This window comes from Cavia porcellus, unplaced genomic scaffold, assembly GCF_034190915.1.
Source record: "Cavia porcellus strain 051 isolate PalLab524CR breed Dunkin Hartley unplaced genomic scaffold, mCavPor4.1 scaffold_16, whole genome shotgun sequence".
Classification (NCBI taxonomy): Eukaryota; Metazoa; Chordata; class Mammalia; order Rodentia; family Caviidae; genus Cavia; species Cavia porcellus.
Genome location: NW_026947499.1, coordinates 31,424,698 through 31,553,988, shown reverse-complemented (window position 1 = coordinate 31,553,988; position 129,291 = coordinate 31,424,698). Strand labels below are relative to the sequence as shown.

General features: G+C 47.5%; 7 protein-coding genes, 1 long non-coding RNA gene and 1 other non-coding gene across 17 annotated transcripts; 4 read left to right on the top strand and 5 right to left on the bottom strand.

Moving 5' to 3' along the window:
* Nucleotides 1-1,788: 1,788 nt before the first annotated feature.
* On the top strand, nt 1,789-10,621 carry Pgap6 (post-GPI attachment to proteins 6). Of its 3 annotated transcripts, none has more exons than XM_005007337.4 (13): nt 1,790-1,983; nt 4,564-4,741; nt 4,829-5,036; nt 5,224-5,348; nt 5,537-5,805; nt 5,892-6,211; nt 6,582-6,672; nt 6,754-6,877; nt 7,209-7,345; nt 7,832-8,010; nt 8,085-8,231; nt 9,730-9,846; nt 10,199-10,621. In XM_005007337.4, exons 1-13 carry the CDS (start codon nt 1,872-1,874, stop codon nt 10,493-10,495), a joined length of 2,304 nt encoding a protein of 767 aa, XP_005007394.1. In that variant the 5' UTR covers nt 1,790-1,871; the 3' UTR covers nt 10,496-10,621. The 3 variants fall into 3 exon arrangements, with proteins under 3 accessions (XP_063082263.1, XP_005007394.1, XP_003478120.1); XM_003478072.5 differs by having other exon boundaries at nt 1,790-1,992; XM_063226193.1 differs by lacking the exons at nt 6,754-6,877; nt 7,209-7,345 and having other exon boundaries at nt 1,789-1,992.
* A 194-nt stretch (nt 10,622-10,815) lies between these two features.
* On the top strand, nt 10,816-15,295 carry Mrpl28 (mitochondrial ribosomal protein L28). 2 transcript variants are annotated; one of them, XR_010039771.1, is made up of 6 exons: nt 10,816-12,372; nt 13,078-13,230; nt 13,577-13,711; nt 13,792-13,878; nt 14,383-14,468; nt 14,911-15,295. XR_010039771.1 is itself a non-coding variant. In XM_003478410.4 (5 exons), exons 1-5 carry the CDS (start codon nt 12,091-12,093, stop codon nt 15,016-15,018), a joined length of 765 nt encoding a protein of 254 aa, XP_003478458.1. In that variant the 5' UTR covers nt 10,816-12,090; the 3' UTR covers nt 15,019-15,295. The 2 variants fall into 2 exon arrangements, 1 of the variants encoding a protein (XP_003478458.1); XM_003478410.4 differs by lacking the exon at nt 14,383-14,468.
* Nucleotides 15,296-21,038: 5,743 nt separating this feature from the next.
* Nucleotides 21,039-25,388, bottom strand: LOC106025349 (uncharacterized). Its single transcript, XR_001198941.3, has 2 exons — nt 24,915-25,388; nt 21,039-22,026 (listed from the first exon to the last, which is right to left on the bottom strand). It is a non-coding gene; the product is annotated as an uncharacterized LOC106025349 (long non-coding RNA).
* Nucleotides 25,389-25,495: 107 nt separating this feature from the next.
* Nucleotides 25,496-77,317, top strand: Axin1 (axin 1). Of its 2 annotated transcripts, XM_003478071.5 has the most exons (11): nt 25,496-25,734; nt 29,848-30,808; nt 55,739-55,879; nt 60,380-60,476; nt 65,278-65,415; nt 69,991-70,508; nt 70,884-71,054; nt 72,361-72,606; nt 74,398-74,505; nt 75,793-75,960; nt 76,539-77,317. In XM_003478071.5, the coding sequence occupies exons 2-11, from the start codon at nt 29,931-29,933 to the stop codon at nt 76,663-76,665; spliced, it is 2,592 nt and encodes an 863-aa protein (XP_003478119.2). In that variant the 5' UTR covers nt 25,496-25,734; nt 29,848-29,930; the 3' UTR covers nt 76,666-77,317. The 2 variants fall into 2 exon arrangements, with proteins under 2 accessions (XP_003478119.2, XP_023416549.1); XM_023560781.2 differs by lacking the exon at nt 74,398-74,505 and having other exon boundaries at nt 25,514-25,734.
* Nucleotides 77,318-77,563: 246 nt separating this feature from the next.
* On the bottom strand, nt 77,564-80,946 carry Pdia2 (protein disulfide isomerase family A member 2). Its single transcript, XM_003478409.4, is given in 12 exon segments — nt 77,564-77,685; nt 77,760-77,870; nt 77,964-78,145; nt 78,219-78,339; nt 78,442-78,639; nt 78,708-78,833; nt 78,945-79,061; nt 79,125-79,212; nt 79,214-79,260; nt 79,337-79,470; nt 79,554-79,760; nt 80,728-80,946. Coding segments are annotated over 12 exon segments (1,587 nt in total). The 5' UTR covers nt 80,939-80,946; the 3' UTR covers nt 77,564-77,640.
* Nucleotides 80,947-81,086: 140 nt separating this feature from the next.
* On the bottom strand, nt 81,087-83,145 carry Arhgdig (Rho GDP dissociation inhibitor gamma). Its single transcript, XM_063226197.1, has 6 exons — nt 82,945-83,145; nt 82,113-82,292; nt 81,928-82,011; nt 81,661-81,737; nt 81,510-81,573; nt 81,087-81,432 (listed from the first exon to the last, which is right to left on the bottom strand). The coding sequence occupies exons 1-6, from the start codon at nt 83,015-83,017 to the stop codon at nt 81,233-81,235; spliced, it is 678 nt and encodes a 225-aa protein (XP_063082267.1). The 5' UTR covers nt 83,018-83,145; the 3' UTR covers nt 81,087-81,232.
* Nucleotides 83,146-85,066: 1,921 nt separating this feature from the next.
* On the top strand, nt 85,067-93,028 carry Rgs11 (regulator of G protein signaling 11). Of its 3 annotated transcripts, none has more exons than XM_063226195.1 (17): nt 85,067-85,191; nt 85,367-85,463; nt 85,544-85,594; nt 85,669-85,775; nt 86,418-86,469; nt 86,587-86,645; nt 86,819-86,895; nt 87,047-87,128; nt 87,348-87,416; nt 88,727-88,750; nt 88,823-88,884; nt 88,983-89,096; nt 89,185-89,300; nt 89,443-89,530; nt 89,610-89,748; nt 92,066-92,148; nt 92,792-93,028. In XM_063226195.1, exons 1-17 carry the CDS (start codon nt 85,123-85,125, stop codon nt 93,009-93,011), a joined length of 1,509 nt encoding a protein of 502 aa, XP_063082265.1. In that variant the 5' UTR covers nt 85,067-85,122; the 3' UTR covers nt 93,012-93,028. The 3 variants fall into 3 exon arrangements, with proteins under 3 accessions (XP_063082265.1, XP_023416644.2, XP_063082266.1); XM_023560876.2 differs by having other exon boundaries at nt 92,246-93,028; XM_063226196.1 differs by lacking the exon at nt 85,544-85,594.
* A 1,268-nt stretch (nt 93,029-94,296) lies between these two features.
* On the bottom strand, nt 94,297-127,263 carry Fam234a (family with sequence similarity 234 member A). 3 transcript variants are annotated; one of them, XM_005007335.4, is made up of 13 exons: nt 127,175-127,263; nt 108,941-109,053; nt 104,689-104,993; nt 100,194-100,310; nt 99,644-99,835; nt 98,458-98,588; nt 97,916-98,048; nt 97,216-97,342; nt 96,738-96,878; nt 96,327-96,402; nt 95,976-96,131; nt 95,405-95,507; nt 94,297-95,322 (listed from the first exon to the last, which is right to left on the bottom strand). In XM_005007335.4, the coding sequence occupies exons 3-13, from the start codon at nt 104,954-104,956 to the stop codon at nt 95,111-95,113; spliced, it is 1,656 nt and encodes a 551-aa protein (XP_005007392.1). In that variant the 5' UTR covers nt 104,957-104,993; nt 108,941-109,053; nt 127,175-127,263; the 3' UTR covers nt 94,297-95,110. The 3 variants fall into 3 exon arrangements, with proteins under 3 accessions (XP_005007392.1, XP_023416558.1, XP_003478456.1); XM_023560790.2 differs by lacking the exon at nt 127,175-127,263 and adding an exon at nt 126,855-127,040; XM_003478408.5 differs by lacking the exons at nt 108,941-109,053; nt 127,175-127,263 and adding an exon at nt 126,855-127,040.
* On the bottom strand, nt 120,110-120,213 carry LOC111754072 (U6 spliceosomal RNA). Its single transcript, XR_002788799.1, has one exon. It is a non-coding gene; the product is annotated as a U6 spliceosomal RNA (small nuclear RNA).
* Nucleotides 127,264-129,291: the final 2,028 nt, after the last annotated feature.

The window sequence follows — 129,291 nt, the reverse complement described above, 5'->3', positions numbered from 1 at the left end:
CTGATACCAAAACAAAGCATGAATATTGAGGTTTTAAAAAAAAGGAAACTTATTCAATGCTTGGCTGCTGGGTGACTTGCTTGACAACAGAGAGGGCCACAGGTTTATCAACAGGCCCTACATTTTGTTAATTTTCTTTCTTTCTTTTTCTTTTCTTTTCTTTTTTTTTTTTTTTTTTTTTTTTTTTTTTTTTTTGGTACTGGGTATTGAACTCATGCCTCACACTTGCCAGGTAGGCACTTTTTTTTTTTTTTAATAATTTTTTTTTTTTTGTCTTTTTCCTTTTTATCGGTACCAGGGATCGAACTCACGACTGTCTGCTTGTAAGGCAGGCGCTTATACTGCTGAGCTAAACCCCCAGCCCCTAATTATTAATCTTTATTTTAGAAGCAGTGCCTTGCTGTGTAGCTCAAACTAGCCTCAAAATTTCAATCCTCCCTCATAGTTAGGATTATAGATGTGCACTAACATGCTAGGTTTATTTATTTATTTATTTATTTATTTTTGAGACAGGGTCTTGCTATGCAGTTCAGGCTGGTTTTGAACTATATAGCCCAGGCTCACCTGGAATTTGTCATCCTGCCTCAGCCTGTGAGTGCTGGCTGGAATTATAGGCACGTGTCACCATACCTGTTTTGCTCTGCGGAAAGCTGCTTTGTTTTTTTGCCTTTTTGAAATGGAGTTTCTCTGTGCAGTTGAGGCTGGCCTTGAACTCACTTTGAGGCTGGCCTTAAACTTGAAAGCCTCCTGAGTGTTGGGATTTCAGATCTGTGTCATACTTAATCAGAAAGCTTTTCACGAAGTTGGATGTCTCCAGCTCATCTCCAAGGTTTCTGGTATTTAGCAAAATTTTCTTCAAATTCTGTGCCAAGATTTTTATGGTTTCTTTGCTGCACTTACTCTTTATTTTCTCTTTTTGGTACCTGGGATGGAATTCATGACCTTGAGCTTGCCAGGCAAGTGCTTGTGCTCTTGAGCTAAATCCCTGGCCCTAACCTGTTTATCTTTTGAGCCGGGCTTGCTATGCATTTCAGGCTAGCCATGAACCATGTAGTGCTCAACTCGAGGGGATCATCCTGCCCCAGTTCCTCTGTGTTGGGCTTACAGGCATCCACCACCATGCCCGGTATTAAATCTTATTTTTGAGGCCGTTCCGCTAAATTGCCCACGCTGACCTCAAACTTTATCCTTCGGGATCAGCCTCGGAAGCTGGCCATGCTCTAGAGTGCGGGGCAGCAACTGTGTTTTACTCTCAGGTGCTTTGTGGCTTGAGGGTTCCGAAGGTCCAGTAGTACTCTGACCAGGTCTCATCTCCCCTAAGTCAGGCCCCTCTGCGTGGAATCTCGCGATCCTCACCTGCACAGAGCTGATGGCCAGGGAGGCTGTGGCGCTTCCAGGAAAAATTTCGGGTCCTTTTATGTCCCCTTCGCAACTACAATTCAAGCTCATCACGTCCCACAGTTCTGCCTGACTTCTCGGTTCGGGTCCCATTATCATTCCACATGATCTCTCCGCCCCTGATCCCATACATCCCGCTTGAACCCCTTTGTGCCAGTCTCCCCATATACTTCTCGCGGTAACCCCTCCCCCACTGTCCTCAAGCATCCCGTGTGACCCTTCCAGTCCCCGTTCCCAGTAGTCTACGTCACCCCTCCATCCTTTGCCTTGGGTGTTCTGGGGTTCCGCACTCCCCCCGCGCTCCGCCCCTCCTCCTGCCCCTATGACCGTCCGCGGGGCCCCCCCACCCCGGCCCCGGGAGGGGCGGGGCGGGGCTTGGCAGGCGGAAGTGCCAGGGGCGCAGTGGCCGGCTGGCCGGCCATGGGAGCGCTGCGCCCAGACTGCGGCGGGGGCGGCGCGGGGCGCGCGGAGCTATGCGCTGGGCCGGCGCGGGCACCCGGGTAGCGGAGCGGGCGGCGACAACGGTGGTGGGGCCGCTGCTCCTGCTCCTGCTAGCGCAACACCTGCCTTCCGCCGGCGGCTACGGTAGGAGCGGTGAGCGAGGGCGGGCCCGAGGCGCCCGCCATTGGGGGGCGCGGGCGGTAGGGGAGAGCCGGGGCGGGGCCCATTGTGACTCACCTGGGGACACCTGTGCGCTCACCTGGCACCGGCGGGGACCGAGGTTTCCCCCGTGTGGTACCGGCGCAGCGCCTCGGTAGAAGGAACATCTGCTATCCCTCTCCCGTCCCCGGCTGGATCCGGCCAGCTCAGCCCCCTGAGAGTGTGCGCTCCTCTCCTTTTCCCAGCGTGTTGGGGACGGGAGCTGACCGTCATAAGCCTGAGTGGAGAATGGAGTGACTTAGCCTGGATGGCCCTCTGGGAAGAGCGGTGGGACAGAGGGAGTCTAGGGCCTCCGTTTGCTCTTGTGGAGTCGTAGACATGGGATAAAGTTGCTTAGACTGTAAAGCACGGATCCCGTGGGCATGTTTGCACACCTCCCACAGTGTCCCCCAGTCCAGTGTCATTGGCCTTGATGGAGGCAGAGGAGGCTGTCCAGCCAAGGAGGGACAGGAGGGGAACTTGCCTGCCTGCCTTTGCATTTCTGCTTCCTGAGTGTCCGCTTCCTACCTGAAGACCAATGAGGTGGCTAGAACGCCCAGGGACTGAGATGCAAACAACCAGGCCCTAGACACCTGGCAACAGGACCTCCTTTCCCTACCCCTGTAGGCTGGAACTCCTAGGGGTGTGCATCCCTGGCAAGCTGGCTTCAAGAGTCCCCATGCTCCTGGCCACCATTGCCTGCTCCTTGGGCACCCGCAGCTAGCTCATCCAGTGCTTCTGAGGCTGGCTCCCTTTCCTTTCCCTGCTGCAGGCTTCCTCTGAAATAATGCTTCTCCAAGCTCCTATTTCTTTTGATGGTTCTGCCTCCTGGTTTTTGAACTTGGCACCACTTTGAAATGAAAGGCAGTTTTCCCCGAGGAACCTGCTTCTGATTAAATTGCTCCATTGGACACAGACACCCTATTTCTCCTATTTCTCTCTGGGGCCAGGACTGTGTGAGAGGTCATTAGTGATCGAGATGTGTGCAGAACAGCCTAGTCAGGCTGGGTGGGGACTTTATGGGCTAGGTTAGTCTCTCTGTCCTCCCCAGACTGCTGAGGGGCAGGCAGGCAGCTCTGTGGCACTAGCTGAGATCTGTGGGTAGGCAGGGTAGGGTGTGAGCCAAAACTCAAGCTCCTTTCTTTCTTTTTCCCCTCCATATCCAACTTGTGTCCCTGGGATGTGGAGTGGGCAGAGATGTGTGACTGGTCTTTCCTATCCTTCCTGATGCGATAATGGAGCTCAACCCATCTTGCAAACTTCCTAATTTGATCACCAAAATAACATTGTGGGAGTCTTGAGAAGCTTGGAGAGGCTGCTTAGCGTTTGAGACCTTAGGCTGTTTTTTTTTTTTTTTTCTTGTTTTATCTGTTGAAACACCATCACAGCCATCCCCTGGGCTCCAAGTGTCCTCAGGCTGACTTGGGGGTGGGGTGCTTTTCTCTAGCAGTTTAGGAGAGTTGTACCTAATGGGTGATCTCCCTTCCCTGCCCCTGGGTGTGTATCTAGTAGGCTGCCTCTATTAAGGCTCCATTGTCCTAGGGGTGGGAGACTGTCCTGACTTAGTTCCTAGAACTTTCATTTTTCTCTCTATATTGTCATGTAGGCCCTGTATCACTCAAGGGCTTGTAGAAATTCCCCGGTACCGATAAAAGGAAAAAGACCAAAAAAAAAAAAAAAAAAAAAAAAAAGAAAAGAAAAAGAAAAAGAAACTCCTGACTTGGGCCACCACCTGGTAGGTGAGTCTGGTGGCCTTGCAGGCACTTGGAACCTGTTGTGGGTGGAGCCTGCCTTGCCCAGCACCTATCCAGGCTTCTCTGAAGCTGCTAGCATTGCCAGCAGGCTATCTGTTCACCAGGTTCCTCTGTGGAGGAGTAATGAGGCTGGCAGGAGAGGCAGCTGCTCACCTGACTCTCCTCTTCCTTGGGAAGGTGTAGACCAGTCATTCTTCTAGAGGGAGGCTTCCTAGGTAGGGAACATTCAGTGCTTCCAGTGTTAGGCACTGGAAGCACTTTGCCACACTCATTAACCTCAGGAACATGCTGTACACCTCAGCCTACCCATGAGGATGTTGGAACCCAGAGGGGAAAGGGTCACATGGACACAAGGCCTGACTGGCACTAGGGCTGGCATGAGGGCCTGAGAACTCTATAAGGCCTGGTGCTGTGAGGAGCCCTAGTTAGGGGCTGTGGGCCCCTGCTTTGTCCTCTACCAAGAAGCTTGGACATGTGTCCCGTAGATAGTTAGAGGCCATCCATCCAGTATGAGGCCAGACACCTGGCATTTCGGCTGTAGTTCTGGGGGAGAAGAGGCAGAAGAATGAAGCCTGAGGGGAAATTTCCAACTGTCAAGACCAAGGGCTGGAGGACAATGGGGACCTTTGTCAACATCAGGGTTAGCCCGATAGGTGCTCTACTGACCCCAGGACTTCATTTCCTAATTCCTTTCCCTCTGGGAACCTCGTTTCTACCTGTGTTCCATCCCAAGCGGTGCCCTGCACTGACTGATAATATTCTTTCCCTGCAGAAGCCAGGCTGGTGTCTGAACATTTCTCACAGGCCCCACAGAAGTTGTCGTTCTACAGCTGGTATGGCAACGCCAGACTCTTCCACTTCCGGGTGCCCCCAGACACTGTGCTGTTGCGCTGGCTGTTGCATGTTTCCTGGGACCGTGACTCCACATGCACTGATGCAGAAATCACTGTGTAAGTATGAGACTCCTGCACAAAGCACTAGTGCCTGGCCAAGGCCTCTACCTAACTGTAGTTCTTTCTCTACTTTCCCTCCTTCAGGCATTTCCGCTATGGCGCTCCTCCTGTCATCAATCCACTGGGCACCAGCTTTCCTGATGACACCATGGTGCAGCCTTCCTTCCATGTCAGGGCACTGCTAAGTACCATGCTGCTGGGCAACACTACTGTCAATATGTCCCACCCAGCCCCTGGGGACTGGTTTGTAGTCGCCCACCTGCCCCCCTCTTCTCAGAAGATCGAGGTGAAGGTGAGGGGGCTGACCTCCAGGATGGGGACAGAGTCCCTGGTGCATGGGTGACCTATTGTCCACCTCTTTGGGGCAGGCTGCTCTGGGCTAAGCCACCCCACCTGGATGAGCCCCAATTCCCCTGAGCCTGTTTCCAACCTCTGTACCCTGCATTCTCTGATATCCTTGGGCTTTGTTGTCTTCGTAGGGCTTTCCCTCCTGTGTTTACTCCTTCCAGCCTGACATGCTGGTTACACGGGTGGTCGAGGTCACCATCCTGGAGCCTGATGTGCCCCTTCCACAGATCCTAGTTGCCCACCCCAGCTATCTCAAGTGAGTGGGTCCTAAAAGAGAACTGGGTCTGCCTTGTGACTTCAGCCTTCTGGGTTGGAGTGGGTGGTACCACTATTCCCAGCCTGGTCCTATACCTTCGAGTTGTACTGGGAAGTGGGGACAGATTCCTTGCCCAGGTAGATTAGAGGAAGTACAGAGGCTGAGCAAGGTCATACCACCTGCCCCAGGATCTTTGTCCCTGAGTACACCCAGGAGCTTCGGCTGGAGATACAGGGCTGTGTATCCAACATGAGCCTAGGATGCCCAGTACGTCTCACAGTGGGTGTGGCCACGCTGCCCAGCAACTTCCAGAAGGTGCTGACTTGCACTGGCTCCATCCTGTCCTGTCGTCTGCTGCTGCCCTCACCACCCTGGGGCCAATGGCTACAAGTGATAGCTGAGAGCCTGGAAGGGCCCCACGTGTCAGTGGCCTTCAGTGCTGAGGCTGCCCTCACAGGTGGGCGACATGGAGGAAGGTGGGTGTCTCTCTTTTCCCTTGACCCTAAGGCTTTCCTCCAGCTGAACCTTTTGTCCTTTTAACAGTCTGCAGGCCATGGAGCATGACCTTCCAGCACCTTGTTCAAAACAGCACAAACCAGAGCTATGATGCCTCTGCAAACCAGCTGTCCCAGAGCTCTGCCCCCCAGGACCTGAGCAGGAATGGTGGGATGGGTGGTGGCCCCTTCTGCCTGCTAAGCTACTCAGTCATGAGGGAAGATATAGATGTGCTCTCCGTGCGCTTCCAGCCCTTGGATGGAGTCTTAGTGCTAGTGCACTCAGACAAACCCTCTGTGATGCGGCTCCGCCTCGACACAGGCATGGACAGTGGGGGCTCCCTCACTATCACCCTGAAGTCCAACAAGGTACTATCCTTGCTGCTGGATAGCCTATCTGCAAGTGGCATGGGCTTGGCTCAGGGCACTTTGTACACTAACTTCATTCTGGTCACCAAGGCAACAGTGTGATAGCAGCAGGTATGGGCAACATAAAGGCCCTGTGTCAGGTTGGGAAGCCTCTCCTCTAGGGCAGCCCTATCTTTGTCAGTAGGTCCCAGGGCTAAGCTTGAGGGAACAGGCTGTGGAAATAGGTTGGGTCAAGTGTGTAGGCTGGAGGTGAGCCCTCTGCATGCAGGGGCCTTGGAGAAAGGCAACGTGACTGAGCTTATAGGTAGGGCAGATGGTGTGCTGGCCCTTTGGGGCCAAGAGGCCAATTCTGCATTACTTCCCTTTCCAGACTGAGGTCACAAATGACATCTTGGTATTGGCCTGTGTGAATGCTGCTTCACCCTTCCTCAACTTCAGTGCTTCACTGAACTGTACTACAGGTATGGTAGGCAGGTGGCATCTGGAGGGTGGCCCTAACCAAGCCCTCTGGTCTTGCTAACAGGACTTCCTGCTTTATGCAGCCTTTTTCCAGGGCTACCCTCTGTCTGTGAATGCCTCATCTAACACAGCCAACCTCATCATCCCTTACCCAGAGACAGACAACTGGTACCTTTCCCTGCAGCTTGCCTGCCCTGAGAATCCTGAGTACGTAAACCTGGGGCCCACCAATGAGGTTCTAGCTAGGAACAACCAGTTAAAGCATTGTGGTTAGGACCATGGCCTTCCTGAGCTTTCTTGCTAACAGTGAGGGATCAATTGTTATCCATGTATTAGAGGAGTCATCCTCCTTTTCTACGTGGTCATCCTTCCACAGCAGCTTTGGAAAGAGGAAAGGTCATCTCTGGGGCTGTCATCTCTTCTGGGGTTGTCAGGGCCTGGCAGGCTCAATTCAGGGTTCATAAGCCTATGGAAAGCCCTGATGGTAATTGGCCAGCAGAGGCTGCAGTCAGCTGTACTGTGCCTCCCACCCTTACAGGGACTGTGATCAGGCCATGGTTCACGTGCAGACTACTATATATCTGGCCCCTTGTTTTAATGACTGTGGACTCTATGGCCAGTGCCACCTCCTCCGCAGATATGGGTACCTGTATGCTGGTTGCAGCTGCAAAGCAGGTGAGAACTGGGGCTCTGCACACCTAGAGGCAGTCTCTGCTGCCATATATCCCAATCCTGTGCCTTTTCCTGTGGAACCCCAGCAGAGCTTTTGAGCATACCTTTTGAGCAAAGTAGGGAGGAGGCATGCCTCACATCCCCTCATAATCTAGTGCCCAAGCACAGACATGCAGTATCTCCAGGGTGGTACTGCTTCCTGACCTTGGCCTCTCTTGCCTCTTGCAAAGGTGTCTGCATGCCCACATCTGCCTATGCATGTACACATACCTGCTCATATAGTTTGCCTATACCTATACATATCTGCCCACACCTATCTATGTCTTATTTTTGTGTATACCTGACCCCACATGCCAAATCTATCAGTACCTGTCTATACTTGTCCCATATATACCTCTACATCTACTCCTGGTTGACAGAGGAAAGCTTCCCATTAGGACCTTCGCCCCAGCTGCCCACCCCAGGCCCCTGGGTGTTTTGTACCTCCAGGCTGGCGTGGATGGAGCTGCACTGACAACAGTACAGCCCAGACAGTGGCCCAGCAAAGGGTGGCTACGCTCCTGCTTACCCTCAGCAACCTCATGTTCCTGGCTCCCATCGCTGTGTGTGTGCACCGTGCCTTCCTGGTAGAGGCCTCTGTCTACCTCTATACCATGTTCATCTCCACGGTAAGCACAGCCCACATATTTGGGCTCCCTAGGATGGGGAGGTCCAGGATGCTGCTGACTAGCCCATCTTGCAGTTCTACCATGCTTGTGACCAGCCGGGAGAAGCTGTGCTGTGCATCCTCAGCTATGATACGCTCCAGTACTGTGACTTTCTGGGTTCTGGGGTATCTACCTGGGTTACCATCCTCTCCATGGCCCGACTGAAGACAGTTCTGAAACATGTGAGTGACCTCTGATGTGGGGTCTGGGCTCTGTGGGAATAAAAGCCCTCCCCCACACAGCATATGCAAGGAAGTGGGAGGGAGAAGGCAGAGAAAGTATTGGGGCTAAAGTCTCACCTGGTGATCAATCACCATCTGAAGCAGCTGCAGGCACCTATTAGGGGAAAGTGCTACTTTTCAAAAGACTCCAGGATGGAAGGTAGTGAGCAGGGCTTTGCAACACTTGCCAGCTCTGGCTAGATGTGGTGGCATATCTTTGGAATTCCAGCACTTGGGAGGGTGAGGTAGAACACCACAAGTTCAAGGCCAGCCTGGGATAGTGAGTTCAAGGACATCCTGAACTATGTAGCAAACCCTATCTTTAGCAAAAAAACACAATAGACCTCCCAGCTCAAGGCCCTGTTCAGATAGGAGCCCACACCACGCCATGCCTTCCTGAGAAACCCAATCATCCTCCTGGGTCCTTTGGTGTCAGAACACTGGGAATTTTTTTGCTGCAGCTGGACTGACCAATTCGAGTATATCTCTGGTGCCTGTGAACTGTGTTCTCTGTCTCTGCTCTGAGAACTTCAGGCCTGAAGCTACCTTGAGGGGCATCCTTGAGAGTTCCATGGTCAGGGGACAGGATTGGGAGAGGAAATTTGCAAAGTATTGGGGTCCAGCTGGAGTCATTGTGGGGGCATAAATCTGGAGAGAGACTGAGGCTGTCTTGATGGGAAAGTCCATAAACCCAGGAGTGCAGAGGAAGGGGAATGTGTGGGCACAAAGGTGCCATTTGTGGCTGTCTAGTTTGTGTCCAACCTTGGGGAGTGGCACTGTCTCCTTGTACCCAGAGATGTCTGGCTGGCTGTCTGTGCCTCAGAAATGTCAAGGCTGCTGGGTGTGGTGGCACATGCCTATAATCCTAATATTTGGGAGACTGAGGCAAGAGGATCTCCATGAGTTCTGAACAACCCTGGGCTACAAACTGAGTTCAAGGCCAGCCTGAACTACATAACAAGACCCTGTCTTAACCTCTACATAATAATATTAGTGATAATGATTAAAAGTTTTTATTAAAGATAAAAAGATGTCAGGGGCTGGGGATTTAGCTCAGCGGCATAAGCGCCTGCCTTGCAAGCAGGCAGTCATGAGTTTGATCCCTGAAAAAAAAAAAAAGATAAAAAGATGTCAAGGCTACACTCACCTATGGATGCAATGCAAGAGCCAAAGGAGGATAGCTTTCTTCCAGCCTACAGAGTAGGGCAAATTCTTCCAGCAGCTCCAAAAGGGGTAGATAGAACTTTTGAGAGATGGTGGGGTATGACAGGATGGCCATTTGTTTCTAATGGGTCTTTTTTTTTTTTTTTTTTTTTGGTATTGGGAATCAGACTCATGACCTCGTACTTTCCAGGCAGATGCTATGCTGCTGAGCTATATCCTTGCCCTTCCGTGCAGGCACAGATGACCCCAATTCAAAACTCTTGTGACCCCAAAGTCACCTTTGTGTCTTCTCCAGGTCTTGTTTCTCCTGGGTACGCTGGTTCTGGCCATGTCCTTGCACCTGAATCGTATAGGCATCTGGAACATAATGGGGCCCTGCCTCTTTGCCTTTGTGATCATGACTTCCATGTGGGTAAGGACTAGGGCAGGCAGGTGTGCCTGCCCAGACTCTGGGAGAAGGCCTATGTCCTGGCCCAGTTCCTAGTCCTGCTTTGTAAGCAGGTCTAGGGCCCAAATGCCTAATATCTGCTGAGGGCTTCTAGAGTTTTCCCTCCCACCTGACATATCCCAGAGACCCAGGGTGGGTATATGCCAGAGGTCTGGGTCTGAGGACCAATGGCCTTGTGTCCTAGTGCCCTCTCTAAGTTACCTACTTTCGTGGTTCTGTTGCCCAGACTTGGGGAGGCTATAACACCTAGCCCAGGGCTCTGGGAGCTTCAACCACACCCAGCCTGCACCAACATTAGAATGACTGTTTGCTTCAGGTGTACCGCTGCAGGCACCGGCACCAGTGTTATCCCACCTCGTGGCAACGCTGGGCCTTCTATCTCCTGCCTGGCATCGCCATGGCTTCTATGGGCATCACCATCTATGTGTTCCTGACAACCAACGACAACTATTACTACACACACAGTATCTGGCATGTACTCCTGGCTGGGAGTGTAGCCTTCCTGTTACCACCACGGGATAAGCAGGCTGAACCCTGGTCTTGCTCACAGAAGTTGCCCTGCCACTATCAGATCTGCAAGAATGATCGTGATGAACTATACACTGTGACATGATTCAGCCAGCTCTGGGACACCTGATACCGATAACCTCTTCATCCAGGAATAGGACCAAGGAAGAGAAACCCTGTCCAGCCCTGCCTAGATTGGTTTCCAACTGAATAAAATTGCCCTGAGACCCTTTGCTTCCTCTGCCAGAGGAAAGGAATATCCCCTCTCCAGCACACACACACACACACACACACACACACACACACACACACACACACAGAGGAACTGGTTCCCTCTTGTTGTCTGCTGTCTGCTGTTGACATCATCTCACCAGGAGCCTCAGCTTGTCTCAGTGGCTCTTGCTGTGGTCCCTGGAGATCGCAGATAACACGTGTGGGCAGAGCCTTAATCCTTGCTGGCCTCGTGGTGATTAGAGGCTGGAGGCAGTAAAGTCCCCTATTGCCTTGTTCTCCTGTGAGGTTGTGATGTGAGACCCACAGGGCCAAGGAGACCTGAGTCCCTGAGACTGGCAGTATAGTGATCCTGGCCTCCCTGATCCTGTGTGCCTGAATGCCTCCATAGGAACCTCATGCTGCTGCAGTTGCAGTGGGAGAGACCAAGGTTACCAGCAACTGGGGAATATAGGGCTTTGCCCTTTCCTCTTGTTCTCAGGTGGTGGAAAGAGCCTCCTGGGGAGGGCACTAGCCAGCTGTTCAAAAGTGTGTGATTCATGCCCTCCACCTCCACTTCTGGGGCCCTTGTCTGGCAAGCATCCTTTTGAGCAGGTCTTAAGAGCCCAAGTGATGGCTGTCCCCCTCCCTGCACTAGACTAAATAAGACTCAGAAAAGTGCCTCTGAGACCTGGCTCAGGTGACTGGGCTTACCGCCCATCTCCCCCAGGGGCTGGGAAGCTGGTGTTGCAGAGCCTAGGGCCATCCTCTGAGCCTCCTAAGGACCAAATCATCTTGCAGTTAGGCACCAAAGCATTCCTTATATGGTGGTTTAAAAAACGGATTTCAAGACTTTTTTTTTTTCTCTAAAGACAGATTCACTTTATAGTCCAGACTGACCTTGACTCAATGTAGTCCAGGTTGGCCAAGAACTGACAATTCTGGATTACAAGCATGCACCACCATGCCCTGGTTTTTTTTTTTTTGGATTGTTTTTGGTGTGTGACAAGGTCTCGATTTGTAGTGCAGGCTGACCTTGCACTAACTGTAGCCCAGATAGCCTCAAACACAGAGATCCTCCTGCCTCAGCCTCTAGTGTACTGGGTTTAGAGGTGTGTATCCCATTCCCAGCAAGCCATTTTTATGTGATAGGTGAATTTAATACTCTACACTGATTTTTCAAGCCTGAAAAGTTTTTACATTTTTCTGCTCTTTCCTGGGGTGGTAGGAGAGGCAGGACCCAACTTCTCGCAGTCCTCTCTGGAAAGACCTGGAACGTATTTGGCTATTGATGCTTTGAACCAGTATCTTTTCCACGAGATGTTCTCCACGGTCCCTAAAGCCAGGAATGGGGGCGGGACGAACGTAGACGAACAGCCTGAGTAGCCAGTCACCGACAAGCGAAGGTCAAGGCACCCGGCGCAGTTCCGGTTCCTCTGGCGTAGATTTGTTAGGTCTAACCCGAGTTGAGAGCTACAGCAGCGCGGTGCAATGCCTCTGCACAGGTTCCCGGTTCACCTGTGGAGGCAGCTGCGGGAAGGTATCTACTCGCGCCTGCCTGCGCATTTCCTGCGCTCTCTGGAGGACTCACGTTTGCCTACCCCTGTCCACTACCGGCCTCACGGGGCCAAGTTCAAGATCAACCCCAAGAACGGGCAACGGGAGCGCGTGGAGGACGTGCCAATCCCTATTTACTATCCTCCGGAGTCCCAAAAGGGGCTCTGGGGCGGCGAGGGCTGGATCTTGGGCTACAGATACGCCAACAACGACAAGGTGGGTGTGGGCTGGTTTATTAGTTTGCTGGACTCGGCTGTACCCAAAGAGCATGGTAACAAGTGAAGAGGTACAGATCTGCCAAACTTCACTGGCAAAACCAGAGGTATTCTGAGATGGGGTGGCCGAGCCTCGGGAAAACAGCACAGGCAAAGACATGGGAAGGGTGGCCATAGCAGTCAAAAGAAAAGCTAGGAGGAGAGACTTTACAGCTGAGAAGTGGGAGAGATGAGGTCGGTGTTCACCTACTAGCTTGACTTGGCCAAGATGTCTGTCTTGTGACAGGGTGCCTACTTTGCATCTTAATAGAATCAGGCATACTGCTAGGTATGGTGGTACACACCTATAATCCCTGCACTGGGGTGCTGAGGTGAGGGCATCACCAAAGTTCAAAGCTAACGTGAGTTACATAGTGAGACCCTGTCTTAGGGGAAAAAAAAAAAAAAAAAAAAAAAGAATCAAAAAGACAGAGACTTGAAGACAGTTTGGCAGGAGCGGAACCTGTCCCCACTGTTTGCTTATGGTGAGTCTGAGTCTTCTGGGAGGACCCTTGTATTTTTGAGGCCTCCCAGGGTACCCTTTTCCTGGAAAGAGTAAAGGCACTGGGGTACCTACTAGTCTGACCCCACCAGATAGTTGCTTTGGGCCCCACATGGTCTGTAATGAGATAGGGCACAGATCATGAGGTTTGTGTTGTGCTGTTAGCTCTCAAACAGGGTGAAGAAGGTGTGGAAGCCACAGCTGTTTCAGCGTGAGCTCTACAGCGAGATCCTGGACAAGAAGTTCACTGTGACTGTAACCATGCGGACCCTGGATCTCATTGATGAGGCCTATGGGTTTGACTTTTATATCCTTAAGGCAAGAGGGGCTAATGTATGATAGGGTCCTGTGGTCAGAGCAGTGACATATTGGAGCTTGTGGTGTCTGGAGAGTCACTGGCAAAGCATATGTAGGATCATTCCCTTTTCTGGGCAACCCTGGTAGGGCTTTCTCCCCACAGGAGTTCCTTATATGGGATACTGAGTGAAAATGAGTGAGAATGGCCACTTGCTTTTGATTCTTGAGCTTAACCTTTCTGTCTTGATCTACCTCAGGCCTGGGTGCTAGTGTTGCCCACCATGCCTGCCTGCTCTGGTGTAGCTGAGGGGTGGTTGGCAGGGTGGGTGGAGCCCATCAGCACCTGGCCCAAATGAACCTCCTGCAGACCCCGAAGGAAGACCTGTGCTCCAAGTTTGGGATGGACCTGAAACGAGGAATGCTGCTAAGGCTTGCCAGGCAGGACCCCCAGCTACACCCAGACGACCCTGAGCGGAGAATGGCCATCTATGACAAGTACAAGGTAAGGATTTCCCGTTTTCACTGCTGCCCATGGTCCCTGGCAAGGCTTAGCCTCACTGTGCCTTCTGTTTTCCTACCCAGGAGTTTGTCATTCCAGAGGAGGAGGCTGAGTGGGTTGGCCTGACGCTAGAGGAGGCTGTGGAGAAGCAGAGGCTTCTGGAGGAGAAGGTGAGCATGTAGGCGTGCCAGCTTTTGCTGCCTTTGCAGGGGTAGTCAGAGAGCCTGAAAAAGCAGGTGTCACATCTACTGGTGCACCTGTATCTGCTGTTGTGTATACCTGGAGGAGGTTCCTTCTGTCTTTTGTCCCTAGACTTTCAGTGAAAAGATTTTTTTGGGACTGGGGATTTAGCTCAGTGGCATAAGTGCCTGCTGGCAAGCACGAGGTCATGAGTTCGATCCCCAGTATTGCAAAAAAAAAAAAAAAAAAAAAAAAAAGAGTAAAAAAATTTGGGGGGGGCTGGGGGTTTAGCTCAGCAGCATAAGCACCTGCCTTGCAAGCAGGCGGTCGTGAGTTCAATCCCCGGTACCGATAAAAAAAAGTTAAAAAACAAAAACAAAAAAATTTTTGTACTGGGACTCAGACCCAGGACCTTGTGCTTGCCAGACGGGCACTGTACCACTGAGCTATATTACCAGCTTTTTTTTTTTTTTTTTTTTTGCTATGTAATTCAGCATGGCCTTCAACTCACTGTATAATCCACTGGGCTTGAACTCAAAATGATCCTTCTGCCTCATCCTCCTGAATGCTGGGATTCTAGGTGTGTACCACCACATCTGGCAGCAGAGCAAGATTTTTGACTGTGTTTACTTGGCTGCCTGGATTCCCCAAGGTCTTCCTTTTGTGTCTTAACTCTCTAGGAGGGTCTAGAGCCAGTAGCTAACAAGACAGGGAGCCCACCTATGGCATAGCAATTGGCAGTTTTTATTCTGTCTGCTTAGTTCATCTGTGCCTCAGGGAAACCAGAGGAAGGCTCATGGTTTGTGTGTCCCCCAAAAAGGGGAGGTCTCACCTTATGGACAGACTCTGCCTTCCAGGTTGACAAATTTGGTGACTAGCCTTGTAAGCAAAGCTGAGGGGTACAAGTCCTGCTATGCACCCATTTCTTGAGATGTCTGACCAACAGCAGTTGCCTCCCATTTTCCCTGGAGCCCCGGCTGCTGTTGGGTACTGTTAACCTCACTAGGACCCTTTCCCTTCAGGACCCTGTGCCCCTCTTCAAGATCTACACGGAAGAGCTGATTGAGCGGCTTCAGCAACAGGCGCTGTCAGAACCTGTGGTGGTGCAGAAGAGAGCCAGCGGGAAGTGACTAAATAGCCTCTTCAGTGCCTCACCACCAGGCTCAGCCTTTCTTGCTGGGTCTTTTATCACTGTGGACACAGAACTTGGGGGAGCCATGAGGGCTACCTGTGGGCAATGGGTGAATCTTGGTTCTTGTATGCTGACCATACAGCACCTGGGGGCACTTTTGTCCCGGGAACCCCCAGAGGCCTGGTACTAAGGAGAGGCCCTGCTCAGATTGGGGTAAATGCCAGATAACATTTATTGTCCCAGTGGGTCTGGGAGCAAGTAAAGTCTGAACCAGGTGGTATGTGTGTTCCTTTGGTTGGAGGACTAAGAATTTTGTCTGGAGACAAACAGTGGACAGACATCCACTGTCCCTGTCAGAGATCCAGTATGGGGAGTATGCACTCTCTGGTTCCAGCTGCTGTCCCCAAGGATCTGTGGACACTGAGGTTGTGTGCTGTTCCTTTTTCCACAGAGAGAATTCTATGTAGTTGATGTGTCTAGGGCATACATCCTTCTATTACTGACTCTTGGGTTGTGATTCTGGATGGGCACCTGGTGGCTGTTGGTGTGGCTACTGATGGGAGTCCTGTGACCTCAGCAAGTCACTGCTGATCATGTCTCCTGTAGCCCCAGGTAGTTTGGGGTGGACTCTCAGCCTCTGGATGTGCTCTTGGCCTTCAATCCAGAAATAGCCCTTTGTGTCTTTTTCTTTTCTTTTTTTTTTGAGACAAGGTTTTACTATGTATTTCAGGCTTGCCTGAAATTTAACTCACAATAGTCCTCCCACCTCAGACTTGAGTACTGGGATTGTAGGCCTACACCACCAGCCTGGCAAAGTACCCTATTTGGGGGAGGCCACATCAGTTTTATCAAATTCTCACAAATGCTTTTGATCAGAAAATGATGATAGTCCTCAGTGAATGACAGACCTACCCCCATACCAGAAATAAATTTGTAAGATAGGCGGCTATGGATCTGCCCTAACATTCTGCCTATAAGATGTGGGAATGCCAGGAATACATGCTCAGTCACACACATGCACAGAGACAGGTTCATGGCCACATGTGTTTACACATGGCACTGGGAATTAGATGCAAGGTGGGTGGTTTGTATTTTCTTTGCCCTCTGTGTATCTAGAGGCCAGGCCTGGTCATCTGAGCCACCATTGGAGACAGGGTCTCTTATGCAGTTTAGGCTGGTCTTGAGCTCACTTTGTAGCCCAGTCTGGTCTTGAACTTGTCAGTCTTCCAAGTGCGGGGATTATAGGCATGCACCATCATATCTGACATCTGAGCCATCTTCGGTACTCACTTTATGCTGGGAACTACACATCCTGCACTGATCAAGGTCAGCCTACAAAAGGCAGAGCTGCCTTGTGCTGGACCATACCTTGCCCTTTCCAGCTGGGTCTAAGCAGCTCAAGTCAAGAGACACTCCCTACTCTGACTGTATGCCAGGGATTGACTGAACCCATGTGTGTCTATGACAACAGACCAAGATCAGCCTTAGTATTGACGGGTTTTAGCTGGGCTGTGTAGGAGATGTAGGCTAAAGGGTAGACTGTTACTACTGCTATAGCTGGGTATGGTTTCCTTAGGTGGGTGTGAGTGGTACAGACTTTAGAAAAGTTGACATTGTTCAATCAGAGATGAGACACCAGAACAAGCAAGGGCCCATGCCCACTGGGATGGGATGGATGTGAGGCAGCCTGTGGACCCAGCTGAAATTCTTTGCCACAACTGTCACCTTGCTGGTCTCACCTGCCTGTTGAGCTCTGCTCAGGTGCTCAGTGACTGGAGGATGGTGGGAAAAGCAGACACGTCCTGTTGGGTTATCTGGATACCACGGACCCTGCTCAGCCTGTCACTGCCAGGCTCACCCACCCATGTTCTTTGTTAGCCTCCATTTACCTATGCTATCACACCTGACAACTCCAGCTCCACTGGCTTCAGATGAGATTAAGTTTTTTGGAGCCCCTGGGGTTTCTCTAGTCCTTGAGCCACCACAGGTCCATAACATTCCAGCCTCCTCTGACATGGCATTAGCAGCATCCTCAAGCTCACCCCATGTCCCAGGTTGATCTCTTCTCCTTGACCACACCACTAGCTAACCCTAGGCAATGTCTATCCACATATCACCCTTGGACTAGATTGTCTGCTGGTGGCTTCTAGCATAGCTAGGGTTAGGGCTAGGGCTCTGTCCTGTGACAAGGAAGCTCAGACGAACCAGGGTGGTATGAAGAAGTCTACAGCCAAGTCCAGAGGGCTACTCAAGCAGCCTGAGTCCTATGGATCTGAGAACAGTCAGCTCCAAACCACCTATTGCCAGGTTCATCCCAAGCCCAGTTCTGTGGGACCAACCAACTCTCTAAGGCTGCTTCGCAGGATATGAGAACCTCCTGGACCCATGTTCCTGTACTGTCCTCACCCCAGTCTCTCTGGCCTTAGCAGGGACCTCAGTGGCTGTTTGGCCCCCTAGAGCCAGCCGCAGCTCTCATCCCTTCCCAGGAGTCTGAGGGTCACACCTTCTCCACCCTGAGCTCCCCTTCGATATTCTGCTCAGCAGTTGTGATCCAGGGCATAGGCCAGGAGGTAGGGAGGAGGGATGTGGGTTTCCAGGGCTCTCTCAAGGTCTTCAGAAGGCTTCTGACCTGATAGTGTTATTCCTGGGGGCACTGGACAGCCCAAACTGCTCCTGGCTGTGACAGAGAGTGGGTGGTGGTGGCTTCAAGGCTGCTGATACTCTTAAATGTCTAGGTTGGTCAGTTCATGGAGAGGGACATATCTGCCTTTACCTCACTGAGAACTGGGGATGGAGAGGGGTTCTTTGTACGCAAGAGGGCGCTGCAGCCAAGGGGAGAGCAGGTGCAAAGTCAGATCTATCACAGAATATAGACCAGGTCCCAGAATTCTGCCAGGTGAGTATAATGGCCCACAGGGAGCTGGCCTTCCCAGATCCTTAGATGGCTGTTGAGAGGGGATCCTGGGAGCAGATACATGTGTTCAACTGACAGTGGCCAGAGTGATTGGTGGAGTGGTTTGTGAGCAGAGATAAAGCTGCAGATATTTTGCTATCTGAGTTAGGGAAAGAGCTTGGCTTTGCTCTCCTTGGATGGGGAGTTCTTACTGATTTTCCTTTCCACTGCTCCCTACTTACTATTTTCTCACCAGACTGGGCCTGGATTTCAGTCCCTGGGGCAAGCCTGACCTGAAGTCCTTTTCTCTGCAGGGGCTCCAGAAGGACTGCAGATTACTTGAACCTCTACCAGGGGTTCAAGCAGGGCACAGAGGGTCTTGGGACAGCTATAAGAGGGACAGAGATGCCCTGCATGCCTGATATGAGTGAACACATGAAAATGCTTAATAGCTGGTGTGGAAACATCTACTATACAGCCACACCCAGTCACCTTTCAGTGGGGACCTTGGCACAGACCCACTGGCGGTGCCGCCTGCTCCCTCCGCAGTCAGGAGTGGCTCGGGGGTGGCGGTGTCTAAAGGGGCTGGTTGCCATGGCTACCATAAGGTTCTAAGGCCTGTCATCTGGTCCCTGCCTCAGCCAATCGGCGGCAGGAACCGGAGCTGCAGCCTAGAGTCACGCTTCTGCCTCCCAGCCACACAGTGGCCAAGAGCAGGGACCGGCTTCCTGGAGTGGCTGAAAGTGCTCCGACTGACGGCCAAGCCCATCATGGCGGACAGTGGAATGGTGGGGCGTGAGCAGGCACACGGAGCCAGGCAGGTGAGGTAAGCCAGGCGGGTGGACACAAGGATGGACAGGGGGACAAGTAGTCTATGTGGTCCTCGCAGCCCATTGTTCTCCTGGCTGCAGCTCTGCCTAGGGCCCACCCCACCCTCAGGTGCATGTACAAACACACCCGCCCACACCCTTACCCTCAGACCCTCTCCCGATATGTCCCAAGGAAGGGTCAGGGGAAGAAACAAAGGAAAGAGCATGAGGTGGAATGAACCCCAGCGTACACAGACCCAGAAACTGCCTTGGTAGGTCTCCCATGTCAGATTTCACACAGAGGCGGCATCAAAGACCCCTGACTGGTCTGGGCCCTCTGTGTCCCGGCCAATATCCCTGGGCTCTGCAAAAAGCCGTGTTAAGTCGGCATGGTTTAAGGAGCTTTTTTGTTGTTTTCAAGGATAAAAAGAAAAGAAAAAGAAGCAATAGAAAGAAAAAATGTCCACCTATAATCGGGGAGCGGTCAGCCCAGATGGATCAGAAACACCAAATCCCATTACTCGGGACTTCAGAGCACAGGCCCTGCTAGCAGCTGCGATTAAGAGCCTGTCAATGGGGTCCCCTTTGGAGATCAAAGGCAGGCATGCTCGTGTGTGTGCGTGCGCGTGCATGTGTGTGCGTGTGCAAGTGTGGGGCAGAAGTATGTGCTGTGGATGACAGCGGAGGGGCTAAGCACCACAGCAGTAGGCATGTGTGTCTCCTGCTTGCTATGGCCACCTTTTATGTTGCTCATGTCATTGCTGCTGTGTATGTATCCAGGGGGCTCAGCCAGGCACAGGCAAGGCCTAGTACCTGATGGCCACACCCTCTGAAAGGCAGTTTTGGCTGGGCCTACAACGCTCCTTGAGCATTCACTTTCTACTAGTGTCTGGTCCCTTCCCCAACTTCTGCACTGAAGGGCCTATGGGGACCAAGAACACAAATCTAGCTTGGGCAGAGCTGGCTGTGAGGTGGCCCAGGGCTGTGCATGTGACCACTGACCAGGTCCTACTGCCCACAGAGGCTGTTCTGAGCTGGCCTGGCAAGTGCATCCTGGGGGTTCAAAGCTGCTGTCCATGTGATTGTTAGGTTATTAGGTAAGCTCTGAGAAGCAAATCTTTTAATCCACTGTGGCTAATCCAGTGCACTTTTGTTTGCCACGACAGATTCTGTAGCAACAAAGGGGCCAGAGGGACCCTAGCATACATAATTGCATACTTAGAACTTGGCCTCATAGCCACAGGACTCCTAGGCAGCAGAGAAAGACATTTTAGGACAGTGTAGAAGATGGCACAGGGAGAGATGTGGGCAGCTGGCCACCTGGGCACCATGTTCCTCACCTCCCTGTTAACATATCTCCTGGCCATTGAGTGGTAGCTATTAGGTTTTGGGACTGTGGAGATTTTGGGGAGATCACTGAAATGAGTCAGGTGGAAGGAAAAATGATAACCAACATAGGGTGCCAAGGGTATCTCTTACCTAGAGATGTTGTGGAGATAAAGCTGTCAGGATGGGGCTATATACTCAATGTAGGGAGCAACAAGGGACAGCACAAATATGTGCAGCAGGTGAGCAGGTGTCCCCAAGAGAAGAATAGGAAGTGGCCTGCAGGGAGGTGTGGGTTTTTTTTTGCTGAGGCACTAGAGATAGACACACACACACACACACACACACACACACACACACACACACAGATACCACCTATTCTGGGAAAATGATGCTGGCGTTGGGGCAGGCCAGCAGGCCTTTGCCTCTTCTAGAGACATGTCTTAGATACCATACTTGGGCCACAGCCAGGCTGGCCATGCACTCCATCCAACTGCTCTGGCCTGTCCCTGGAGAGTAGCACATGGTCTTCTAAGGCTGCGGGCAGATCAGGACCTTCTCTTGGACAAGGGGCATACTCTGGCTCAGAGAGGTCCCTGGCTCATCCAGACAGAAGAAGCCACACAAATATGTAGGGTAGTAGGCCAGCCCTGGCATATCTGATGTCCCTGAGGTTCCTGAGTGGAAGAGGTGCTAGACTGAAGGCAGGTTGCTCTGCCCTTCTTCCTAGGCCATTGGGATTGAGGTGATGGACAAGTGCTATCCTGGACAGGGCACCTTTCACGCCCACCTGCTAGCCCTGACCCTACTGGACTATCTTCTTGTGTCCACTCTTCCCTAGATCCTGGGCAAAGACATTTCCTTAGGGTCATCTTTAGAGACAGTGTGAGGAGGACTCCCCTTAGGACATCAGGGTTCAGATCTTAGTTGGAGAATGTGGATGGTATCCTGGGAAGGAGCTCATAGGTCTCAGTGATCTTTTGTCACTGCTTTCTTGTTAGCCTTTGGGGATCTGGCTTTTATATTTATTTGTTTGTTTGAATACTGGGGATAGAACCAAGGTCCCATGCACACTAGGCAAGTGTTCCACCCCTGAGATACACTGGCTCATAACTCTGGGGGTTAGCAGGGACAAGGGTGCTATGATAAGCATGTTGGGTGTAGGGGACATGGAGGTGACTGGTTCCTCTAGGGGACATACATGCATCAGCTAACTAGTGCCCAAAACAGATAGTAACCCTAGACCCTAACCCAGAGGGAGAATGCAGTAACCACAGCATCTGATCTTAAAAATCCATACCAGCAAGGCTGCGTGGCTCACTGTCTGGCCCTCTGTGGGTGGTCTTCCTTACTCCAGAAAGAGAGAACAGATACCTAGCTGAGATCTATCCTGATGACAAGAGCCATCAGGGCCACCCATTGGGTATAGTGGCAGTCATGTCAGCCATTATTTATGAAGCATTCACCCTGGCTGTCACAGTTGAGGCAAAGCCTTGTTCCTGCCTCCAAACCCTTAGGTTGGCATTGAGACAGCTTCAGTGGTAATGGGGTTGAGAGAACTCCAAATAGCAAGAGTAATACAGCATGACACACGTGGTACACAAGAATAAAGCCAAGAGGAGGCAAGACCTATCGAGGGGTACACCAGATGTAGACCCAGGGCCAAAACAGGTCCCATCTGAGAGAGATCAAAGTTTGGTCCAAGAGCACTACACTTCCACTTGATTCCAAGGTCCCAAAGTATCTCTCAGGAAGGTGTCTACACTTTCTTACCAGTCCCCAGGCCAAAAGCGGGGGGGGGTGATGTGGCAGGCACAGGACAGGGCTGCCACACTGATGAATGTTGCCATGGGTCAGCTCTGCCCCAAGTTCTTCTTCTTTGCTGCTATGTCACTCACATGTGTTACACTGATACTGGTAGGAAGATGGTGGTTGCCGGAGAGGTCTGTGGCTTCCATGTGATAACTGCAGGACATTCCTGAAACATAAAGAAGAAAACGTGACCCCTCCATAATGTAGCTCTCCGGTGTACCTGTATAAATATTCTGGGATAGGCTCATAGTCCTCTGTAGACATGTATTCTTTTTTCACAGAAGCTGGCACCTGTGTGGGGGCCTTGTAGCTGTCTGTGGTGCTGCTTCCATGAAGAATGGGGGAAATACCTGGGAAGAGTCCTGAAAGAATGTGGGTCCAAGCATCTACTTGGCCTCTCTTAGCTCTGAACTAATGGAAGACTCAGGGATGAGAGGGGAGTCAGGGGCTGATTTATGGGCTGGCAGGGTTATTCTATCCTTCCTCACCAGATCTGGACCATCCAAATCCTTCCTCCTAAGCATTGGGAACTGTTTTGTATTGAGGCTGCTGCCCAATCCTTGAACTGCAAAGAAAGCTATGTAATATCTCCAAGTCCTGCCTTCAGATACCTTCTGCTACCCCTACCTCCCACACCTGTGAACTGGGGAACAGAGGCAGGGAATGAACAGACAGGAACTGGCTGGGCCTAGGATTCCTCTCCTCTAAAATCTGCGATCAGAACTGTCCTTTTTCATGCTTGTCTTCCTGAGTTGGTACATGGATGATGGTTATTTCTTCTCTGTAGCTGGTAGCCCTCTCCTGTGGTTTTCTCCAAGTGTATTGCCTCTCATATCCTCCTTAGCACATATCCAGGTGCCTCCTGAATGATTTCCTTTGTATCACTTTTTGTAAGTGGTTTTCCAGAGTCAAGTGGACAAATACATGAAAGACTTCAAAGCTCACTTTATTTCAAAGTATTCTTTTTATGTCTGGGTTGAAGAAAATGATTACATTTCTGCTCTTAAATTTTTCCTTTGGTTCTTGAAAAGAAAGCCTGAATAAATGTCACAGAAGTTAATCGAATAAAAGCCTTTGGTGACAAATTCCTGCTCCCAGCAAAGGGCTTTTACATCTTAAAGGACCCTGTGTAGTGAAACAAAGGTGCAATCTCCAATCTCAGAAGTGAGCCTCTTCCCCACACTGAGTGCTGCCCTCCTTGCCCCATCTCTTTAGATTCTTACTCAATTTCTTTCCAGTCTAGCCTGGGGTGGAAACTTTCTTAGCTGCTTTCTCTGGTCCTGCAAACCCTTCTCTAATCTTAGACACTCCCCTACAGCCACACTACAACCCACCCGAGAAGGGATGCACATTTCCTCCAGGCTTCCTGACTCCCTTCCTGTCCCTACAGGGCAGAGGCTTGGAGAAGACAGAGGCCGGAGGGTCCTGTTCTGGTCCCAGGACTTGGGGACACCCACCACCCTGGGCCAGGAGGAGGATCGACATGGACTTGATCCCAAGAGCATGGCCTGGCCATGGCAGCAGCGCTGCAGAATCAAGGCAAGCACTGGGGCTGGAGGTTGGGAGGGGGAGGTAGCCCAAAGGCCAATGCCTAAGGGTTCTGCTTTCTCTCCAGCCCTTCTTCATCTTATGGAGGCCCTTTGTGCTGAGGGCTACCTACTGCCCACTCAGTGGCCACTCACTGTCTCTTCTAATGCTCTAAGGCTGACTGGGTTGGGGGAGGGCTGCAAAGGAGTCTCAGTGCCAGAACTTTGGGACTTGGGGCTGTCCTGAATGGACATGGATGAGTGTGATACCTGCTGCCAGGGTCTGGTGGGACTCATACTGGTTTAGCAATGCAGCTTCATCCATGCTAGCCCTGCTGCAAAGCAGACTGGGATGCCTAGGAGCCCTCATTCATGCTCTTCCTTTCCTCTACAAGCAACCCTGGGCATCCAGTGCTATGCTGAGTCTCTGGAGAGGCTCAGCCCAGGCAGGTACCTTTACTGTGCAGCTGGGTAGTGAGCTTCCAGCTGGGAGCCCCAACCAAAGACTTCTGCATTTGCCTGGGAGATAAGAAGGATGAGGGGCTGGGCACCAAGGGTGAGCAATATACAGTATCGAGGAATAGATGGTGACATTAGAGGTGACTTGGAGGAACATCATAATGGAAGCATGGAGATAAGCAAGACTAGCTACAGCAAGAGTAGGTGATACAGGGAAAATACCACCTGGAAGAGTCCTGAAAAAATGTGAGCACCAGGGATCCCTGGGAGGCTTAAAGCAGAGGGCACTCCAGGGGAGGGCTGTCGCTAAGGTGTAAGATGGATGGGGTGCTGGGAACTCTGGGCAGCAAGAGGTGACCCTCTTGTCTGAAAAATGAAAGCTGCCCAACGTGTCAGGGAGAGGTCTTGGCCTGTCATGGCATGGTAGATGAGACTTCAGGAACATTGATTAATGGTACACATATCCTTTTCTTTGGGGAGCAACTGATAGAGATTGAAACCTAGGCAAGGCCCTTGAATCAGGAGTAGTGCTGGTTCTGGAAAGGTAGTGTTGGCCAGAGCCAGAGTAGGGTGTAAGGGCTGCTGCTAGGTAGGTGTCTCTTTTGTTATTGTGTGCCTGAGGCAGTAACCTTTGTCTTTTGCAGCCTATAGAAGGTGGTTTACATGGATTAGCCTGTGAGGTCAGGACATGCAAAGCCTTCCCTCTAAGGCTGGCCTAGGATAGTGAGACCATTGGGCAGGGTTGGGCACCATTGGGCTTTTGCCTTTGAATGGATCCTGGATAGTGCCTAGGAGAAATCAAAGAGGAAGGGCATGCATCCCAGTAGGGCCTTGGCCAACCCTAGCCTACAGCTCTGTAGATTGGCTCCTGCGTAGGAGGCAGCTAGTATTCTGTTGTATGCCCTGGTCCTGTCTCAGTCCTTACTGCTCAGAGCAGCCTCCTAGGCCACTTTCTCAGGGTCCTGGGCAGCTGGAGACAATGATATTAAGAAAGGCAGAAGTGAAGAAAAAAAAAAAAAAAGAGAGAGAGAGAGAGAAAGAAAGGCGAAAGCGAGAGGCTGCACGTTACCAGGGGTTTGGCTCCTGATGAGCCTGATCCTGCCCACCGACACTGCAATCCCTGGGAAATCTGTCTCTTGTCCTGCTGTGCACAGCGATGAGTGAAAGGCCTTCGGTCCAGAGCCCAATAGGAGGAAGACTGCCTCCGGTTACCCTGCTGCCACCTGGCTGCTAAAGAGCGGAAGGCGGGTGAACATTCACGGATTGGCGTAGGCTGAACGCTCGGTGGCCAGTGCTGAACTCTTTGATGGCTGCAAACCTAGGGTTCCTCCCAGTGGCACTTCCGCCAGACTACCCTCTGGAATTAAGCCGTCACCGCGCGCACGCGCACGCGCAAGTCCGCAAACAACGTTCTGATTTCGCCCCACCTTGGCAGACGTGCCCCCGCCTTCGCCGCGCCCTTACGCTATAGTCCCGTCCCACTATCGAGGCCACGCCCCATCACTTTCCTGTTCCCCGCCCCCACGTCGCGGCCCCGCCCCCGCACTTCCGGGCGGCGCCGGCGGGGGCGCTCGGACCTGGGCTTCCGCGCTCTGGGTTCGGGCGCGGGGCTCCTAGAAGCAATTGCGGTCGCTACCGCCGCCGCCTCGCAAACCCGCCCGAGTTGGGTCGGAGCCTTGTCCCTGTCGAGCGGGCCGCTGAGAGCGGGAGGCCGGGCCACGGCGGCGCCTCGCAGCCTGCCTGTGCCCGCCTCTGGGCCTCCGGCCGCTGAGCCGCCGCGGCCGCGATGGGGGCCGCCTCGGGCCGCGCCCCCGCTGGGGCCCGCCCGCCGCACCACGGCTGAGCACCTGGTCTGCGCCGCGCCGCGCCGCCGCAGCCGCCGCGCGCCGGTGAGTAGTGCGGAGCCCGGTGGCGCGCTCCCGTGGCGCGGAGGGCCTGCTGCCCGCTGCTGCCGTTGTAGGCCGCGTTAGGCCGGCGGGCGGGGACCCGGAAGAGGGGCTCTCCGGGAGGCGTGCAGGGAGCACGGGCTGCAGGCCAGGGAAGTGTGGGGAGCAAGGAGTGTGCGCAGAGGTCTTCGGAAGTGTAGGTTGTGCGGGTCCGAGTGTGTGTGGAGGTAGTAGTGTGCAGGAGCGCGGGGTGTGCGAGGCAAGGGAGTGTGCGGAGAGGCCTGCAGGAGTGCAGGCTGGATAGCTCTGGGGGATGTGCGTGTGGTGGGATAATGTGTGGCTCCGAAGGTGTGCTCGGAAGACTTGACTGGCGCTGTAGGAAGTTGTGTACTTTGGGAAGCAGTGAGGACTGATGTGCAAGGGAACGGGTGTTAACGGGGTAGGGAAGGGCAAGGGTCTGAGCATTGGGGTGTGTAAATAGGGAAGAGAAAAAAGACCCAGGATTTTGAGAAGGGGCAGGGTATGCACCTAGATTATGTACCTAGAAATGTTTGTTGCGGTGTAAGGTGTTTGCTCTTCGGCCTGGGACGTTTAGGTATGAGTGGAGTGTATGGTAGCTGGTAGGGCCAGGCAGTGTGTGCAATAGTTCTTCCTTTTTTTTAAATAGTTCTTCCTTTTCACAAACCCCTCTCCCCGAAAATTGTAGTAATGAGACAGTCTGCAACCCAAGGAGGGCACTCACTGTCTGAGTCCAGGCTGTGTGGTCTGGCTGTTGGAGTATCCAGTTGCCCTGGCGTCCATGCCCTTCAAGTTGATGCCTTGCTTCCAAAATACAGTTCTTTCTCTGGGGGTTAGGTCTTAGAGTCTGTCCTCTCCAAACAATTTGAATTCAGCCAACCCTGAAACCAGATCTGCACACTTTGAGTTTAGCAAACATACATCAATGCCCTGGGGATTTTTCTCAGCCTATTTGCAAGGTAACTTGTAAAGGGTTCTCATTTGTGTGTGTGTGTGTGTGTGTGTGTGTGTGTGTGTGTGTCTACGTGTACACCCCTCCTTTTTGCTTACATGCGTGTTGCTGGACTCACAGGCTGTTTCAGAGAACATATGCAGTGTAACCTTAACTATCCAAGATAGCCAGCATTTGCAGGTTTCAGTTTTAGGAGCTTCTATTCAGGGACAGAGATAGGAAAGGACACAACACAGTTTTTGTTTGATTTTCAGCAGGTGTTGACTTGTCTTAGATTTGTTTTAGAGAAACTAAGTGGACGTTTTTGTGTTACGTTAATCATTGAGAATTTAAGTAATGAGAATGATTTACATGTGATCCTTCAAGAGTTTAATCTGCAGACATTTGTTAGTCATCTGGCTACATCCATGGTCCATGAAGATCAGAACTTTGAAAGTTAGATCTGAGTAAAATAAATACATGTACACACTTATAGGATCAAACTTGCTACCATGGTACCTAGGGGGTGTGTGGTTTAACAGTGCCTAAGGGTATTTTAAATGAAGTATCACACTTGAAGTTTTCCCAGGCTATGTGCCAGATTTGGTACTTGTGGGCTTTAGACTCTCACCTAAATTAACATAGCTGCTTTATGTGTAGGGTGCATGTGTGTGTACCCTAAATACTATGTGTGCTTCCCTATGGGAAGCATAGAGGTTTTGGAAAACATTTCAGCATCAGTAATTGTGGGGGTGTTCACGTGTTTTCAGGGACACTGAAGGTCTTTTGTCAGTTGACAGCCAAAAATAGATGTGATTTGTGAGACATGCTCTGGCCTCTGAAATGTAGTTTGAAATGATCAGGATAGATTTGGTTCATACCTGACATAAAATGTGAGTTTTGAATGACAGCTGCATTTCTTTAATCAAGGGCTATATTTTGCATTTACTGCTGTTTTTGGAGAGTTCAGCATCTGAAAAAGGTAGTGTCTTGAGTCTGGGGTGAATGGTCTTTTGTATATCAGGGAAGTAAATGTTTCAGATGACCCTTGGTTATAGATCTGTGCTAGGTATGGAGGACCATACTGAGTGATTTATGTGGAACAGGAGCACTCAAGGAGAGCAATAGTATCTAGCCTCTGATTTGAACCCTGTCTGCTTAACTGCTTTTCAGTTTCTAGTGCCTGGGTTTTTTCTCAACTATGAGCTGCTGTGTGCCTATATGAACAAGGTCAGGTTTAGGGATGTAGGCCCTGTTTTCTTGTGGTGGCAGCCTGGACAAAATGATGCCAAGCATCATGAGCTGGTGTGGAGTTGTAGGATACTCATTCTTTCTAACAGGTTCTTAAAAGGTAACTTCAGTTGGAGTAGGGATACCTGTGAGCAGTAGGGGGCCACAGCTCACAGGGTTTTGACCTTAAGAAACAGGATGGCCCTGCTGAGGTTTAGATGACTGCCTACTTAATAAATTATTAGTTAAGCTGAGCATGGTGGGGCATGTCTCTAATCCCAGCACTCACAGGAGGAACCTTGAAAGTTTGAGACTATCCTGGGCTACAAAGTGAGCTGAAGGCCAACTTCAACTGCAGAGCCTGAGACTCTGTCTCAAAAACAACAAAAACAAGTTATTAGTTGAAGAGTTACTATTTAGCATAGTAATTGTGATCTAACCTACATCTATACATGGATCTTTCTTCTAGCCATTAGTAGCTTTTGGCAGGTGAAGGGTGTTCAGTGTAGACTAGGTGTTGGAGGTAGATTTTATGGATGCTGAGACCCAGCAACGTCCAATGGTATTGGCTTTAGGGATTTATCTTGCATACTGTGGCTTGTTCAGTGCTTGCTTTAAGCATTTAGCCCTGATGTATTTGTAAAACCTCTTCTCATTCCTCCTGTTGTTAGAATCACTTGCATCATGGCAGGCTGTATTGCAGTCTCCCCCTTGGCTAGATTGACAGCATAATCAGAGCTCATGGCTGTGTGGGCTCCTATAAGATGTAGCAGGAAGGACCAAAAGACTATGGGATAGAGACAAGGGCAGGGTCTTTTGCACAGCCCATGCAGGCTTACAGCAACAGCAGCAGCAGTATAAAAACCATAGTTGGGTGACCTCTAAGAGGGCAAGTTGTTTTATTTCACTTTATGGAGTTAAATTGTATGAGCTGCCAGGCTGTAATCCCTGTACATGCCTATAATCCCAGCATTGCCTGTAATCCCAGCACTCCCTGTAATCCCAGCATTTGGGAGGATGAGGCAGGAGGATTGCTATGCCTGAGTTACATAGTGAGTTCAAGGCCAGTCTACATTGTGTAGTAAGACCCTGTCTCCAAAAACAAAACAAAATTCTTAAGAGCCATGTGGTTCCTTGGCTAAAAATCATAGATTTGGTTCTCTTTTTTTTCTGTGCCTTCTCTGTCCCGTAAACTCTCCAGTCACTATCAAAAGGGTAGCCATGTAAGAGGCATTAATAGCTGTATATTGTACAGCTTTCTGATTTCTACAGTTATCTACATTGATGACAACAGAATGCCTTTGTATGTGGCCATGTTTGTTCATACTTGGTCCATGGAATTGAAGGTGACCCACAATTAAGTGCTCTTTCAGGTGTGTGTTGAGAGCAGGAGGGACACCTTGCTGTATGCTTGCACATATTGCAAGGCATGTCAGGTATGAAGTGATGCAGTAGGCAGAAGACATTCAGGCTATGGGACAAGGAAGGTGTCTGTTACGTGGCTCTTTTGTATTTCTTTGTTGCCACATCCTGGGATGATAGTCCTCATGTATGAGATACCAGCTCACTGCTTTCCTCTTTCTGGCCTTCTGCCTCCTGGTTACCCAGCTTTTTAGCCAGGTTGAGATAATCTTCAGACTTCTGGTTTCTCCATAGTGTTTTCACAGAAAGAAGGACACTGGAGGGGAAAGGTGCCATCTGTGTTCTTGGCATTCACTTAGTGTTAGAGGCAGTTCTGTAGGTGTAAAAGTTTCCAGAAGTTGCCTTAATGTAGAGCAAGCCTTGTGACCAAAATGTCTCTATTGGAAATTTACAGTGAGTTTCTGCTTTGAGTGTGAGTGGGAGGGCATCACTATGAGCTTTGTCTCTAGTGAACCTCTGGTTATAATTCCGTGGACTACCTTTCCTAATCCTTGTCCTCTTAATGGTTTCAACAGGACAGATTGATTCCCTTTGGAGCCGTAAGTACTGATGTATTAGGGTGCAGCGCTCATTGTTCATTGACGCACAGAGTCCCAAAATGAATATCCAGGAACAGGGTTTCCCCTTGGACCTTGGAGCGAGTTTCACTGAAGATGCTCCCCGACCCCCAGTGCCTGGTGAGGAGGGAGAACTGGTATCCACAGAGCCAAGGCCCATCAGCCACAGTTTCTGTCCTGGGAAAGTTGCTGGCATTAAAGGTGAGACCTCAACAGCCACCCCGAGGCGCTCAGATCTGGATCTGGGGTACGAGCCTGAGGGCAGCGCCTCCCCAACCCCACCTTACTTGAGGTGGGCTGAGTCGCTGCATTCTTTACTGGATGACCAAGATGGAATCAGCCTGTTTAGGACGTTTCTACAGCAGGAGGGCTGTGCCGACCTGCTGGACTTCTGGTTTGCTTGCAGTGGCTTTAGAAAACTTGAACCCTGTGGCTCGAATGAGGAGAAGAGGCTGAAGCTGGCACGAGCCATCTACCGAAAATATATCCTGGATAGCAATGGCATTGTGTCCAGGCAAACCAAGCCAGCTACCAAGAGCTTCATAAAGGACTGTGTTGTAAAGCAGCAGATTGACCCTGCCATGTTTGACCAGGCTCAGACAGAAATCCAGTCCACTATGGAGGAAAACACCTACCCATCCTTCCTCAAGTCTGACATTTATTTGGAGTACACGAGGACAGGGTCTGAGAGCCCGAAGGTCTGCAGTGACCAGAGCTCGGGGTCAGGGACAGGGAAGGGCATATCTGGATACCTACCCACTTTGAACGAAGATGAGGAGTGGAAATGTGACCAAGATGCCGAGGAGGACAATGGCAGAGACTCGGGTGCCCCCAGCAGGCTCACTCAGAAGCTGCTCCTGGAAACAGCCACCACAAGGGCCTCCTCAAGTAGACGGTACAGCGAAGGCAGAGAGTTCAGGTGAGTGGGCACAAGGTGTCTGTTTTCTGTACTCACCTCTGAAACTTGAAGAAGGCGCAAGGGAAAGGTGTGACTGGTTAATGGTTATATTTTCTATTTGTGATACCTTCACATTTGTCATTAGTTTTTTTTATATCTGTAATGTTGAGAATGCTTTTATTGAGAACTGATTTATGTGTAGTTTTGTGAATCATTAGGAACATGGGAATTCTTAGGAGTTATAATTATGTTTAAACTTCACCCTTGAGCATGAATTCTTGTCCTCTTGCATAGGATGGATTTAGTTAGAGATGTTGTTTGAGTTCATAAGGAAGGAGCAGACTTTCAAATGCATCCATATTTCGGGCCTTCTGACTGCCCCACCCCACAGTGGGTATTAAACCCAACACTTTCATGCTGAGCTACATCTCTAGGCTTTTTTTTTTTTTCTTTCACTTTTGAGACAGAATCTTTGTAAATTTTCCAGGCTAGGCTCAAAATTTGGGATCCTCTTGAATAGCTGGAATTAGAGGTATATGCTACCACACCTGATTTAATATTGCTTTATTTTCTGTTTGTTTGGTTGCTTTGTTTGTTTTTGGTACTGGGAATTGAACTCAGGACCTCACATGTGCAGGCAGATGCTATGCCACTGAGCTATATCCTTTGTCCCTGTTTGTTTGTTTTTTGAGACAGTCTTGTTATGTAGTAGGCTGCCTTGAACTCACTATATATAACCCTGAGTAGCCTCAGACTTATATTTCCTCAGTCTCCTGAGGGCTGGGGTTACAGATGTGTACCACTGTGCCTGGCTTGATGATTAGATTTGTGCCTCTGTGTGGATGTGCACATGTGTGCGTGGGTGCATGTATGTGTATTTTTTTAAGACAGGATCTCGGTATGTATTTCAGGCTGTCCTCAGATTCACTGCTTAGCCCAGGGTGGCCTTGAATTCATAGTGATTTTCCTGCCTCACCCTTCTAAATGCTGGGTTATAGAAGTGTCACCATGCTCGATTTACTGGATTTTATAACCATCTTTGAAGGTTCTTTTCTGGAGCCTGAGTTGAGGCTGTAGAGGGCTGCGTTTCTGTGTGGTGAGTTGTTACAGCTATTCAAAACTCCCAGTAGCAGTGCTTGCAGTTCCAGATTGGACCTTTTTCCCTTACCAGGAGTATCAGTGCTGTAGTGGTGTCAGTGCACAGCAGCCCAGGGTGTTCTTACTGTTTTCATTGAATGTTCGTGTTGGCCCACTTGTAGCTTGGGGGAACAGCAATGCTATTGTGCAGTTTCCACAAGTTTGGAACCTGTTTCTTCATTCTTTATAATCCTTATGTGGTTATGAGAGGCTTGTATGATTTACAGGTTAGTATCTGAGTAGATACTTGTTTTTCCCACTCATTTCCATAGATTGATGACGGGGGCGGGTTCAGCCAATGACACTGTGCAAGCCTGGAATCCAACGACCCCTGCTGACTTAAGCAAGAAATTGAAAACCTGTCATCAAGTGTGAGACTGGTGGATGTAGTGAAGACTGAGGGCCAGTTAATTAGTACAGGATTAACACTTTGGAGGATTAGACTCTTTAGTTTAAGTGACGTGATTCAAGGTAGTCTCACCTTTCTGTTCTTTTGTTCATTGTCTTTAACCAGATGCTACATGTTTTAAGATAGAATATTTTATATAAAATTTTCCTGTTCATTAAGGTTGGCATAATTGAGAATTTCTAAAACCTAACCTAAAGGTTTTCTAATTTGATTAGAAACATTTTTAATTTTTTTTTTAAAAGGCGCTAAATTGAGGCTGGGATATAGGAAAATAAATTGTTCTCAGTTCTGTTCCTCTTTTTGGCTTGCTCCATTGTAACAGGCAGCCTTGCTGTGAAATCAGCACAACTTGGACTTCTGTCAGATGGTGTCTGTCAGATGGTGTCTACCTGTGAGGATGGGGTCAGTCTGGCTTGTTATTGTGGAACTGCTGGTGGCAGAGGGCCGCTATTGTTAGAGCCCTGTTTGCCATCCATACTCTCCTGCTTGAGGTGGCCTGTGGTGTGGTGGTGTGTTTTGGTAGTCTCTGATATTGGAGTCATTATTAGCCAAAATTTCACTACATGTTTGTTTTGTTTTGAGACAAGGTCTTGCTATACAGTTTAGGCTGGCCTTGAATTCACTATGTAGCCAAATTGGCCTCAAACTCTTGGTGATCCTTCTGCTTCAGCCTCCCACTGTGTGTCTTTGTCTCTGTCTTTGTCTTTGTGTTGTTTGGCCACACTGGAGATCTAACCATTAACTAGTTTAGCTTTTTTTGTGGGAGGGTCCTGGGGAGCAAACTCATGACCTTGCACTTGCCAGGCAGACTCTTAGGCTGCTGAGCTAAAACCCCAGCCCTGCACTAGCTAACTAGTGCCTTCCCACTAAATGTTGCCCAGCCAAACATGTCTTATTTGGAGACATCTACTTGTCATGCAAGGGCATCAATTAGGAGCACTAGGTTGGAAGCAACAGAAAATACATCCCACCTAGTTTAAGCAGTACTAGGTATGGTGACTCCAGAGGCATGTGCTTTAATTAGTTTTGTTTTTGTTTTGTTTTGGTCTTTTTGAGACAGAGTCTCAGTGCAGTTCAGGCTAGCATTGAGCTCACTTTGCAGCCCAGGCTGGTCTCGAGCTTGTAGTGGTCCTTCTGCCTCAGCTTCCTAAATGCTGGGATTACAGTCATGCATCACCACACCCAGCTATGTGCTTTAATTAGGATGCAGCTCTTTTCCTTCTTGTCACTGATCCTGCCTTCCTGGTGACTGACTTTGTTGGCTTTCTGTGTTGGAAGTGGCTGCTGAAAGCCTGGGCTCTGAGTGTCATTGTTTACAAATGCCTTCCACAGCAGCAAAGGGAGGCCCTGCTTTTGCTCAGAATAGGGGTACACTGATATGGCTGCTGATCCTGTGCATCTCAGTGCACTAAGAGCCTGAGCTTAAACAGCAGTGTCATCCTGGAAAGAAAGTGAAGTGACACACTCAAACCAACAGGGGGAGAGTGGTCCACAAAAAGAGGAATGAGGCTGATAGGGAAAAGGAAAAAGACAGCAGATGATGATTAACCAAGTAGTGAATCTCCCTTACTGGGGAAGCCTTTACTGTAGAAAGCAGGTTAATAAACTACATTAAATTTGTATGGAGGGATGTGTTGCATCTGAGACACTGAGCGACTCAGGCATTGGCCTTCTTGCCGTGTGTCTGCAGTGTGGGGTCACTCCTTTTGCACTTTCGCTGGGTTGGGGGTTCTGTTTTTAAGGGAGCTGCTGTTCTGTCCTCATCATTCTGTACATGCATGTGGTGATTTTCACATATATGACTTGAAAAAATCAAATGAATTTTTTTTTACCTACCTGTCCCAAAACTGAGAAACCAGGTACTCTTGGCCTTTTTCTGCTCACTTGCTATTGCTTTGAACCCCTGTGCCCAAGTGTTATAGCCTGCTTCCTGGTCCCTTCTTCTTTGCATCTTTGTTTTTTGAGAATAAGTTTAGCTTTGAACTCATTTTGTACCCCAGGCTGCCCTTGAATTGGCAGTGATCCTCTTGCCTTGACCTCCAGGTATGCTTCTTTGCATCTTTGTAAAGATACTTCTTGTCTTTATTGATCATTTCCATGAATTTTGACTATAATTTGTATTGGTTTACATCTACTGCTTTTTGTTGTTTTTACATCTACTGCTTTTTGTTGTTTTTCTTTTTTATCGTTACCAGGGATCGAACTCGCGACTGCCTGCTTGTAAAGAGGCGCTTATGCCGCTGAGCTAAATCCCCAGCCCTTACATCTACTGTTTTAACTGGTGAGAATTACCAGGCTTCTAGCTATTGATTGAATGATTTGGCATTTGGATGTAGGGACTGTAACACACCAGTTGACAGGCTTGGGTTTTATTTTCTTTGGCAGGTTGGCTTGACTCACAGGGACCATCAAGCTGGTCTTTCTTTTTCCTGCAAGTCTTTTTGGTCAGGTCTGAAGCCAACCCAGTTGTCTTACCCTGCAGCCAACTGTCTACTGATTTTCTCCTTAACCTTTCAAATGATTTTCCACTTCTATTTGCTGCCCTTACTTTCCTTATTGGCTAATTCCTTGAAGATTGGGTCTACCAGGATTTTTTTTTTTTTTTTTTTTTTTTTTTTTTTTTGTGGCTTTCTGAAGCTAGGCTAATGAGGAGCTCCCAGTTAGGACTTATTGCCACAGTCATTGCCAGAGAATGTGTCCTGGATGTTCTTCACAGCAAGAGTGACACAGTGGTTTGACTGGTTTCCTGACTTGAAGCTGCAGATCACTGAGAAGATACAAGAAACCTTTAAGGATAATGACCAGAGACTGGGGATTTAGCTCAGTGGCATAAGTGCCTGCCTTGTAAGTGCGCAGTCCTGAGTTTGATCCCTAGCACCCCCCCCCCCCAAAAAGATAATGACCAGTCCTTGTGGTCCAGGCCCCTTGGAGTTTACTTGAGAAACTATCAGACCTACTGTTAGTTAATTAGCTATTCTGGTGATGGCTTAAAAGGTCAAGAGAAGAAATTCTTTTTTTTTTTTTTTTTTGATCTTTTTCCTTTTTATCAGTACCGGGAATCGAACTCACGACTGCCTGCTTACAAGGCAAGTGCTTATGCCGCTGAGCTAAATCCCCAGCCCCAAGAGAAGAAATTCTTAAAAAAGTGTCCACAATGTGCACAGTTTATTTGGAAGATTGACTTTGGGTTCTCAGTGAAAGGAGTAAAGTACCTGGCTGCAGAGGAGGCTTCAGGCTGCAATGCCTGAGTGTGAAGACATAGGTCACAGAATAGTGTGGGCAGACTAATTTGATTGGGCAATTTTTTTTTTTTTGATTGGGCAAATTTAAGGCCCATCTGGGTAACTGAGCATGTTCTCTTCATGACTATTTTGAGAAAAGGGAACTTCTTTTTAAAGTCTGGCTTCCTAGACACCCTCTGACTTTCTCCTACTGCTGTCCAAGCAGAAGGGGAGAGCATGGCTCTGCCACTGTCCCCACTAGCTTCTAACTGGTGTCTAAGCTAACAGAGTACGCTCCTTTCCTGAACATATGATTAAGGAACTAAAGATATTAACAGTATGTAGTTCTGGTGTTCTCAAGGTAAGAGTTGATGAGTGTTCTCACTCAGTCTGGTGGCTGGGTGGCATGTTGCCCCTTGTAGAACTCATGCCTCTCCCCAGTAGGTTGTGGATTGAAAGGTTCTGTGATGTGCTAAGAGGTCAGCTATCCTGACACACATTGCTGTGCACCTTTTGTGGTCTCCTTTGGTGTGTGCACTTTCTGTATTTGATCCAGATCCAAAGAGAAATATTTTTTGTCACCAGGAATGGTGGTGCACATCTTTCATCTCAACTCATTAGGAGGCCGAGGCAGCAGTATTGCAAATTCAAGGCTAGCCTGGGCAACTTAGACTGAAACAAAATAAAAAAGTAATAAGGGTTGGGCCTGTATTCAATGGTGGGACACTTACTTAGCATGTTGTGAGGCTTTAGGTTCAGTCCCTAGTATTGCCAAAAAAAAAATTTTTTTTATTTGTCCAAGGAAACTTTTTTTGGTAGTCCTTATCTTGCTATATATTCCAAGCTGGCCTTGAACTCAGTGATTCTCCTGCTTCAGCCTCCTAGGTTCTGGGATTCCAGGCATACATCACCATACCTGGCAGAAAATTTATTTTTGGTACTGTGAGACAGGGTCTAAATATGAAGTTTAGCCTGGCCTTGAACTCGATATGTAACCCAAGGTGGCCTTGAATTCACAACAATCCTCCTGCCTCAGTCTCCTAAGTGCTGGGTTTGCAGGTGTGTTCTACCACACCAGCTTTGATTTTTTTTGGCCAAGGAAAAGTTTTAAAGTCATTTATAAACTTAAGTTTAAATGGTTTTTATGTGTTTGGCAATATTGGGCTTAGTGGTTGAATGACTTATGTGGATGGTATCTCATGGAATTGACTTCCTATTATTGTGTGACTGGGGGGAAATAGCTATACCTGTTTGTGCTTTTCTGAAAAGTGGGGATAATGAAGGAAGGACCTGCCAGATGAGAAATCCCTTGGAGAGGTTCAGCCCCACTGAGCCTGCAGCTATCAAATGATGGTGTGTTTTAAGTCTTTCTGTGTAGATGCTGCTAAATGCTAGTAAAATTTATAACTGGAAAGGCAAATAGTTGCAAAGAAAAGTCAGTGAATGACACATTCAGATTCAATGATCAGACTTCCTTGGAGTAAGATAAATTAACTCACTACCCCAACCTGTACCTCTTCTGAGCTTTCTAATTTCAGAAGTGGCATCACTATCACCAGGTCACCCAGAGCACTTTGATTCCTGCCTTACTTGTCCCATGCCCAGTTTAATGCCAGCCATATTCTCTCCTCTAGATGTTAATACTACTGTTTCCATGATGCTCCTGCCTAGATTGTTGTAGGAGCCTCTTCGTGGTCTTTGTGGTGACAGAAGGATCAGGTGTGTGATGTCTCTTCTTTAGAGCTACAGGGCCTTTCTACATGTCAGGAGTGAGACATGAGGTCCTTGGGATACAGGTGTGCCATGACAGACCCACCATACTGCCTTCATTTGCACTATTATGGTCGAACTCAGAAGCTACGTTTTCTTAGCTTTAGTCATGTGAAGTTCTGTCAAATTTCCACAGAACTCACAAAGTTTGTGCCAGTTTTTTTTTTTTCTTTTCCTTTCTTACAAATTCAGCTATATTGATTACTTGTTTCACAGAGCATCATGGTCTGTCCCTCCTAGAATATGGCGTTTGAGGAGATTTTGGCTCCCACTTTGGTTGAGGAAGGTTTAATAAAAATTGTAATAACAGTACTGACAATGATCCATAATAAAGTGCCACCTGTTTTCCCAGAACGTAGCTCATTGAACCTTAGAGAAAAAGGATTCCCCCTTTCTCAGAAGAGCCAAAATATGTCTGGAGACCCTCTAGGGGCCCTAAAAGGTATCAGTCTTATACCAAGAAAGGGTTAGCTTTTTGACTGGAGAATTCTGCAACAGAGAGGCTCTTTTGCCTGGGTCAGATCCAGTCTTTTTTTTGGTCTTTCTAAGACAGGATCTCACTGTGTAGTTCAGGCTGGCCTTCCCCTTACTTTGTAGCCCAGGCTGGCCTTGAACTCACAACAATCCTCCTGCCTCAGCCTCTCGACTGCTGAGATTACAGGTGTGCACCACCATGCCTGGCTGTCAGATCTAGTCTTGATCTCTGGGAGTCATGGTGCTGGTGCTTGCCACCGTTTGGGTGAGCTTATGAATGGGTGCACATGCAGTAGAGTAGACATTGTTTATGGGGGCTGTTGGTAGACTGCATTGCTCATGAGTCTGCCCTTGGCATCTGCTTCAAAAGGACATGAGTCGGTATGTTTGGCAGAGGGCACCAGGCCAAATCTGCTTCTTTGTGGAATCTACATGGTCTTGCTTGGCATTGAGCTGACCTAGATAGGTCGACTGTCTGGTAACTCAGCCATCCACACGTTTGTGCTGCAGTCAGCATTGCAGAGATTTGAATTTGGTTCTTAGTCACTAGTTTTGTCAATCTTTTTTTTTTTTTTTCCTTTTTTATCGGTACCGGGGATTGAACTCACGACTGTCTGCTTGCAAGGCAGGGCCTTATGCCGCTGAGCTAAATCCCCAGCCCCGTCAATCTTTTCTAAGATCCTGACTTATGTGCTGCAGTTTACATAGTTGTTCTCAGGTGAATAGGATGTGGCTGAGTCATGGTGATGGTGGAAGCCTAACAGTTCTTTCAGATGGTGTCCAGTGTGAGGCTCATGTGCATGGGCAAGGAAATCAGTTTTGCTTGTCCCACTGCATCTCATCATTAAAGAACATGCTCCTTTGTGAGCTGCTCAGCGTCCTCTCAGACTGTTAATTCCAAAAGGTACTTATTGTGGAGAAGTAACTCAAAAAGCCTAGCATACATGAGACTCTGGGTTCAATCTACAGCCCACAAAGAGAAATGAGAAAAATGGTAAGGCAAGACAAAACAAAATAACTGAGGCCTTTGCTTAGGGTACAAGGTTAGAAGAGGGTTAGAAGAGAGTTTGTGGAGATGACTGGATCCAGCCTACCAATGATGTCGTCTAACCTTAATTACTTTATTGCTTCGTTTGGAACCACAGTGGGGTTAGGATGTAGCATAAGAAGGGGAGGTACAGGCAGTTTCTAACAGTTGTGTTCTGTGTCATGTGTTCCTACCATTATCTTGGGGCCATGCTTTTAGATAGCCTGTGCTGATGGCCTCCCATCCCTACCACATGTCCTAATATATTTATAGACTGGTCTTTTTATTACTGGACCAAGTTGGACCACATATTTTCTTTGTGTGTGTCTATGTGTACTAAGGTTTGAACTCCAGCCTTCCTACTGAGCGATGTCCTGAGTCCCACCCTCTTTTCTTTTTTAAATTTTTGAGACAGATTCTCCCTAAGTCAGTAAATTGCCCAGTGTCTAAAAAACCCCCAAAAGGTCTCATTATATAGTTCGTGCTGTCCTTGAATTCACTATGTAGTCCAGATTGGCCTCAAACTTGATCCTCCTGCCTCAGCCTCCTGAAGTACTGGGATTGTAGGTGTGTACCACATAGTTGGCTCACATTTCTTTTCTTGCACGATTTGTGTGTACCTTTTTGTTTTTTGTTTTTGTGTGTGTGTTTTCCTATTGGTGATTGAACCAAGGCCTTCACAAAAAAGGCCAACCCTTTTTTGAGGCCAAGTCTGAATAAGTTGCTAAGTTATCAGTCTGGGCTTGAACTTGCTCACCTTCTGCCTCAGCCTCCCTGAGGGCTTGGATTACAGGCAATTGCTCTGGTGCCCAGCCGGGTTTGTTTTCTTTCTTTCTTTCCTCTTTTTGAGACAGGGTTTCTATAGGCAGTTCAAGATAACCTTGAACTCACTTTGTAGCTCAGGCTACAAATATGTAGCAATCTTCTGCCTTAGCCTCCTACGAGCTGGGGTTACAGGTTTGTGCTACCACACCTACCTGTGTGTTTTTAAGTTAATAACTGCTGCATCTTTTTTCATTTGTCTAGATACTTGGTTTTCTGACATAAATTTTCCTGTGCACGCCATCAGTTCTATAAAGTACTTGTGAGTATATTTTTCTATACTATAAAATCTGGCAGATAAACTGCTTCTTCCTGGGAGACAAATTTCCAAAAGCCTTATACATTCCAATGGTTACTCTTCAGGTGTTCCATGGTACCGGGAGCTGTGGTTGTGGTGGTGGGTGCCATGTTGTGGGGGTACTGTGGCTGATGCCAGAGGAACCTGGCTGGGGTTTAGGTGTTACATCTCTTCCCTAGAGTGTGCTGGACAAGTGTGGCTCATTCTGCTCATGTCCTGTGACTATGACTTCTTCCCTGCCTTGGGATGTTTTTGGATGTATTCTTATTAGCAGTTTTATTTCAAATGCCCCCCCCCCCCCGACAGAATCTCACTGTGTAGCCTAGGCTGGTCCTGTATTCATGGTGAACTTCCTGAGTGCTGGGATTACAGATGTGCATCGGCTTGCCTGGGGTTGGTTTTTTTTTAGATAGGGTTTCACTATATATTTCAGCTGACTTCAAACTCCTGGCAATCTTCCTGTCTCAGCTTCAACCACTGTGACCAGCCTCTAAGGCTTTTTTCCTTCATTATGTAGAGAAAATATGTTATTTAATTCTGGGGTTGTTTTAATGCCTTTTCTTTGATAATACCTTCTTTTTCTTTTGTACCAGGAATTGAACTCTCAACCTTGCTCACACCATACAGGCTGCTGAGATAAATACCACCACCCCCCTTTTTTTTTCTTTTTGAGACAAGGTCTTGCACTGTAATTCAGGCTAACTTGCTGTGTAGCTCAGGCTGGCCTTGAACTCTTGACAGTCCTCCTGTCTCAGCTTCTTGAGTGCTGGAATTGTAGGCGTGTGCCACCATGCTGGACCATTTTCATTGTTTTCTCATTTAAAGCTATGCTTGAGATGTTGGAAGCAGTACTTTAAATTTTAAATCCTTTTCATATTTTTCATTTGTTTTTGTTGAGTTTTCAGATCTATTACATTGTTTTCCTGTCATTATTATTTTTTTTATCAGTATCAGGGATCGAACTCACAGCTGTGTACTTGCAAGGCAGGTGCTTATGCTGTTGAGCTAAATCCCCAGCCCTCCTGTCCTTATTTTTGAACATATAGTCTAAAAATAGTTTTTCATGGGGACTGGGGATTTAGCTCAGCAGCATAAGCGCCTGCCTTGAAAGCAGGCAGTCGTGAGTTCGATCCCCAGTACCGATAAAAAGGAAAAAGACAAAAAAAAAAATAGTTTTTCATTTATAAATGTGTAAATTTCATTTATAGACTAGTATTTTAAAGTCTTCCTGGAGATGTTAATTGTGATTTTATCAATTGATGTTTTGTGCTGTTTTCTACATAGTGGAGTGTTTGTTTCCAGTTTTTATCCTAAGGATTTGTTTTGTTTTCTATCTTCTTGGTGTGAGGTTTTACCAGCGATAGTTCTTGATTGTCCCTTCTTAAGTAAGTGTGGAGATACCATGTGAAGGCTTTGTGTGGAAGGGCCTTTTTCTTTTGTGATTGTAGGGCATTGTACAGGTAGACAAGGACTCTCCCACTGCATCCTTAGCCCTTTTAAAATTTGATTTTGAGGCAGGATCTTCTTAGTTAGCCAGGTGGCTCCAAATTTGGGATCCTTCTGCCTCAACCTCCCTAGTAGCTGGGATTACAGGTAGGCGCTGCCATTCCTGACTGAAAGGGCTCTTTTGGTAGGTTTACTTAGAGCATACAGGCTGCTTTTTCACTTGGGCATCTTGGGTGTCAGTACTATAGTTTGTCTTTTGGGATGATTTTGTCTTTCAGTTTATTTTGAGGTCTCACCATATAGTGCAGGCTAGCCTTGAATGCAGGACGATACTCCTGCCTCAGCCTCTCCATCGCTGGGATTACAGACGTGTACCACCATGCCTGGCTGGGATGATTTTTTTTCCCTTGAAGAAGATGCTTGTGTCTCATCCTGTGCACTTTTTTTGGAACTCTGGGATGCAGTGGGTCAGTATATAGATGTCTGCCTCATTTTTGTTCTTATCCTGATTTCCACCCTGCCTCCCCTCTGCCGACTTTCCCTAAACTAAGAGCTTTTTGTATTCCTTTCTAAGAGAGTTGTCTGTCTCCTGTGCCCCAGAGAGTAGAGTTGTAAGACCTAGAGAGACATGGACAAGGACAGACCCTGGCATCTACCTGCAGTGTTGTCTGGACAGTTCCTGTTTCCAGCAACACAAAATTGAGTGGAAAATGATATATGGAGCTCAGTACTCTTTAAGAAGAGCAATGTGGGGGCTGGGGATTTAGCTCAGCGGCATAAGCGCCTGCCTTGCAAGCAGGCAGTCATGAGTTCGATCCCCAGTACCGATAAAAAGGAAAAAGACAAAAAAAAAAGAGGAGCAATGTGATTCTATACAGTATGTAGCTGAAAGTAGCTGCATCACTGAGGGCTCTTTTTCATGGAAGTTCATTTTAGTATGCCTTCAATGAGTACAAGATTCTGTCTTCAGGAATACACTGTTCTCTGTGGCAGGTTTTCTTGTATGGGATACAACTGGAAGAATTGATATCTTGGGGTGGGTAGCAGCTCTCTTATGTAGTTCATGGTTTTCTAACTGGACCTTGTGAGGATTTCTGTTCAGCTTAGAGAGGAAAGCTTAGTCCCTTTCCTGGCAGTGGATTGTGATATGAGCACAATGTTTTGTTTTGTTTTGTTTGTACCATGGATTGAATTCACGACTTCATGCTTGCCAGGCAGGTACTTACACCACTGAGCTAAATCCCCGGCCTGAGCACAGTTGTTTTGTAGAACTAAAGAAGATAGGGAGAGTGGATGTGGACCCTAGAAAAGCTAAGTTTGCACATATAGGAAAAGATTGCACTGTGTGTCCCTGTGCAACTGCTCATTGAAGAGTTACACATTCATCTGTTCATTGAATGTGTTGTGTACTGAGTCCTCTCAGGCACTAAAGACTAATCCTTGATCAGAGTAGACAGAAGCCTTTGTGATTTTGGAGCCAGTGCAAAAATATGGGGTGGGAAGATAGTGAATGATGTCTCAGACTCCTGAGTACTGTGGAGAAGTACAGATAGGGAAGGTGCAGGGAATGAGAACCAGGGGAGGCTGCAGGTTTACTAAGAGTGATCTTCGAGGATCTCATGATATTTGAGCAAAAAAAAGGTGAGTGAGCAAACCATGGAAGGTAATAATTCCCTGCAGAGGGAAAAGTGGGAAAGCAAGAAAGGTTGCAGGAATGGAGCAGAGGACTTGAGGGGAGTGTAGGGGCTAAACTCTGTCGTTTGCTCTCTCTGAGGGTATCTGAAATCATCAGTTAATTGATGGCAGTTAAAACCATGAGTTCTGATTGTTCCAGGCAACAAATGCAGACAACAAAAGAAATTGCCTGTGGTTCACTGCTGGGTTTGTGAGATGGGAAAGACCAGCAGGGATGCTGAGAAGATGCAGTGGGGTGGCAAGAGGGAGCCTGCAGGTATCATCTTGGGTTAGAAGGTATGGGAAGAAAGTGTCTCAACAAAGATGGAGGCTGGGGATTTAGCTCAGCGGCATAAGCACCTGCCTTGCAAGCAGGCGGTCGGTCGTGAGTTCGATCCCTGGTACCGGTAAAAATGAAAAAGACAAAAACAAAACAAAACAAAAACAAAGATGGAGTGCGTGTTGCCTGCTGCTGACAATTGAAGATGGGGACTGCTGATGAACCCTCAAACTCAGCAGTATGGGGATCATCTGTGCCCCTGACTCATTGGTCCCTATGAGTTTTGGTAGTTGTGGGCTCAGGATGTAGCTCAGTAGTAGATTGCTTGCCTAAAGCCCTGAGTTCAATCCCTGGTTCCATTAAAAAAAAGTTTTGGTGATCGTGGGTGGTACAGGCACATTTGAAATGACCTTCAAATTTAGCTTTAAATAACTCAGTCCTTTGAGTTGAGACTTTGTCTGTTTTATTTTGTATTCCATGGCTTAAGATAGTGCGTTGCAGATCTACTTGTTAAATTATGCTGAGTTGGAACTGACTGTAGCTGTTTGAAAATAGTGTGAGGCTTGCAGGATTTGATGGCCTTGTGCATTCAGTTTATAGTCCCCTCTGGAGCTCATCATTTAAAAAGAAAACATGGTCTTGCTACATCCAGTTCAGGCTTGACTGGAACTCTGTGTAGCCCCATGCTGCCGTCAAACTCATGGTGATCCTCCTACTTCAGCCTCCTGAATGCTGGAATTACAGATGTGTGCCAACACACCCTGCCATCTCAGTAGTGTTTTGTTTTGTTTGATACAGGGTCTTGCTGTGTGGTACAGGCTGGTCTAGAACTTGCTTATATAGCTCAGGCTGACCTCAAATTCACAGCACTTCTCCTGCGTCAGCCTCCTGAGTGCTGGGATTATAGGTGTATACACCATACCCTGTCTCACTGATGTTTTGTTTGGAGTTCTGCATGAGTTGACAGACTTGCCCCATGATTCTTGGAAGTTTCATTCATTTTGGAATGTGAAGTTATGTGTGAAGTTGCTGTGTATAATTGTGTTGAAATGGTTCAGGGATAGCACATCTCTATGGTACAAAAAGATTGTACCATAGAAGCAGTCCAGGCTAGGCATGGTGGTGTACACCTGTAATCCCAGCAGTCAGATGGCTGAGGCAGGGAGGGAGATCAGCTTAAATTTGAGTCCAGTCTGGACTACATACTGAGTTTGAGGTAAGCCTGAAGTATATAGTGTGACTCTGTTGCAAAAAAGAAAAGAAAGAAAAAAAGTTACTAGTTTGAGTAGCATGTAAATGTGTAAGAAATGACGAGAAAGGGTGTGATCCTGGAATGGCCCTCCCCTGCCCATATCCTCTGCAGTGGCTGTCTGAGCGACTGTCAGCAGCGTCCGTCATTCTCATAATTCTCTGCTTCACTAGTGCTTGGGCTTGCTTCCTTAGTCTGTTTTTCCGACATCAGAGCCTTGAATTAGGTGAAGCACTCGTATCAATTTAAGTGTGGCCTACAGCCTGTATGATTCCATCTTCCTTTGAAACAGTGTGCAGGACCCTGGAGCAGGAACAGCATGGTTGCCAACCTGTGTATTGGGGGACTTTGTGCATTGTATCTTGGACTCTTACCCAAGCACTGTGTGCCATTCACAAAGATGTTCAAAAATCTTATAATGCAATGACCAGTGTTATTTCCACTCTGCATGTGAGGAAGTGATGATTTGCGCAAGGGCTGTAGCTAGTCAGTTGTTGTGACAGGAAATTTGGCCAGGGTCAAGGACAAGGTGAGTGGCCCCAAAGGTGCCACCCCCCACACCCAGTGTGCTATACCTGCAGTCTTCAAAGCACATACCTTCCTTATTCCACTGTTTGATTTTGATCATGAAGAATCTTTGATGTGTTGTGCAATTCAGAATGGGTGGGTGTTTAATACCACAGATATCACAGTAATAAATACCTGCAAGGGAGTGAAACTATGTGACCGACTTAGGCACAGGTCACCGGAAGCTCCCACCATTGCTGCTTTGTGACTCGTTTTCTTGGCCTTTTGCATCTTCTTATTCCATGGAGGTATGACCAGAATGCTAATCTGTTTGTTCCAGGTACCATCAGAATGGTTGTGAGCAGCCCCACAGACAGTGGCAGGCAGGCTGTGCAGCCTATGGTGTCACTGGGGCCTGAGTGTCTTCATGGTGAGTGTAGGGTAGGGGGTACTGGTGCCTGTGATACATCTCTGGGTATGGACCAAGTTCCTAACTTTTCAAGGAGGAAATAAAATAGGGATTTTTTTTTTTGTCTTTTTGCTTTTTATTGGTACCGGGGATCAAACTCACGACTGCCTGCTTGCAAGGCAGGCGCTTATGCCGCTGAGCTAAATCCCCAGCCCCTAAAATAGGGATTCTTATAGCTGATATTTTAGCCTGATTGATTGATCTTTGTTTCTTTTTGATAAGCAGGGATGGGGAGTTGAACTCAGGAATCCCAGCTTCCCCTCCTCCCCTTCCCCTTTCATTCCCTTTTCTGACAAGTCTTGCTGAGTTGCTAAACTTCCCAGGCTGGTCTCAAATTTGTGATCCTCCTGCATCACCCTTCCAGAGTGCTGGGATTATAGGAGTGTGCCACAAAGCCTGCTTTATTGACCTTATTTTGATCATGTTTTTGAACATAAGTATTTTGACACTTAGGTGCAGAAAAATGTACTGGTTATGTAAGTAACAGTATTTGTATGTGAATGTCAGTCCAGGGTGCTAAAAAACAGAAGCAAATTTATTTTGTTATTTTGGTGGGCTTGTTTGTTTGTTTGTTTTTTGGTACTGGGGATCGAACTCAGGATCATGCGCCTGCAAGATAGACGCTTATGCCACTGAGCTAAATCTCCAGCCCTATTATTTTGGTTTTTTGAGATAGGACCTTGCCATGTAGTTCAGGCTGACCTTGAACTAAAGCAGTCCAGCTGCAATCCTCTTGATTACTGGAATTGCAGGTGAGCACCACCAATCAGCTTCCACCCAGCAGATCTTATCTGTGGGTGTGTTTTGCATTCAGACAAATGCTAATATGGAATGAGGAAACATTTGCCCTAATCCTTCTGGTACCTTGGTTTTGCCTACTAGTGTAGGAAGGCCTCCACCACTGGAAGAAGGTTGCATTATTTGGTATCTGGTTCCTCCTTTTCTCCTTCCTTGGATGGGATTGGCAGCCCACATATTAAATGTTTGTGACCCAGGCATGTGTCTTTGGCTTTAGATGAGCAGTCTTGCTCATTTGTTAGCCCCTTAAGGGTGATGGAAAAGAGTCGTAATCTGGGAGCCCTTGACCTGGATTTGTATAGTATCTAGATCCATACTCTTGTTGTGGTGAAGTGGGAGTGTGTCGAGGTGTACTGGTCTTTTATTTAAGTCTTTTGGTGTCAGGGTGGACTTTGCTAGCTGTGAAGGACTGTGGACTACACACTGGGTGTAAACTATTACTGTAGGATGTGAGGTGCCCAAATGGCCACCACCTTGGAGGTATGAAGTGCCAGCTATATCCTACACTTAGCCAAAGGGGCAGCTGAGTATGTACAGTACCATGGAGTCAAATCAGTTAGGAGTCAGGTGCAAGAAGCCACAAAAATGTTCTAACTCCTCACATGACCTCATGTATGTAGAATTCTAGAACATATGAGCTAACTGCTAGTGATGGCAGCAAGACAGTGACAGAGCTGGAAGAGATTGGACAGATGGATCCCAGGGACCAAGGTAACATGATGAAGAACATGCCATGTCTTGGTCATGACTATGGTTCCCTGGAAGTGGAAACACATCAGGGCTATTGGTACTGCACTGTAGTCCATAGATGGCCATGAGTCAGCACCATTGTGTCCATGCCATTCTTTGTTCATCAGTTGAGCTCAATAACTGGTTTTAGCAGCATTTTTCTTGACCTCATTCATATGGGGAGCTGGACTGCAGACCTGAAGATATAGTGGTATCCGCTTACCTGAAGGCTGAGATACAGCCCAGCTGTGTCCTTACGCAGGCAGGGTCTCCTCTAAGTCTTAGAGGAGAACTAAGGTCTATGATACCTGCAGTACTGACTTGGGAAGAGGCTGTATTTTGTGTCCTGTGGCACATACTTCTGTCTGCTGGCTATGCTGTCCTGTGGTAAGATACAGATTGACACTGCCATAAAGACAGAGTCAGGAGCTTGCTCGAGATGGCCTTTCCTTCTGTTGGTATAGATTAGTTATTTGTCAGGAGCTGAGTGTAGTGGTGCATGCCTATAATCCTAGCGTTATAGGAAGTCAAGGCAGGAGGATCACAAGTTCAAGCCCAGGCAGCTTAGCAACATAGTGAAATCCTGCCTTCAAATAAAAATTTTAAAAAGGAGAGGGGATGTAACTCAGTGCAGACACCTTGAGTTCAGTCATCAGAACTAGGAAGAAAAAATGACTGTCAGGTAAGTGCCTTGTCCATCTCATGAGCTTACGTAATTCATAAGTTTGTGACCATGTTTGTAGGCACCTCACTATATGAGACTTCTGTTTGGTCAGTCATTTTGTTGAGCTTATCCCTGTTGAGTCCGGCTGGGAACCACTGACAAGTCAGTCTGCAGACTGCTTCTCAGGACTCCAGTCATGTGTTGTGGCAGCCTCACCTGTGACCATCAGCTGAGTACTTCCCTGAGCAACTTTCCAGCCCTCCACCATGTGTGCCTTCAGCCATCAGCCTCCTTCCAGGAGGGCTCAGCAGGGTTAGATAGGAATGTTGATGAACCGAAGGTAGTTTCCATCCTGTGGAGCTACAACCCATAGGCACTTAGCCTTCTGTTCTACTTGATGCTGACCCATAACATGACCTTTCCTGATGTGTGGTGGAAAATCTACACATCAGGGAGGCCCCTCCAATGTGTGTGGTCCTGGCCGGGTACTCTGTCTGTCTCTATTTGCTGGGCCTGTATCCTGAGGCTTGTCATTCCACACCCTATGTGGTGTGCTGTGTCCCCAGTGGAGATGAGACCAGGCACCCACTCTCGTAATGCAGGAGACACTCAAGACCCTGAACTGCCCCAGTTTTTCTTCTAAGAAATTGTAGTGATGGTGTCTTCTGCTGGGTATTCATTCCTGCCCTCTGGTTCCAGAGTGTTCTCCCTCCACACTTTTACACATTGGAGGTAGGACCATGGCTGAAGCTAGTCTCTTATCTGAGGTCAAGTATGGGTCTGGGATCAGGCTGGAGCTGGTCTGACAAGTGAGGTGATCTCAGGGAGGGGACCAAAGACAGCACAACTTACCAGCAGTGAGCTTGGCCAGTGCCTCAGCCCATCTGCCACCTTCTGTTATGAGACCCTTATATTGTGCTGCCTCAAGGCTGGCTCTGTGTCACAGCTGACCAAGGCTTCCCATCCTCACTGCTGAGTCCAAAGAGCTAAAGGATGTCATATGGAGCTGGCAATTCTATGTGCAGACTTTATCCACTCTTAAGAACAGGAGGGGCAATATCTCCCACCTGCCTCATAGGATTTGCCTCTGCGTACCAAAGCAAGGGGAAGGGACCAACACCCACATACCCTGAACACACACACCAGCTCTGGATTCCTGCACACTTGGCACAGGGTCAGTCCCACAACACATACCTGACACAGAGCTCAGGACCAAGGCTTTTGGCAGAGAGTTAAAAGGATCTTTGCTTCTTAGGGGGTGGAATCCTCTGCAATACCAAAACTGCAGAGCCAGCACAGACCCAACTGAGTCCTCATGTTCCAGCAAGAGATTAATTGCTTCAAGTTGCCTCTTTGAGGATGCTGTGTGTTCTAGTGTGTTCTGTGTGTTCTCAGTACTGCAAGAAATCTCTTCAAATGTTTACCTTGCCTCTGCCTTCACAGGAAGTGCCGAGTGTCTTGCCTTCAATGCGCACTGCTTTGGCTGCACTGAGTGCTCTGCTCTGGGTCTGTGTTGTCTTCCATAGTGGCCTAGAATTTGTTTTCTGTTTGTTTTTGAGACAGGGTCTCTTTATGTAGTTCAGGTTGGCCTTGAACTCACTGTTTAGCCCTGGCTGATCTTGGACTTGTTTGTGGTGATTCTCTTGCTTCAGCCTCTTGACTGCTGGGTTTGCAGACATGTGCTACCATGCCCGGTATAGAATTTGGAATTACCTTGTCAACCTCTTATCCCAGGCCCTTCATCCTGTACACATGGACAAACTTTCAGGCTGAGTTTTACTATTAGTTCTGACCCCTTTCAGAGTATTTAAGAGAAAAGGGCATTTTTCATCTCAAACATACAACACACACCTGTAAACCCAGCACTTGGGAGGATTGCTGCAAAGTAAGTTCAGGGCCATCCTGAATGACATAGTGAAACCCTGCCTCCAAAACACCACCAAGAACAAAAGGGCTGTGCTTATTTCCAGTCAGATGTGCTGAGCTTGGGATGTAGCTTAGTGGCAGAGCATTTGCCTAGTATGTGCAAGGCCCTAGGCTCAATCTCATGTATCTCCCTGCCTCTGCCCCTTTCAGGAGATATACTGACCTATCCTGCTTGAATGGAACCATCAGTATATTCTTTGAGCAGTGTAGAGGTCTTAAAATGAGCTCAGGGCTCTCCTTGCTGTTGTCTACAGTGATATTCTCTGGCTGAACCACCCTGTGACCTTTTGTCATGGAGAAGAGGGGCCTGCTCTTCTGCTGTGACGAGGAAGGGCAGCAGTAGGTTAGCCAGGTAGGCTCTAAGCTGCCTGAAACCCTCCCCCTTTTCTCTGAGGACAGGGATCTGGTGTAACAGTGTGGAGATACTAGAGTAAGCAGGTCAGATTTAGAAAACCTTTTCTCGAGACTCCTAATGACCAGCTTTCCCTTAGCTTTCTCAGCCCAACCGTTTGGACAGTACTACCCCTCCCAATATGCTGGCAATTTATCTGTTTAGTCTTTTGGCCTAATATATTTTGCCTATATTTATATATCCTTGAGGATATTTACTGGTATTCTCTTCAGACATTTGATGAGATTTTCTGAAGCCTCTCAGATTCATAGGTTTGTTTGTTTTTGCCGGGAAGATCCCAGGGCCTTGCATGTTAACCAAATACCTTACCACTACTGTGCCCCTGCAGTCCCATGGGGATGTGGTAGAAGGGTTTGTGACCTGTTGAAAATTTTCTTTTCTCTTTTTTTTTTTTTTTTTGGTCTTTTTGAGACAGGGTCTCCCTGTGCAGTTCAGGCTGGCCTTGATCTCACTTTGTAGCCCAAGCTGGTCTTGAACTCACAACAATTCTTCTGCCTCAGCCTCTAGTTGCTAGTATTACAGGCATGTGCCACAACACCCGGCGAATTTTATTTTTAAAGGCAGGGTCTCCGTATGTATTTCAGGCTGAGGCCAGCTGTCATGCACCATCACGTGCAGAATTAATTTTTTTCGGTACCAGGGATCGAACTCACTACCACGCGCTTGCAAGGCAGGCACTTGTGCCACTGAGCTATATCCCCCAGAATTAAATTTTTAAATGATACTATGATAATGTAACTGTGTAACTTTTTGTAATTTTTTCAGTTTAAACTTTACTCATTTCTGTATTTCATTCTTGGTGCTGTCTTACCATGTAGCAGTTGCTTTATGACATTTGTCCCTTTGCAGTAGTTTAGTTTAAAATTATTGAGTGAGATTTGTACATCAGCCTTGCAGTCTGCTGATAACAAGTGAATGAATTTGCCAAGTTTTTTTAGGGAAAGTGCTTATTTCCATTTACAGGAGGTAGAAAGGCATGGGAAAGCCTGAGGATCCTTATATCCAGAGTGGCATCCATCGGCTGGGAAGCAAGATGTGGAAGTGGACCAGGCAGAGCTGGTTTCAAATGTGGAGGTGACTCATAAGCGCCATAGAATGAGTAGTGTGTGTTCTAAGGTGACCAGATAGGGCCAGAGAAACTCCTACAATGGCCCAGGTACCAGGCAATTCCAGTACCGGGGACTGTGCCCACATGCGCAGTTGCCCAGTGGAAAACACCCAGAACAGAGTGCCACCCTGTCCTGACACTCAACAAAGGTGGCCCTGCTGTTGCCACCTATGTGAGCTCATGGGCCTTTTCCAGGTGTCCTGAAGACAGGATCACTACCTTGTGCCTATCCTGTCACATCCAGTGTTAAGGGCACATAGGCTCGCTGTCTGAGGGAACAGCTTGTTTCCCTTGGGTGAGTAAACTCTGATTTATGGTATTATCTTTAGATCTGTGATCTGAGGAGCTGTCTGCCTCAGTGGTGACCAGGCCTTTGCCATATCTGTCAGACTTAGGGAAGACATAAGTTAGGTGACTGTGTAGCTGAGATTCTCCTGAGTGTAGGGGATGTGGGGGTCAGCTCAGGGCACTGGTCCCTTCATGATGGTGGCTGAGCAAGCAGCCGGCACAGAGCAGCACAAGGCAGCATGTGGATCCGTGCTGGCCTGCATATGAAGGGAATCCCTTCCTTTAACCCAGCTGCAGTGTTTTAGAGGTAGGAAAGGAGCACAAGGTGCTGAACATAGCAAAATGGGAATGCACCAGCACTGGGTGGGAGGTGGGCACTGAAAACCCACTGACCACAGAGGCTGTTCACTGTGAGATACTTGTGTGAAGTATGAGCTTTAGGCTAAGGTCTTTTTTTTTTTTTTTTTCCACCTGGGCAATGTCCTATTGTTTCAGCATCAGTTGTTTAAAAGGTCAACTTTTCCATGTTGAATTGCTTTTGCACTTTTGTTGAAGACAGGCATTTGTGTAGACTACTGGGTTTTTATTTTGAAAACCTTGAAAGCCACAAAAAAGTTGAAAAAGAAATTGAATAAGGCATATTTGTTGTATGCATTTTTGTGAGAGCGCATGCGCGCGCCCTGTCATGGGGACTAGCTGTCAGGTGTCTTGGGAGCATTGTGCAGCTTTCAGACAGTCCCCCTTCCAAGACAGTGGCTAGCATGCTACCCCTGCATTAGGCTTGCATCTGTCTTAAGAGGCTAAAGGTACAGGGTGCATTGGTGGCCACCTTCCCTAGAGCTAGCACTGCGGCTCAGGCTTTGGTAGAGGGTAAATAGGTAGCCAGTAGCCCCCTGCTACTTGTCACTTGTCTGAATTTCTGTTCTCTGTCTTGTTGTCCTCATTTGACCTTGAAGCTGATGTACAAAGTGGGATTCACTTTGATTTTGGATTGTGTGGAAAACTGAAAACCTGTGCTTCCTGCTGGTTGTTTTATGGGTAGGCTCCCCTTGCAGCATGAGGCTGAGGCAGGGTTGAGCCTGTGGATGGGTGGCTAGGAGCATGGACAGCATGGAGCCCTAAGGTAGCACTCACTTTGGCCATGTGCACTTTAATGGGGCTTCCCCCTCACCCTTTTGTATTTTAAGTAAATTCTCCCTACTAAAGTCTTTTGGTTGTTTTTATGTTTTAAATTTTAAATCTTGTTTATTTATTTATTTTTTTTTCAGTACTGGGGCTTAACCCAGGGCCTTCACACTGAGCTGCATTCCCATCCATCTTTTATTTTTTATTTTGAGACAGGATCTCACTAAGTTGTTAAGTTGCCCAGACTGGGCTTGAACTGCAATCCTCCTGCCTTAATTAACCACTCAGAGTGGAATTACAGGTATATGCCACTGTACCTGGCTTTTTCAGGCCTTTTTTAATGTTTGAGACAGAATCTTGCTCAGTTATCCAAGCTGGCCTCAAACCTGTGATTGTCCTGCTTCAGTCTACTGAGTAGTAGGGATTACAGGCATGTACCACTACTCTCAGCTAAAATTTAATATTTTTAATAGTAACAGCTAAACTTAAATATAGTTTAGCACTTAACCTGAGATCTGAATTTTGCTTCAGGGATAATTTTGGTAATGATGTTGTTAGCTGTAAGTGGCTGTGGCTATAATTTTAAGTATGAAAGGAATCATATCATTTGAAACTGTTTTATGATAGTTAAAAGAAAATATATGGTTGCAGAGTGGCCTCATTCTGTCACATTTGGTTCTCAGAGAAACCAGTCAGTCACTCACAGCCCATCTCTTGGCTGGTAATGTACTCCCCAGGCCCAAGGCTACTGTGTTCTTCCTGTCTTTCCTGGACACATTAGTGGCCTAACACTAGTGACCTCGGGCTGCAGCAGGTGGACCAGAGAGATTTGCCAACAGGTGCTAGCTTGGACTTAGGCTCACTGAGCATGTTTCCTACAGTGGTGACAAAAAGCTGAGTGTCTATAGCAAAAGCTGGGTTACAAGATGACCTCAGGGTCCCACTGCTACAGTCTCCCCATGTCCTTCCACTAATGGAATAGGAATGTTGTTACCTTACAAAGATGCCACTCTAATGTTTGCAGTTTCAAATGCTGGCCCTGAAGGGTGCAAGAGGCCCTGACCTAGACCGTACCCTGAAGGACACACATCAGAACCTCTCTTCCAGTCCATTCCTGGTCTAGGTCACAGCCCACATGTCATAGGTGACAAGGCCCCACAATTTGAAGATGCCTGGTGCCCTGTCTTATTGAAGGGTCTTTCTGAGTTTGTTGAATAGGGTCTTTCCAGAAATTTCTGTATATTAGGAACATCAGTGTCTATAAAGGGCCCATTGTACCAGCCCACACTGAGCCATCTTTGTTATTTCTGTTTCACCAATCTGTAGAGGTGCAACAAATAGTGTTATTCAGGGCCATGTTTAGAAAGAAGAAAGCTAGTTGAAACATCATGCAGAGGTATAGGGGGCAACTGTAGGGTCAATCCAGGCAGCAGAACAGGGGTAGAGTCCACAGTTAGATTCATGTAGGAGAGGGAAGTCAAGATGTGACTAAAAGTAGCCTTGAGACCAGAAACTCACACCTGTAATCCCACGTACGTACGTAGGAGGCCTTGATAGGAAGATTACAAGTTCCAGATCAACCTGCACAACTTAGTGAGACTTTGACTCAAAATAAAATTAAGGGCTGTGGATGTAGCTCAGGGGTAGAGTGCTTACCTAACATGTGTGAGGCCCTAGGTTCTAGCCCCAATGCCACACATGCCAAAAAAAAAAAAAAAAAATGCATTTAGAGTTACTGAGTATAGCTAAGTGTGCTGGCATATGCCTGTAATCCTAGCACTTAGGAGGCTGAGGCAGGAGGGTCTTTGCAAGACCCTGTCTCAAAAAGTTTCTTAATAGCTGGGAATAATAGCTCAGTGGCACAGTGCCTGCCTGGCAAGTGCAAGATCGTGAGTTTAATCCCTGGTACAAAAATAAAATAAAATAAAGTAACTTTTGCATGTGAAGAAAAACAAAAGAATATGTCTGTAGTTTAGAATGAGGAAAGCCTATTCATGTAGAATATGAAAACACCATAAATGAAAGTACTAGGAAATCTGATTTCATAGAAATGAAAACTTACATGAGCCTATCAACATAAAGTTAGAAAAATGGCAGCAATAGAGGGCTTCTATTTCCAGTAATGGAAAAAAAATGTTTAGAGAGAAGTTACTTTTTATGTACAGTATAACCAGAGAGTAAGAATATTTTAAGCTTTCTGTAAATGTTAGGAAACTCAGCTGGATATGATAGTGTATACCTGTATCCCATCAGTTGGAGAGGCTGAGGCAGGAGAATTGCTGAGAATTTGAGACCAGCCTGGGCTACATAGAGAGTTCAAAGCAGCTGAACTACATAGTAAGTCCATGTCTCAAAAAAACAGGAAAAAAAAAAAAAAAAAAGAAAGAAAGAAAAAGAAATTTATAAGCTACGCTAGAGACAGTGGACAAATACAGTATAAAGGGCTGGGATCATAACTTGTTGGTAGAGTACTCCCTGGATGAGCCCTAATTCTGAAAAAAATAAAGTAAAAATAAAAAAGGTCTTACTTTCTTTCCAATTGTGTAGTAGCAAACAGAGGGGACTCCGTCTAGGAAGTGAGTGAACACTGCTGCTCTTAGCTTGGGGAGCCTGGTGTCAGATCTCACATGCGTACCTAAGGGCAGTGCCTCATGCAATGCAGGTACTAGAGGCCAAGAGCCTGGCCAGATTCCTGGGAGTGCTGAATGGGAACTATCACTATTGTTCTGAGATGCCTGAATATTAGTAAGGAACCAGGGTTACTTGGTAGCCCATAACAGAGATAATGGATCACCTCTAAACATGCTTTTTAGGCAAAAGATACAACTGTATCTAGTTAAATGCATAAGAACCACTCTCAAATATGTGATAATCTATGTATGTGTATTTAAATATCTTCCTAAAGCAGAAGAAAGATCTGGAAAGATGCCACCCCAGTGGGAAAGTTGGGGTTATAATGGACTTGAGAAAGAGATGGAGCAGACAGGCCCTTTCTGCTTTTTCTGAATTCCTTGCATTTTATGTTTCTGTGTTAAGGTAATCCATATGATTCCAAAAATGTGGATTAAAAGCAAAGTATGTTGCCAGGTTGCCACTCACATGCCTTCCTTGTTCACAGGTGTGGACCCTGGCGGGAGCCAGCCAACCCTTACTACATCAGCTCTGGTTATGCCCTGGCCCCAGCCACCAGCGCCAATGACAGTGAGCAGCAGAGCCTGTCCAGTGATGCTGACACCCTGTCGCTCACAGACAGCAGCGTGTAAGTCTTGCCCTTGCTGTGGGTACAGCCATATGTCTCTACATTCTTTGCAGACCCACTGGCTTTGTCTTATGAGTTCCCTGGTTTCCCCCGCACCTTGATCTTAGTGCAGCTAAAGTACAGAGGAGCTGCACTGTGCCCAGTGTTGTTAAAAACTATGCTGAGGGGCTGGGGATTTAGCTCAGTGGCATAAGCATCTGCCTGGCAAGCCTGAGGTCCTGAGTTTGATCCCTGGTACCAAAAAAAATAAATAAATAAATAAACAAACTGTGCTGAAAGCTGGGGGAATAGTAGTTCAGTGGAAGCTCTGGTTTTAGTCCCAAATACCCAAAGCCCCAGGCACCTACACTAGAACTGATATTTGCACTGAATGCTACTCTGATGCCCAGGCTTTTTGATGCCCTTAAAAGATGGAGAATGTGGGGCTGGGGATTTAGCTCAGCAGCATAAGTGCCTGCCTTGCAAGCAGGCAGTCGTGAGTTCGATCCCTGGTACCGATAAAAAGGGAAAAGACCAAAAAAAAAAAAAAAAGATGGAGAATCAGAAGTAAAATTGAGGCAAATCCAGAGTCACCCAGTGCTTTGATTTCTAGTTTCCTCTTAGGTTTCACAGGCAGTCTGAGGTTTCAGTTTAAAGATAGGTACCGGTTAGGAACTATAGGGAACAGGGGCCTCACCAGGTATCAGGAGGGAGATATGGTTCCTGAAAGGCTGCATGGCTGCACAACCACATTTCTTGTCGATCCTATTCTCTACTTGCTCTCAAAAGATGTGGAATCTTGTTGTGTACAGTTAATAGTCCCTGAGAGCTCAGGAGAAGGAGGTCAGTACAGCTTTTCCCATAGCTAAGAGAGGGTAAGGGTGAATAACCAGACAACTGTGCCAATGAATCTCTACATTTGTGATCACACAGGACACCCAACCAGGACTCCTGGCCGTGCTTGATGTTGATAGCAGGTCATGGGGACATTTCTGTTCCTCACTGTCTCCTCATGTGAAAAACCGAAGAAGAAGAAAGAAAAGGGCTTGTCTTTTTGGTAGATCCTAACCATTATTTTGTGAATATGCATTTCTAGAGTGTGGTCCCACTTTGTGTACCATTTTTATGGTTTGCTGTTCTCATCTGGCCACCTTTAAACAAGTCTTCTAAAACCTGAGTTCCAAGGCCAGACATGGTAGTATACTCCTATAATCTTACCACTAGGTAAACTGAAGCAGGGTTACTAAATTCAAGGCACGCTTGAGAACCTATTTCCGGAAAAAATATAAAAACAAAAACTGACACCAGAGTTCCATATGCAGAACTGTTTGGAATTCAGTATAGCCAGCCCACCACAGCAAATCTGGCCAAAAAAGGTTTCGTTTCCCACTTTTTTTTTGGTAATGGGAATCAAATTCAGAACCTTGCACTATTGGTCCTAATGAATATTACTGCTCCTGCATCTTGCTGTAATGACTATTGGGAAGAATGCTTTTGTTGTACTCGGGTGCCGTGTTGTGTGAATACCACAGCCAGCTGTGGTATTAGTGTATGAGACCTGCTTTTTCACCTGACTGAGCACCTCGCACCATGAACGGATTTGTACATAGTTGGGAGAGGGAATGGTGGTGCACTCCTGTGGTCCCAGCACTCTGGGAGGTTGAGATATGAGACCAGTTCGAGCCCAGTCTGGATAACTTAGCAACTTAGCAACATTGTCCTCTCCACTCCTACCCTGCCAAAAAAGAAAGACAAAAACATATAGACAGCAGATAGGCAGGCAGACATTTTACATAGCTCAGAAGGCCCTTGGTTCAGTTTCTAGTCTTGGGGTAGGAAGAGAATGGATTTTTCTGGGCAGGGACTGCTTTGTAAGGTGACACCTTGCATTACCCAAGGGAAGTAGAAGGGGGCATTTATGCCACTGAGCTATATTCCCAGCCCAACTACTGTCTTTTTTTTTTTTTTGGTTTTTTGAGACAGGGTCTTACTATGTACCCCAAGTTGGCATTGAATTTGTAGAGATCCTCCTGCCTCTGCCTCTCAAGTGCTGGGATTACAGGCTGCACCACCACACTCAGCCCAACCACTGTTCTTAACTGTATGATAAGGATATTTTGTCTGTAGTCACTAGAGATCTTACGTGGTACCTCTCTTGTACACAGCAGTTATAGACCCTGCCACACCTGGCTTTTCTTGTCTCAGTGTAGCAAAATTAACCCCCAGTTCATACTCATTTTGGCAGCACATGTACTAACTTCCACTTCAAAAATTAACCTCCAGTGTAATTTTCTCAAAAAAATGTCTTACTTTCTCTACAAAATGACATATGTTTTCTTTCTTTCTTTTTTTTTTTTTTTTTTTTTTTTGGTACTGGGGGGTCAAACTCATGACCGCGTGCTTGCAAGACAGGCGCTTAGGCTGCCTAAGCTAAATCCACAGCTCTGACATATGTTTTCAAAAGGAAGACCTAAAATAAATATATGCTTGTATTTTTTTTCATTGATTCTGTATTTGGTATAATTTGTGCTGAGAGATTCAAGAATCCAGAATCTAAAATGGCTACACATCTCTGAATATATATTAGAGGAAAAAATGAAATGGCACATTTTATCACTTCATTTAGGGTCAGACTCATAACCACTCAACCAAGGTACTCTCTAATGTGGTAGCCTGGGACACAGGTGTGGAAGATGCGCCAGTGGCATGCAAGATTTTAAAGAGCTCAGTATAGAAGAAACAAATAAGACACTAACTTTAGGCCATCCACACAGACACTGACAGTGTCTGAAAGACATTTTAAACTTTGACAGCCCATCCTTGGGATGTGCTATCGCTGATCCTTGACCACCTCTTGGCTGCACTCCTGCCCACAGCTCCAGCAGTGCTCTGACCTTGAAGGTGTCTGAATACAGTGGGAGGAGAAGCCTCACAGTCCCACCACCTTATTCTGATCTAAGTGCGCTGTTCCTCTCAGATGGAGCTCTGAGGTTTGTGTGTTCTCCCTGCCATTGAGGCTGCTCTCCTGACCTGGGCACATCCCGCCTGTGTGTACAGCAGAGGAGCCAGAAGATTCTAACTGGACATCAGTGTTACAAAGCCTTACAGTCCTCTTCTGGGTCAGAATGGTGGTGGTGGTTCATCTTGCTTCTAAATGAGAATAAAGGTGTTTGTAGTAGTTAGCACCTCTGTGTCTTCAGTATGTCCTCAGTTCGCCCATGAGCAAATGGAAACAGGCCTTCTCAGCTCTATCCTCTGGAAGACAGAGGCCAAGCCAGATGATGGAAGAGCTCATCTCATCCAGCATGGAGGTGACAGCCCCACCTGTCCATGTTACCAGAGATAGGCAGTGAGGAAAACACAGGCTTGCATCTCAGCATCCTGTCTCCCCAGGCTCTAGGCTGTTGTCTTCTGTCCCTGTGTCTTCCAGAATTGCTTTTGTAACCATGGGAGAAGGCTGGGAAGTTTTCAGGATGTTAAATTTATTGTCTGAATAATAAAAGAATTAATTTAGTGGTTACAATCCTGGGATATGGAACTATCTAAAGACTGTGTATGATTTGACATGTGTTTATCTTCTGATGGTTCATTACTAAATTCTGACATGTAAGACAACCAACTTAGTGTTCCTCAGAGGTCACACTGCCCTGCCAGTTTACCCGGAGTAAAGCAGAGTAGCAGAACTTCCGAAACCTTTTAACTTTCAGTGAGATCTCTCTTGCTCCTTTTTTTTTGGTACCAGGAATTGAACTCATAACTTTGCACTTGCCAGGCAGGTGACTATGTTGCTGAACTATATCCCCAGGCCCTCTTGCCTCCTTTGTATACCCCTCATATATTTTGAGTCCATTTAGAAGCCTCTCCAAGGCAGACACATTGCACCTGGTCTAGGCCTAAGCAATATAGCAGGTTAGCAAACATTCCCAGGAAGGGCTGGCAGAAAATACTTTAGGCTTCCCAGGCACATTCAATCTCTGTCACGTGTGCTACCCCATCCTTTTAAAATGTAAAAATTATTCTTAGCTAGCAGACTTTCAAAAAAACAGGCCTTAAAAGCCAGATTCAGCATACATTTGTAATCATAGTACTTGGAAGCTGAGGTAGAAAGAATGTGAGGTCTAGGTCAACCTTTACTACATAGCAAGTTAAGGCCAGTGTGGAATACATAGTGAGACCCCATCTCAAAAAACAAACAATACCCAAAGCAAAGAAAAAACAGGCCTCAGGTTGTAGTTGGCTAAGTCCAAATATGTAAAGCAGGCACAGCTGAACTTCGTGGAAATGTTAAGAAATACAAGCTGAAAGAATGTACCATGGCTAAGCTCCTGGGCTTCACTATCATATGTGACTGAGTGCACATGTGTATGTGTGCGTTGTCTTTTGCTTGCATGCACACTTGTGTGGCTGCTGCATTGTGGATGTCATCACTATTGCCTTCCAGCTAACAGTCAAGCTGGGAGCCCTACTAGGGCTCTGCCTTGTGCTCTGTAGAGCTAACAGGTGTCCACTTCTTCTGCACAGGGATGGAGTCCCCCCATACAGGACCCGTAAGCAGCACCGTAGGGAGATGCAGGAGAGTGTCCAGGTCAACGGGCGAGTGCCTCTACCTCACATTCCCGTAAGTACCTCTGCTACATGACTGCCTGCTCTCCTCACAGAGAGTTGGGCCACAATGGTGCAGACCAGTGGGAAAGGAGCTTGCCCGGATTTCTAGGAGTTCAGCTTGTCCTTAGGCCTAGAGTGCAAGCTGAGTGATGCTAGTGTGTCAGAGGTAGAAGCAGCAGGGCACAATGTATTCCCAGAAGTTGCCAGGATGCCTGTGGTGGCAGGAAGTTCCCTCACTTGGTGGTGTTTTCTCACTTCTATGAGGTGAGATGCACCCCATTAAGAGGACAGCTACTGGGCCAAGGATATAGCTCAGTGGCACAGCACCTGATTGGCAAGTGCAAAGTCTTGAGTTTGAGTCTCAGTACCAAAACAAAACAAAACAAAAATCTCTTCACTGGGCATGGTGGTGCATGTCTGTAATCCTAGCCTTCAGGAGGCTGAGGCAGGAGGATTGTTGCAAGGTTGAGACCAGCCTGGGCTACAAAATGAGCTCAAGGCCAGCTTGAACTGTATAGTGAGACCCTGTCTTAGACCAAAAAAGAAAAGAAAAAGAAGAGAGCGAGTCTGAGCTGCTTCATGACTCAGCCCAGCTGAGGCTCTGGCATGGCCACCTAATCCTGGGATCTGTCAGAAAGTGAATGTGGCTCTGCTCAAGATGAAATTTGAGAAATTAGCCTCTTTGTGGCTGAGCAGTAGGTACTATCATAGGAACATCTTGACTTGGAAGCTGCCTCAGCTGTGCCTCTCATAGGAAATAATCATGGCTTCTGATCCTGAGGATTTTACTGGCCATAGGTCAAAGCTACACCAGGCCCTGTTTGCAGAGGTCCTCTGTTGATGAATGGCTAGCTTTCCTTATTCTGACGTGTTGACTTTGGTTCTGTTTGTTTGTTTTGTTTTGTTTTGTTTTGTTTTTGTTTTTTTGAGACAGTTTTGCTATGCAGTTCATGTAGCCTTGACCTTAACTTTGTAGCCCAGGCTTCCCTTAAATTCACAGTGATACTCCCGCCTCAGCCTCCCAAGTGCTGGAATTACAGGCATGCACCACCATGCCTGGCCTGCCATGTTGACTTTGAACAGAAGGGTTTTTAAGAGGAGATAGGAAAGCTTGCAGTAGTGCCTTTCACCTCTGGTCTCTGATAGTGACTGAACTACCACTTGTTTACTGTTTGTTCTGGGAAGGTCAATGCCTGGCAGCCTCACATATGCTCAGACGGTGTTTGATGAAAGGCTTCTTTTAGCTTCCTGCCAGAATCTTTAACTTCTAAATGAGAAAAATGATGTTTATGGTTGAGAAGAAAGGATATTTCTGAGCAAGGATGACTCCCAGCAAACCCTTTGCACAGACTTAGATCAGACTAGACAGTAGTGGTGTCTTTGTTAGAGTGGGTAATACTAGAGGCTGTTTGCATGTATAGACATGTGCACATCATCTGCATGTGTGTGTTAGTGTATGCATGCATGTGTGTGTATAGTGCATACATGTGTCTACATATGTTTATACATGCACTGCACATTATCTATGGAGTTTCTGCCACTCACATGTCTAGAGTCATTTGGGCCTGAGTAGAGTAAGTAGTGGGTCCCTTTGTGACTTCCAAATGCAAAGACATGTCTTCTTAGCCTAGAGGTTCTCGGTGTAGGGGTAGGGAATGGGCATCTGCACAGTCCTAGCGGGCCACGTTGGGGAAGACCCTCTTGAGTTAGCAGTGAGACCTCCTCAGGAAAGGGCTACTACAGCTTCCCTGTGAGCACAGTGGGAAGGGCGATAATGGTCATGAGATCTCAGCTGAGGTGAGAATTTCATGCACAGTAGCAGGCTTTTGGTCTGTCGATGCTACAGTATCCTTCCTGGACATCAAGAGAGACTACTAAAAAGCAGGATACCTCTGCACTCCACTTGTGCTGGCTGAAGTGGTGGGAAGCTTGGGGCTGTGATAGCTTTTGGGTCAGGGGTGGGACTGGGCAATAAGTGACAACAGGTGCAGGGCAACAGGAGTCAGGCAAGTAGCATACTTGCATCATTATTTTGCATCGTTCTTTGAGCTTCACTTTTAAGTTTCAAGTTGTTTGGAAAGTAAACTTTTTAATTTAATAGAGTTAAACAGAATGTTTGAAAAAACAAGAGCAAATTGGTGAATGCACCACAGGCCTGAAAAGACTTTAGAATTATAGCATGGAAAGGGAGAGCAGTCAGAGGGGTTGTTGTGAGCATGTTTTGAAATTGAAGGAGGTGCAATCATAAATTCTGGAAGGTCACACTAATTGGGAAGATGAAGCCAACGGAGGCACTGGGTGAAGAAGAGAGCAGACTCCGTGATGCCTAGCGTTCTCTGTAAGACTTACTACCCCACTTGCTTTGTCACAATGGCAGAAAATGCTACTTTTAAAAATTTTTATTTATTTATTTATTTATTTATTTATTTATTTATTGAAACAGGGTCTCACCGTGCAGTTCTGGCTGACCTAGAATTCAGCTATACTAGGTATCTCATGCTGTCCTCAGCCTTGCAGTGATCCTCCTGCCTCAGCCTCCTGGGTGCTGAGATTACAGATGTGTGCTACCACATTTGGCTAGAAAGTGCTGTTTTTTTTTTTTTTTTTTTTTTCCCAAGGGAGTGGTTTTAGATGCTGTGAAATCAGAGGATACTTGGCTCCTTTGAAACTGGTATGGATACCTCTGTTTTGTTGGAATCTGCTAGTTGGGGAATGATTGATGACACATTGGAGCAGATTCCCTGGCTATGCCCAACTTGCCATCCTTGAGTTAGAAACAGTGTCGCTGATTACTACCTAGAAGCCTCTGCACATCCCTTTTACCACTGTGACACATTGAGCAGGTAGTAGACGCTATGAGGCTAAGAAGCTGACTCAGTAGGCTCTCTGTGGGTGTACCCTGTGCACTGAGTTCTCCATGTATCTAAGATCTTTGTTTAGAAAGTTCCTTGTTCTCAACCCTAATGCATCACATTTCCTCTTGATCTGTACCTGCTTTTCTTTTCTACACCATTTCGTTATTAGGTGCAGTTTTTACTCTAGTTTTCTAGAGAAAATGCAAGTGTATGTGCACTCAGGATTGCCAGAGTCTACTGGTGGAAAAGCATGGGGAGTAAAACACACAGCCACCTCACCCTTCATCTTCCCACCTGGCCTCACTCTATCTTTGAAGTCTGGATTATGCATTGCCAGTGCCATCTGCCACCCGTCCTCAGGTCACCTCCCTTTTCCATCAATATCGCCTCGCTGCTCCAAGTCAGGAGAGAGCTGATGCTTCACAGCGTAGACCTTAGTGGCTTGGATTTTATATGTCACAGAGGACATGACATTCCTGAAGCAGCTAGTACAACTGGAGCAGGGTCTGCTGTGTGTTAGCATTGTGGTGGGGCCAGTCGTTCTCGTCCATAGTTTGGCAGTGAGGGACAGGAAGGACATTTTGTTAAATATATACCTCCAGTTGGTCAGAAAAGTGTTTTTATATGTGCATACCAGTGAGGGGGTGCTAAAGTGAATTGGTAGAGAACTACACACCTTCGTGGCCAGTCTGGAGAAATGAAGGTACCTGGTTTTGGTCTTTATAACTGGTAGGAGTTTGAAACTATTTTAAAATAAAGTCCCCCCTCTTGAGTTACACAGTATATTATTATATAATGTATTGCAGATTTATATTCCTTTTTTTTTTTCTCCCCCTTTTGGTTTTTTGACAGGATCTTACTGGGTAGTCCTTCAACTTGTGATCCTCTTGCGTCAGTCTCTTGAATGCTACAATTATAGGCACATACTATCATTCCCAGTTGATGTTTGTTTGTTTGTTTATTTATTCATTCTGAGGATCGAACTCAGGACCTTGCACTTGCCAAGCAAGTGCTTATGCGACTGAGCTAAATCCTCCTCTTGTTTTATTTATTTATTAATTTAGACAGGGTCTTGCTATGTAGTTCAGGCTAGCTTTGTTTTTGTTTGTTTATTTTTTGTTTTTTGAGATAAAATTTCTGTAATTCAGAGCTGGCCTTGAACTCACTATATGGCCTAAGATCACCTTAAATTCACAGTGATCTTCCTGCTTTAGCCTCCTGAGTGCTAGAATTATAGATATGTGCCACTATGCCTGAATTTTATGTTGCTTTTTACCAGAAAAATCCTCTAGAACGCCAACATTTTTCCTGTGCTTTGAGTTTTGTGTGTGTTCTGAGCCCAGGCCCTATGTATGTGTGTGTACAGTGGTCCTGTGGGGTTTCCTGCAGGCTGGGAGCCCTGAAAGTGCATTGGGCTCTTGCAAAGATCACAAGGCCCTTTGAGGGCTCTGGTGGTCAGTGTTGTGCTGACTCCTCATGGACCTCTGTTGTCCTCAGTAGCCTTTGCACACTGAGCCTCAGAAACCCCTATCCCTACTCAATAATTTCTTTAAGGTCATTTCTCTGTGAATAAGCTCTGGGTCAGGGTAAGCTTGAGGGGCTCTGACCTCTATCTAGTGGGAATACAAGTCTGTGCTGAGTACAAAGGTATAGCAGCCTGCATTCACCCACTCTGCCCCCAGTCCTTGGTCTGCAGCTCCATTCCTAGAGATGAGTACCCTGCCCGGCCTCCAAGTCTGTAGTCACAGAGTGACTGGAAAGTCTTCCTCTCTGGGTCGGTGCTGAATGGAAAGAAAGGGATGAAATGAAAGGAAAAAAACAAAACACCTGTTTTGTTTTGTTAAAGTAGGATGAAGATTTCATGTGCTGTGCATCCCCAGATGTTCATGATGTGCTGTAGGGAGAGGGTTGAGTCCACGGTTGCAAGATACACACGCTTACCACTGTCTCTCACTGCAGCGCACTTATAGAATGCCAAAGGAGATCCGTGTAGAACCACAGAAGTTTGCTGAGGAGCTTATCCATCGCCTGGAGGCTGTTCAGCGCACTCGGGAGGCGGAAGAGAAGCTGGAGGAGCGCCTGAAGCGAGTTAGGATGGTGAGTAGGCCACACCCCAAAGAGGGGCACCTCCCCATGTTTCCCTTAGGCTCAATAGCTCTGGTTTCAGAGCAGCCTCAGGCCCAAGGAGCCTCTTTGGCCTGCTTGCACAGCCCCTCCTGACACAGTTCCACTTCTGGCCACCTGCTGTGACGCCCTCCTTATTTCTGTTGCCTAAGTGCCAGTGTCCATCTCTTCTACCCCTTCTACCCTCACAGGTCAGGAGATGCTACTGGTCATCTAGAAAAAGGCCCTACCTATTTTTGTTTGCTGCCCTTTGTGGGCAGCAGCAGCTGAGCTGTGGCCCACAGGGCTGCCGTGGCTGAGGTGCTAATGATAGACATTGCAGGCTCTTCATTGCAGTCTTGTGTCCTTTCCCTCTTTGTTCAGCTGTTCATCCTCAGGCGTGCACTCCACCCTGTGTGCTGCTAATGGAAAGGCCTCAACAGACCTCCTGCAATCGTCACACAACCCGCACATATATTCCACTCTCTGCAGGACCTTAGAAATATAAATACATGCCAAGATGCAAGCATTTTGCAATGGATGGTGACATACAGGATAGTGACCTATAATCCCAGCAGTCTGGTAGGCTGAGTCAGAAGGACCCCAAGTTTGAGTCCTGCCTGGACAACTTAGTGACTTAACAAAATAAAAAAATAAAAAGAAAAATTTGAAGAAGTCTGGTGATATAGTTCAGTGCAAAGGCCCTTGTACTACAGAAAAAGGCAAACACTTTTATTTATGAGTTTCCATACTTGAAGTTCAAATTGTGATGTTTCTCTAAGAAATTCTGTCTTTACACATTTACCTATGTCTGTTGAACATGCAGAACTCAATTGCCCAGGCCTCAGACTCTAGGCCTGCCCTTTCTCTCCTCAGGTTAGGTTGTGTGTGCCTGTCGGAGACCACCATAGGTGGGTCTTCCTTTTTTGGTGCCAGATGGAAACAGTAGGGCCAGCTCCTATAGTAGCAGATCCCACACAGCCCACTGGAAGCTTTGATTCATGATAGGACCTTGTGTGACCACCACAGACCAGCGGGAGTGATAAATAGCCAATAATGGAGCTCTCAAAGAAAGGATTTGTGTGTGCACATTCACATGCATGTGTATGCGTCCATTCACTCGTCATATATCGTTTTTTCACTAAGACAAGTAGCATCCTGTCCTCTCTTGTCTTTTCTCCCTTCCAGCAACTGCAGATGCTCTGGGGCTTCAGGTGATCCTTTTATAGGGGAGCACAGCATAGGACAGGTACTGGCCAGCTCACTGTCTCCACCTGCATTCCACAGGTTCAGGAACATGCCTGAGGGTACTTGCCAGAGTCACTGTTCTGCTAGATTTGTGTGAAAGGAGTGTCACCCACTACAGGGCTCTGATGAATGAGAGTAAGAACTTGTTCTTTGGGCCTGCTGTCCAGAGATTGAGCTCCATTGTTGCTCCTGGTAATATGGCCCCAGGTTTCATGTTTGGTGGCTATCAAGGACACTGGATGTATGCAATAGGAAACTGATATGTGTAGTTTTAACATTCTAGTGGTCTATCTAAAAACCAAAGTTTTGAGAGCACTGTCCCAAATACATAAATTTGGGCAGGTACTAAGCCTGAGTGTTGTGAACAGGTCAGCATTTTGGTGTAGTATCAGACCTCTTCACGGACATCATCTGTTTTCCATGAAGGTGTCCTTGTAAATGTCCTAGTGCATTCTGAAAGTAATGCACTCATGAAAGAAATTTGGGGAAGGAAGAGCTCACCGTGTTGGGCTGTGACGCTGGGCTACTGTCTTTGAGTGACTGGTCTGACTGTTGCTATACCTGCTTGTGGTCTGGCCTGCTTAATGTTTTAGAGAGGCCCTCTGCCCCAGCCCCTTGTTTTGTTTTGGAGATAGTTTCACTGTGCAGTTTAGCTTGGTCTTGAACTCCCAATTAGCCCTGGTTAGCTTTAAACTTGTGGCAGTCCTTGTGCCTCAGCTTCCCAACTGCTGGTATTATAGGTTTGCACTATTATGCCTGGTTTATAGAGCTATTTTAAACACTGATGGATAAAAATCCCGTATGCTTTTCTGGGTTGGATTGGGTTTGGTATGGGTTTTGTTGTTGTTGCTGAGACAGGGTCTTGCTGTGTGGTCCCAGCTGGCCTTGAAGTCACTATGCAGTCTAGGCTGGCCTCAAACTTGCTGCACTCCTCCTGCCTCTGCTTCCTGGGGCTGGGACTACAGGTGTAAGCCAACACACCTGACCCTGTTTCGTTTTTGAGTTTGAGTCTTGCTTTGTAGTTCAGGCTTTTTCAAATTGGGATATTCCTGCCTCGGCCTTCCAATTGCTGGAATTACAAATGGATCCCGCATTGCCTGGCTCAGTATGCTTTTCTGACGTCTGAGTGTTAAAGCTGTCTCAATTCAGTGGAGTCCCTGGCTGAGCCCAGATACAGTGGCTCTGTCCCTAGCAGCAGAGAGGTTTGCGGGGCTCAAGAGGGAGAGGCCAGGCGAGCTGCAACAGTGGAGAAGAATAGTATTTTCTGACTTAACAGAGACTGTTAGAACAAATCTATCATGTCAACTCAGGAAATAATCTGTGGGCAGATGGCCTCCGGCTCAGGCGGACTACCATGTGCCCTGGCCTAATTCTGCTGCATCTGGAGGTGGGGCTTTGGGCTCAGGTCACTTTCTTGGGCTCACAGCTGGCATGTGTCTCCCTGTAATCTCATCTGAGATAACACATGCCAAGGAGTTGGCCATGTAATCACAAATCTGTAACAATGTATGATTCTGTAGGTGATATGCATTGCACAATAAATAGATAGATAATAGCCCTTAGCCCCGTATTTTTAAGGTAATTTATTGTCATTGTAAAATTTGGGAAATAGGGCTGGAGATTTAGCTCAGTGGCATAAACACCTGCCTGGCAAGTGCGAGATCGTGAGTTCAATCACCAATACCTCCCCCCGCCAAAAAAAAAAGGGAAATAACACCAGATTACAGCAAAAATCTGATTAATAGTTAAGATTAATCAGATTAATAGTTAAAAAATCAGATTAATAGTTAAGTTAATCTTTAACTCTATAGCTGAGGCTGGGGTGAATGAAGCGTGGTGGCACAGCAGTACCGTTAGCATATTCAAGGCCCTGGATTGATACCGTTTATCAGATATAAATAAATAAACTCTACAGTGAAATTCTTATATGTAAAGAGCTAGTAATAAAAGCTATATCATGTCACAAAGTTTCCTGTGGATTTGGTGGTTTCCCTTATCACACCTTAGAGATGATGGCATCAAAACTGCTGGAAGCATTTTCAGTCCACACAAAAGACCCTGAGAATGCCCTTGACTCTCTCCCGTCTGCCCCTAGCACCAAATGAGGACCCATCAGTCTGTGTGCCCCAGGAGCAGTGTGCACCAGTCCTGATTGCATTGAGATGTTTTATATTTGTGAGGAATTTGGTAGCTTTTAGAAATTTGTTTATATTAAAATAGGTTAAACTGGGCATAGTAGTGGTACATGTCTTTGATTCCAGCACTTGGAAAGCTGAGGCAGAAGGATTGTCAGGAGGTCTGGGCCAGTCTGGGCTATATAGTAAATTCAAGGCCAGCCAGCTTCCCTATACTATACAGTGAGACCCTGACTCCTTGTCTGTCTCTCTCTCTTTTTTTTTTTTGGTACCAGGGATGGAACTCATGACCTTGCCCTTGCCAGGCAGGCGCTTATGCTACTGAGCTAACCTCCCAGCCCGACCCTGTCTTTTTTAAAAGATTAAAAAAAACAAAAACAATCCATTAACTAGTGATTTCCTACTGTTCATTTTTTTTCTGTAAATCTGTATAACTTGTACCCTTTCCCTGCTTTTTTTTTCTTTTCTCCTTAAATAAAATTAAAAAAAAAAAAAAAAAAAAACAACAACAACAAAAAACTCATACTTTATTTCCTTATCCTTACTCTTAACTTTTGGTTAATATTGTTAATTCAACAAAAAAATAAATATGAAATAAATATGAGATGTGACTTTTGGAATTAAAGTAATGATCAAATGTAGGCATTATAGACAGTTCAGTATCATTTGACTCTTAAATAGTAAAATGAAATTCTGCTAACTTAACCATGAGAGTTTATGAAGACACATGTGCAGTAAAAGAGTAACACAGTAAAAAGAGATCAACATACAGGGATAGTATGCACTTTGAAACAAGTATCGTAGAAAATACATATGGAGTAAAAGGAAGTAATAAAACAATTGAAAGGAACCCTTACTGAGAAATATAAAAAAAATTAAACCTGGGCAGAACTCCTTCAGCGTCCTCAGCCACTGACTGACCCTTTGGTATCTTTGCTTGTCTTGTCCCATTGCCTAGGCCTGTAGCCAAGCCTGGCAGAAATTGGGCAACAGATCAGAGCAGGCTCACATAGCCTTTGGAGGTTGGGCACACAGCACCCAGTTGGATGGTTTTTCCTGGCCTGGCCACGTGCTGGGGCTTGACCTCCAAGACATGGCCCACTGCCAGCAAGTCTTCCTTGCCTGTTTCCCTCACATCTGAGGTTTCTACAGTACAGCTGGTATTGACACTGCCCTGTCCCCACAGGAGGAGGAAGGTGAAGATGGCGACCTGCCCTCTGGGCTCCCAGGAGTGAGTCACAAGCTGCCTTCTGCTTCAGCCTGGCACCACTTCCCACCCCGCTGTGTGGACATGGGGTGCACTGGGCTGCGGGATGCCCATGAGGAGAACCCCGAGAGCATCCTGGATGAACATGTGCAGCGGGTCATGAGGACACCTGGCTGCCAGTCACCTGGGCCAGGCCACCGCTCCCCTGACAGTGGGCATGTGGCCAAGATAGCCATGCTGGGGGGTACTGCCTCAGGGCACGGCAAGCACATGCCCAAGTCAGGGACGAAGCTGGATGCCACCGGCCTGCACCATCACAGGCATATTCACCATCATGTTCACCACAGCACAGCCAGACCCAAGGAGCAGCTTGAGGCTGAGGCTACCCGGAGGGTCCAGAGCATGTGGGGCCTAGAATCACACAACCACTCAGCCAAGCCCCGTGGCTATTCAGAAAACACAGGTGCCACCCCCAGTACCAGTGACCCATCCTACAGGTGAGTCCTGCACCACTCATGCCTCGGTGATGGGCACAGGGGTATCCTCCTGCTTGTGCTGTGGTCCTGAGGGCCCAAAGGAGAGATAGGGTATAAGGCCATATTCTTGTGAGGCCAAAGTTCCCCTTTAAAAAGCCACAGGAAACTAGTGTGGGGGGCAGTGGTATCTAGATTGTAGGGTGAAAAGAACACAGTATGCAGTGAGCATGGCTCTTATCTCCAGGGTGTTGCAGACAGAGCAGGCTCCAGACCACAGCATAGGTTACAAAGAATGTGGCCTTATAGTAGGGCACAGTAGCCTTTCATGTGGGTGTGAGGAACTGAGGGTAGCAGGACTGTGAAAGGCCAGGGTAAACCCAGGTCTTGATTTTGCAGTGGGAAGGCAGGTGGGCCCTCCAAAAGAAATGCCAAGAAGGCTGACTGTGGGAAGACAACCAACACAGAGGTGCCAGGTGCCACGGAGGACGCAGAGAAGAACCAAAAGATCATGCAGTGGATCATTGAGGGAGAGAAAGAAATCAGCAGGCACAGGAAAGCCGGCCACGGGTGAGCAGCACCTTCCCATGTGAAACCTATGGGCACAGGTCATGCCTATGGAACTACAGGTGCTTAGGGATATTCCTGGCTCCCACTGAGAGAAGCATGTCACATGGGAAGTTAGACAGAGCGAAAACGTTTAGCCTTCATACCTGCTCTCCCAGTGTTAGGAACAGAGGCTGCTTTGGGGCCAGTCGCAGACAGGGCGAGGCTTATCTCTGGATGTCATTTCATGCACCCATACTCATTCCTTGTGAAGTTACCCTCACCCCACCTCAAGCGGCTCTCATGGCCAGAGGGAGGTATACTACCTGTCTCAGACGTCCTGTGAGAGAGAGAGTGGGACAAGGAGCACTGTGGGGAGATGTCCTGCTGGCCTTGCCTGTGTCTTGGCAGCTGCAGCCTGTCCAGTGGGATCTTTCTAGGGGATCCTGTCCAACTCCAGTTGGGTGAGGAGTGGTTCTTAGCTTCTCCAGATTTCTCTCTTGTGGGTTTTAACAAAAAGGCTATGTCCCCTTGACAGCCCATACTGGGCAGTACCTTTAAAGTAGGCTGCTTCAGGTGAGGCTCTGTCCAGCTCACAGAGTGGGAGAGGTGACTAACTGGTAGTGCTTTGCCTCAAAGAAGAGCCTACAGTCCCAGTCTGTCTTCTTGGTTCTGTCCTTCCTGGGTTGCACCTGTCCTAGGGGGTAGAGCCTTCAACCTGGCCAGCAGGGCCACATCACTGCTGGACCTCCCCTGGTGGGGAACATGTTCCCCAGGGGTAATAAGTAAAGAGACACTATCGATAATGTTAAGAAGGAAATTACTTGATTAGAATTAGACCAGTTAAGTATTTTTAATTGGTAAGAGAATATACCACTTAGTAGGAGTAGTTATTTCTAAATTATATTGTGGGTTATTTATACGTGTGTATGCCAGGTTTCCCCCATGAACATTTATGTTGATATCAATTTTTTGTGGTACTAGAGATTGAACCCAGGGCCCATGCATTTAGGCAAGTATTCCATCACTGGAGTATACCATAGCCTGAAATTTTTTTAAAGCAGTAAAGATGGTATCTTTAGAGAAAGTCTGTGTGTACTGTTTATCTCAGTAAAGCTGTGAAGAAGTCCACAGGGCCAGGTGTTGTGGTGCATGCCTATAATCCCAGCATTTGGGAGGCTAAGGCAAGAGGATCACCCTCTTGAATTCAAGGCCAGCCTAGGCTACCCAGCAAGACCCTGTCTCAAAAAAAAAAAAAAAAAAATCCGTAGGAAAGAGTCGTATTTACTTTAGGAGGCAGACACTGTCACACCTTCTCTTCCTCCCCAAGGTCGTCTGGGGCAAGGAAGCAGCAGGCCCATGAGAACTCCAGGCCCTTATCCATCGAACGCCCTGGGGCTGTGCACCCCTGGGTCAGTGCTCAGCTTCGCAACTCTGTCCAGCCCTCTCATCTCTTCATTCAAGACCCCACAATGCCACCCAATCCGGCCCCCAACCCCCTGACCCAGCTGGAGGAAGCCCGCAGGCGTCTGGAGGAAGAAGAGAAGCGAGCCAGCAAATTGTCTTCCAAGCAAAGGTATGGCAGTGTAGGTGTAAGATGACTGCAGGACCACACAGAGGGCTTTTGGGGACATCGGCTGAGGACTACTGAGATGGCCCCACCATGGAGCCAAGGGCTAGAATGATGAATGTTTTTACTGTCCTTGGGGGAGAATTGTTCCTCTATCTTATGTCAGTCTGTGTGAGAGGCCATAGTTACAAAGTCAGGTAGCCAGTAGCTTCTGGGCATACTGAGCTTGGTGACCATCCTAGTATCTTAACTGCCTCTGTTGGCAGCCAGTGGAGGGTGTTGAAATATGTGGGGTGTAAAACTTCTCTGTGCAGATCCCAGGCTCCTGGCCTTCCTCCTTTGCCCTCTTTGGCCTTCAGAGCCTCAACCTGACCCACTGCTGCTGCAGCTTGGGCCAAACCCTATTGTACCCTAGAGGAGAGTGTTTTGCTTGGGCCACTGGCATACCACCTCTTCTGGGTGGTGACATTTGTGTGCAGATCAGAATGTGGCTTCTTACCTGGTTGTCTGGGCATTGAGATCAGACTCCTGGACTCTCTGGCCCATTGAAATTCCCAAGTAGATCTGAATCTCGGTGAGGTCTCTCATGCTGGCCCTGGGAACATGGTCACATGGGTATCCATTGTTTCCCTTGGAAGTTGCCAGGGGCTGAGCCATTGTGGGTCATCTGAGGTCTAGGGTCTGACCCACTTCTGGGGATCCAGCATACTGTATGATCCTGGTCAACTGTGCTGGTGTCAGCATGTGAGTACTCCCTGGGCTCAGCACAGCAGAGGCTTGCATGTGTACTCAGCTGGCGAAAGTAATCATAAACCACACCAGGCACAGTCTGTACAGAATTGAGGCCAGAAAGGGTCCCAATTAGCTGGAATCTAGGGGTGACTTCTTTGCCACCGGCTCTCCCACCTGTGCTCTTTAACTGCCTGCTCTGTGTAAAGCTGCATGTTTGGCAGGAGCCTGTGATGTAGAGGACCAAGAGCACTGGAATAGGGCATCATTGTGGGACTTAGGGGGAGGGACAAGGCCTGAAGTGGTCAAAGGAGGGTCCTTGAGAATAGGGCTTACATATACCCCTCCCACTGGCTCCCTACGTCCTTTGGGCAGGTAACGTTTCATTCCGTGCTGAGCCATAAGAGCTTCTCTGCACTGCATGTTTTGCGGCCCAGTTCTCTGCCAAGATCTCAATGGCTGTCTCCAGTGCATCATGTGGGAAATCTAGAGTTACTAGGTTATTTATGCATCTGAGGAACTGGGGCTTTTTGTCAGTAGCTCTAGATTCATGGGACAAAGGCCCCAGGTAAACAGATTACTGAATCCCCAATGGCATACCCAGATATGAAGTCCATATAGAAATGTACTGCTATGTCGCCACCTCAGGACAGGCCTTCGTTATGACTTGGGTTCCTAAAGATATAGTAGAGCTGTCACCACATCATCCATAGCTGGTGTCCACATTGTCCTTTCTTGGTCAGCTTGGTCCTTTCTTGGGAGCTGAACAGAATGAACCACATCCTAGTAAAGAGCACAGAGAGATGCCAAGAGGCCCCCTGCAAGGTAAAGAGTTCAGCCACTGTAGAGCTTCTGAAGCACTGTAGTGCTGGCTTCTAGCATCTAGATCAATAGTTGACCTAAGTGTGTTCAAGGGAACCCAGATAACAAGTGTGGGTACCCTGATCACCCTAACCAAACCAGCAGGACTTTGGTGTCTTTTCCACCTCATAGAGTGGGAGCACTTGTCGGGAGGTCCTGCAGCACACTGGCCATGGCCTCTCCCCATTGACGCAGGTTGTCCCCTAGGTACGTGCAGGCGGTCATGCAGCGGGGACGTGCCTGTGTCAGGCCAGCGTGCACGCCAATGCTGAGCGTGGTGCCAGCCGTGTCGGACTTGGAGCTCTCCGAGACAGAGTATGTGCGCCTGAGGGTCCCTCAGTGCTGCCTGCATGACCTGGCCCAAGCCAGGTCCTGAGGTGGAGCAACTTCTCTGGAACATAAGCTCAGATACTTGAATATTCCTTCCTGTCTGCTCAAAGAACAAGGGCTGCCCAGCATGGCGGTAGATGGCCAGTGTCCACATAGGCATCACAGCCTGCCTTTTGTTCTGCCTCTGCCTCCTGAGGTCTCCAGTCCAGGATTCACAGCCAGTGCCAGTCCTGAATGGAGTATGGGTTGAAGTATGATGCCTTTGCAGTGACACCAGGGAGCTTGAGGCACAGCTTGCTGATAGTGGTGTCTGGATGATTTGACTGCTCAGGGCCAAGAGTGAGGCCACCACCTTCACCTGGCATGGCTATACATGGGTGGTGTGGATATTGCTGACCGCCCCTTTCCTGTGCTTCAGCATCCTGTGCTTTAGGTGCTGTACTTGGCACACTCCTCAGTTGGCCACCAGCTCTGCAAAAGAAGTCCCTCTGACAAGTGGGCTCTCAAGATGCAGTGTTAGGGTGTGATGCCAGGAAGCAAGTGCCTGCTGTACAAAGTAGACAGACACTTCTGGTATCTGGGCCAAGGAACAGGAGCTCCTTTGTAGCTTTCCTGCTTTGAGGCTGATTCTAAGAGTGTCTAGTGTACCCATCTGGTCAGAGCCCTGGTTCCTGGGGTGGCTTCTGGGGTAGCTGGAGGATGTGAAGGACAGAACACTGCCAGTCACCTGACACCATGTGGCCATGCAACCTGTCAAGACAGGCAGGGCCCCTCAGCCTGGGCTTGAGGCAGCACTGGCCCTGTTCAGCTCTAGGGGTCTGGCTGGCTGTGGCCTGTGGGCAGTTCACTCAGAGACCTGTGCACAGTCCTCATTTCCTCTAGTACCTGCCCTTACAGATGTCTTCAAAGGCTTAGGTCTCAATCTTAGTAGGGTATGAGCAGGCAGACCGCTTTGCCTCTGTGGAGGTGGGACTCTGTGGGCTAGCAACTTGGCCTGATGATCTGGAGAAGCTCTGTGTCCACATCAGTCAGGTGGGGAGTGCCACTGACCAGCCAGACTCCTCTCCTGCAGCACCCTCAAACCTGAGGCTCCTAGAGTATGTGCCCCAAGGAGTCAGCTAACCATGTGGTACAGTGTTGGCATAGGGGCTATGTCTTGCCATGACAGGTGTTGCCCTGGGGTGCCCTTGACAGGTACTGTGAGCCTTGGAGGGGGCACCCTTGGGTTCTGGGCCTGACCCCATCCTTCCCTTCACTATTCTGTCTGCCCAGGATGAAATCACAGAGGAAGATGGGCAGTGGGAGTGCCCAGCCGTGTGACAGCATCGTAGTGGCTTACTACTTCTGTGGGGAGCCCATCCCATACCGGACTCTAGTGAGAGGCCGTGCAGTCACTCTGGGTCAGTTTAAGGAGCTGCTGACCAAGAAAGGCAGCTACAGGTAAGAAGGGGGTCCGGGTGTACATGTGCTGGCCTTGTGAATCCTGATGTGGACCTGGGCACTTCTCCCCTTTGGGCAGATGAGTGGGCGGTGTCAGGGCCCCATTTTAAAAGTGGGTCCATGTGTGTGCTGGTTTGACTTAACAGTATGTGCCTAGCCTTCCCCACTGCAGCTGGAGCCTTGCAGTAGAGCCAGTGGGCAGATGGTCTCAACAGGGCCAAGACTGCTGAGCCCAGTTTAGCTCACAACAGGTTGATCCTGTGCCTACTGAGTGGCTGTGAAAATCCCGTGACTTTACTGGCTGATTGGGGGCATGCATATAACTGCCACTCCTCTTCTCCAGCACCCTCAAACCTGAGGCAGGACCACCAGGGGTTTGAGGCACTTCCTCGAAAGCTGTGGTCACAGCCCCAAGATGGGTTTAGCAAGCAAGCACTAGATTGGGCTGATCTGGCCCTAGGAGAAGCCGGCACATGTTGGGCAGTGGTCCAAACATAAACATTAGTCCTTCCCTGAGCACAAGGGAGGGGCTGACCATCCTTAGTGCCTAACCTTCTGTGGCTATCCTCTGTCCCCAGATACTACTTCAAGAAAGTAAGTGATGAATTTGACTGTGGAGTGGTGTTTGAGGAAGTGAGAGAAGACCAGGCGGTGCTGCCTGTATTTGAGGAGAAGATCATTGGCAAGGTGGAGAAGGTGGACTGACCAGCAGGTGGCCACACCTAGGACATATGGTGCAGCATGCAGCAGTGTCAGCCCAGCAATGACCTTGTATCCAGGAGCCTGCTGTGTGGGGGTGGCATAGAGCTGCACAGCTGCTCGTACTGTGCGTGGTCACATGCATCCTGGGAAGGCCCAGGTGTTCCCCCATCTGCCTGTGTTTGGGCGGGTAGGTCTCTCTCTTGGTCTCCCTGGGTATGTCTTGTAGGAACCTCACCCACCCCATAGCAATACTTGGAGTCCTCAGAGCAGGGCGTCTGGCCTGGATCCCTTATAACAAGCCTCGCATGCTGTGGACTTACCCACTATACCTAGTCGGGCCCAGGCCTGGGTGCAGGAGACCCTGCAGGTACCTCTGTAGATTGTACATGTCACCGAGTGCCTTCAACACAGCTCGTCTCTTGCCTGCCACTGTGTGAAGCCAGCAGCCACGAAGCCTTGGCCCTTGCTTCACCTGTCTCCAGCTGCCAGCTCACCGGGCCGGGTCCCTGCTTTCGAGGGCCCATGTAAATATGTACATTTCTCAGGCCAGGGCCAGCAGGGGGCTGCCCGAAGCCCATTTTTCATGCCATGACTTGTACAATTATCTTTTCAAAGGTACTTGGATAACAAGAAATAAAACAGTTTTTGAACTTGCCTAGGCTTTGGAACGTGCTTCTCTGCAGCCAGTGGGGCCTGGCTGTTGGGTGTGCCATCAAACATGAAACGAAGGGAGGCCACACTGGAGGGGAAGATTCTGGGCAGCAGCTAGCAGAGCAGGCAGAGTCACAGTTGAACACTCCAGGGCCCCATTCTTCCCACCTGCAGGGCATCCAAGAGGGAATAGCCACAGGTGGCTGAGGCAGGACCAGGGTCCAGCCTTGCTCAGGAAGCACACACAGTCTAGGACCAACTTTTCTTTATTTGCAGCACACAGCTCACTCCACTGCACCAAGACTCCAGGGAGATGCTCCAGGGCAGCTACAGCTCCTCTTTGGGCCCCAAGGTGGAGTTGTCTGGTGGCTCCTAGAAAGGTCAGAGGCTCAGCTTTGGGCTCTGTCCCAGCCCACCCTGCCTAAGGATGTGTCCTGGGCACCTACCGGAAAGGGAGTCTCAGGCTGCTCTGTGGGCTCTTCCACAGGCAGCTTGCCCCCGGCATCCAAGAACTTGGAGAATGTCTCTAGATCCCTGGCACTTTTGTATTCAATCACCTGGGGAGGAATAGGAGAAGCTAGCAGGGTCAGCCATCCCTAGGCCACTGTCTGACCAGAGTCAGGGTAGGGGTATGTCGGGATGGGCCTCACCTTCCGACCTGGCCCTGCTGGGAAGTACTTCAGAGTGGGATAGCCGTGCACTGCAAAAGCCTCCAGCTCGTTGGCTGTGGCATCCAGCTCAGCAATGACAATATCCTCATGGTCTTGGTACCTCTCAGCCAGTGCCTCCCAAGCTGGGGCCATCTCTTTACAGTGGCTGCACCATGGTGCATCTGTGGGGTATGTCAGGCTTGGCCAGCCACATCCTCCCTACCCTACCCACTTCCCTCTACCCTTGGCACTCACAGAACTTCACAAACACATTCTTGGTTTCATCAAAAGCCACCTGCTCAAAATTCTTGCCCACAAGGATCTTAACAGGCCGCTGATCCCAGTCAGGGGGAAGCTCCTGGCTCAGCAAGTAGGGCTGGGGGAAGGCAGGGCTTCACTGGGAGCTTTGTAGGATCAGGTTTCTAGAGTGCTGTACCCTTTCCTCCCCTGCTCTTGGGTAGACCACCAAGCAGCAGACCTTGACTTCACCACTGAAGACTGAGTGGCAGAAGGCAGCCACAGAAGCTGCAGTGACCGGGACCCCATCTGTGGGTGCGTACTTCTTGGTGGTCTCAACGTTGACCAAACGCAAGGTGGGGGCCTCCTCAGCCTTGAGACCGAAGTACTGTAGCACGTGGTCATTGTTGGCAGCCACATCCACCACCACAAAGAGAACCTGCCAGTAGGGAGCCCATGTTGTATGTCTCAATGCCTAGGGGCCCCTCCTTTCTTGCCCCCCAGTACCTGCCCCCGGAAAGGGGGAGCTGCCTCCCTGAAACCAGCCAGCAGCTCTTGATGTTGGGCCAGGGTCTGGTTCACAAACAGCAGCAAGTGGTTAAGTATCCGGGCAGCGTAGATCTTCTGGGATGTCTGCAGGGTAGGATTTCATGACTCCTGATCCCTACCTGCACACCTCTGCAGAGGCTCCCAACTCCCATGACCTTTCCCACTGGCCTCACCTGTACCTGCAGCTAAACTTACCTGCTGGTTGAACTCTGTGACCAGGTGCATGCTGTGTGTGACCAGGAAGCGGGACAGATCCACCGGGTCCAGGCCAGTCTCCTCATCCATTGGGAAGTCAGCTCGACCTTCATCAAACTGATGGGGAGCTCAGCAAGAGCTGCAGCCCTGACTCTGGCCCCCACCACTGCCCTGACTCACCTTCTTGAAGAGGACTACTGTGTCCTTGGTGAGGCTAAACTTCTGAAAGAGCTGTGGTTGGTCAGTAAGGCCAAAGGTTATATCTAGCATCCCGGGCCAGGGCTAGGAAGGTAGCCACGTCCTCATCCTGCAGGTCCTGCAGACACGGCCCTGTGAGGTGGGCAGGTGCTGCCAGTACTGTACCAAGGCCCAGCCCCCACATCAATTCTTACCTGGAAGAAGCCGATGACCACTATGTCCCAGGCATCTATCAGTGCCTGAGTGCCCTCTTCATCCTTGAGATGCGTGGCACTGGGCCCCACCCGCCGCCTCAGCCATTCAGCAATGCCCTCAGCCTCCCGGGGCCCTGTGGAGAGGCTTAATCCCTCAGCCTACGCTTAATCCCTTTCCACCATGCCCCACCCTGGGCTACACCGGGTCCTCTCACACCTGTGTACTCCTCAGGGTTTGTGCGGTTCCCATCTCGGAAGAACTTGAGGGTAGGGTACTCTGTCACACCAAACTCCTCCATCAGCTCCAGCTCTGCAGACCCATCCACCTTGGCCAGTGTAACTGGGGCTGACTCGGCTGCCAGCAGAGTGGCTGCTTTGCTGTACTCAGGGGCCAATGCCTGGCAGTGCCCACACCATGGGGCATCTGGAGGATGAGGCCATGAGTGCACCAAGCCTCTTTGACCCCAGCCACAGTCCCTCCCTACAGCCCAAGCAAGGAGCAAGCCTGGCTTGCTCACAACTTTCTTCAGGGATACCGAGTCTTGACATCAACTTAGCTTGGGCACCAGAATGAAAGACTGAAGGCCCCAACTCAGGGCATAAGGAATAGCAAGATTTGGGAGCATTTGAGGAGCATACTCTCCTGGGCCACATGTGGCTACCTGTAAGGCTTGCCAGCCAGGAGTGGCTCTGGCATTTGTAAAGTATTATTAAAAATAAGTACCAGAGGGGCTGGGGATTTAGCTCAGCGGCATAAGCACCTGCCTTGCAAGCAGGTGGTCGGTCGTGAGTTCGATCCCCGGTACCAATAAAAGATAAAAAAAAAAAAAAAAAAAGAAGAAGAAGAAGTACCAGAGAGCCAGGTATGGAGGTGTACATCTGTAATCCCAGCACTAAGAGGCTGGGGCAAAAGGACTGCAAATAGGAGCCCAGTTTGGGCAATTTAGCCACTTATGTCTCAAAATAAAAAACAGATAGGAACATAGCTCAATGTAAATGTCCTGAGTTCAGTCTCTAGTACTGAAAAAACAAAAACAGAAAAGACACATACCACAAGGGCCTACGTGGCCACACAGCCTGGACAATGTGCCTTTGCACAGTGTGCAGAAAGACCACACTCCCAGCAGCATGGAAATGTGGCCCCCAAGGTAATGACATCACCATGCAGCCACAGTTGTCCAAGCAGAGGAGCATGGGTTTACTCATGTCCCCTGGGACACCCTACATGATTACCACTCCTGCCTAGACCTGCCCCCACCAGGTCCAGCCTTGCCCAGGGCTTCCCGTCCCAGGGCCCCTGTGGAAACCCTGAGGTATAAGAGGCAGAACAGCATGGGGCTTAAAGCCCCAGACATTGCTGTGATCCCCAGCACTCAAGCCCTGACACTCACAGAATTCCACCAGCAGGGCCGGGTGTTCCTGCAGTGCCAGGCTCAGGGTGCGGTTGCTCAGCACCAAAACCCCGTCCTCTTTGGGAACTTCCTCCCCAGGGGGCTCCTTTGGGACGTCCTCCAAGGGACCCTGTGGATCCTGTCCCTGTCCCCATGGGCCTGAGACTCCCAGCAGGAGCAGCAGCAGCACAGTCAGGAGCTGTCTGTTCATGGCGGTGCCAGGCGCCAAAGGCTGGGGCAGATAAAGGGACCAGGGACCAAGCAGTAACCGACACGTGGCACCCTGGCCCCTCTCAGGGAAGATAAAGCTGAAAGGCACCCCCTGGAGGGAGGAAGAGGCAGAAAAAGGCAACACAGAGGGCAGCAAGGCAGGGCAACCTTTAATGGGAGTCAGGGCACAGAGCCAGGCTGGGGGGCTTGCAGGGGTCACTGACCAAGGGGGTGGGGAATGTGTGGGGACCCTGTGCAGCAGCAGACAGGTGGGGACAAGAGCCCCAAACGGGGGTCAGTCCTTCCAGTCCTGGCAGATGTGGAGGCCCCACTCCCAGGATAGGTGGTTGGTCCTGTCGTCATCGGTGAAGAGGGACCTGACGACATAAGGGCCCCGCACCAGCATGCCCCTTGGTGCCTCCTCCACTGGCGTCACAAACTCGTACTCCTGGGCTCTGGGGCCATAGCTGCCCACCATGTAGACGGTCTTGTCCACTGGGGGAGGGGAGGGTGTCAGGGGCTACCCTCTGCCTACCATCCCCCCAACCCCCAGGCTGTCCACACGCCCTCACCGCGCAGGCCCCGGCGGTAGGTGTGGTGCAGACACTTGAGACCACTGACGATCTCCCTGTTGACCTGGGGGATGGAGGGTGTTCATGGGATCTTTTGGAGGACTGGACCATGGTGGATTGCCAACCTCACCACCACTACAGCTGCCCTTACCTTGAAGCTAACCTTCACTTGGTAGTCAACACCCTCCTTCAGGACAAACACCTGGTTTTTCAGTGTGGCCAGGTCCCCTGGTAGGGAAACAGTGGGGCCAGTATGAATTCTGGATGGGCTGAGATCTGCCCAGCAGCCCCCACATGGGGAATGGTGCCCATGAAGCCCCTGGTGATGGGCCTGAGGACTCAGGATTAAGTGGGGGGGGGGGGAGTCCTAGCAGGTCTCCATTCCAAAGATGAGTTGTAGGCTGCAGAGGAGAGCTACCTGTGAGGTCCATGGTGATGGGCCCTGGAGCCTGCTCCGACATCAGTGTCAGCCTGGTCACCTGCACGTTGGGTAGGCTTGGGTCTGAGGAGAAACAGTGTCCACAGGATGCCCTGCCAGGTCTTGCCAGTTTTCCCCTTCCCTCCACCAACTCAATGCCCTCCAAGCCCAGGCCCAGCCCATACCCATGAGAGGTGGCAGAGGCCCCAGCAGCGCCTGCTTGTACTTGGCCAAGCTTTCATCCTCTGGGTCCAGTTGCTGAATCTCCAGCATGCTCTTCTTCCCTGGTGCCTGGTACTCAGGCACAGCCTCATCCAGGGCCTCGTCCAATGTCGCTGGCCCACCCTCCTTGTCAGCCAGGAGGACTGGCAGTTGGGAAAGGTTTATGAGCAGTTGCCACCAGTGAACTGTGGCATTCAGGTGCCAAACTGGAGGAACCACACACACACACCAGGCTCTCTAGTTGTGCCTACCACTGCCTAAAGGAACTAAAAAGAAGCCGGTGAGGCTGAGAGAGAGGTAGGGAGGAAAAGCAGGAGGGCCTCTTCCAAAGAGGCCCTGGCAGCTGGCAGTGGTTAACAAGAGACCCACCCAAGTGACATCCTTGGAGGCATCAGCTGGCCACCCAAGGCCCCTCCCTGACTCTGAGGCCAAAGGTGCAGGGATGAAGACTCCTAGTGCGGGGCAGCCCAAAGGCTGTATAGTAGTGGCGCCAGACCCCTTGCATGAGCTCCTAGGCTCTGCGCCCTGTCCACCGCGTTTTAGCTTTAGGGACCTATCTCCCCACCCGAGGCAGAGGCCCCTGCCTCCCTGGTTTCACCAGAGAGCCGCGTGCTCCTCCACTCTTGGCTGCCTTTCCTGTGAGGGTCGCGCCTAAACGAAGACCGCACCCCAGCCAGAGCCAGCTGGGATGCTTGCCTAAAGGTCCCCGCGCGCCCCCTAAGTTGCGGCAGGGGAGGGCCGCCCCGCCCGCGCCCCCCGCGGCCCCCGCCCACGTGGCCGCCGCCCGCCGCTCACCTCGGGCGCACAGCGCCAGCCGGAGCAGCTCCAGCAGCTGCGCCCCCAGCTCGCACGCGTCCAGGCCCAGCATGGTGGCCGCGGGCCGCCGCGGAGCCGCCGCCCGGCTCGGCTCAGCCCCGGCGCGACTGCGGTGAGCTCATCCCGGCCGGGAGCGCCCCCCTCGCCCAGCGCCGCGCCCGCGCCGCGCGCCCCCAGCCGCTCCGCGGACCCCGCGCAGCCCGCAGAGACGCGCGTGTCGCCCGCACGGCGCCGGCACCCGGCCTTCTCCGCCCCGCCCCGCCCCGCCCCGCCGCGCCGGAGCGAGCTGGGTCCCGGGAGGCCTCCCAGCCGGGCGGTGGGACCTTGGCGCCAAGTGGAGCAGGTGCAGCTCTCTCCCTGCGTCCCCGGGCTCTCGTTATTAGCAGGCAGCGCAGGCCACACAGGCCACACCTGGGCTCCAGCAGCCCTGCGCCTCGTTCAGGCTGCCTGGGCAGAGGAGACTCCAGGGGACAGCCAGCCTTGGGCGGGGTTCCGTCATCAACATCGAGGGAACACAGTGGGCTGAGGGTTCACCTGCACAGACACACAAGGATCCCTCATAGCTTACTAATAGCCCCAGGGTGGGTGTTGTGTCTGCAGAGATCAGGAACCCTGACAATTCTAAAGCCCCCTCCCCGCCCCCGCCCTCGCGGAGAGGACACTGACAAAACAGAATCCGGGAGGCTTCTTGATTTGAACACACACTGAGTCCTGGGGATAAGTGTGATGAAAGCAGATGTCAGTTAAGACAGTGGAGAGGGTTGAGCAATGCCCTGGGCTGGGGACAGCTGGACCAAAGGCCTGGGTCTGAGTGAAGGAGGTGGCCTCAGAGCAGCCTGAGCCCCCTGTGTTTTTAGACTCTCCTATCCCCACCCTATTTCTGGGGCCACCCAGGGTTCAGACACACCCTTGTCCAAAGTGCCTCTCTAAGCAGTACTGGTGCTGGTGTGCTAGGACACTTGAACTAGGAGCTTTATCTGCACACACTCTTTCCAAAGCAGGTTCCTACAAGGGAGCCCAGGCTCTTTCCGTACAGGAAATGGAGCTGTTACAGAAGCCACTGTCCCTACTCATCCAGACAAGGTACCCAGCCTAATACTGCCTATGTGGAGCCTTTGGTGACCTGAGACCTAAGGGTGATGTCACCCTTGCCTAGGGCAGGAGCCCACTCCAGTTCCCAACCCCATTGCACCAGTTCATCCTGGACCCAGACAGCGGCAGGAACGAACAACAGCCATGTTTGGAGACTTTTGGCCCAAGGCCAACCTCCTCTGCTGAGTGCCCAGCACCCCTTAGTGGGAATGGGAAGAAGTAGATGTTTTCATACCTCTTGGGGCCAGGGATATAACCCAGTGAGGTAAGTGCCTGCCTGGCAAGCATGAGGTCCTGAGTTTGACTCCGTATAAAAAAAAAAGGAGGTTCTAGAAGGAAGCTCACACATCTCCATACCTCTTATAAGTGGGTCAGTGACCCTGAGCAATGGCCCCGAGAAGGGCCTGGACACAGCTCAGTGTATCCATGGGGTGGGTGAGCTGCTGAAGAAGAGTGAAAGAGCCTGGAATGGGGTCCCTGAGCCCAGTGGCTGCTCCAAATCTGGGTGGGAGGAACTGAGGTAAAAGTCCCTCCCACAGTCCTTACCCCGCCCCCGCACCCCCCTACCCCCAGTGTCTCGGTCTGTTTTCCAACTGGCCCATCGAGCCCTGTGCAGTGGAGGGGACTTGAGCCACTCTCTCCCCAGTGTTTGAGACCTCTGCAGGAACCTACAGCAGAAGATGGGGGATACCCCAAGTTATCCAGTGTCACTCCAGGCAACCTCAGACCACAGCAGAGCTGTCACATTATTGAGTGCTTGTAGACTCGTCCAACACACTTGCTCAGCACAGGAGGAGTTGGGTACCCTTCCTGGCACCATATATTCACAGGGACACACTTGTGGAACCCCATAACCCTAAACACCTATATCCTTGCTGGTCCTGCAGTCCCCACACATTGCTGCCCTGATTTCTGAACCCTGTTGCCCACAACGGGAGCCCACCATCCTGGAATTATTCCTTCACATCGTGTGACTGGTTAGGCCGCGGCCGGGAGGGTTAACTTGCAGAGGGGTGGGGCGGGGCGCGGGGCGTGGGGCGGGACCGTTCGGACATCAGCGGCGCCATGGCCATGACCTCAGGTTCTGGGACCCCCGGAGGGCGCCCGCGAGCGCAGAGGCCGCACCTCAGCAAGGTGGGCCAGGGTTCCCCGGCCTGCAGGCACCTGAGGGGCCCGGAGGGGAGAGGCACCCTGACCTTGGGGACTGCCCCGGGGGCCGGCCTCGGCGCCCCCTCCCCCTGCGCGTGGATCTTGAGAACCCGGGTCTCAGGCACTAGCTGAACAGCCCCTGACGCCCCACTGCATCCAGATGGAGCGGGTGGTCGTGAGCATGCAGGACCCCGACCAAGGCGTGAGGATGCGGAGTCAGCGTCTGCTGATCACCGTCATTTCCCACGCGGTGACAGGTGAGGTGCGGTTGGCCGGGGTGGAGGTGGCGGTGGGGGTGGGGGCCTCTGCCCACCCAGACACTGCCCCTCCTGCGCAGGAGGCGACGTCGTGGAGTGGCTGGCCCAGAAGTTCTGCATCTCGGAGGAGGGTGAGGGAACCTGGCCAGGAACTGGGTAGGGGGTTGGGATAACCAGGCCAAGCACTCACCTCCCCCACCCACAGAAGCCCTGCATCTGGGCGACCTTCTGGCGCAGCATGGCTACTTATACCCGCTGCGTGAGCCTCACAGTCTGGCGCTCAGGCCCGATGAGACGCCCTACAGGTTCCAGGTCAGGCTCTGCGGATGTCGGCGGGGACCCCTGACCCCGAAGCAGCCCGTGGGATTTGGAGGGGCATAGCTTTCTGGGTGGGTCAAACTTAGATTCCTTCAGCCAGCCTCCTTCCCACAAGGCCTTGACTGGAAGGACTAATTTGAGGTTCAATTTTCTGGGGACACAGAAAATTTGAGCTTCAATTTTGTGGGGCTACAGCAGGACTCCCATAAGGGACAGTGTCTGCGAAGATGCTGGGGCCTCCTGGTGCTCAAGCCCCACCCCTAAAGAAGAGGCTGTGTGGGCGTGAGTCAGGATCCTGGAATCACAGCTTGTGTATTCAAATGTAATGAAACATCCCCCCACATACTCCTGTCCTTCCTGACCACATCAGAGGCCCAGGTCACCCCATGCTCTGACTGTGACTACATTCTAGGCTTGGCCAGGTCCCTATCTCATCCCACCATGAAGGGGAGGCAGCCTAAGGACCCTAAGGATATGAACTGTCTTCAGTTTCAGCTGGAGAGAATGGGCAGTGTCAGCCGAGCTGAGGGAGACTGACCCCCTCTGTGTAGGGTGGTATTTGTGTAGGATACCTGGGATACTTGGGGTAGGGAAGGGCCAGGAGGGCCCAAACAGTCTTCTCCCTGCACCAACCAGACACCATACTTCTGGACCAGTACCTTGTGGCCAGCTGCGGAGCTGGACTATGGTGAGTGGGGTGTGGATTAGCCTGCGACAGGATCCCAGGCCTAGTGTCCTTAGGACAGTAACCACTGGCTAGGAGCAAAGCTTACCACTCTATGGCTTGTTCTTTCTACCCCTCCAGCCATCTACCTGACCAAGAAGAACATCCGAAAGCAGGGAGCCCTTCTGGAGCATGAGAAGGTGGGACCCCCCAGAAGGTTTTGTGGCTAAAGAAATCAGGAGCCCTATAGTGTGCCCAGAGCATATAATCCACACATATGTCACTTGTACCCTGTGTCTGGCTGGAGAGGTAGGAGTCTTTGTCTCAGAGATGGGCTGAAGGGGGCTACCCATGGAGACCTCATGTCCCCCAGGAGCACTATGACCAGCTGCATAAGAAGATCAACCACACATGGGATCTGGTGGTGATGCAGGCCCGGGAACAGCTGCGGTGAGCCCCCTCCCTGCACCATGCCAGAAAGCTCTTGGAAGGCCCGTGGCATCCAGTGGTCTAGGGATCTGGACTCATTCCTGGCTATAGCCTGAGCTGGGGGGAGGTGCTGTGATGAACTCCCTGTCCCCATCTCTTGCCTACTTTCCAGGGCAGCTAAGCAGCGCAGGAAAGGAGACAGACTGGTCATTGCATGCCAGGAACAGACATACTGGCTGGTGAACAGGCCCCCGGTGAGCCCCTTGTGGGGTCAGGTGGTAAGGTTCCCTGGCCAGCAATAAGGGTTGGCAAGCTTCCCTTTTAAGCTCTCAGAACTTCTCATTTTAGCCTGTAAAAAAGGACATGCCATTGAGGGCCCTGGTGTGTGATAGGAGGTTTTTGTTTTGTGACTTGGTTGGTATTGGGTCGAGAGTTGATACTTGGTGCCCTCTCACCTGCTTTTTCATCTGCAGCCTGGGGCTCCTAATGTGTTGGAGCAGGGTCCAGAAAGGGGCTCCTGTACTGGCAGCCGGGTGCAGATGGTGAGTGCCTGCATCACCTGCAACCTGTGCCCAGCTTGTCCACACATCTGACCTCATTCACTCCAACTACCATGGGACTTGGTGGAGTGTCCTCCATCCATCTGTCTGTCCAGTCCACCCAAATGGATCTGATGCAGCCACTCCAAAGTCCCTTCTGATCTCTGCCCCCTAATCCAAGTATCTTGCTAACTCTCATCATTTTTTCCCCTTCCACTGGCTGCCCTGCCTACATGTAAGTGAAAGGCTCTGGGAGAGGGGGAGGCCAGGATAGCATCTGGGTGCACAGAGGGGTGACAGGCAGGGCTATGCTGGGGGATCTGGACTGCAGACACCTCCCAGAGACAGCAGGAGCAGGACAGACAGGTGTGAACAGATTTATGGTATATCTCAATGCTTAGTAACTTCGGCACCCTAGTTTTTCTTTTTTTGGTCTTTTTCCTTTTTATCAGTACCAGGGATCAAACTCACGACTGCCTACTTGCAAGGCAGGTGCTTATGCCGCTGAGCTAAATCCCCAGCCCCCTAGCTTTTCCATATATGAAGGTAGTCAAAGAGAACTGGGACAGAAATTGGAAATCACAAGTATCCTCCACCTCTAGCGTCACATCCAGTGTTGGCTGTGGAGGATTGGGAGCCTGGGTCAGCCAGTCCAGGACTTGCCTTATGGAGCCCATTGTGAGGCACACCTGGAGTTCTGAGTTAAACCAGAATTTCCCAGTGTGATCCCATTAGTAGGATTTCTGCTAATGTATCTTGTTTTAAAAAGAGAAAGAAAGTTCAATCTCCAGTACCGATTTAAAAAAAAAAGAGAGAGAGAGAAAAAAACACCTGGGTGTGGTAGTATACCCCCTGTAATCATAGAACTCTAGGAGGCTGAGGCAAGAAAATAACAAGTTTTGACATACCCGAGCAACTTAGCAAATTAATGAGAACTTGTCTCAAATCTAAAGAATATGGGGATGCAGACGAGGGCAAAGACCCTCTGTTCAATCCCTAGTACACAAAATACATACATACACACATACATCTGAAAATATGATTGCTTAATCATAATTGGGGAACTTTAAGGTAATCTAAATAGCCTGTAGGTTTGGCAGAACTTCCTGAAAATCTCCAGATGGAGGCCTCAAAGTCTCCAGGGTTAGGGTTAGGAGGAAGGGGCTCCAAAGATTGGGGCTGGAGGACTAAACTATCCCATGCCTTGTCCTGGGGCCAGGGCTTGGCCCAACAGGAACTGGGTAGGTGGGATTTTGGATCCCCAAAGCAAGCCTGCATTGTAACTGTCTCCATCTGTTCCCTTTCAGATTTAGAGCTCGGACTTCTATAAGCGGGAGGTAAGACCTAAGGATGGGATGTTGGGCAGTCTGTCCCCAGACCAGGTCCCCACTCACGCTCTGGCTCCCTAGATTGAATTCTCCAGGAAGGCACTGGGCAGGACCCGGGTAAAATCCTCCATCTGCCTTGAGGCGTGAGTTGAGGAGAGGGGTGGCAGGAGACCCCACGCCCAGACCTTTCTAGAGCTTCCTCATCCCTGAGGTTTTTCTCTACTTTGGCCCTGGCCCTCAGGTATCTAAAGTTTAGCAGCCAGCATAGCCTGCATGACCCCATCCTGTCGGGGTGCCTGCCCAGCAATCCCTGGATCACAGATGATGACAGCTACTGGACCATAAATGCACCCATGTGAGCCTGGGTACAGGGGAACTGAGATGTGCTTTTGGTCTGGGGCTGGCAATAGGGCCAGCATTCCAAGTGCCCACTGTTCCTCCAGGGTGGCTGTACCCACAAAGCTCCGCGTGGAACGATGGGCCTTCAGCTTTCAGGAACTTCTGGATGACCCTGTGGGCCGGACCCACTTCATGGACTTCCTCCAGACGGAGTTCAGTGGTAAGAAGCCTGAGTCCTGTGCCAGGCTTCTGGCATTGCCCAGGGCCCTTGGTCTCACTCAGGATCTCTCCTGGTCCAGCCTGTTGAGACAGCAAGCTGGCTGCTACTCAGGGTGGACTACTAACTTGGTGCTGGTCCCCAGCGGAAAATCTCAGCTTCTGGGAGGCATGTGAGGAGCTGCGCTTTGGAGGGCAGGCCCAGATTCCTGACCTGGTGGATGCTGTGTACCAGTGAGTAATGGTGGGCACTGGGTGACCACTGGGCAAGCCTGCCCAGCCTGGACCCATCTTGGGCTGTTCCCATCCCCAGGCAGTTCCTGGCCCCTGGTGCTGCTCGCTGGGTCAACATTGACAGCCGGACAATGGAACGGACCCTGGAGGGCTTGCGCCAGCCCCACCGCTATGTGTTGGATGATGCACAGCTGCACATTTATATGCTCATGAAGAAGGTAGGCCCTGCCAGCCTCAGTGACCCTGCTAAAGCCCATCAACCATCTTCAGTGTTTTATCTACTTGGTTTTCGTCAAAAGTACTTCAGAGGGGTGTCTGCTACGTTCCTCTGCAGCCTGTGTCATTCACTGAGCTAGACTCACAGGCCTATGGTGTGCAATGTCCCAGTCCCACCATACCTCTTGTCTGCCTGCTGGAGCATGTCCTGTCACACTGCCCTTGTCTATCCTGGTTTTCACATGGTACAGATGACATAGCAGAGTCAATGCTTAGTCCTGGCCCTTATCACTTTTAAAAATAATGAGACAGTTTACTGGGCATGGTAGTGCATGCCTGTAATCCTAGTAGTCTGGAGGCTGAGGCAGGAGGATTGCTACAAGTTCAAGGCCAACCTACATAGGTTGTTTTTTTTTGTTTGTTTGTTTTTTTTGTCTTTTCCTTTTTTATCAGTATCGGGGATTGAACTCAGGACCACAAGCTTGCAAGGCAGGCGCTTATGCCACTGAGCTAAATCCCCAGCAGTAGCCAACCTACATAGTGAGACCCTGTCTCAAAAGGCAAAAACAGCCAAGTATGGTGGTGCACTCTTGTAATCCCAGCATGTGGGAGGCTGAGGCAGGAGGATGGTTACCAAGTTTGAGACCATCCTAGGCTACAAAGTGAGCCCCAGGCCAGCCTGAACCACATAATGAGATCCTGTCTCAAAAAGGTCAAAAGACAAAAACAAAACTACCACCAAGAAACCCTACAAACAAATAGAGTCCACTAGTGTCCGTTAAGGGTAGTAAGTAGGACCTGCATTTTTTCTTTTGGTACCGAAACCAAAGACCCATGCATACTAGGCAAGTGTTGTGCCCTTTACATTTACTTTTTTCTTTTTGAGATAGTGTCTCCCTGTGTGATTCAGGATAGCCTTAAACTTGCAGCAGTCCTCTTGCCTCAGCCTCTGGAGTGGTTTATTCATTTACTTATTTTTGTTCCAGGAATCAAACTCAGGACCTTGCAGTTTCTAGGTAGGCACTTGTGCCACTCCAGGCTTTACAGGGACACAACTAAGAAGTATGGGTGTTTTAAGACAGTAGGGGTGCACAGAACTTTCAGCTGGGCATAAGGTGATGGAGACACAGGTCAAAGAAGTCAAGAGAAGAAACTGTAACCTGAGTCTTTGACCTGTGTCTCCGTCACCTTATGCCCAGCTGAAAGTTCCGGTTCTCACCTGTCGGCAGTCTCAGCAACACAGTATGATTCCTGAGAACTATTTTCTTTTTGACTTCTTGTCTATATCCAACCAGAGACTTCCCCTTGAGAGCTCTGGGGTGTGGTTGGGGCTATGCCACCACATGGACATACAGTCTTTATTTCACTCTTTCAATGTGTGGGAATTACTGATTTAAATGTAATCTACAGTTTCCAAATGCAGTATATATAGGAAGACATGTAAATAAGATTCTATCCTAGCCTTTTTACTTTCAACTAAGTTACCTAAATTATGATTTTTGTTTTGTTTTGTTTTGTACCAGGGATTAAATTCACCACCTTTGCCAGGCAGGCACCTACCCCACTGAGCTAAAACCCAGCCCAAACTTCATTTTTAAATTCTTTACTTTGACATTGGTGAAATACTTTTTTTTCTGTTTGTTGTTATTTTTCTGAGACAGAGTCTTGTTATGTAGTGCAGGCTGCTGTGGAACTCACAGATGTACCCCACCACACCCAGCTTTTACTCTTTTTTTTTTTTTCCATTACTGTGGATTGAATTCACCTCATGCTTGCCAGGCAGGCGCTTGTGCCACTGAGCTATATCCCCGGCCGCTTTTACTCATCTTTTTTTTTTTGGTCTTTTTCCTTTTTATCGGTACCAGGGATGGAACTCACGACTGCCTGCTTGCAAGGCAGGCGCTTATGCTGCTGAGCTAAATCCCCAGCCCCATACTCATCTTTTAAAACATGAGCAATGATGGCTGTAAATTTCTTTCCCTTAGCACCATGCAGTTTCTCACCACCTTGCTGTCTGTCACATCCTTGCCCTCCCTCGGTAAAGGCACCAGGTTTCTTAGCTCCTCATTGCTCCTGTTTTGGGGATCCTGGTTTGTACTCCATGTGTGGGCACTGTGAGTCCTGCCGTTCCAGCTCTCTGTGGCCCAGCTGATGGGAAATGTATCCTGGGTATGTCTGACTTGGTCCAGGCTGGCTTTGGCCAGCACCCTATTACTGAAGGCCCTTGTGGGCAGAAACAGCTCCCAATAGTGTTCGGATGGACCCGGCTGAAGGGCAAGGAGATGGAAGGGGCTATGGGTTCGACATGTTCTCTTGCAGGACTCCTACCCTAGGTTCCTTAAGTCTGACATGTATAAGGGCCTATTGGGAGAGGCTGTGATCCCACTGGAGGCAAAGAGACGGTGAGTCTGAGCAGCGCCCTGTGCCTGCCAAGTGATGGGCTCTGCAGGGAGGGGACAGGGTCCTCAGCCACTTGCTTCAGCTCATTCTTGCCCACAGAGTATTCCCGTTTACGTGGAAGCCTCGGCACTTGAGCCCCAGTCCCGCTCTTCTCCCCACCTCTGGGGAACCTCCCGCCACTGGCAGCACTGCAGGTGGGGATGGGGAGGACTAGATGGACTCCCTGTCATGCCCAGGGCCTGCTACCAACATCCTGCAGGGTCACCCTCTCCTGATGACTGCAGAGCCCCCAGTACTGGCACTCTCTTGTGTACAGAGTCCATCCTCTCTTTGCTTTTCCTTTTCCCTACCTGGAAGGGGGTGGCTCAGCTGCCAAGCCCCAGGGAGGAGGTTTCATTGGCCAAGGCTGGACAGGTAGGATTCATTACTGGCAGGATGGCAAGGCTAAGGCATAGACACTTATCCATGAAGATAGGCAGGTCTCTGGGTAGTCTTGCTCCATCCAGGTGAGCTCATCAGAGTTGGTCTAGATGAAGCATTTGGAATGGCTACACACCCCTCTGTAGTCAGTGCTTGGAAGTCTCTCTTCACTGCACACCACACACACCTGTCTAGCATCCACCTGAGCCACAGCTTCCCCACCAGATTTGTGCACCTTGTTGTCCTGATCATGAGGCTCCTGGTCCCTGCAGGGAAGATTTTTGCCAGGCTGGCGGAGCCAGAATCCAGTCCTCCTACCCGAGCTTTCTTCAGAGGCACAGGCATTCCCACTGTGTGTTCCCCATACCTCCAGACTAGACGAACTTACAGGCCAGCTTCTTTTGAGATCACCTCAACCACAGGGCTATTTTTGGCACAGAAATAAAAGATTTTTCTCCCTCACTCTGATCTTATTTTGCTGTGGGTCCAGCTTGGGGCATGTGTGTTTATAAGTGTACAGTTCATGCCTGTGTGTGTGGTGTGAATGCCTGTTGGTGGTAATTGGCATGTTGTGGGTGTACACATTAAATATGGTGTGTGTGCCAGGTGTGGGGATGAGGTGCAGGGATCCAGGCTCTGTAGCATCAGGCTGGGCTCCACCTGCAGCGTTGGGGAACCCAGTTTCTATGACAAGCAGTGGCACTGTCCACTCAGCCAGGCCAAAGTGAACAAGGTGCAGGAGACCAGCAAAGACCAAGGGTACTGCCAAGGAGGTCTGGGGTTGGCAGAGGGCTCCTGGCACTGTTTGGCATTGCCTAGGGCATTGTGCCCAACCTGTTGTGAAGGCCCTAGCATGGCAGTCTCCAGAACCCAAGTGGTCACAAGTACACAGGTATTTATGGACAAGTCTACGGGGCGAAGGCTATTGCAGGAGGAAGGAAAACCTCTGCCTGGCCTCTCAACTCCCATGAAACAGGATTCCTGTCCCCAGGAGCCACCAAGTGACCAGCAGGGTGGCTCCTCGCCAAGCAGGCTCTGGATCCCTGCCTGGTGCAGCTCCTCTGAGGATTCACATGCTCCATCTTGCATTGTGGAAGGGTAGGCTCCAACTTTCCACATTCACAACTTGCCCCTCAGTGCTCAGGCCCTGTGGGTAGGTTACCTTGTTTCTCAGGGTCAAAGGACGCACTTACTGGCATGGCACCCACCTGTTCACCTTCAACCCCTATGCTCCCAAGCAGAAGAATAGGGCTGTACCTGTGCGGCCTCGAGGCCTGGTTCCCAATGAGACTCCACAGCCAGCAAACTCCTGCAGTGCTCTTCTGAGAGCTGCACATTGTTTTCCAGCAGCTTTTTCTCTCAGGAGCCCCTCTTAAGCTCTCTGTTGCCCCAGTGGATACCCCAACCCCTCTGTCATGGCTGTGTGCTGGTTCTGCCTGCCCAGAGGACAAAGATGCTAAGACCACTGGCTGCCTGTCCCAGCTGGGAGACTCACCCTGAGGGACTAAGGCCCTGGCCTAAGCTGCAGGGCCCCTCACAGTGGAGACCCTACTGGAGGCTGTGAGAAAACAACTGGGTCCCATGTCTGTGGGCAGGAATGGGTGGGACACTCACCTTCCTAGTTCCCACCCTGACCTGGAAGCCTGGCCCTAAAATTCCTGGTCATTACTATAATACTTTGTTCCCTGGGGGCAGAGAGACAGGCATGCAGGCAGCAAGCAGACTTATGCTTGGGGCTTTTCCAAACAGTGTAAAAATGTTTATTCTGGTGTTTTCTATGGTGATACAGTCAGGCTGCTTTGCTACAAATATTGGCCCCAGGGCTGGGCAGGGCTGCTGCACATGAAGCACAGCTGCCCTTGGGCCTCAGGGGTAAGAAGGCACAGAAGTGAGTCCCCCTGCATCAAGTATGCAGCACCAGGGTAGGGCTGGGGTGATCATCATGCCAGTGCCACAGGTCCTTTTTAATGTCAGCAGCTTCAGTGTATAGTGAGGGCACTTGTGAGCTCCAGAGTTGGCTCTACCCACCATTCAGGGAGAACCCCCAGCTGAGCCCTGTTCCTTAAACTGCATGGGAGATATTCCCTCTGCTCTGGGAAGGGATTGAGGCTGTAAGGCTTCAGGTTACCCCAGAGCTCACCACCCTATGAGTTCATGATTCGTAGGGGATGGAGCAGAGGACAGAACCAAGCAGGAAGAAGAGGAAGGGATACACTGAAGGCGCTGGGGAGCAGCATGTCCCACAGCAGTGGCTTCTCTGGTGAGAGAGAAGGTGGTGTGGCCAGGGGTTCCCAGTGAGGGTAAGAAGCCACAGGCCTGAGCTCTGCCCAGCAAGAACACAGGAAGGTAACCTGGCCTGCACAAAACCCCAAAGGGGACAGGATGAGACCATGTGATGGTCACGGAGTCCTGGCTAGGAGGTTCAGGGTTTCCCTATTCAAGTCCCTGGGTTTGACATATAAAGCCATGGCTGCCCAGGGGAGACTGTCACTAGACTCAGTGTGGAGACAGAGGGAAGTGTGGATGTCCCAGAATGTTTGGTTTCTACACCTCGCTCCGATACCGCAGCCAGGAGAACCTATCTCTGATGGCCTGGTCACTGTCTGGCCTGCCTTCATCCAGGTGGATCACTCTGCTGTCCGAGACAAGATCCCGCACCTTGTGTTTGATCACAGAGACCAGGCCAGGCACATCCGAGCTTGCTGGGCCTGTCAGGAGGACGTAGGCAGCATGGCGGCTTGACTCAAGCAGGATCACTGTAGGTGACAGACCATTGGTGTCTCTTAGACCAGCCACAGGGGACCTGTGGTTAGGGGGATCAGGCCTAACTGTACTTACCATTGAAGGCGACAGTGTTGGCAGAGACGTTGGCCACCTCCAGCAGGACACTGGGCAGGGTAGGATGGAATATGTACAGACTGTGCCGGGCATCTCTGGGATCCTGAATCAAGGACAAGCAATGAGTTTTGCACTCTGTTATGCCAGGGCTGCAGTCACATCCCACTCAGCCTGTGACTCCAGCATTATCCATGGCAACACTTAGGTCAACCCACAGGCACTGCTGTTAGAACAACTATGCCTAGAGCTCTGTGCCCACAAATCCCACCTGGGGTCTTACAAAATGCTAACTCCAACTCCATACTTACGTGCCAGTCCCCAAACTAGCCCTGGTCTTTCTCAGTGTCTATCAGTATTTGCCCTCCCCACTGCAGTCCACCAGTGCTCTTGGATCTCTCTCATGCATCCCCAAGAAGACCCCTTAGGATACTTTTCCCTCAGTGTCACTTCTAGGACCAGCTCTCACTTGGCTTCAGTGAATCTGTGGTGGCCCAGTCATCAATAGCTTCTGAGGACCCATGGCCTCCGGCTATGACTCTTGGCACTGGGTGGTTCCCTGAGTGACCCATACCATCTCATTGGTGTCAGTCAATTCACGGAGGCCCCAAAAGAAGAAGGCTGAGCGGTGGTCTGCAGTTGGCAGGCTGGTGGATGGCAGGACCCCAGGGAAACTCGGAAGGATCTGGCTCCACAGGATGGCCCCACTGCGGAGGTCAAGAAGCAGGATCTGAAGAAGGAAGGAACACTGTAGTTATCAGGACCTCAGGGCCTACATAGGTGCATAACCCTACCATGCTACCCTTGAAGGCCAGAACTTATTGCCAGTTCTAAAGGCAGCAATCCATGGACTACACCATATCTACTTTCACAGATGGTCCTCAGCTACAGGCAAGGTGGCACCTTCTAAAGGAAAAATACCTACCTGTCTATCAATGCCAGTTCCGTTTTCAATGACCACAGCTGGGGTGTCTGGTTTATAGTGGCCAAGGATAGGTTTTCTAGAAAGAGATTAGAGAAAAAGAACTCACAGGGGTCTCTGTAAGGAGACTAAAATGAAGAAAATACCTGATGACAGGGATGCCACTCAGTCCTCAGTGGCTGCCCCAGGACCTGGAGCTGACATTCATGACTAGCAGCTTCCATGAGCCCTCTATGGGTGGAGGCAACAAAAAGACAGGTGAGAAGCCTCCAGCAGAATCACACAGCCCCTCCAGCCCAGCGCCTCAACCCCTTCACTAGCCAGTTGGATCTGCTGGGATGTGAGGAAGGATAACAGGTGCATCTACCACAAAGTCTGTAGCAACTGTACAGCTCTGGGACAAAAGCTCTATACCTCAGGACCTGGGCTGCTTCAAGGGTCCACCTGGGAGTCAGGTCCTGTCCATCCAGTAGCACACAGGCCTCTGAACTAACGAGCAGCACATCCTGGCCAGCCTTCCCTGGGACATTCATCAGGTAGCGAACTGCTCCAGAGCTATATAGGGGAGTGGGAGGGAAAAGCACAGCATCTTTGGGATAGGTCTCGCATCCAGGAAACCCATCCAGTCGGGGGCTGAGCCCTGTATTGCTCAGTTGGAAAATATAAACAGGACCCACACTGTCGGTGGGTACAAGGACAAGTCCTCAACAGGAACTCTTCTCCTTAGTTTTGCTCAGTGTTTGCCCATTTTGCATATCTGACCGCAGGACAGCCTTAGGGTTCAGCAAGGCCCCAGCATTCCTTGGCCTGCCTGGTTGTCCTGTGCTTCAGACTGTTCTTCACAGGCCTTGGCCTGTGACCTGTGGGAAAGATCCCTGTATGTCAGACTAACCTGGGGAGGAGCCTGTGGGTAGAGGCATTAAGCATGTTTTCCCAGTGGGGGTCACTCTTAAACGGTGCATCTTTCCTGGTCACCTTCTCATAGAGATCCTTCAAAGAGCAGCCACACAGGGAGCTTGCTATTCAAAACATAGAAGAGCCAAAAGTCACCAGAGTCGGGGCTGGGGATTTAGCTCAGCAGCATAAGCACCTGCCTTGAAAGCTGGCAGTCGTGAGTTCGATCCCTGGTACCGATAAAAAGACCAAAAAAAAAAAAGTCACCAGAGTCACACTATGTTCTGGGTCCAGGCATACCCACCTGCCTCACCTTCAATAGCACATGGTGCCACACCCAGTACAGGTGCTTGAGCTCTGATTGTCAGCAACTAACTGGTATCTTCAAAATATGAGCAGGAGCTGAGGCACCTGGTAGGTGGTTGCTGCTTTTTCCATCAGTGCTGAGCTCACTTTTTTTTTTGGTTGTAATGGGAATTGAATTTAGGGCCTTCATACTGAGCTACTGAGCTACAGTCCCAGGCTATTTTGAGACATGGTCCTGCTAAAATAAAATGCTGAATTACCCAGACTGGGTTTGAATTTGGAGTACTCTTGGCTCAGCCTCCTAGAGTGCTGGGATTAAGGGCGTTTACCTTTTTAACCCAGTGCCACCATGAGAAGGAAGCCCACCCTTGTAATGTAGTGGGAGAGCATACCACAGGGCAAGAGAATGTAGTGTGCACCCGTCCTGGTGATGTGAAGAAGGGGGCTGCTGTTTCCATCCATACCGAGGCTGCCTCTGTTGCCAATCTGGTGCCCAGTGCTGCCTGAATAGATGGACCCGCTGACCTACCATGAAGAAGAGCAACAGGAAAGAAGAGAAGCTGGCCCACAGGTAGGATGGCTTTTTAAGGTAAAGCTGATACCTTTTTAGGGTAAATCTCTTGTTTTGGGAAGTGTGCTGTGACATAGGGTCTGTGTCTCTACATGGCATAGCCATGTAGCCCTAGAGGTGCAGGGCAGCTCTGGGCCTGCAGTCTCACTCCAACACAGCAGCAGCACAAGTGGGAAGGGCACTTTCTGGTTGTTAGGGAAGGCACACAAGCTCCCACAGATGGGGCCACCTCACTGCGCTGGTTTCAGCAACATGACTTCAGACCTAAATTCTCTCTCGGAAGTGGAAGTGAACAAGGAGCAGAGGAGAGGCTAATAGCGAGTGGCCTGGGTGATGTGGGAGGACAGCTGGGTTGGTTTGCACCTCCTTTCCCTCTTGGGTGAGGATCAGCAGGTCTGGGGCACCATCACTGTCGATGTCAGGTACTTGGAGCAGAGGGCTCAGGATAGACGTGTTCGCACCAAAGCTACTGGGGTGGTTCCACAGGGTTTCCCCTAAAACCAAGCATACCATCATTGAACACTGTTTCAAATCTCCTTTATAGCAACTCACGTGGTTGTGTCCATCCTCAGGATCCTAGGCCCACTGTACTCTCAGAAACAGAAATAGGTGCAGGCAGACCTGCCAGTCCTTGTCAAAGGACAGACACAGTACTGCTGAAAACACACAGACCCATGGGGCAAACACAGGCTGACTACATGACAAAATCCAAGAGGGGCCTTCCTAGGGCCTCTAATTTTCTCTTCTTCTTTTCATGTCTGGGCTTCCAGCCCTTGGGCACCAAGAACAAGCTGCTCTAGAACACTGAGGTACACTTCCCAGCTCAGATGATGGTACCCAAACTCTAGCACTCCAGGTTCCTGGGGACTCTCCCTTTGCTGGGTCACAGGAATACAGTTTTTTTTTTTTTTTTTTTTTTTTTTTAGGAATACAGTTTTGCACCAGGCAGATTATACTTAAGAGTTGGGCCTACTGAGCACAGGCTCTGACAGGGCACTAACCCATTTGTAGCTGTTTCTAGATCTATTCTTCAATTCTTAAAATATTTCTGGCCTATTCTTTATTTTCTTTAATGTCTTAAAACTATAACTTGCAAGGAAAATGCTAATATCCATCAAGTTCTAAGCACAGAATTTCTTATGGCCTAGGTAAGGTGCCAGGCACCTTCTCCAAGTCACCCATCACATCTTCCTGTCCTGGTGCTCACATGTGCTGTTCCCCTAAGGCTCAGAGACTTGCTCCCAAGGGTGTCTGAGTACTCATAGGCTTGGACATCCCTCCAAGCAGCCACTCTGCACCTTTCCTCCTCAGCTTGCCTCAGCTCCTCACCTCATGGAAGGTGACCTCTGATTGCATTTACTCACAGCAAGATGCAAATCTGAGGTGATTAGGCACTGATACAATGTGTGAGAGCAGCTGAGGAAGCTGGAGCTTATGACTTTTACGTGTTCTCACCTCTATTCAGGTGAGAACCCTGAAAGGTCCCTATTCAGTTGGCCACCCTTGAGGCAGCACTCAGGGCTGACCCCACCATAGTGAGAGCCCCTACCTGTTAACAAGTCAATGGCAAGGAAAGAGCCAGGTCTTCCCACAAGGATGCAGGCAGAGGATGTCTTACTGTCCGATGGCTGGAGCATGGTGCACTCCACCAATACCACATCTTGGACCATGGGCCTCTCCCAGAGCACACTGCCGTTAGCCCCTGACACAGCAGCCATAAAGACACAGGGAGAAGAGAATCCTAGAAAGAGACCCATAGCCACCTGTCAGACCATCTGCCCCAGCCCTGTACCCAGGCCCATCTCCTTTATCCATGACCCCTTAGTCCTCAGACTCATGGGACTCTAATGTTGGCACCAAGCAGGGTGAGACAGCTGAGTATGCCTCCTGGTCTCTTTCCAGTCCTGCTAAAATGGAGGAATCATGGAATAGTTTGCATAACTTCCATCATTTGCTTCCTCTAAACACCATAAATATAGAATTATCCAAAATAAATTCCTACCATTCACTTTCCTCAAATACCATAAACATGAGGGTGAACCAAATCAAAGATCTGTCTTCCTATAGTAAGTCCTTCCTCCAGATAAAATCAGAGTTACCTTCATCAGTGCAGGATCGGTTGGAACTGTTACTACCATTGGTATTTTTATAAAGAAAGACAACATCTCGGATCTTGTCCTTGTTTATGTCTTCCATGACCAGAAAGTCATAGGTGACTGAAAAAGAAAGCCGGAGATTATGTTCCATGGACCATGCCTATCTAAGAGAAGGTCAAGTCTAACAATACTATCCACTTCTCTACCTCAATGGAGTTCGATGCCATTAGCATCTGCCACTGTGAAGTCCCCCAACAAAAGCAGGGACTTTTTACTAGGTCAAGAAATTTCCTCACATCTCTCTAGAAGTGCAAAAATTCTTCATGAACATCACAGGCTGGAAAGATATTATCAAGTGTTAACCTTCAGGAGAAGCATCAAGACATCAGCTATTATGAGTAGGTGCTCTGAATATCTTCTGTTTGGGAAGGACTCTTTCTAGGCCAATTCGGGATTTTGTTTGTTTGTTTGATACTGGGGATCAAACTCACAACCTCATGCTTGCTAGGCAGGCACCCATGCCACTGAGCTAAATCCCCGCCTCAACGTGGAATCTTGACATCCATGCGCCATCCTCATTAGCGGTTAATATGTTCTTTCTTTCAAGGACTCAAATAATCAACTCTGTGCTTTAAAATAAAATCTTCATGGTATTGGACTTGTTCATTTCTTTGATATGACACCCAAAGCACAGGCCACAAAAGAAAAAAATAATTGGATTTCATCAAAATTAAAAACTTGGGGGCCTCAAAGACACCATGAAGATTAAGATCAAGAATTTGGAGAAAAAAAAAAAAAGACACCACGAAGAGAGTAAAAGTCTAGGTGTGGTGGCGCATGCTTGTAATCTCACCATTTGCGAGGCTGAGGAAGGATTGTCATGAGCTTGAGACCAACCTAGGATACACAGCGTGTTCTAGGTTTGTCTAAACTACATAGTGAAACCCAGTCTCAAACAAACAAACAAACAAACAACAGGAAGACAGTGAAGTCAAAATACATATCATGAGACCAGTATTCAGAATACATAATAACTCCTATGATCCAATGATCAAACAACACACCTAGTTGAAAAATAGGCAAAGGATTTAATATGCATTTTTCCTTTTTTTTGACACTGGGAATCCAACTTGTGCTTGCCAGACAGGCACTTATGCCACTGAGCTATATCCCTAGCCCTAACATACATTTTTCCCAAGAAGACGTATAAATGACCAAAACATACATGAAAAGATTCTCCACATCACTAGTCATTAGGGAAATGCAAATCAAAACCACAGAGATATCACTTCAGACCTACTAGGAAGGTTATTAAACAAAAACATAAACAGAAAACAAGTATTGGCTGTTACCTCATATATTGCTGGTGGGACTGTAAAATGGTGCAGCTATTGTGAAAAAAGTCTAGCAGTTTTTCCAAACAGTTAAAAACAGAGTTAGTATGTGACCTAGCAACTTTACTATACCCACAAGAATCAAACCAGGAGTTTAATTATACAACTATGTTTACTGCAGCATTATTCCATGTGACCAAAGAGTGAAAGCAACCCTACCTGTCAATAGATAAATGATAAACTGATGCTGTATGGTCACAAACTTCAGATCAAACAAACACAGACTTTTAAAAAAATCCCTCAAAAATCTTTTTAAAAAACAAATTTTTAAAAAGGGTCTGCCCTAAACATATACAGATTTTCTTGCCTTGTTATTATTCCTTGAACAATACAATATATCAACTACTTAAGCACTTATATTATATTGAGTATCATAAGTAGTCTGAGGTGGTTTATAGCATATAAAATGCTGGGCTTAGTGGTATGTACCGATACAGCCACTTACTCAGGAGGAGGAAGAGGAAACAGGAGCTCTCTTGAGCTTAGGAATTTGAGGCTAACCTGCATAACACAGATACTATCTCAAGTATATAAAGTATATAGGATGATGTGCATGGATTATAGTTATATAAATACTATGCAACTTATATGAGGGACGTGAATATCCTCAGACTGTGGTATCTTTTAGGGTAGAGGTTCTGCAACTAGTAGTAATACCCTTTGGATACCAAAGGATGACTGTATAGCCATACCAAGGAATATGACTCAGCTATATAAGGGAATAAAGCTCTGATACATGTTATGGCATATATGAACTTTAGGATATTATGCTAAGTGAAACCAGTTAGACACTAAAGGACAAATATTGTTTGATTCCATTTATACAACGTATCTTAGAGTAGAAAATCCATAGAGATAGAAAATAGATTTGAAGTTTCCAGTGGCTATGGGGAAACAGAGAGTTCTTACTTATTGGGCAGTTTCTACTGGAGACGATAAAATTCTAGAAATGGTGGTGATGGTTATACAGCATTGTAAATGTACTCAATGCTATTGAACTATATGGTTAAAATGGTTAAAATGCCTAGGCACAGTGGAGCATATCTAAAATCCCAGCTAGTGAGGAAGCTGAGGTTGGAGTAGCAAAAGTTTCAGGCCAGATTGGACCATATAAAGAAATCCTGTTGGGGCTGGGGATTTAGCTCAGTGGCATAAGCGCCTGCCTTGCAAGCAGGCAGTCGTGAGTTCGATCCCCAGTACCGATAAAAAGGAAAAAGACCAAAAAAAGAAATCCTGTCTCAAAACAAAAATAAAAAACAACACCCACAAAAACTTGCAGTTTATTTTCTCTTTTCAAATTTTCTTTCTCAACAATAGAAGTATTGTTGACATCTTATTTTCACCTAAGCAAACTTTTATGGAAGAACAAAGAAGTAATACTTTTATATCAGTTTTTTCCTTCTTTTTCTTTCTTCCTCCTCCCCACTTTCTGTATTGCAGACTGAACCCAGGGCCTTCATACTGAGCTACATTTCTTGCCATTTTTTATTTTTTGAGACAGGGTCTTGCTAAGTAATTACATTGCCCAAGCTGGGCTTGAATTGTGCTCCTCATGCCTCTATCTTCCAGAGTGCTGGGATTTTATGTGTGTGCTATCATGCCTGCCTTTCTTTTGTTTTGAAAAAAGCCAAATGCAAAAAGCAAAACAAAAACCCAAATGCTTCTACCTCCCTAGTTTTCCTCTAACAAAACCTTATGATGTGAGAGATTTTTTTGATTTATGACTGGGAGAGTAAACTATCCAGAATATACATAGTGGTGAGAAGTAGATATTGTCAAAAATACAGACTCTCAGCTTTTGGTGTCTGTTCTCCATCAGTCGAACTTCTCCTTTCCAGAGAAAAGATACAAGTGGCACAGTCATAATTTCATCACTGTTATTGTATAACCAGAGAATAATAATAATCAACGACTCATGTACTTGGGGTAAAATTCATTTTGAAGGCAATTAAATTACAGGAAAGCGAGGTATGGTAGTACACACCTGCAATCCTAGCACTGAGGGAGGAAAATCACTCTGAGTTTGAGACCAGCATAGGCTACATCGTGAGTTCAAGGCTAGCTTGAACCACATAGTAAAATCTTATCTCAGGGGAAAAAAATAAAAAAAATAGAACACATTATTTCCACTCATTACCTTTGTTAAAATTTACCACTACATGTTCAACAGAACAGACCCTAAATGAAGCTTCAATAAGAAATTCTTTTTCACTCCATCAAAGAAGTCATCTGTGCAAAGAGATACAGTAATACTTCAGTTCATGAATGCTCCTGGGATCAGGAGTTTAGCTCAGCAGCACAAGTGCCTGCCTGGCAAGCGTAAGGTTGTAAATTTAATCCCCGGACGCCCTACCAAAAAACCCACAAAAAACAGAAAAAAAAAAACAGAAAAAGTAAAAATGGGCCAGGGACATAGTTCAGTGGCACAAGTGCCTGCCTGGCAAGCATGATGTCATGAGTTTGACCCCGAATACAAAAACAAAAAAACAACAAAAAAAAAAACACCACGCACAAAAAAAGCATAAATGCTTCTGTGCAAATAATTTGTTTGGAAACAAAAGCATTTGGCAAAATTTTGCTTCCATTCACAAACTCTGTATCAGGTAACAAATATGACCATGGCTACCTTTCCTACACAAACAGCCCTCTTCCCCAAAATAATAAAACAAATTAAATTTATAAACTGAGGCACACTGTATTCCGAGGCCATCAGTTCTCCCACCCCTGGCCATGTCTATAGATGCTGCTCTCCCAGAGAAGTGCCCAGATGGAGGCTAACTCAGCTGCTTTTCATTAAGGTCACTTCATGGTACAGAAATTAGCCTACTTTACCTTAGCTGGAGCAGCTCAGGAAGATAGGACTATCTTGCCTGCTGCAGTTTTCACATTTTAGAACAATCATTCTCAATTTTAATGAATTTTCTTTAGTAAAAAAAAGTAACCAACTGTTAACCACATGTACCTGTTTTCCCAACCAAGGCACAAGTTGCTTGGCAGCTCCCTAAAGAGCTGGTAGCCACTCACGGTGGACTCACAGACATGCAATCATGCTCCCCAGAGAAGGATCTGGAACTTCCCTATAAGGAGGGGCCCTGAAGTCTCACCTGCTGCATTGTAATCGATCCTCCACATGCTCTGTGACATTGGTCGGTCTGGACATGGGATGATGAAGGAGACCACAAATACCACCAAAAGACAGATAAACAGTGAAAGAAAAAATGCCACTGTTCGGCATCGGGAGAGCCGGGACTGTGCAGCTGCACTTTTTAAGTTATCTTCATTTTTCAATCTGTTTCCAAGATTTTCCTGTGATTTTCTGTCTTCATTCTTCAAGGGGTGGATTTCAGCTTCTAAATCCTTGTTTTCCATCATCCTGTGCACATCCCAGAGTTTAACTCCTTGTGACTGCCTAAATAAAACAAGGAGTAGTTAAGGTTAAGGCCAGTGGTCCCACAGCAAAAAACTGTGTATGTGTTGGGGCATGGGGCTTTTCCTTTCTAGATTCTTTTAGCAGCCTGGGTACTAAAAGAAGCTGTCACTGTTGGCCATCAACTCAAGAAATAAAAGCTACATAAATGTTTTCAATGTCAAATCTTTATAGAATCTACTTAAGAAGGTTTCTCATGTAGACAGCTCTACAAGTTGGTTACACGGAACCAGTAGGCAGGAGGTTCACCAGGCAGGAGGTTCATCAGCTGATCCTAATAAAGACCATACATTAAACATTAACCAAGCCTCAACTGCATGATTAGCTTCTCACACAGATGCAAAAGAACCCAGGTAAGAATTTGGTGAAACCAACATTTCCACACATGGACTTCCTAGAGTGCTACTGTCCAAGTTCAAGGACCTTTTATTTGGAGACAAGTTTCACTATGTAATCCAGGCTGGCCTCAAACTTGCTGTGTAGTCCAGTCTGGTCTTGAACTCTCAATCCTCTTGCCTTAGGCTTCTGAGTGTTGGCATAACAATCATGGACCACCATGGTTGGCCTAAAGAATCCTCCATGCCCTCCCCCCAATAGTGGGATTGAACCTAGAGCCCTCACACTGAACTATCCCCAGGCCTTTTTTATTTTGAGACAAAGCCTTGCTAAATCACTAACTTGCTCAAGTGGGGCTCAAACTTACAATCCTCTTGCTTCAACTTCTCAAGAGTACTGTGATCACAGGCCTAGCCACCATGCCTGGTATCAAAAAATTTTTGTTTTTGTTTTCATTTTTGTTATTTGAGACAGGTCTTGCTCTGTAATTCACGATGCTCCGGAACTATGTAGTCCAGGCTGGCCTTAAAGTCTCAGCAATCCTTGCCTCAGCCTCCTAGTGCTGGGATTTATAGGTGTGTGCCACCATGCCTGGCTTCAAACAATTTTAAAATAGGCCCAGAGAGCTACAGTCTTGTTCCTAGAGTGACGGAGGACAGTAATTTAATCTGACTGTGTCTTTTTCATCCATACAAGGAACACAGTATCTACTTTAGGAGACTATTTAAAGGGTTAAATTATGCATATAAAGAATTTATAAGAGTATCTGGCACACAGTATACACTGGAACACCAGCTCATTATAACTAAAAGAAGGTTCAAGCAGAAGTCATACGCAGGACAGTGGGTAACACAGGGAACACACACACAGGTGTGAGACACCTCAGTCCTGCTGTGGAAGACACAGTGTGCTGTCTCCTTGCCAAACCCTTTCTGCCATTGGACTGTGGCACCTCAGAAACCAAAATGGAACATGGAAAGCCATACTACAGAAAGCGCATGGCTCCCTGATATCTGAAAATCACTTCATTTATTTATTTATTTACTTATTTTTGTACTGGGGACTGAACTCATGACCTTGTACTTATCAGGAATGCACTTAAGCCGCTGAGCTGTACTCCCTTGGCTGAAACATGTGTTTTTTGTTTTTTGTTTTTTTTTTTCCTCTTTTGGTGGTACCAGTTATTGAACTCACAACCTTGTGTTTCCCAGGCAGGCGCTTACATTACTGAGCTAAATCCCTAACCCACTCTACAAACTACTTCAGCCCTGAATTGTTTCTGCTGTTAGGTGAGACAGAAACAGATGTCACTGTAAACAAATTTCTGTCTTGTATGAGTCAAGACACCTATTATTTTGGTCCTTTTAAACTGCCAAATAGGTGTCCTCACACAAATTACATGGACAGGACAGCAGGGATCATATGGATCTGAGTCAGTTATAATCTTTATTTATTCAAAAAGAGGTCAGCAGCTCAACTCAAGCATTTAAGATAAGGCAGAGGGCAGACAGAAGTGGCCACCAGAGGGCATGGCTGCTACTATATCAGCTCTCTGTGAGCATGGATCAGGAAGATGGTGCTAGATAAAATATTGTTTTTGTTTTTCATTTTGAGACAGAATCTCACTGTGCCTTGAACTGGCCTTGAACTCACTATGTAGCTCACTATGTAGTTCAGCTGGCCTTGAACTATGTAGCTCAGGCTAGCCTTGAACTCACAGAGCTCTTCCTGCCTCAGCCTCCCAAGTGCTTGGATTACAGGTGTGCACTACCATGTCTGGCCTGAACTTTTCACTTTTAAATTGTAACTGTTTTTCTTTAATTAATAAAAATAATTCATTCATTAATGAAAACTGCACATATCTACTAGCACAGCTTTTTTTTTGGTGTGTGTGTATGTGGGGGGTACCAGGGATTGAACTCACAACCTCATGCTTGCCAGGCAGGCGCTTATGCCACTGAGCTAAATCCCTGGCCCTACTAGCACAGCTATAATTTAAAAAATAAAAATGATGCTGGGTATGAATGTGTACATCTGTAATCCCAGCACTCAAGAAGCTTATGAGGCAGAAGGGTTGCAGGTTCAAGGCTAGCCTTGGCAGCTTAATGAGACCTCTATTTCAGAAAGAAAGAAAGAAAGAAAGAAAGAAAGAAAGAAAGAAAGAAAGAAAGAAAGAAAGAAAGAGAGAGAGAGAAAGAAAGAAAGAAAGAAAGAAAAGAAAGAAAGAAAGAAAGAAAGAAAGAAAGAAAGAAAGAAAGAAAGAAAGGGAAAGAAAGAGAAAGAAAGCAAGCAAGCAAGCTTGGTATGTAGTTTAGTGTTTGGGTTTAATTTCTAGTACTAAAGGAAAAAATAAAAAGAGGAATGAAGTTCTGACATAGAACCTTGAAAACATCACAGTAAATGAAATAATGCAGACACAAAATGTCACTTAGTGGCATGACTTCATTTTGTTTATATGAAATATACAGTACAGGTAGATCCATGGGGCACAAAATAGATTAGTTATTGCTAGGAGCTGGGAGATACAGAAGCCACTAATTGGAGTGGGGTTTCTTTTTGGAATAAAGAAAATGTGCTGGTTGCAAACTATTATGAGTGTACCAAATGTCACAATGGAAAATTTTATGTTATGTATGTTGAAAAAGCAATTCTCCTTAGTGCTGAGACATGAGTTTTTAACACTGTGGAGGTCAGAAAAGGTGAGGTTATCAAAGTAATGAGTTGGATACAAGGAAAATCAAACAGTGAGTTATACCCAAGGAACTTACTCAGCTCAAACACTGAATTAGGGGTGGGAAGATGTGGCCAGGGATAATCTGGAAAAGGTAACTGGGGGAAGAGTTAGCATTGGGGCCTGCAGTGGGCCAACAGCAGCAGGGTGCTGCATCAATGCTTAGAACAGCAGAACTGTTCATTCAGCAAATGCAGCTGCCATATTCCTGACAAAGAGATTTAAAATGCCTAAAGAATAATTTCTACTGTAAAAAGAAAGAAAACTGAATGTGAAACCAGATACTAAAACTCTACATTTCTATCTTTAAAGTACTATTGCCTACCTGTGGTCCTACTACTCCAGGAAGCTGAGGGAGAAAGACACAATTGCAGCCTAGCCTGAGTAATTTAGTGACTTAGAGATCCTGTCTCAAAATTTAAAAAATCACCAGTGTAGTAGTGAACACCTGTAATCCCAACTCTTGGGAGGCTGAGGCAGCCTCAAGATTGAGGATTGTGGCAAGTTTAAGTCTAGCTTGGGCTACATGGTGAGTTCTAGTCCAGCCTGAACTACACAGATAAACCCTTTCTCAAAACAAATGAATAAATAAATAAAAATTTTAAAATAAGTAAAAGGGACTGGGGAGGCTAGGAATATGCCTGTAATCCTAGCACCTGGAAGGCTGAAGCAGGAAAACTGCTAAGCTTGTGGTAACCTTGGGCCACACAGTGAGTTCAAGGCCTGCCTGAAGAAATAGTGAAACTTTATGTCAAAAACCCAAAAAAGTCAAAAAAACGCAAGCAAGAACCCGGAGATGTTGCTCAAAAAGACCCAATAAATAAGCCCATCTACTCTACCAGCCCATATGTGCCAGACCTACCTGGTTGTTGAGGTACTGGAAAATATGTTCAACAGCAGATCCTGCCCAGCTGCTGGTGCCTCCGATCACTAGACTTGGACAGAAGAGCTGTGTTTTCATAAATCCAGGCAGATCTAGGGGGATTATAAAGTCAATGACAAATGCATCTCAGGCCCCTGTGAATATGACAGGCTCTGCCACAGCCATAATTATCAGCTTTGGCTTTGCATTAGAACAGCTTGAATGATTTTATAATCACTACTAAATTTTTTTGGGGGGGCCCCTGGCAAGAGTGCTATTAACACTCTTCTTGAGATTCCTCAGGTCCAGTCAAGTGGAGACTCATTGGCCAACAATCTGCCCTTATCTGATCATCCCATCAGAGGCCAACTAGAGTTCTCCTGGCTCTGGAAGTGACAAATCTCTTTCTCCATTGCTGCCTGGAGACAGTATAGTAAAGGGAGGAGGAAGCTTGCTCCCCTCCAATCAAGGCACCCAAAGCTGCATTGGGGTTCTCTTTCTGTTGGAATTCTCAACAAGCTTAGTTAATCCAGGTACAGAACACAAGCTCCTTTGAATTGCTCCTTGTCTTTTTTTTTTCCTTCAAATCTCTCTTTGTCTTAATCATGCTACTAATTCTTTTTTAGACAGGGTTTCATTATATATGATTTACCATATGCAACCTGACCAAACCAGACAACCTGTGACAGAAACCAGAGAATCTAGATGTTCTGTTACCTGGCTTTTGATTTGGAAGCCTGCTGCCACAAAGCCCCTCAGCTCTGAAATGTGGCTTACCTCAGTGGTGGTGAACCTATGGTATGGTGCCACAGCCAGTTGTTTGTTACCACTGAAAGCCCTCAAAGGTTCACTATCACTGATTTAGATACAGAAAGGAAAAATAATCTTTAAATCCTCATGAGTAACAGAGTTGAGAAAAGGATAATCTAAATTTTGTCAGCACCTGAAATTGGTTGTTGCCCTAATATCCAAGGGGGAATGAAGTGATGAAAAGCCTTCAAAAGGCAAATTCCTATTGTTAGAAGCCAACTAATGTAGGTAGCTTGATTAGCCAAATGAACACTTATACTGAACCCATACCAGGCTCTGTCGGAAAGTGCTAGGCAGTCAGACCCAGTGCAACCCTGATGAGAGCTTCATAGCACTTAGGTGACTCGAGCTGGGGAGCCACTTGTACTACGTATTTTTGTGAGAACCATCATTCTAACTGGCAAACAACTGTTTCTAAAATTGTAAATGAAACTGGTCATGGTAATGTAGGCCTTTAATCCCAATGCAGAGACACTGAAGCAGGAAGATCACAAGTTTGAAGCTAGCCTGGAAAACTTGCCGAGATCCTGTTTCAAAATAAAAAACAAAAAGGGCTGGGCTGTCACCCAGTATGAAGACCTGAATTGAATCACCAGCACTAAAAAATAAATAAATTAGCTGGCTGTGGTGGTGCATGCCTGTAACTCCAGTACTTGGGAGGCTAAGGCAGGAAGATCACTGTGAGTTCAAGGCCAGCCTGAACTACACAGTGAGACCATCTCAAAAATAAAGTTTAAAAATATAAAACATATATGCATATATATATATGCACATATATGTACAGATCTTGTAATGTAGGAGTTCCTTTTTTTAATACTATAACAAAATTTTAAAGTACATCTATCAGGGATAACAATGGTACAATATGTTGTGCATTGTCATCCCCAAATCATTCACCCAGGGCACCCAGAGCTTTCAAAAAAAATTTTTTTTGAGACAGGGTCTTGTTTGGTAGTTCAAGCCCACCTTAAACTTATTATGTTAAAAAAAAAAAAACTCATTATAAGTCTTCCCAAAGAATTCAACTAGTTTTTTTTAAACTAGTTTTTACAGAATAGTTTGGATTTTTTTCTTTTTTGGTTTTTGAGACAGGGTCTTGCTGTGTAGTTCATGCTGGTCTTGAACTCACTACATAGCCCAGGATGGCAATCTCAAACTCATGGCAATCCTCTTGTTTCAGCCCCCCAAGTGCTGGGATTGCAGGCATGCACCAAATACCCCGCTAACAACTTTTTTTTTTTTGCATTCTGCCACCAGTTTATGGAATACTCAATTATATTGCATTATATTACAGTAACAAATACAGTGGCACACACAAGATTAACAGTAATCACAGGTGACCTTTGAGAAGCAGACATCAGTATTCCACATGGCAAACTGTGTGGGCTGAGCAACAAGAGTCCATTGCCCTGATGATCCACATGCAGGACTAGGGGGCCCCAGACCATTCATGAGTCAACTAATTGATAATCACTTAAAAGACTGCCACTATCTGTTTGTTTTTTTTTTTTTCAGTGATGATATATTCACTATAAAACACTTTTAGATTCTAAAATAAGTGTGCGGGCTTGGAGTGTAAGTCTGAGGTGTGCACCACCTTAAGAATGCTAAAGGCATGCTGGGTTCCATCCCTAGCACCTTTCTGAACCTCCCCCAAAACCAGTTTCTCCCACATCATTCAGCCAGCATTGTGGTGAGGAATCATATTACCATGGCTGTGGTGAACAAGCTCCAAGAGATCACAGATGCTGTGCTGGAGATTTCAAGAATTCAGAATGCAAGAAATTAACCAGGAACAAATGCCGGCAGGGTTGTGGGGTAAAGGAACCCTTCTCCATTGCTGGTGGGAGTGTAGACTGGTACAACTACTGTGGAAATCAGCCTGGAGATGCCTCAGAAAGCTAGACTTGGAAGTTTCATTCAACTCAGCTATTCCCCTTCTGGGTATTTTCCCAAAAGAACTGTAGGCACCCACGTTTATGGCTGCACTTTGTAATAGCCAGATCTTGAGACAGCCCAAATGCCCATCAACTGAGGAATGGATAGAAAGGATGTGGTATTTCTTTTCTTTCTTTTCTTTTAATTTTATCTTTTTATCGGTACCAGGGATTGAACTCACAACCACCTGCTTGCAAGGCAGGTGCTTATGCCACTGAACTAAATCCCCAGCCCCAAGGATGTGGTATTTCTGTGCCGTGGAATACCACTCAGCCATACAGAACAATAAACTCAGGGTTTTTGTAGGTAAATGGATTAAACTAGAAACCATACTCACAGGGGCTGGGGATACAGCTCAATGGCACAGTGCCTGCCTGGCAAGTATGAGGTCATGAGTTCGTTTCCCGGCACCAAAACAAACAAACAAACCAAAAAACCAAGAAATCATACTCATAAGTGAAATGAATAAGACTTGTATGTGTAAAACAACATGTTGTCTCGCTGGTGTGGGAGACTAAAAGAGTAAATGGGACCCAAAAGCTACAATAGATATGGTAAAGGGAAAGACACTGCTCAAAGGGAAATTACATTGTTGGATCAATCTTGAATGCCTGTATCTGGTAACCTGAGTGGCTTTGCAGATAACATGTACCAGAGTTAGCCAAGTGTAGTGGCACAAACCTGTAATTTCAGCACTTGGAAGGCAGAAGCAGGAGAATTGCTGCAAGTTCAAGACCAGCCTGGGCTACAAAGTGAACTCAAGGGCAGCCTGAATTGCATAGCGAGACTTTGTCTCAAAAAGACCAAAAAAAAAGGTTATATACACCATACTCTATAAAGGCTTAAAGTATATTTTTAAAAGAGGCAATATGCGAAACTTTTTACTTTTATCACATAAAAATAATCTTGAGGGCTCTCTCAAAAATAACCTGCCTCTACAAGATCCTGTCTAAAACAAAAACAAAACAAACTAAAAACATAACTAAATAATCAAACATTCTGAATTAGGAATTGTAAGTATGCCTGTCTACCACGTTCCTTTTCTCCTTTCCTTTTTTCCCTACTCTCTTTACTTCTTTTATATGTGTGAAACTGGGGATTAAACCCAGGAAGCATAAGCTATATTCCCACCAATTTTATTACTGTACATAAAAATTTTGAGACAGGGTCCCTAAGTTGCCCAGGTTGGTGTTGAACTTTGGTTCTGCCTTAGTAGCTGAGTAGCTTAGATAAGAGATATATGCCACCATGCCTGGATGTCTATATAAATTTCTTCCTTTTTTCCTTTTTTTGAGCCAGGACCTTAAGTATGCTAGATAAGAACTCTATCACTGAACTACACTCTTACCCCTTTACATAGATTTTTCAATGGCTGCAGTGGGTATTACATTTATACCCTCTTAATTTATCACAGCTTAAAGATGTCGGCATTTTACTAGCTGGATAAAGTGTAGAGGTCTGAACTCCAAGTCCCTTTGTTCTTCCCTGTTTACAATATAATTGTATTAGGGCCAGGGATATAGCTTAGCGACACAGTGCCTGCCTGGCAAGCATGGGGTTGTGAGTCCAATCCCTGGTACAAAAAAAAAAAAATCCTGCCTTGTAAGTAGGCAGCCGTGAGTTCGATCCCCGGTACTGACAAAAAGACCAAAAAAAAAAAAAAAAAAAAGAAGCAATCGGTGGTCAAATATAAGTGAGAAATATCTGTTACATTTACTTGTAATTTTGCTTTTTCATCCTTCTTTTTCCTCTCCTGTTTCAAGATTTACAATTCCTTTCTGTTCCAAGAACATCTTTAACTAGTCTGTTGGCAGCATATTCCCTTAGTTTTCCTTCATGTGTTAAGGTTTCTCTTTCTTTATTATTCCTGAAAAAGAATTTCATGAGGGAACTTGAAACTTGGTAGGCTGTTTTCTTCTAGCACTTGAAAAATGATAAGCTACATTCTTTTGGCTTTCATGGTTTCTGATGAAAAATCTGCTGCTATTTGAATTGTCAGCCATCACCACCAAAATAATGTGTCAATTCTACCTTGCTGTATTTGAATTTTTCCTCTTTGTCTTTATTTTTCAGAATTTTGACTGTAATGTGTCTTAGCATGGATTTCTTTTTCTTTTTATTTATTTATTTATTTTTTGGTCTTTTTTCGTTTTTATTGGTACCAGGAATCAAACTCACGACTGCCTGCTTGAAAGGCAGGCGCTTATGCCGCTGAGCTAAATCCCCAGCCCCTTAGCATGGATTTCTTTAAGTTTATACTGCTTTGGAGTTTGCTTGGCTTCTTGAATCTGTACATTTATATCTTTTGTCCAATTACATACAGCCTGGTCACTATTTTGGTAAGGGTGAGAGAACTGCAGCCCAGACCAGGGAGGAGCTGGAAGCAGCAGGTGGCTAGCATACACATGAGGGATTCAAGGGTCTGGGCTGCAGCAGGGTTCCTACTGTACCCCAGATTCTCCCAACACAGTGGCGCACATCTGTAATTTCAGCACTAGGAGACTGAGGAAGGAGGACTGCCAGCTGGGCTACAAAGTGAGTTCAAGGACAGCCTGAACCATATAGTGAAACCCTGCCTCAAAAAAGACACCCCCAAAAAAGAAGAAAAATAAATAAAGAAAAGCTTTAAATAGTTGTTAATATAGTTGTTACACAGATATGGCAAAATTCTTGAGTGGTAGGTGAACAAAGGCTAGGAAACCATGCTTTCCGCAATCCTGCAGAGGCAGGCTAAGCTCACATTGAACCTGCCTTGGCAGAGAAAGCTGAAATGCCTTCTAGTGCTTCACAGACACAACTCTCAAAGAGATGTCGTACTCTGAGCTAAAGCCTAATTTCCTTACCACCTCCTGATCCACATTCTATTTCTAGAACAGTGTCTAGCCCTTTTTTTCTGAGTACACCTTCCAAGTATCTAAAGAGCTTTAATAAAAAAAAACCATATTCATTTGACTTACACCTGCTCTCTTTACATTTATTCCTCACCTGAAGAGAGTTACAGATTCTCTGGTGTTCCTGTGAAGCTTCAGTCAACCCTTTTCCATTCTCCTTACTTAAGAACCCTTGTCTTTGAAATCCTATCCAACACTCAAGGCCATGATAATATTTTTTATACATCCTTGTTACCTTATTATTACCCCCCTTTTCTGGTTTCCCTAGTCAAATATGACTGAAAGCCAATGGTTTTTCGGGCTACTGAAAGGAACTCGTTTTAATTCATCACATCAGAAAGGGAGCATTCACATGCTAGGAACAGACCCAAGATGTTGGATAGGTGTTTCTGGAACCACACTCTCTTCCTTCAAATGACCCCTTGGTGAGCACTGATCCAGTGAGGTGGCTGAGCCTGAGGATCTGGAGCCTGAATGCCTGTCCTCATTTCTAGGTCCCACTACTTCCTATCTGTGACACTTCAGCATTGTACTCTGCCTGTAAGACTGTCAAGGTTCTGGGGGCTGGGGGTTTAGCTCAGCGGCATAAGCGCCTGCCTTGAAAGCAGGCAATCGTGAGTTCGATCCCCAGTACCTATAAAAAGGAAAAAGACCAAAAAAAAAATAAAGAAGAAGACTGTCAAGGTTCTTCGCTGTCAAAATTTAGGCTGTCAAAATTTAGGCTGGCTAATTTAGGCAGAAAGGGATTTGCTGGAAGGACATTGGCTAGTACCCAAGGGAAGACAAGAGCCCCACCCTTAGAAAACAGCAGGCATCCAGGGATAGGTGACTGAGGAGCCAGCAAGACCATGACCACAGTAAGATCCAGTTAGTGCTATATTGCAGGCACCATGCTTCCTAGCCTCTAGATACTGGCCCTGCCTCCCATAAGATTTGCACTTTGGGGGCTCTCCCAAGGCTGGGCTGGGTTCAGCACCCTCTGAATTGTCATATTCTCAGGTTAGGCCTTCCAGGGGCTTTTCAATTCCCTTTTTTCTCCCCTACACTTTTCTCAGTTGCCTAGAGAAGTTTGGAGATAACAACCAATATACTACACAAACAGAAGTCATCTCCTGACTACCTTTAAAATATACAGTTAGTTGTGGTAGTTCATGGCCATATCCTAGCAGTTGGGAGGTTTCCTAGCACTTGGAAGGTTAAGGCAGGAGAATCATTGAGTTTGAGGCCAACCTGAATTATAAAGTGAGACTCTGTCTCAAAAAAAAAAAACAAAATAATGATAATAAGTAATGAAAATAATAATCAAATGTAGAAACTAGGCTGAGGTACTGGTAGAATATGCGCTAAGCGTACATGAGGCCCTGGGTTCAATCCCTGTTCTAAAATGGGAAAAAAAGAGGACTGAAATACAGGCAAATATTATATTTAGCTCTACTGGATGGGCCATGCCAGAAGACCACAGTACACATTCTTGGCAAAGGCTGCCCTCAAATGGTTATTCTTATATTGGAGTCAATAATAAATGGTACATACAAGGGAGATGTTAAATTCTAACTTGTAATGCCTTTGAAAGTTTAAAGGGCTTTGGGCCATAGCACTAGACCAATGGACAGAAGCCCCAAGAAGTACAGTTTTGGGGTAAAAACATGAAGAACTTTGTTAAGATTGTGCCTGCCTTCTAATCATTAACTGAGTCTCAAGAATTCACATTAACAAAGATACTTAGGGGCTAGGGAGATAACTCAGCAGTAGAGCACTTGCCTGGTATATACAAGGTCTGGGTTCAATTCTCAGCACCAGAAAAATTAAATTAAAAAATAGATACTTTATAAAAATATGTGAAATACATTGTGATCTCTCTTCTTTTGGTTTTTTTTTTTTTTTTTTGTCTTTTTCATTTTTTATCGATACCAGGGATCGAACTCACGACTGCCTGCTTACAAGGCAGGCACTTATGCCGCTGAGCTAAACCCCCAGCCCCTGTTTTTTGTTTTTTTGAGACAGGGTCTTGGTATGTAGTCCAGGCTGTCATTGATTATATAGCCTAGGTTGTCTTTGAATTCACAGCCATCTTCCTGCCTCAGTCTCCTGAGTGCTTACATTACAGGTGTCTACCACCATGTCCAGCTGATACTATGATCTTTCTGTGAAGATGACTGTTCTTTCAGAAAGAAAACTCAGGGCAGGGGGTTTGGCTCAGTGATATAAGCACCTGCCTGACAAGCATGAGGTTATGAGTGTGATTCCTGGTACCAAAAAAAGAAAGAAACAAAACTGAAACATGAGTTCAAGGCTAGCCTTAACGACATAGTAAGACCTGTCTAAAAAACAAAAACAAAGAGAGAGAGAGAGAAAGAAAAAGAAAGGGAAGAACCAAGTACTGGGTAGGACCTCAGGCCCAAATCAAATAAAACAATGCTATGATTTTAACCTGCACTAGACAGATGGAGACATAGTACTCACACCTCCCCACTCAGAGAATAACAATAAACTGTATCCAGCACAAACTGTATTTACTTTCTTGTAGGAGTAAACTATATCGGTACTGCTGTGAAGCCTGCAGCTGAGTGAGGTGGTACTGAAAGTGACAGGGAGAATGCAGGTGCTCAAGGTCTAGAGAGCCCTCTATAACTGAAAGGGCAAGGAAAGGCTGTGGTACAGGTCCCTCGGCCTTGATGGGCACTTTTGCATACTGACTGTCATGCTGGTAGTGCAAGCATCTACCTGTGATGAAGATTTAAGGCCAGGCACACACAAAATAGAGTGTGTAAACACTGTTTCACTGGAAGAAGTAAGGTCTGTGTCTGGGACCCATTTCTGTCTTTGGATAAAGCACTGCAGCCAGGTCAGATGTTACCAGCCAGAGACAGAGATGCTGTAGGGCAGCACTATTTCTGTAACATTTTTGGACGCATAATTAATTCAAAATAAAAAGTTAAAAAAAGAAAAACCTTTAGCAAGGGGTGTGGTTAGAGGTTCATACAAGTTCATACAAGTTCAAGAGGAAGAACCAACCTTCCACAGGCAGCCCTGGTTAATGCCTCAAAGTCACCTAACTATGAAGCTATATATTTTGCTCCAAAAACAGGAACTTTTTTGTTGTTTTGTTTTATTTGTTTTGGGAAGAATATCGATAATAGCAAAGTTTTATAGTAACTTGAAGAAGATATATGAAAAGGCAGCCAGAACCTTGGCATGCTACAGTTTTCTGTTTCAAAATAATTACTGACTTCCTGAACACGACCCATTGTAATAATTTCCCTTTCCACAGTGTGTGTGTTGGTGGGAGGATACCACATAACTCATTTATAATGATACCCCAAAGCACTCAGAATACAAAACAAACATTCATTCAAGAAGGGTCACATAAAAAAAAAAGAGAAGGGTCACATAAGCCAGATTACATGGTGACAAATAAATGTCAAAGAGACAGTGCTCAGGAGCTGGGGATTTAGCTCAGCGGCATAAGCGCCTGCCTTGCAAGCAGGCAGTCATGAGTTCGATCCCGGGTACCGATACTAAGGAAAAAGACAAAAAAAAAAAAAAAAAAAAGAGAGAGGGTGCTCTTACTGCTAACCATCCTCCACACAGGCTTTAATGAGCGTTTAAGTCAGATAAGGCACCTTTAGAAAATTAAAATGCTGATCAGAAATCCTTCATAAGATCCACAGAATTCCTGGGTAAGACTTCCCTGGGAACTCTACTTTACCACCAGAAAACAAGGGTTGTTATTAAGATCTCAAAAGCAATCCCTGTACTGATTAAAAAAAAAAAATCTCCAAAGCAACACAGTCATAGTCAGTCAGTTCACATTTCACCCAGTTTGTAAATAAGGACAGCATGAGACAGCTGCAAAGATTTTCTCAGCAATGACAGAAAGATATTTTTTTCTGCTGTGGTCCTTAAAAATACCTGGAGCTTTAACCCAAGCTTCAGAAGGCTGATCTGTCTGCCCAGAAAATTCTTCATGGATTCTAGGTCAGGGAAACTTAGGCCAGGCACTGTCCCTGCTGTATTGCAGCATTTATATTCAACCACAAGAGTCCGGCCATTTGGCAATTAAACAACAAGAAGCTGAGCAAGCTAATAACCGTAACAATCTCAGTGTTAACCTACAGCTTTTGACAGGTAAGTGGGCCCTCAGTGACTCTTTTTTATCTTTCAGGTTGTACCTGGCTTTCTTGGTGTTCTTTCTGGTACAATGCAAGAACACTGTCAAAGTAATAAACCATGAAGAAAGTCTATGCTCACCAGATTCCCTACAAGGCTTCATTTTTCAGTCCTTTCACCTCCTGTATCTCAAAGCCTCTCAAACAGCAAAGTGCCAGAACTGTCTAGCTAACCTGGCAGAAAGAGGTGCTCAGGGGACATGATCTAGAGGCTCTGGCAGCGGGATACAAAATTCTCTTTCCTGATGGGACTAGAAGCTTCAGAAGTCCCACGGGGTGTGCATTCATTCTTCACGGCCACTAGGAGCCAGCAGAAGTCTCAGAAGTAGAGGCAGGCAGGGCTGGGTGGGGTACCCACAGCATTGTGCAGAAGACAACGCTCTTCTTCAGGTGAATCAGAGGTAATGCTGCCCACCCTATTCATAACACACAAGGAGCTCAATGTATGCCACACTACCCCAACAGCTCAACAATAAGGGGTTTGAGGTTTCTCCCTAAACTAAATTGTTGTTTTCATGCACTTCAGGTATTTTTCTAAATTGCAACTCTGTTGTTAGAGTCCATATAAACAGGGAGTGAGAGACACATACAGAGTATTTCATGTCTAGGGCTGGGGGTATGGCCCAGCAGTTCAGTACCTGCCTGGCAAACACAAGGTCCTGAGTTTGATTCCTGGTACAATTAAAAGAGAAAAAAAAAGAGTATTTCACATCAAATACCAAGATGAAATGTCAAATCACAATTTTTTTTTGGTACCCAGGAACTTCACCTCTAACTTGACAGGCAGGTGCTTGTGCAGCTGAGCTAAATCTCTGGCCCAAATCACAAATTTTAGACAAATGATATCCTTGGTATCAAATGTCTAGTAGTCCATTTTCTAGGACAGGAATGACCCACTGCCAGTGGAAAAGAAAGGAGCTTGTGAAAATTCCAACTAAAGGATAACACATGTGCTCTATTACAGCAAAATCTAGGGTGAGAGCTAAGATCTAAGGTGTGGTACACTCTTATAATGCAGTCAGGAGGGAGGCTGAGACAGGGGAGATTCAATAACTCAAGTCTGACTTCAGCAATTTATGGAGATCCTGCCCCACACCCAGACAGCCCCTGGGTTTGATTCCTAGATTTGGGGAAAAAAAAACCCAAGTCCTAGGGGACCGATAACATGTGCTAAAATCAAGCAACATATACATATATATATATATATATATATATATATATATATATAGAGAGAGAGAGAGAGAGAGAGAGAGAGACTAGCTATGTAATTCACACAGGCATATATGTGTATATATATATATATATATATATATATATATATAAAAGAGAGAGAGAGACTAACTATGTAATTCACGCAGGCCTTGAACTTTTTTTTCACAAATTTCTGTGTCATCTTTGTGCAGGAACCATACTAACCTTCTCTCTATTGTTCCAATTTTAGTATATATGATGCTCAAGTGACCACAGCCCTTGTAGGTGAGGTTGACCTCCAACTTGAAGCAATCCTCCTACCTCAGTCTCATGAGTTCTGGGATTACAAGTATGCACCACCACAACTAGCACTTTTTTCTTTCTCTCTTTTGTATCAAGGTTTTTGTTTACTTCTACCCCACCCTCATACCATGGTAGTTTTGAGGAAAGAAACTAAAAATTCTTCCCCTATTGTCATCAACTAGAATTTTCTTCTATCAATTCTGAGCTTCTGAAATGGTAACCATATATCTTGCCTTACTCTCATGCAAAACAAAACAAAGGAAAACATAAAGGAAAGAAAATGAATCAATATGATATATACTGATTAAAGTGAAAAATGTGACTCAATGCCATGTCTAGTGATACATACTATAATCCCAGCTATGCAGAAGGCTGAAGCAGGAAGATCAGGTTTGAGGCAAAACCCTGTTTCAAAAAGAGTCAGGCATAGTGGTGCATGCCTATAACCTCAGAACTCAGGAGGCTGAGGCAGGAGGATCTCAGACTTTGAGGCCAGCCTGGGCTTTAAAGTGAGTTTAACACAAGCCTAAACTGTATAATGAAACCCTCTCAAAAAGACAAAAGAAGAAAAGAATGGCTAGGGTGCGTAGCTCAGTGGGTAAAGCACTTGTTTAACCTGTACCAGAGTTAGCCGAATATGGTGGCACACACCTGTAATCTCAGCACTTGGAAGGCTGAGGCAGGAGAATTACTGCAAGTTTGAGACCAGCTACGGCCACAAAGTGAGCTCAAGACCAGCCTGTACTGCATTGTGAGATCCTGTCTCAAAAAGACAAAAACAAAAAAAGAAAACAAACAAATAAAATGCACACCAAAGTTTGAGTTCAATCCCAGAAAAACAAAGTGGCTCACAGGATAATGTAAAGTAAGATGATCCCTGAATATGGTTGTTCAAAGAGACTACTCCCTGGCATTATGGAGCTATCATGAATTTAGAGACTTAGCCAGTACTCTGTTGAAGGCCACTGGCACTGGGGCTGCCACACCTGTCCCAGGAACCAGGTCCAGAGTGAAAACCCTGATTATGGGAAAGAGCAATAAAATTATGCAACAGTTTATGAAGCTCATTAACATTTCAAGAAGGCAGGAACACCACAGTATATGCAGGAAGGACACAAAAGGTTTTTCTATTTTCTCCAAGAGTTCTTTCTCTAAGAACAGTTTGTTGCCTTGGAGAAAACAGAAAATAAAAGTTTTATTACTAGGCTTCTTTTTTAAATTAGGGAAAGTATAAAACTCCAGATAAGACAGAATGAAAAAAGCATCGGAACAAATAATAGGCAGATCTACAGTTTATATCCTGCCCCCACCCATCCTGTACTGAGGGTAAAACTCAGGGCTGCTGAATAAAAGGGAAAAGAGGGGCTGGGGATTTAGCTCAGCAGCATAAGTGCCTGCCTTGCAAGCAGGCAGTCCCTGAGTTTGATCCCCGGTACCAACGAAAAGGAAAAAGTCAAAAAAAAAAAAAAAAAAAAAAAAAGGAAAAGGAAAGATCACCTTGCTGCCCTAGCACTACATATTGACAAGGCAATAGTCATAAGATCTGGGTAAGAGTAGCACAGATTTTCTTTTAGTTGGGAAGCAGCTACCCTAATTCACACTCAGGTTACTATTCTAAATCAGGAATCACTTGGGACAGAGTGCAGTATCTTGTAACTTGCCATGTATTCACTGGACATTTGTGCTTTATCTGTGAGTTGCCTGCTCATAACCTTTGGCCCCCTAACTTGTACTCTGACTTGACAAGTAAGGAATATGAATTCTTAGCACTCAAGGCCAGTCCTCCTGCCTGAAGTCCACTCTATTTAGTCCTCCAAGGAACAGCTTAAACAGCACAAACCCTTTGAGAAGGTTTTATGAATCCTGCTGACTTTGGTTTATCACCTTCCACCCCAGGGAATGAAGTATTTTTCTTTTAAAGCTCTCCTCATAGTCATTTTACCTGCCAGACTGAAAACCATTTTAATGTAGGAGGATGTCTGCTGTGTCCCACACACATAGCTGGCACTCAGATATCAGTTAAACAGACACAAGAGAATCTTATGGAACATTTCTCTAGACAAAAAGATGAATACATTAGGCACAGTGGTTCATGACTGTAATCCCAGCACCAAACCAGGAAGATTGCCCAAGTTCAAGGCCAGTCTGAACTACATGGCAAGACCTTGTCTCAAAAAACAAAAAGAAATAGTAACTCACAGTCATTCTCTTTGCTCCCAGACTTGAATCTTCACATCAACCCTGATCTATAATCACTAACCAGTCTAACAGTAAGTGTGTCCAAATGCCAGTTTCTACAAACAGACATGCACCCAAATGAATTAAGATTATTATGTAACTGGTATTAATGCCAAGACTGGTCCATGTATTTGACAGCAGTTCACTACAAGGTATTGAAAGGTCAATGAGACACCATAACCCACACAAGGATGATGGAGACACTCTGCCATGAAGTTTATTTGGCGCAGAGTAGGGGTCGTCTTGGGGACAGAGAGTGACCTGAAGGGAGGGTCATGGGCTTATAAACCTGAAAACCACAGCAGGGGGAGGAGGGGATGGGTGCTTGGGCCAGAATAGCTTTCCAGGGAGGCACAACAGGTACATTTCGAGGTAGAGCTGTGTAAACCAGGAACATCTCAGTGGGCACTGTAGTTTTTGTGAAAGTATGTAGAGGTCTTTGTGGTCAGTGTTGTCAACTGTCTGTGTGGCTGATTTTTGCTTCTGTGAAAGCTTTGGGGGTAGTTAAGCTGCATCCTCTAGCAGGCTTCACCCTTTAACCCCCTCCTCCCACTATCCAGAAGCTCGATGCCCTTTCAGGTATGTGAGAGACACCCACAAGAACCAGTCAGGCAGCACTGCACTGTTCAGCTGAGCAAAGCAGATATCAGACAATGACAGCTACAGTGTTAAGTTGCTTACAATGAACAACCCTTTTCTCTCTTCACCAACAATAATCTCAAAACAAAGAATAGGCCCACAGTCATTCTTGAAATATGAACAAATTTTTAAGGTCATGGCTCCCTGACAGAGGCAAAAGTATCACAAGAAATGCAGTCAACATAAACTCCTCTCTTTTATACAATTGAAAGGCTTCTAAGGTAATGGGGGATACCTTGCACCATTCTCTCTATAAAGTTGACAAGCTGGGCCTGGTAGCACAGGCCTGTAATCCTAACACTCTGGGAGGTTAAGGCAGGAGGATCTCAAATTAAAGTCCAACATGAGCTATTTAGTGAGACCCTGTCTAACATAATAATTTTGGGGTTTTTTTTTTTTTTTTGTCTTTTTTGAGACGGGGTCTCCCTATGCAGTTCAGGCTGGCCTTGAGCTCACTTGGTAGCCCAGGATGGTCTCAAACTCGCAACGATCCTCCCACTTCAGCCTCCCGAGTGCTGGGATTACAGGCATGAGCCACCATGCCCAGCTAACATAATAATTTTTTAAAAAAATGTCTAGGGGGACCAGGGATTTAGCTCAGCTGTGTAAGCACCTGCCTGGCAAGTGTGAGGTTGTGGTTTGATCCCTGGTACAAAAAAAAAAAAAAGAGGTCTAGGGATATAGCTCTGGTTGAAGGTCTTGAGTTCAAACTCAAATACTAGGAAGAAAAAAAAAAGGCTGAGGGAAGCCATGTATAGTGGCACATGCCTATAAACTCAGTACTTGGGAGGCAGGAGGATTGCCATGAGTTCAAGACCAGTCTGGGTTGCTCAGTGAGTTTAAGATCAGCCTACACTACAGAGATAGATCCTGTCTCAAACAAAAAACAACCAAAAATGAAAAACCTCCTAAAAACCAAAAATCAAAACCAAAAAATCCTAGAGACCAGGAATTTAGCTCAGTGGCTTAAGTGCCTGCCTTGCAAACATGAGGTCGTGAGTTTAATCCTGGTACAAAAAAAAAAAAAAAAAAAAAACCCTAAACAAAATAAACATCCATTATATAACTGCTTAAACTTTCACAAAACTAGATTACAGGCATGAGTCGCCATACCCCACACCCAGTTTAAAACTGGTCTTCATAAAACTGCCATATTTAGTGTATTTTATTCCTAGTATCATGTATAATATCCTTTATGAAATTTTAGCTTGTCAGGATGTCAAAATCATGTAAAATGTAGTGGTGCATTCCTATAATCTCAGCATTTAGGAAGATCACAAGTTTGAGGGTAGCCTAGGCTCTGTAGGATAGACCCCATTAAAAAAAAATTCAACTAAATAACCAGGAAGCAGATGCTGAGAGATACAGTGACTTGTCTCTTAAAGTAAGGCAGATTTTAGCATCATCAGAAGTGGGACATACTGGTTTCTAAGTAAAAATTACCAACTGTGTTGATCATTGGATAATGAATTCTCTACTTTTGTAGACTGTGAGGAATCTAAAGGCAAACACTAGTTTTTATTGCCTATTTCCCAGGATAAAGCAAAGTATCTATCATAGGGCAGAAAATAAACATAAACATCCATATGTCTGAATAAACATCTTTTTTTCCCCCTAGTATAATGGGAATCAAACTCAGGGCCTTAGTGCTATATATACACACACACATAACTACATAATGAGACCCTGTGTCAACCCTCCTCCAAAAAAAAAAAAACTAAGGCTCAAATGAATATTAGATTCAGAACTTCAACTGGAATTAAAGAATCTTCAACTGGAATTAAAGCATTTCTTCTCCACAGGGATGGTAAGTGGTTTTCAAATATGTTTACTAACTCTTTGCTATGTATCCCTTCAGAAGGTAAAGTTCTTTGCATTTTGAAATACTAACAAATAGCATGTGAAAGAGGCCTTAAAATTTCCAAAATGCACCACTTCTGGCGTGATGGTGCATACCTGTAATCTCAGCAACTGGAGAGGCTGAGGGAAAAGGATCACTATAAATTCGAGCCCAACTTGGGCTACACAGTGAGTACAAGTCCAGCCTAAACACACAGAAAGACTCAAAAAACAACACAACAAAAGCCCCAGATTTCCAAAATCAGATCATGCAAGATATGGTATCTATATGTGAGTGGTACATTCTTATAATTTCAGCAGTAACATTGGCAGGAGGATGGTTAAGTTTCAGTCCTGGCTTGGGCAACCTAATGCGATTGTCTCAAATAAAAAACAAAAAGGAGTCAGAGGTGGTCATGGTGGCACACGCCTATAATCTCAGCACTCAGGAACCGAGGCAGAAGGATTACCAAGAGTTCAAGGTCAGCCTGGGCTACAGAGCGAGTTTAAGGTCATCCTGAACTACAAAAGGAGACCCTGTTTCAAAAATAAATAAATAAATAAATAAATGAAAAGAAAAGAAAAGGATCTAGGGGCTGGGGATTTAGCTCAGCGGCATAAGTACCTGCCTTGCAAGCAGGTGGTCGTGAGTTGGATCCCCGGTACCGATAAAAATGAAAAAGACAAAAAAAAAAAAAAAAAAGGATCTAAGGTTCATATAATCCCAGTGAGTTAGGGCAAGAGGTGGAGCCATAAGATTTACAAATTTGAGTAGTGTTTAAAAAAAAAAATCTGGTGAGGTACCTCAGTGCAAAGGGCCAACAACACAAATGACTAAATATAAAAATTTTAAAAGGCTGAAGATGTAGCACTGTGGTAGAACATCCCAGGTTTGATACCTGGTACCAATAAATGAATAAATTAACATTATAATGGTTTCCACATCCTCCCAAACCCTTTTCTCTCTCAGATGACTAGCTATAAGGTAAGACTAGCTATAAGGTAAGAACAACTGGCCTAGGGGAAAGGCTATGAGCCCAGGAAAGAACTCCAACCACTAGCCTTGTGAGGAACTATCTTGGAATTAGGCCCTCTAGCCCCACAGGGGCAGTGAGCCACCAACACCTACCTACTGCTGAATTCTTGACTGGACATAAAGGTCAGCTGAAACTGTTAAATAAAGGTCACTTTAATCCATTAAGCTTTTTGCCTGTTACATCCCAGCAGATAATTAATACAAGGAAGTAATGGCCACAGGAATCTAAGAAAAAAGCCAGAACAAAGAAATAGTACACAGCCAGGCATGATGGTCCAGGTCGGTAATCCCAGCACCTAGGAGGCTGAGGCAGGAGGAATGCCATGCATCCAAGGCCAGCCTGGGATACATAATGAGGCCCTGTCTCAAAAACAAAACTTAAGCAGAGAAGACAATGAAGAGGGTGGAGAAAGAAAAGGAAACCCAATCCTGATTTCTTTCATGTCCTTGAACTTATTCTATTCTAGCTCCCTTAACTTTTCCTTCCATAGTGCAGAACTGGTTCTCATGGATTCTTCACTAGGGAGGTCCAATGGATCCCAGGGAGGGCAAAGCTGCCCAGCAGCCGTCCGTCCACCCGCAACCAGGGTCAGTCCCCACATTTTATGCCTCCCTCTTGTTTCTTCTAATTGCACGCTCCGCAGCTGCTCACTTATTTACTGACATCTCCAGAGAAACACATTTCGGGTTTCGCCGGATCCCGCGACTCCAGAGCTTCGGGAGCGGGGTGAAGCTGCCAGGGGTCACGAGACGACCCATCGCCGCCAGCTGGGCACGGCGTCAGCTTCAGCCGGCTCTTTGCCGAGCCCGGTTGGCCCCACGCCAGCGCGAGGCCGCGCCGCGAAACCCCAACGGGTTACCTCAGCCGATCTTCTGACGGGCTGCTCGCGACGGAGGCCAAGAGACCCAGAGCACACCTGGGTCCCTCTCGCACGACCAGACTCGTGAGCGCAGGCTCGGAGCCGACCTCAGAGACCACCAGCCACGGACCGGGACATCAAGGCGCTGAGGTGCGGAAGCCGAGGGGGAGCAATTGAGGGAGCGCGGGGCCCCGCCCCCTCGGGGGTCCGCCCCCTCTGGCCCCGCCCCGCCTCAGGCCTGACCTGACCCCGCCTAATACCCCGCCTCAGGCCAAACCCTGCCCCCGCCTTGTGTCACGCCCCCTGCCGGCGCGGATCACCTTTGTTCCTGCCTCAGGCCACCACCCACTGCAAGCTTCCTCCTCTCGCGCCACAGCCTCTGCTCCGCCGGGAGGCCCCGCCCCACAGGGCCCACTACCGGCGTCATTTCCGGTTGGAGATTAGTGGTGGAAAGGTAGTGGCGTCTGGCCAGTGGCTACCTGAGTGGGCTGAGTACGTTTGTCCTGCGGGCTCTGGCTGCCTAGCCGCGCTGTTGGGTAGTTTCCGTTCTGACCAAGTGGGGTTGCGTTAGGGCGGCGTGCTGGTGGTTCTCGAAAGAATGTGCCCCCCACCCCTCCTCCCAAACCTCGCTGGCGCCCCCGCGCAGGCTTCGGGAGACCTTAGAGGGCTGGGTCCACAGAGCAGCGCTGTCACGCGACGGCTGCATTGTGGGATAGTTCTTGCTGCCGGCGTGGTAACTGTTTGGGTATCTTCTCGCATACTTACAATTTCTTTCTCCACCTGGATGACCATGAGTCCCAGTGTCATTTATTAAATTATTTCCTCCTTTTCCAACAGTCTGCAGTGGCACCTGCCGTACCTATCTATGGTTTTTGTCGTTTTTGAGACAGGATCTCGCTATGCAGTTCAGACTGGCCTTCAGCTCACACTGTAACCCACAGGCTGGTCCTGAACTCACAGTGATCCCCTTGCCTCAGCCTCCCCAGTGCTGGGACTACAGGCGTGCGCCACCATGTCCAGCTTAAATCTGAATGCTTCTTTTGGGTAATATGCAGCTTCATTAATTTTATCCTAACGTTCGCATTGGGCATAGTGGATCCAAGATACTTATTTTTTTATTTTAAAGAGAAAATGAAATTTCAAAACACAATAATTAGGGGTTAACAATGGTATACACATTGTGTATTGTTACAAGATAGATTTCTTATTGTTTACTTTGCAGTAATCATGTTTGCACTTTTTTCCCCCAACGCCTCACTGACATAGCCAGGCTAGCCATTTGTTTTGAGACTGTATCGATGTGTAGTTCAGGCCTTGAGTTCACTGGGTAGTCAAGGCTGGCTGCAAACTGGCAGTGAACCTCCTGCCTCAGGCTCCTTAGTGAGGGGATTACAGGTTTGTGCCACCATGCCTGGCTTTTTTTTGTAGCCCTCAGTTTTAAGGGGTTAACAAACCAGTTGAGAGTTCAATTCTCCCCCCCCCCCCCATCTTTTTCCTTTTAATCGGTACCGGGGAATCGAACTCATGACTGCCTGCTTGCAAGGCAGGCGCTTATGCTGCTGAGCTAAATCCCCAGCCCAAACGAATTGAGAGTTAAACTGAGCTACATCCCCAGCCTTTTTTTTTTTTTTTTTTTTTTTTGGAACCCCAGCCATTTTTTAAAGACAAGGTCTTGCTAAATCGCTGACCTTTCAGGCCAATTTTGAATTTTTATCTTCCTGCCTCAGTCTCCCAGAGTGCTGGAATTGCAGACTTGGAATATCATGCCTATCTCAATCAGTTTGTTGTTGTTTTGTTTTGTTTCCTAAAACAGGGTCTCACAATATAGTTTTGTTTTTTTTTTTTTTCACCACTATACTAACGAGGATACAATATAGTTTAGATTGCCTTTGTGCTTGCTATGTAGCCCAGGCTAACCCCAAACTCCTCGATGATTATCCTGGTTGAGCCACCCAGCTGCTGCCCAGCTCAATCAGTCTTTTAAGGCAATAAAATTAATGTAATGTACCAAAAGATGGAAGGATGTGTAGTCAGCTCAGCTCTCAAAGACTGCAATCAGCAGAGATTAAAAAGCCAAAACCAAAATACTAATAATGAAATCATTAAAATCAAGTTAGGCATGGTGACATATACTTTTAATCCTAGCACTCTCCGGGCTGAGCAGGAGGATCACTTTAAATTTGAGGCCAGCTTGGGTTACAGAGAGTCCATCTCAACCCTTTCCTCCCCCAAATTATTAAAATTGAACCCACTGAAGCCTGGCATGAGGATGCACACATATAATCCCTACACTCCAAGAAACTGAAGCAAAAGAATTACAGTTTAAGCCTGGACTGGGCAACTTGGCAAGAACTAGTCTCAAAATATAAAATTAAAAAAGGGCTGGGGATGTAGCTCAGTGTAAATGCCTCAGAGAGAAAGGGGGGGGGGACTAATT

Excerpts from the sequence above, each read along its gene's own strand:
- Rgs11 (XM_063226195.1), top strand. The coding sequence starts at position 85,123 with ATGGCCATGACCTCAGGTTCTGGGACCCCCGGAGGGCGCCCGCGAGCG. Across the intron at positions 85,595-85,668 it reads GTTCTGCATCTCGGAGGAGG|AAGCCCTGCATCTGGGCGAC; the intron begins GTGAGGGAACCT and ends CCCCACCCACAG. Across the intron at positions 87,129-87,347 it reads GGCTGGTGAACAGGCCCCCG|CCTGGGGCTCCTAATGTGTT; the intron begins GTGAGCCCCTTG and ends TTTCATCTGCAG.
- Arhgdig (XM_063226197.1), bottom strand. The coding sequence starts at position 83,017 with ATGCTGGGCCTGGACGCGTGCGAGCTGGGGGCGCAGCTGCTGGAGCTG. Across the intron at positions 82,293-82,944 it reads GCTGGCGCTGTGCGCCCGAG|TCCTCCTGGCTGACAAGGAG; the intron begins GTGAGCGGCGGG and ends CCCAACTGCCAG. Across the intron at positions 81,738-81,927 it reads CATCACCATGGACCTCACAG|GGGACCTGGCCACACTGAAA; the intron begins GTAGCTCTCCTC and ends TTTCCCTACCAG.
- Mrpl28 (XM_003478410.4), top strand. The coding sequence starts at position 12,091 with ATGCCTCTGCACAGGTTCCCGGTTCACCTGTGGAGGCAGCTGCGGGAA. Across the intron at positions 12,373-13,077 it reads GATACGCCAACAACGACAAG|CTCTCAAACAGGGTGAAGAA; the intron begins GTGGGTGTGGGC and ends TTGTGCTGTTAG. Across the intron at positions 13,712-13,791 it reads CCATCTATGACAAGTACAAG|GAGTTTGTCATTCCAGAGGA; the intron begins GTAAGGATTTCC and ends TTTCCTACCCAG.
- Fam234a (XM_005007335.4), bottom strand. The coding sequence starts at position 104,956 with ATGATGGAAAACAAGGATTTAGAAGCTGAAATCCACCCCTTGAAGAAT. Across the intron at positions 100,311-104,688 it reads GATCGATTACAATGCAGCAG|TCACCTATGACTTTCTGGTC; the intron begins GTGAGACTTCAG and ends TTTCTTTTTCAG. Across the intron at positions 97,343-97,915 it reads CTACATTCTCTTGCCCTGTG|CAAGCTCCCTGTGTGGCTGC; the intron begins GTATGCTCTCCC and ends TGTTTTGAATAG.
- Pgap6 (XM_003478072.5), top strand. The coding sequence starts at position 1,872 with ATGCGCTGGGCCGGCGCGGGCACCCGGGTAGCGGAGCGGGCGGCGACA. Across the intron at positions 8,011-8,084 it reads ATACCATGTTCATCTCCACG|TTCTACCATGCTTGTGACCA; the intron begins GTAAGCACAGCC and ends CCCATCTTGCAG. Across the intron at positions 8,232-9,729 it reads TGAAGACAGTTCTGAAACAT|GTCTTGTTTCTCCTGGGTAC; the intron begins GTGAGTGACCTC and ends TGTCTTCTCCAG.
- Axin1 (XM_003478071.5), top strand. The coding sequence starts at position 29,931 with ATGAATATCCAGGAACAGGGTTTCCCCTTGGACCTTGGAGCGAGTTTC. Across the intron at positions 60,477-65,277 it reads TGCCTCTACCTCACATTCCC|CGCACTTATAGAATGCCAAA; the intron begins GTAAGTACCTCT and ends CTCTCACTGCAG. Across the intron at positions 72,607-74,397 it reads AAATTGTCTTCCAAGCAAAG|GTACGTGCAGGCGGTCATGC; the intron begins GTATGGCAGTGT and ends GTTGTCCCCTAG.